Here is a 144,179-nt window from a genome sequence, read left to right as displayed (position 1 = left end):
TTCATGAAGAAAAGTATACAATTAAGATATGTTTGTTAAGTTAAGAAAAGTATCCAAATAAGGTTGAAAAACGATCGCATGAGTTTCATTTTGCAAAAGCTAGATAAATGTGAAAGGATTCCATATCAACCTGGACAGATTCTAATTCAATTTGAAAACAATTCAAAATAAACTGCAACACCTTTTATATCCCTGGATGTTTCAAAAATAATTAACTGTATACATTATGCTGATATTCGTCGCCGATGCCTGCACATTGTGCAATTACAAAGTGGCTCTGTGCGTGAAAAACATACGTCGAGTTAGTTGGAACGACACTATAAAGTGCCTGAAAGAATCCGTGCTGATGTTATCCGTATTTCCCAAGTGACATTTCTAGTGCAATCATTTCCCAATACCACCTGTGCGCCGATTAACACACGGTTCCAGTTTCGCGCCATTACTTGCTTCCGAACACGATCATTATTGCAACCGCACACGGTGCAACACCGAGTGCAACATTGTAAACCGACATCAAACATCATTCGGAAAAGCATAAACCCACGACCCCCCTTCGGGGTTGGACATTTCCAGTTCGGTGGACATCATCATGGAGCGTCATGTGGGAAATAGCTGACGCTTTGACCATCAGCAGCCCGTAACAGAAAGGAGGAGGACAAAAAACCAAAACCACAACCCAGTTCCAGGGAGTGGAGTGACCGACCCGATCAGCTTCCGTTTTCCGCACCAAGCTTGCATTGTGTTCCCGACCAATTGAGTGTTCCCGGCGCATGTGGATCGTTCTTGCGTACGGATTGCGTACGGGAAGATGCGGTGACGATTGCATAGTAAAGTGAAACGCTCAAGTGGACAGCCACAAACAGCATCGATTCGAGCATCTATTTTTTCCCTCATTTTGCGCTTGTGTCATTTCATTCCCTTTCAGTTTGCCCACGGTTGTGGCGGTGTGGCACCGCAGGTTCGATCTGCGGTCACAACATTGTATGTGCAAATCATTAACATTGCACTGCCGTTTACACCTGGTTCGTCTGACTGTTTCCCACCTTCATTGAAATCCATCGATAGCGGGTCGATGGCGGGCTTCGCATGTGCAATCGAATGCGTTGGCTGGTTGGCATTGCAATTCGCGGCCGTACGAAACGGGGAAACGAAATGGGAACGAACACTCACCGTAGGGGCTTGCTACGACGGGGTAGATTGGATAGAAAGAGTTTTTCAGTGCCGGAGTTGAAAGACGTGGCGTAATTGCTAAGCTATGGCCACACTGGGCAGAAATGGTTTCAAAGCTTTTCGAAAACCCGCCCTCGAGAAGAAGCGTCAGACGCGTGGAACTCTTTCTCCCGTTTCTTGCCAATACTTCCGGACGCGGCATTACAAAACCGATCGTTTGCAAACGTACGCGAGATGTACATTCCCTCGAGGCTCTTAGAAACCTTTCCTTCGGATATGTGGTACAACGCGTGCGGTGGATATATGTGTGCCGCGGTTGTCGGGCAAAAAAAAAAATTAAGTTCCCCCTTTCGACATTGGCCTCGACCTCGGCGCGCAAGGGACAAACACACACACATCTACGCAGCATCAGTGCACCTACGCAAAAGCACATTCCATCGCCAATGGTCGTAGCAAAAACAAAGAGCTAAAGCTGAAGAAACGATAAATTTGCCCCCTCCCAGCGTCTGGGAAAAGGGAGACACACTCGCGTCTCCCACCCGAAAAAGGCGAAGTTCAAAGCATTAACGGGCACGCTTCGCTTTTAAAGGGCACTGGCTGACACGGGAAATGTGTCACAGGCTTCTGTCACTCGGCGTGTGTATCGGTCGATAGCGTAACGTCACGATTGTCGCGGGGTTCCTGGGGGCTCCGGTGTGCGTGGGTCTGCCAACTTAATGAGACAAAATATGCGCGGCCACGTTGATTTGGCGAAATTCTCGCGGAACACAAACTGTGCGTTTGTGCAAAAGAGAGCCATCGAGGACAATGATGGCTCGGGTTCGTGAGTATCCTGCGCAAGGTGCTTCTTGAAACTTCCCAGAAGTTGGTGCATGCTTTGCATGATGAAGGTAAGCGTCCTAGGGCCGCTAGGACTCACTTAAAGTTGTTGCCGAAGAGTATTGAATTCACCGTCATTTAAAATCAACGTCAATGAAAACGTCATTTAAAGTTGTCTGTTGTTTATCAAATCAGCCTTCGTTCGCGGAGTTCGCCTCGTCTTATGCTTTCACTCGCAATATAAAACAAAGATGTTTGTTATGTTTCGTGATAGGGTGTGAATTTTAAAATACAACATAGAATTTGCTTCTGTTTCATCCCTTTCATTCAATACAGTACTGAATACATTTCAATTCCCATTGGGAACGTTTGTCCGTCACAGACACTGACAGCACGCACTTGTGCCTGATGCACTTCATTTGTAGAAACAAAAAACAGCAACTACTTCTATCTGTTTCGTTCGTACGTTTTTAACATGCGTTCTTCTATGCGCAATTCGTTCCCACTCTTCGTCCGCATACCGATATTATTTCAATTAGACCGAATGTGCCCTTGAGGTACCTCGAAAGTATGCGGCCTGGAAATGTATTTTTTGTTGTTACCTCCCCATTTTCGTTATCCTCTTCACTTGTAGCGCAATTGCAGCAACAATGTTGCAACGACAGTTTCCGCCAACAGCAACCAAACCCCCCTGGACCGTCCCCGGATTGATCGGTTCAGTTCGCACGGAACGATGCGGCCCCCATATGCTTGGGCTTGGGGCCCTCGAGGGACAGAAAATACTGCCACCACGAGACGTAACACACCGGCTGTCGGCATTTATTTTTTTTTTCGTTCGCTTCTTTTGCTGCTATCTCGTGGCTATGTGGTTGCGCAAAAAAATGCTGAACGAGATCAAGCCGTAGGAAAAGGCACAGCGATATGCAAAGTTGAAGCTGACGGTTTAATGGGTAGCTTATGAAGGTAAAAAAGAAAACCAATCCCCGACAACACCCGTTGATTGGGAGCAATTTTTCAAAAGTCTAACATTCGAAGAGTGTCAATTAAGCGCCGGTAAATGTAACGGCGAACAAGCAAAGATCACATCGTGCGTCATCGATTATCGTACGCATCGATTATCGTACGGCGTTGTCTGCACCAGAAGCAACAGGTTGTCGTACATGAGCTGGATTTTTAATCACATTGTCACCTGTGTCACTGCATTAAAACCATCTCATGAAGCAATCATGCTGCTGCGTGCGCATTTTGTGTAACCCGACGGGTGTGGTGATTATGTGATCGATAAGCCAACGAGTAGCCTAACAACACGTGCGCATAATTGAGGCTGTTATCAGGGTGATGTTGAACACTGGCCACTGAGTGGCCTAGTGGCCATCCGGAAATAACACGTGTTCCAAAATGGCGCCCTCATCGCTGGGTTTTTTCACGTTGCAGTTGCAGGCGAGCTTTTTGGTTGCGATGTGAATTGGCTCTAAACGCCACGCGCTCGCGAAGGTGTGAATAAGGTGCAAATGTGTGAATTTCTGTCAGTAGGTCAACTTTAGCACTGGCTTCGTGCTTGGGTTAAATTTTTGCACCACTAATTACCATGCCAAAGGGAACGAAGAGATAGTAAACGTCTTTGTATTGTTTATTGACTGTTTGTGTGTTAGCTAATGGAACGTTAAAAATAGAGCCGTGGTGCTAATAGTTGTACTAATAAGCTATTAATATTAACCGATGTCTGATACTAACTCGTAGTCTCGATCAGTATAAGTTATGAAAATGATTGTACATTCATTTGCTCACGTTGGAAATTTACTACAGGCTAGTATTGTGTAAAATTAAGTTTTTGACATTTTTCAGTTGAATGATTAATAGAGTGAGACTGATGAGCACCATTACTTTATTTTATATTTCTGTTATTAAGGCTTTCGCTGTATTATCCAATTACTTAAAACCATTAATTATTTAAGACCATTAGTTGATAATAAAAAAAATACACTCTGTTTTTGAAGAACTTTCATCGTCAAAATTAATTGGAAACTAAAAGTTTTATGGAAGAACAAAATATAAGCTAGTATTTAGAAATCTGACAATTAAAAATCATAACCTATGACAAAATGGGGATGGTTTGAAGCTAGAAAGCGCTATTATTAACGGAAAATTGTCAGTATTTTTGTTACAAAAAAAAACGAAATCAATTTAATAGTTAATGCTCTCAGAGAAATTTCAAGTCAATTGAATTGAGATAAACTTTGGGGATTTAGTAGAAATGCGTTAAAATATTACGTTATTTCAAACACATACGATTATTCGTGTCTTTGGACTTTATTATTAATGTTACCATCTCTATCTCACTATATGAATATGCAATTAGACACTAAGTCATGTACACAAACCAGAGCATCGATCCGAAATACAGCGCAAAATCGCTGAAGATCACTGTCTGCAATAGTGAGCTAGCTCATCACGCTACCATAGTACTATTCTTTCTATCCTTCCCTTACCCAAAGACGTTCGAAAAAGGGGAAAGGCAATGCGTGGCAAATGCACTTGAGAAAACGACTTCCCGAACGGGCGATCCTAAACGTGTGTAAGTGTCATGTCGCATGATGATCGCGACCCATTGCCATCGACCGCTTCCGATCAATTCGATCGAACCGGATTGGCACTGGATCAAAACAGTCTTCTTCTCAATTTTCTACCCTCAAGGCGCTCACCCATCCGCGAACGTGACGCGAGCGACGAGCGGATCGACGAGAGCGTGCACTTCCGTTTGCTGCGAGATGCTCTCGTGATGATCGGTCCCACCAAAAAAAAAAAAAAAAGAGTGGAAAAAAACACGCAAACAGAAGTGAAGATGAGCGGCACTAAGACGGCCAATGTAAGGTGCGGGGGCAGGGCGGGGAAGAAAAAAGCTTTCGCCCGTATGCGGAGGAACCGGTCCGCGGGTAACCTAATCTTCTCGAAAGGTGTCTTTTTATTAGGCTTTATTAGTTTGGTTCCCGCGCCCATACCCACCCCGATATGTTCCACCCGGCCTTCCAGCCGTCCCGGAGCTTACGGGGCCGTTATCCGATTTCTTGTATGAGTGTGTTTTATTTCTTTTAAGTATCATGAGATTTCGATTCGATTCATTTTTGCAGCCATCGTATCGTTCGCTTCGTTCTATCTGGGGTACGCTTTCAAACGCTCGTGCGCTCTCCCGTTTCGTCGATACCGTCGCCATCGGCAGCATCCGCGACATCACGGCCCCGGCGAATGGCCGTCCGACATTCTTCCACTTTTAATCGGAACCCATCGATGACTTCAAAATTTCACCATTCCCCCAATACGACGGGGTGAATTTTACGCGGATTCCACCCGTTTTTTGGTGTGCCGTGGCTGGCAGGGTCGGCAACAGGGGTGGGATTGGTATTTATCGTTGGAAAGACGAATAAATTAACTAGTTTCCTGGATGTGCACTGGGATTTGGTTGGTTTTTGTTGGTTTGAATGATTATTTTTTAATGCCAGACTGTGTATTTGGCGTATGGATGTTAAGCCCAGTTGCTAAGCTTATCAGTTGAAAAGATGTAGCTAGAACATATTGCGAATCAGATTATGATCCATTAATGAGTAAAAACCTTGCATATTTATTTGTTATTCATTTAAAGCACTTATTATTATATTTATAAACGGAATGCTGATTATATTACAATATCTTTAAAGCTCTTCCAACGTACTCATTATGGAGCGATTCCATATGGCTGGAATTTCACTACCGTTCGATCGATCGCGAATGATCGAATGAAGTCACCAACTAATCATCGAACTAACCGGACCCACCAGTATGCAGGTTAAACTGATCCGCGCTAGTGGCCATACCCTTCTACCTAGCCACCGGGAACCCCTTTTTTAAGCTACGGTTCAGATTTCTCTCCGAAGGTTCGTACCGGAGTGAATCTTCGATATGAAGTCATATTTTACCATGCACACATTCGCCAAGAGCCAAGACGTCCTTTGGAGGCCTTAATCGACTTATCTATTCGTGTGAGCGCTTTAATGCGAAGGAAAATATTGAAATTCTTCCCATATGTCATATCTGGCCACACGGGGCTAAGCATACGGGAGCCATAACCACCTTCCAGCGTTCACCTTCTTCCCCGCGTTCTGCGGACGGTCCTAATGGTCATCCATCCATGAGAATTTCGATCCATTACACGATTGACTATCGTCGTTATTTGATCAATATTTTCATGCTAGTTGTAGACCAGAACACTTGCCGGAACACACGGACCACGGAACACACGGGAATGAGGTGTCGTTTGCGGTGACTAATGGGCACCAATAACAGTAATAACTGGTCAACAATGAGCTTCGATAGGATTTGGAAAATTGCTCCCTAATCACCGTGCCGTTAATCATTGATCGGCCTCACGGGGCCCTGTTCGATTATTGGGGGTGGGGGTGCTCGGGTCGAGTGTGTGTGTGTGTGGCACGCAGAGTACCGTGTGGCGACCGGTCGGTCGCGGATGTTTGCTTTATTGGAGATACAATTTGTGTTTGTCTCGCATTGGAATGTAATCGGGTGTGTCCGGGGAGGATGGGTTAAGTAAAAACGGTTCTAAAACATTCTCAAACATATCCATTGAAAAAAAAAACCTAGACGACGACGCGTGAGTGTTCATCTGTTTTGTACTGTCATAAATTCTGCTGGTAACATTGGGTAATCAACAAAACAAGCAAAAACAACAAGACTTTATCCCACCCTTAAGCGTTTCAGCCGCCACCCATGTGAATGTGGCTGGCGGGGAACTGGATTCTTCGGGTCAGGTACGCACACGCACAAACACACGCTTGGACACATTGGTGTGGGTGTAATCCCACCCCATTTCTACGTCCCTTCCCCCCTTTCCGCACACGGTTGGATCGATCAACGCAGGAGCACATTTCATTTTTGAATCAAGCTTATTTATTTATTTATACGAGCGTTTCGTTTTTCTTTTTATTTTTTTGAATTCGCTTGTGAAGCTATTGCTCCGATCTTGGAGGTCGAGATCCGACATAAAGGGGTGTGTGCGTGTGTGTGTGTGTGTTTATGTGGATGTCTCTGTGTGTCACGATCGCACCCATCCCATCTGAGATGTGTGTTTGATCTGTGTGGCAAAGTGGCTACAATCGTAGCATCGGCAGGCCCCAAGGTGTGAGGTCTATCGGTTACTACTTAATTCGCGCTACCCAACCGTGGTGGTGGGAGCTTTTGGACCACCGCATGGTTTGACTAATGGCATATCGATGCGATCAATTCCGATAGCATGATAAATCGTTTGTCTGGCAAGAGTGGTGGTTAAAATGTTTTGCTGTTTTGCCTATCGGTGACATTTTTTAGGCCAACTGATACTGGCCGGAGAAGTTGTAGATATTGGTAACGCCTTCATTGTTTGCCATGCGATGTTATGCACTGTTGAAGGTTAAACGTACAATATGATATTTTACAGAATGTTTTATTTTCACCTGTACTTTTTTTATTGGTAGATCGGCCAGGCCGTATATAATCCTCCCGCGTACTTAGTAGACGCTCTTTTATTCAAAAAAATGATGTTGGATTTATGCTATTTTTGAAGCTGTCCGGCTATGACTAAACCATCGAAATTCATCCATTGAAATGGTAAGCAAAGTGAAGAAGAAAAATATCGTCACGATGTTAAAAATAAATTAGTACGCTTTGTTTTCATAAAAATAAAACACAATTTTATCAGGATCTTCGTCACACTCGTTGCAAGCGATAAACAGCGCCAAAGTACATGTTGGGTTTCATTTTATCAAGCCCAAAGTCGCCTTGATGCTTTCGTCATCGGCAACGGGATAAGTTTGTGTGTAGGAGCAAACATTTCAATAACTGACCATCTGTTCAGCCGGTTTTTGCGTCCAACTGTAGCAGCGAGTCGGATACAATGCCAGCAACATGCAGTCCTATGATTTCCTTCCCCGTGGGCAACACAATAAATCTCTTCTGCAATGGCAGCTTCTTATTCTCCCTTTTTTCTTCCCCCGTTCCATTTACATCGATCTCGCTCGTTCGCGCGAGATGCAGCAAAGGGGTGACGGGTATTGGCGACGTCCATTGCGACGTTTGCAACGGGCAGGCCCATCCCGCGTTCCATTGCACAACCGGCACAACACCGGCAGCCGAGTATGCGTGGGATGTAGGATTAGTACCGGGGCACTGTGTAGAAGCGAAGAACTCGATACGGCCCGAGCCCGCTCAACGTCTGGCCCTCTCAAGGATATGCGGTGGACGGATTATGGGCTCATAAAATCGCGCAAACGATGTGCATCCAGCGGGGGAGGGGGAGGGGGGCACGGTCACTAGTGAAGAATGGTGGGTGCGGGGGGCGCCTTGGAGCCGTCTGTGCGAGCGAGCTTTAATATCGGGCAGGCCATGTAGCGTGGCGCTCCGGTCGCGGGATGGGTTTCGATGGGTTTTTATTTTCTCATACCTCGGCTTCAATTTTAACGATTATCACGCTCTAATTTAGACGTTATTTACAACGTTGCAAGCATGCACGGGATACGAGGACATTCCGCAAATAGTTTCCAAGTGCAACGGTGCCGCGCCCGGGCATATGTGGAGTCGCCGCATCCTGTTGATATTGCTTGTAGCGTTGTAATTAAAACGACAGATCTTGCTTGCTATCGTGTAGATAATGATCGAGCAACTAGAAAATGTCACTAGAGGGCAAACTACTCGACATGAATATCAGATAAGGGTTTTAAGTGAAATTTATTATGTCGCGTTGCTATATTGAGGAGCAGATACACAATCATCTTGTTTTATAAAATATGAAAATGAAAAATTCTTACAAACAGCTGAATGAAACTTCAAAATAATATATCGATACATAAATATCTAATCTATGCCTTCAAGTTGTAACCTATACCTATACTGGTCTACCTATACTCTTGCGAAAATGTGTATAATGTGTTTCCTGTCTGTTTTCCAGGTCCTCCAACAAGTGGCAGCAGGATTTCCAAGCGAGGTATGTTGAATCATCAAATTATTCTCAAACTGATTTTTTAATAATAAATTCTCGTGAAAATGTACAGATTATTGAACAAATACTCATAATTTTATGGTTAAGGCAACATTCTTTTGGAAAAAATAGAAAAATTTCCGTTTTTTAACAGCGTAGTGTAATTCTTTCTTGTCGTAATTATAGTTTTAGTTATCATTATTATAAATTTTCACTCTTCAAACATTCCGTGCCAGGTAACCTAATAATCCAAAGCGATCTTTCTGATATCGCTATTACTTTCCTTTTCTTTATGTAATATTCTTACATAAATCCAATCACTGCCCCTGAAGTTGGTATCAATATCCGCTGTTTTTAACTAAGCACGAAATAAAACCTGTGCTTAGCGGGCGACAAAACACCCCTTGTTTTATCTGTTGATTTAAGGTGAGTGGTTTGAAGCGCATGCAGAAAAACTCCCAGCCAGCGGACGATGTTTGGTGTTATTTTACTTTCAAAACCACGCCACTCCCTTCGGATTTTTTTTGGGTGCAAAAATGATCGAATGACTGCTTGCGTTATCGTCACTTCGTCATTTTACTCACGGTTATGATGATGACGATGATGATGATACTGTTGCACTGCTAAGGTATTTCATATTAAACTGTGCGGCAGAGAGATTGTACATTCCTTGCAGTTCATTTATTTGCTTTTGTTGCTAATGGTGACTATGAACGGAACCGTTTCGCCGCTAAGCGTATGAAGTACGCCTAAAAACCCTTAGTTACTGATGGCTTTTTTTTTGTTTTGAGTGAAAAAATGAGGTGAAAGTATTTTCGGTTGTTTATCTCACATCTTGGGCGGTCAGGGCGTACAGGTGGTTGTGTAGTAAGCTTCTAAAAAACAAACTACAACAGACATCACGTACCAACGGGTTGGAAACGGAAAGCAAAAGCAATCTGTTTAGAAGCCGAAAACTTGAAATAAAAACCACAGCAGCCCGTCGTTTGGGGCCCCCAGTAATGGAACGGCACACATTAGCACTTAATGCGGTGCGAACATGATGCATTTGATTTGATTTTGGCTCGGATGACCGGGAAGCAAAGTGCAAAGTGTGGCTGAAAATACGAAAAATGAACAAATAAAACGCCCCTTGACTGCTGCGCCACATATGTCTATTCGGGTTCGCTCGGAAGAAAAACCACTTTAACATAATCGGTCGTATATAAAAGTTAACAACATTCTCTTCCGGCGATTCCGGCCGCCCTCCCAATGACTGGCAATGGTTGGCAAAAGTGAGACGGTTGAACAAATTTTTATGGCTTCCCAGGCAACAACGCGCACTGCACACAGAAACGTCATCCCCCGGCAGGAAGCTCTCCTCTTCGGTGAAAGGGGTTGAAAGGAAAGCATCCCCCGATGGTGTTTGAGATCGTTTTTCGTTTCTGTTATTTTTTTTTTGTTTCGTTATTTTGTTTTCGCAAACCGGAAACCGGAAGGGACCGGTTGATGGTGTGTTTGCGAAGGAAGTGTCTCGTTTATGCTGCCACTCCTCGTGCTCGTGGCTCCGTATACGTTCGTTCCCCCCATTACACCGTCATGGCTGCAGCGTGGGGAAAGCATATACCGACAAAGCTAGCCGTACCTTCCATCACGGGTTACGGTTTATTTGCATAACGCGGCAACATAAATGTCGTTACGATCGTAACGCTCTCGCGCCCAGGGGAAGGGTCCCCGAGATGCATCACCTTCGCGCGGGGTTTTGGCCGGGTGGAAGAGTGACGCTCGGAGTGACATTTCGTGATACCGAAAGGAAGAGCAACGTCAAAGGTGGTCGGAAAGGGAAAGACAAACAAACGCGACCGATGGCGGAAGACGCGCCAAAGAGGCGAAAATTGACCGGATAAGTGAACGTTACAAGTTTATTTTGATGAAGTTATTCCGTGCAGGGTTTTAGTAGGTGGGAATTGCTTTGAAGGATGGAGAGGAGTTAAACGGAAGCAGGGGACAGAGGTTTACTGGAGTTAAAGAGCTAATGTTAATAGGAAAAAGGTCGGGAAAAAGGTTATGCCGGGCGCGCACACACTGACAGTATAATGATTAGGGTGCCCCAGCGGTGACGATGTTACGTCCCAATCCTGCCAACTGAAGATCGTCTGACAACGGATAACTACGATGGGGAAAATGGAAGATGTGACCTTTACGGAAGTTGCTTTTGCAGCAAATGGAAATGAGCCTGTTGCGGGCCAATCGAGCAGTTGGTAATGTAAATACTTTCAACGGATTGTATCTATAAATCTGTTGTTTACTGCAACAGTGGTATCGGATATACTTAAAAGATCAGATTAATAATCTTAACAAAGCACTGCACACTTATAAAAATCACATGTATTAAGATGTACAACAGGACCTTACTGACATTAACAGTAATAGGTAAATAAAGTTTGGATCGATTGCAAGAACAAACATCACGCTCATTGTTGGCGTCTCTTGGTACAGGGATGATATGGCACAATTTAGTAAAGTGAATGGCTAAATGGCTTAAGTTTACTGAGGATTACACAAATGTTCCTGGCGTTGTGAAAATCGGTACTTTGGACCTATCTTTCTTAATATTCATCTGAAGGCGTAGGATGAATAAAGGAGATTTTCGTGGAAGAGGAGGATCAAGTAGAATTGAAATTGCAAAAATAATCAAGGCAGATCCTGAAGCAACATTTGATGATTTCGCTGATCAAGATGCATAGTGGCTTGAAAAGCAGTTCGTATTTTAAAAAACAACAATCGGAACTGTCGAGAATTTCGAAGTGTTCTTCCAATCTTATTTATATTATTAATTATTATTATTATTATTATTAATATTATTATTGTTATCTAATTAAAATATCCTTCATTTTAACCTCAATTTCATCGAGAACTTGTGGATGATTCTAGCTGATATGGTTTACATACAGAATGTGACGAATAAACAAAGTTGAAAAGTTGAAGCACTGGAATACGACTGGAAAGAACTAAACCCGTTACGTTACAAATCCTGGAGGTCTTGTTGGGCAATGCATATTAATATTTAATGCAAGTTGCCGCTTTATTGCTACTATCGCTATAAATTAAGACATTAATCGTAGCATATTCTATTCTAAGGAAAGTTTTTAATTTACTTTTTTTATAACAGTAAAGAAAACGTTCATAATACAAAAAACAACCTAAGCTGGAAAATGCTTGATGAGTATTTTCACAGGTGATTGAGGTGTTGATAGTATTGTTCTGTAATGGTCTTGAAATTTCCCTTTCGACACTTGATCCACGATCGGTTGATGCGGTTCGGCATGTGTTGTAATGAGTGCGAGAAACTGCCGCTGATTAGCTACCCTTGTGGCAGAAACAGCTAATTTCGCGAGTTAATTTAATTGATAGAAAACGTCGGAGCAGTCGGAAAAGCGGTCCCATTTGCAGTCCTAATGTACTGCCCGTTCACACCCCCTTTTGCACGATCCCGCTTTCCATCCCATCGACCGGCCTCGACATAGGTGGGGTTTCGATGTTGCGAATTAAGATAATCATTTCATCCAACAGCCGGTTCCGCCGGAGTTCGGCTCGTGCTTGCGCCCATGTGAACGCGAAAATGCTGTCCAATTAGTTCGCTTGACAAGCAACCGTCAACATGCTGCTGTTTGGCGGTGAAAAGTTTAACAAACGCAGTAGCGTACAGGGCACAGTGCCGAAACGGCGGACCCTTCTCGGTCGGTGGCATGATCCTACTGATGAATAGGCAAAAGGCTAAAATCTGGCAAACTGTTTTTTTGTTGCATAACTGGCGGCAGGGCGGAGATCGTGCAGCTATGGCCTACCCTTAGTACAAGCCACTGATCCAAGCTCAAGTATGAACCTCGAGAAAGCGAAAGTTTCCCAGTTTACTTCGCTGCTGCTGCTGTTTTTGAAAAACATAATGCAACGGCGAGATGGTCGATCGAAGTGCAGAAATAGACATATTAGAGGGTTCACTTAACGATGGTAAGACGTAAGACGTTGTGGGTGGTGGATGGTGTTCGTTTTCATTAAAAGCAAACATCATTATTTGCCGAGAAAAGCAAGAAGGAACCCGGCGATCGCTTTACATCGTTGGGTTGAACCGTCTGCAAACTGGGGGGATAATAAAATAGAGAAGGAGGAAAGAAAACGCCATCAACAAAACAGCCACATTGGGGCATTTCTTGATCTGTCGATCGCCATATACATCCCGAGCTGTTAGCATTTGCTTCATGATATGTTTTTATTTTCATACCAGCCACGATCGCGCCCCATCGGTTAGTGGTGGTGAAATTCCTAAATTCCTGAAGAGCTAAGTTATGTTCCTTTAGAAAAGCAAATAACATAAATATTAAACTAGACAAAATAAACAAACATGCAGACAAGCACACACACATAGCCACACATTTATGAGGCTTATGCTGGAAAGATCATCGTCTTGTGGCGGAGCATGAATGCGCAAAGCCAGCATGGGATCGGCCATTCGAGCAAGGATCGATTTCTCGCAAAAATTGGAAAGGGAATGTACAGTACGCCCGCCCGGCTCTGGTTGCCGCCATCTATCACGATCGCGATCTTTTTGTATGTTGCTTTGTTTTGGATAATAAAGCTTTTATAATACTCTCCTATTCGAGAGGGTTGCGCGATATTACATAAGTTCTGAGGAGTTGGAATAAACTTTAGAATTTGTTTAAATGAAATTATCATTACAGAATGAATAATAATTATAATTTATTGCAACATAGGGATTTCAGTTCAAGTATCAAATTGTATACTAAATTTAGTTAAAGTTGATCTGGAATATGTTTTTATAAGTTTTTTGAATAATAAGTTATAAAGTTTTTTGAAGTTCAGCTTTTGTAAGCTAAGACCAAATTTTTCCAAAGATTTTATATTAAATCTTTGAGTTGAGACATTTTTGCGCAGAATCGATTTTTGTCTAAAAAAGTATTAATTAGAGGAAATATTACATGAATACTATTTTGAAACTTTCTATTTAAATAAAAATATACCCAAAAATCTAAAATACGGCATTGCCGTCATAATGGAATTTAAATAAATACCCAAAAATCGCTCTAACTTTGTCATTGGACTAGAAAATTTAAGATGCAACATGATTTATGCATAATTTTCTTGTGTTTCCAACGTGAAACTTCCACCGAATGGTTGTTGATGTAAATGAAATATAAAAATCCTCACATATGCAAACAGATCGAGAAACACGATAAGCTAGCAAAAATACAAACAAACACACTTCAAAAATGCTTTAGCTTTTGCAATTATCTAATATTTTCAATTTCATCGATCTGGTGAGCATAACACGAGCGTACAAAAGTCATAAGTTTCATAAGCAACGGGTGTTATAGGCGCGCCACCCAGTCGAAAGAGCCTCCAAGATGGCGCAATGCCACCGTTGCCAGTGTTTTTTTTCTGGGTCATAGTTTCACTCACCCCCCATTCGCTTGAAAAGCAGTGCGAAATGAGAAGGTTACAAAAATGAATATTAATTCATGCACACTTTTTTTTGTCTTGGTGTGTTTGTTTTTTATTCATTCCTCACAGTTGTTTAAACAGGATCAATCGCAAAAGCAGTTTTTTTTGCTTCATTTGCTAGAATTATAATCATATTCAATGCGGCAAGCAATTTGTTTGTACCGTCATGAGCGGTATACATGCGGTGTCGTGTTGGTTATGAACTTCTTCGGTCCTTTGCTTCCCTTTCCAGCAAAGGTGGATGTAGACACCGGACAGACTAGAGCGGGTGCCAGCCAGTGGTGTTAAGGTGCATAAAAAAGGACAGTATAAATCGAAGCCGCTCTTAATTAGCATTAGCAGCAACGTACCGAACCATACATGACATGCTGACAAATTCATGACGACAAGCCCCTTTGGTTCGGCTTGAAGCAAATGCACTGGGACAAGATATTCATTTATCTTGGTTTTTCTTTCACTGGGAAAAAAATCATACTTAGTAAATCTAACGCATGTAGTTCGTGATTAACCACCACCATGTGTATGAAACTGAGAGCAAGCGGGAATGGGGGGATACAAATTTTTGAAACTCCCTAAAAAAGGGCACCATAAGGGCAGCGGGGGTGTAGCGCAGCGTTTCCTTGTTGTTGTCGTCTGTTCGGTCGGTTTGATCGTTCCACCGTTTCCATTATTCTTCTCGTGACCCAAAATCGAGCTTAATTGCATATTATTTTACTTTGAGCGGCTATAGAACAGCAGCGGATTCGTTCCTTTCGTTACTAAATGATTGGATTTGAAAATGGGGGATTTGTGTATGTTCCCCTTTTTTTCTATTGTCACGATTGTTGTAACCGATAGTGGTACTTGGTAGGGGATAAGTGCAAGCAATGCATGTTGTTTAATTAAAATCACATTCTAGAAGCAGTTTCAAAATATCAAACGTAAGCATCGAAGCTTTTGCCTATGCATTAAAGCTAGGTTGAGCTAGAAAAGGCTGTAAATGCTTGTGTTTCAATCATTTGACTAAGCTTTATATAAAAAATCATGGTTATTTTTGTTCCATTTTATTGTTCTCCATAACTTTTCCGACCACTTCCATTTATTGCATATCTCAACTATGTTCAGCCTGAGCAATAACATTTTTAATATTTGTCGAAGAGTGATACGATATTCACGATTCGTATCTACTACCATTATTCAATAATACGACAATAGAAAGTGTCGTACGACAGCAAACTTACTAACGGTGATAATAAAATTGATACTTGGGACTGAGCTGCAGTAGCTACATTGCTGATCAGAATATCCTTTACTGTGGTGTGAAAATGAGTTGTAATTTTACTGGCACATGAAAGACACATCACACGCCCGTAAGAGGCGTATATTTATTTTAGCAAATGGTCATGCTTGTTTGGCAAGTTTGTGTATCACGAACTCCATCATGATGGAACTGGGCCACCGAATGGAAGGTTTTTCTCCGAAGGTTGAAAAAAAGCAATAATACAATAATCCATTACCATCTGCTTAAAATTACCACGCCAAAAACTGTTAATTATTGATGATCGGGTTGGTTTAAATGTTTGCTTGGTTTGGTTGTGGTTCGCTTTTCGGTCCGTCTGCGCTAACGGCCCGTGTGGCCCGTGTTCGGGTAAGTGCGAAAGTGCATCCGTTTTATTCACTACCCCCAGAGTTGTTCCGCTAGATATGCCGTTGCATTGCATGAGCGTATGTATGTGCATATATTTACTGTGCCGTGTTATTTCAGACAGTTTTCCCTGTTTCTCCGTCTGTGTGCGTGTGATGGAAACCGTTTTGTGTTGGTCGATTGTGATCAACACTTCCCGTCGGGTTTTTTGGGATGCGCAAAGTTCGCGTGTGCTTATTTACATTGGAATGCGTTCCATGCGAATAAAGCAGAACAATCATCAATCGAAACCGGACACATTGTAGTTTTTAGGGTCAGATGTTTAAATTTCATTTGCGTTTTAATAACATTTTCCAGGTAATTTATAGCTTCATCAAAGGTAGCTTAATCGCATTACACGCCTGCATGGTGTGTTTTATTTAGCGTGAAACGCAGTACGAAATTTGTGTTTGTATTATCCCTACATATTCCCATTTTAGCACCATGTACTGTTTTTCATTTTGCTCATTTAAGACCTTTTTAAAACGATTTTTTTATAATCGCTTCGCACTCGATTAGAATGGGAAAATCTGAAATCTAAATACAATATGTGCAATAATCACTCACTACAATATCTAAAAGCGGTAGATTTTAATATTGCCATACGTACAATAATAAAACACATAAAAAATGGAGCAAAGTCCATTTTTTGCAACTGGCCCAAACCCACGGCATAGCTGCAATCGCATGCAAACGCATAATATAATGGAGCGAAACATGCGTTTTTGGATGTCAAAAGGAAAGAATGCGCTCAAAACAAGTTTTATGTGCGTTCTGCCTCTTTTTGTGTGAAAACAACGGGACAGGAAACCACCATACTGGAAGGAAAGGAAGACAACAACCAAAAAAAAAAGCTGCTTATCGCTATAAGCTGTCATCGGCATGCATTGGTTTGATAACTGTGATGAGTTGCAATTAAGCACGCGCGTTGCAAAGAATGACCTTTCTTTAGATGGTTTTTTTTTCGGTGCATTCTTCTGGGAATAAATGACTCTTGGAATGATGGTACAGTATTTTAGCTAAAAATTCTTGCAAATCTTGTTGATTAAAAATTAAATACATTGATAATGAATAACATATTTAGGAAATTTTCATACTTAAAATTGTACAGTGTGTGCGATAATTACACATTTATGGTACTTTTTGAAAAAAATCTTTTAATAAGAGATAAGCGAATGTAGTTTTTGTGCAAATAGATAATAGATAGTAGAAAATAGTAGATATTTTCTTAGTTAACAAATCGAAAAATATACGAAAATCATCACCCAGCAGCTAATCACTTAATTTACAAAATACGAAAAACATGTTATAAAGCAGCAGTTCACTTCAGCTGCAGTCACGTTGCTGCATCAGAATCTTAGTTGTCCTCCCAGTGCATGAGTAATTCGCATGCTCAATAATGTTATGAGTAATGCTACAATTTTGTTCAATAACCACGAATAAAAACCAATTGCTAACATGGCGATGCTATCACAAAGTAACGATGCTATGCAACGATAGTGACGAAGTATGGTTCAAAAACTATAACCTCAAACCTACCCAACTTACTCAATTGGTTGTCGGTGCTGGTTTTTTTTCTCCAACAAACATACATGTCGACAAGCACGATCAATCGGCACGCAACAAACCGAACCCGGGGGAGGGATGAAGCGAACCGGTCCGCCCCAAACATCCCCAGACACAGCTGAATGCAGCTGCAAATGACTTATGAGTAATGAGTCCGCTTCTCACTCAGTCATGAATGCCATTTGCATTTCCTGTCCACCCCATTTGCTGGCACACAGGCAAAGGAAGGAGAAAAAGAATGCAACCCCGATCGTTTGAACTGTGGTACACGCGCTATCGTTGGATTTGGTGATTGGATGCGATTTTGATGGTTGATGGATTTCGAAGGCTGCATTTCGTGCACCGATCCGGTTCGGTTCTGGTTGCGTGAAAAACCGAACTCCTCCCGCTGATGGGTCATTTATTTCGACGAAAGCAAGCAACATGCGGTCGAGCGGCCGTGTTGAAGTCACAAAAGCCAAAAGAACGCCATGCATGCTGAATGAATTGGCTGATTTTGGGAGGGCTTTAGGAGGAACAAAAATGGCATGGAAGAAAAAAAAAACGCACAGTACCAAAATTCACACTTATGGAATTCTTAACGGATTGCAAGACAAATTAAGCCGATGGAATAAGGAAAAGCACCGCTCATTCCACGCATGGCAGGCAGGGCAGGGTTCCTTTCCTCTCTGGGCTTTAATAGCTGTTTAATCCTCAGCAGGAATCGCAGGATTGTTATTTCTTTCTTCATGTGCGGTTTTGCATACGCACAGCACCGTCCGTATGAATATAATGGCTAACACAGCGCCACAACACCCAGCGCGCGAAAGGTGCGTGAAACAGATTGATGCAAACCGATCCCGATTGATTGATGTCGGTACGCGAAGGCCCCAAAAAGTGTCCGAGGATGAACAAAGGCGTGCGGGAAGTTTTTGGCACAACATTCACAAATTGGTACCGCCGCGTAGGAGGCATGAAGGTGGCGGCGGTGGCTGTAATACACAGTGCGGAGGTGCTCGATGTACCGAAAACAAGCGATTCCTTGTTCAAACCAACTGCGGATGTCGCTATGTGAGCGGATTCAAGTTTTTTTTGGTTAGCTAAAAGGTTTCTTAAAACGCCCTCAAAAAAGCAATGAAAGGATTTCGGCTTAAATGTGGTAATGTTCACGCGTTGAGTGCACTGAATGCAATCTAATGAATCGATTCAGGCGGTTTGTGTGTGTGTGTGTCTGTGGGTTTTTTTTGTGGGACCGTGCCTTATGAAGTCATTCATTCCAAAGCGAAAGGTGACTTTAGCGCAACATTATTACAATGAGCTGCATTGTGGTGAGTGTTGTATGGTTGTGAAGATGCGAAAATGTGTGATTACCCTCCGATATTATTGAGCTTTAATTTAAAAATCTGACGAAGCGCAATTGATCCGTGCAAAATTATACATTAGCATGAGCAGGCGTTCGGGATTATCGTGCAATTAATTCTTTTCTTTTTCTACTGTAGTAAGTGGTTTCATAAAAATTATCAATACCAGTATAATCAATATAATTAGGGGAATGAAAACAGAAGAAACAAACTTACTCAAGATGGATTTACATACACAAACTTTTAGTTGCCATTGTATATTTTTTTAATACTGTGCGTAATACTTCCGTATCACCACTGTTTTGGGAAAACAAAAAAGGAAGAAAAAAAAGACAGGTACGGTTACCTTTTACATTTTAGGTATGTGTTCGATAATGATCGATTTTTCAAAAATGTTTGTTTTGGCAATTTTTACTTAATTGTACACAAACACTAACACTTATCATCGTTAGGCTCACAATGTCCTAAAGTAACTTGTCTCTTAAAATAGCATTTTAAGATTTGCATAATTTTACATTTGTTCAAAAATACATACATCTTACTTGCAACTAGAAAAAAGTAAATGTATTTTTGAGTAATGTTTTCAAATGGCTATTTATTCCTGTCTGGCAATTGTGTAGTTCCAATGTTCGTCCGTTAAGTTTAGGTGAATTTCTTGCAATTGTTGCTAAATTTTGAGTTTTAAGCTTTGTAGAATTTGTGAAGGTGATCTTTTCGGAACATGATCAAAAAATGGTGTTCGAAAATGTATAAACTTGTTTATGTTTATAAAACCCTTTAGTTTTTTATTTCGTTCTCAACAAAATTAGTGACTGTATAGTTAATTTATGGACTTGTATAAGACATTCTTAATTATTTTGTCACAATTATTTTTCCCCGAGCGCACTTATGGTGAAATTCTTTACAGGCGAAATCGGCGTAACGCGATGCGCCGATCGTTTATCGATCCGGTTCATCTTATCTTACCCCGCCAACATTGCCGAGCACCATTTTGGACCTCCATCGCTTTCGTGAGATCATAAATTATAATCCATAAATAGTCAAAAACGAATGTTGTCTTGGATCGTTTGCCCGTTGCCTCAGAATGGAACGGATGCGGACGGGAGGAAAAAATCGGAACAAGTAAATCGGCCCAAACCTCCCACCGGAGAAAAAACGGTCCACCCGGGTGGAGAAGGAGAGCTCCCATTGCACAGTGGGAGGGATAGAATGGTGAGCCAAGGGAGATAACATGCAGAACACGCCATGTTCGTCGTTGACCGTGGCCTGTCGTCCAAACAGCAACATTGTTGCCCAAAAGGCTTCAACCGTACGATGCCGCCGCCGTGATGCATTCGGCTTCCTGCTGCACGTTGTCCACGTTGTACAACATCCACTACACCCTTTTGCGCACATACCCGGGTATGTGCGCTCTGTCACACAGCGCTTTTGCACCGTAATCCGTAGCTGCGATCGAAAGAATGGTTCCCTCATCGCACCTTTCTCCCCTGCCTCGATCTACTGTTCTGTGCAGCAATGCACACATGATCGAACCGCAGCAAAATCCGTGATCGTCTTTTTATTTTAATCTTCATCCCAGCTGAAGGGGTTCGCATGCACAGGGCGACATCAACCCCCAACCGATCATGCAAGAGCGGTATTACTTTTGTTTCGATTTTTCTCCCACCATGACCTCTTCGTTGAGACTTCTTCGCTTCCCCGTTGTCGATAAGACATCTGCACACTGTTAAACCATAGGAGAACTTTCGCAAGTTCGCAGATTTGGACCAAGAATGTGTTGCGGTGAAAGTAAATAGTTTCCCGGTTTGCTGGCAGTTAGGTCAGGAAACAATGGAAGCAATTTTCCAATAAAATATATGCTAGACTTAATAGTTGGCAGTCATTTCAATTGTTTGTTGAGGTTTGCTCGCTACTAGACATGCAAAGATCTCATTTTTTTGTTTTAATTTCTTTATGTTGGAGTTGAATGTTTCCTCACAATGGTTTAAAAATGATGAAGCAAGAGAAGCAAATAATTCAATAAGCTCCTTGGAACGGTCTCCACTTCCAATGCGACGTGCATGAGGCCAGACTAAACAGCACCAATAAAACCTGACACTCTGCACACAGGAAATGCTTATTCCCAGAATGCTTACTCCCCACCATCCAACAGTGGCATCTTGCAGTGTGCCAAAAGTGAGCGGAAGAATTAAGAACCTTCTTCTGCCATTCTTATGCTTTTCGGCCAACACTCGGCCACAGAATTGATTTCCATCGGGCCGCAAACGTTACAGGCTGGACAACCGAATCGAATCGATACATTTCGTGAGTATCTCGAAAAAGTTTGCCGTTGGTTGGTTGTTGACAAGACACCTAACTGAAACGGTCCGCGTGTCTGTTGCGATGTCCTTTAACTTTATCGCAACCCAATTAAGGTTTGGTTTCCCAGTTGAGGGTGGTGAATCCTAATGGTGTGTGCGTCGAACGTGTTGAGGTTTAACGCGCAGTGCCAGTGCGTGTAGGTTGTTGCGAAGAAGTTTCCGGTTCCGCGATGGGACAATTGGAGTTTTTGATAAAGCAACTAAGTTGGTGTATATTGAGGAGGAAGCATACAAGAGACGAAGGTGAAAATAAGTGTTGTAAGTGATGTTTAAGACATCCGAGTTGGTGCGGAATAAAGCAAAGACCAACAGGCAATGCCTTGATAAATGCCACATTTTTATTTTGTTAAATTAAAAAGAAACTTCTTTCATCTCAATCCATTGTAGAAGTTAGCGATGAGGCCGCATAATCATATTATTCTAGTCTATTCTAGACTAGAATGAAATAATCCCCATAAGAAGTACAGAAATGTTAATAACGTTAAAGACATCATTAAATAATGTAATGTTACACTACATGAATAGGCATTTGATTAACATCTTAATTTACAATCCTTCAATTTAAAACAAAACTTCAAAAGTACAGTTTCATAAAATTCTTTTGTTTAAAATGTTCATACGTTAAGGTTTATTTAATGAAAATAAATTATTTCTTTGACACTATATTACGAGCAACACACAAATCAGCTACCTTATAGGGCTACATTCTTGTTATTAAATATCGTCGGGAACATATGCAACGAGCAACTGGTTCCCGGATGGGATGGGATAATCACCATGGCGGTGCCATCAACAACCGCCAATTTATTGTAAATTTGACACTTGGTCACTGCGTGGGCAACAGAAGCTGACACAGACGCACAACTTGTACCGGCCAGTTGCTCCCAGTGGCGGGGTAAGTTGATTTTCCAACTGTGCAATATTTCAGGTGCGCAGTGTTTCTGCTCCCGCTGCGCTCGTTTAAAACAACTGCCCCCGTGTGTGGGGAGTGGAGATGGAATTATTCAAACGCTGGGTGGTGCCATCTTTTTCAGTCGGTTCTGTTCTGTTTTTTTTTTCGGTGTTTACTAAAATGTTCTCGGGCATGCCGTTTTACCTACGCCACCCACGAAGAGATGGATACGCGTGCGCACCGGCACATTTGGCAAGGGGTGTACGCATAGATAACGTACTGTGCGGACGTCGTGTACTAATTTACGCAAGTGCATAATAAATGCATCAGAAACAGTTATCGAGATACATTCAATTGAAGAAAGGGATTTTTATTATCTTGGCAAGTGAACTAACCCCTGTGTCTGACAGATTTTTTAAAACTTTTGAAAAGACAATAGTATCGACTTGAAATTAAAGGGAAGTTGTATTATTAGATTGCTTACCTTTCAAAGATGTTGCCAATAATATTACACTGATGTTTATTCACTGCCTTTACAGATGTTTGATGTTTAAAATGATGTCAAAAAGTGCTCAATTAGCTGCCTCAAAACGCACGTGTTTTTTAACTACTCACACAATTATTTCGCACTACTATTGCCACACGTGAACGACAGTGGGTGATGAACAATCTGATTACTTTTCTGATCTGATCTGATTACATTAACGGACACATTGGTATACGATTAAATTCTCGATTGCTGTAACATCTCCTGAATTGAAATATAATATCAGCACACAAAATTCACTTTGCAATATTTTCTTAAATTTAATTCCAAACGGACGGTTCACTAAAGCTGGTTACAACTGCCAACCTGCACGGTAATGATTGCACGCACCAAATTTTTTATACAAGGCACTCGCTTAGCACTTGCTTTTTTAGCGGTTGGCACTTTTTTCTAAAACTTTTATAGTAACCACGATCACCTAAATAGTAAATAGGAATGGATAAATAGAAAAGGCTATAAATTTCCGTAACTGCATAGTTTTGAGAGAATGTCAATCCTAACGTCTCCTCTCGTTTTGTACCGGTTGCGAAGCAATGGACGAGTGTAAAAAGGTGCTAAGGCGAACATTAATGATTGAAGAACAGCTAATCGATCGCGGACCGCGGTCTGCTCGTGGTGAAAGACGTTGGTACGTAAAATGAAAGCAAGACGCAGGTTATGGAATTCTTTGCGCTTTGCGAGAGAACCACAAAACGGCAAATAAAGAAAAAAAAACAATACAACCGCTCACAACGACTACGGTGTGTAACCTTTTCGCAGCCACAGAGCACCAGCGCACACACAGCAAAGTAGGAAAAATCTTCTGATGATCACGCACACACACACACTCACTGCAGCAATTTTTTTTCTTCTCAAGATTAACACACATACACACACGTAGGAGTTTTACGCACATACAGGAACAAATACACACACACACACATACATATGAACGAGGTTTTATGAAAAGTGCGTACGAACTCCAACATTTATTCCACATGCGATCGCTTGCGAGGAGGTTCTCTCTTTCTCCCATCGCAACGTTGCTTTCACAATTGCTCACTAACTATCGTTCGAGCTCCATTTCATACAAATTTTGTCAGGAGGCTGGTTCAATTCATTCGCTTTCTTTCTTTCATCCCTTAAAATTGAGAGCTTTCGAATCGCGCCGCAAAAGGGCCAAAGGGTAACGTTTAATGGGAAAATGTTATCATAACCGACCAGTGTGTGGAAGGCAGACGGTAAAGAAACAAAATTTTGTTAATAAATTACATTAATTTAGGATTTAAACAAATATTTCGATACGATTGCATAGTGCTTTAGTACAGCATGTTTTACATTGTGGAAGTCTTATCTGATCGATCCACGGCAAGAGATCAAACTAATAGATTCATGCTGAACAATATAACAAGTTTTGCAATATGACAAGTGCAAGAAGAACTTTATTTATGGTACCACATAACCTAGGTAATTTTGGTTCCATTGGCCCACGATTCAGTAGGTAATGTTAAGATTTTTGAGCAATAATCGTACTTAAATCGCCTATATCCGAACCCTGATGGGCTTGGTATTGTGAAAATATAAGCAATGTAACATGAAAGATTGAAACTCGATCGGGGAGTATTGTTTAGTCTTGTATTATCTCATTACAAAAGATTGTTTAGGATATTTGTTGTCCTTGATGGTTAATATTATCTTAAACATTCGATTATATATCAAGACAACCAAAGAATGCTCTTCGCTTGAATTATCTGGCATAAACGAAAATGCTGTTCGGACTTTTTATTTTACGACTTTTGAAGTGGTGTTTAAATTTCCACAACAATCACGAAAGGTCACTGGTAACGGAATGGTAATCACGACGAAAGTTGTTTGCAGTTCAATAAGGGTTGACAAGTCGTTTGGCTAAACGGTATTACAGCCTCACGTACAGCAAGCAACGACCAGCAACTCCTCTCGCCAATTGTTCATGCAGTTTGTGAAAGCGTACCACCGTGTATCTTCCAGCAAAACCCTTGCGAGATCGATGGAACCTGTGCGCTGTGAGTGTTTATGAACCGTTTCGGTTTGTTTTCTCCACTTCGGAAAATGTTTAGTCAGTAGAATATTGCGAAACATTCCCGGGTTGCAATGGCAAACCATTGGTGTATTGGACGTATAAAATTTTTCCACATTTGGTGACAGGTTCATCATGTACAAACGCGAGAGGCGGAGAATTTCGGTCGGAATGCGGTACGATGAGCAGGGACGACGAAAAGCACAGGTGCGACGAGAGAGGTAAAATCATAAAACCCACGCACACACAGAAATCTGCTCGCGTGCGCGCTCGCGCACACACATCTATCCACCGTGTGAAGGCACAGCATAGAACGCACACACGCGCACAGTTTGGTGCGGTCGGTCGGTAGAACGCGTTTCGCGATCGACGATCATCGTGGTCTGAAGATAAACACATACACATACAATGATACACATACATGGGCCCAACACCCTTTTGCAAGCAACTGAAAAGCATCTGCACAACGGAAATCGCTCTATTGGGCATTGTTTCGTAGTTTGTTTGATGATAGCATAATGTTGAAAAGATGCGAGTTTTTTAAATGTCAGTGGCTGTGAAACACCGCACAAATTCGCGCAATCTGTACACGATCGCACACGGTTGCCTACGTAAGCGCCGAGTGATCTCCGTTCTTTTAAGAAACAACCCCTTCACACACTCTCTCACACACACACACACGAAGTACGCACAAATAAACACGCATATGTACGTACAGGACGAAACCGTTCATCACTGCAGATTCAGTGCAGCGCAGCTGGATGCATCAGCACATAACACAACTCGTACAACGGCGTAGGGCGGTTGACATGTACGGTTTACCAAACAAAAAATCGGCCACTCCTTGCAAGACCTGTGGTCAGCAATTCCGTTGCGTAGTGTATACACTATAATGCATTCCGATACGAACCAGACCAGAATCGACACAGGAGTACACGACGAGGTACGCGAAACTCGAGCGCATCCGGGCAAGCTTACGGGTCAGCTTTCTACGATCGACTGAGCCAGCACCCACCCGGAGCCTTTCGGGTAGGAGGCTCTCCCAGCGAGCATAGAAAACAACACTCTCTCACGCAGGCAGCGAACAACGCGGCTGCTGCAGAGCGAAAACTCATTCCCCTTCTACCGCAGCGGGATACCGTTGTGATCACTCTTGATCTCTTTTTTTTTTATTCAACCCCCCTTTGGGGTTCTTTTTTTCCATTCTTCGTGCATCCCATTTTCCCTAGCTGACTTGTTTTCATACCACGGGTTAGGGTTTGAGAGGCGGTGAGAAGTGGGGTTGGGTCCGTGTGGAGATGGAAGCCGTGAAAGAAGTGGACAAACACTTCAATTCCGCACCCGAGAGCGATGCGGTACTGAAATGAATCGAAAGACTTCGCGCGGCGGTAAGCGAGAAACCTGCACAAATAAAATTTATTTGGTTTTTATTCTATTACGATATAATTTTGAGTGTAGATTTGTTTTAGAAGGAAGTTTATATTTTCATGAAACATGTGTTTTTTTTTGCACATAATTTCATCCTTAGTTCAATATTTTTCTCTCAAACAAAATTTACAACAAAATCACCGAATTACACCATATTTTAAAATAATTTAAAAAGTATCATTTCATTAGCAAATAGCAACAAGTTAATCACATAATAAATTATTTTACGTTTTTCGATCAAACCGAACTATTCTACTGCTCGGGTGTAGTAATCCCGCCGCTCGACATGTGTACCATAAACAGGAAATATTCCACTAAAGAAAGAGCATTCTTCTCACCTGACAAACGGTTTCGTGTCCATGGTGGATGGATGCGGCCGGTATGATCGGTGGATGACCGGTAACCGTAACCGCACACCCCTGCTCCCCACCTACGATCCCGCGTCCCATGCCCGCTGACGCATCATGCCACGATAACGCTAAGGGAGTTTGCGAACCAAAACATCAAGAGAGTGACCTCTTCTGTGCACTGCACTGTGCCTTGCTACATACCAGCGTTCTTTGTGTTGTGGTTTGGTCGCATAAATGATGGTTCGCGTTTATGCTGTATCGATTCTCGCAATTTCTCCGCTCAACAACATCGTGCTGCGACTTTTGATCTTCTGTTTCGCTTGCGTTTAGTTTTCGATTCACTCGGCGGCCCAGTAGTCTCTCGTTGTGACCGATGCTCGATCCGCTCGTTATCTCTTTGCGAGGCGCTTTCCACTGGGCGACACTCAGCGCAAGAGAAGGGTTCGAAATCGGGCCGCGGAACTCACCGTGAGTTGAAAGAGATGTTGTGCAGGGCAGCAGGAAGAAGTTTTCCACCTCGAGAACGTAGAGAGCCGGGAAGCGTATATCGAATTGTTCCTCAACATAAAATACTTCCCTTCGTTTCGGCTTCTCGTGGCTGCCGGTGGTTCCATTTGCTGCCAGTGCAGTCCCCAACGATTCTTGGCATTCCATTCAGGTGACCGCTTAGCGGGGGTTTGGATTTTCTTCTTTTGCCAGTTTCGCACGGCAACGACCACTTTTCTTCTGTGGCTCGCGTCCTGTGGTGGGGACATATTTTTTACACTATCTTGCCTTTTCTCGTCTCTTTCTTGTCCCGATCGGTCTCTTTTTTTTCGTTTCCTCCATCATGATCATCTGCTCGGTAGCTATGCTCCCGTTGGATGGGATCGATCGATCGATAGTCGCTCGTTTGCATAACCGCTCATCAGCAGAAGAGTTCTTTAGCCCCTACCTGGCAGGGCAGTGAACAGCAAAGTACAGCCGGGACCCAGGAGATGGCCGGTTGCATTGCGTTAACCGTTGCGCTTGGGGAATTAAAAACTAAACTCCGGCCTGCCATGTGCGTTCTGCGCGTCTGCGTGAATCACGAATGACGAATGACATGTTTATATCGAATCTGTCCCGATAGATAATTGATTGCGTGGACGGGATTTAGTGGTTGCGCATGTGGACACACGGTTGATAGTGCGCAGCAGAGAATAGGCGCTTGATTATCGGTGATGCAATGGCATTTCATGATTTATTGCATCTGTCTGTTTGGTTTTTCATGTGTTCAGGTTTTGTTTTTCTTTTGAATCAATTTCAACCTTAGCGTTTGATGTCAAACAGCCAACCTTCCCGCTTCAATTACTAGAAGTCTGGTTATGCGTCTCGTTGTATGACAAATATAGAACTCTCGAATTCTTTGGTGTTTTAAATGTTTGTGAGTAATATTTGTTTTGTTGTTGAAAGGAAAAACTACTTTCATGTTTTTTTATTTGGTCTATTGGTCAAATCTTCAATAAGGTAATTTCGTCCAAAAAAACATGTATCAAAGTTTGTATTATTTTTTTTTAGCATTTCCATCAAACTTTTAACACAAAAAGCAGTAAAATTATAAACCTAGTGCATTTTTTAAATTATAACCTAGTGCCACGTCGGTCTTCGAGGAAGCAAAGTCCCACAGTAAAACCATTTCGTCTAAGGTGTTAGTAAAAATTAAATAATTTTCAAGAAAATGAACTCGTTTATCAATCTGACATTATCTTGACATATCCAATATAACTTTTCGATCAAATACTGAAATATATTGCAATGCATTAGTTTCAACAAGAAAATTATTTTAACAATACATATAATTGCAGAATATGTTATAAAGCACATTGTAAGCAAAGAATAAAAACAATCTAGCACTGACCCACATACCACGGCAAACCAGCAGGATTTCTGCTGTTCTGCTTCACCGAATGTCAACAATGAAACAAAAGCATTGTTCAAATGTCTCCCGGCAAACGTTCGAATCTTTTCACACTTCCCAGTTAGGAGATTAACGAAAAACAGATATCATGCGCACTTCTAAATTTCCCCCACCTGGGTAAGAATGAAAGATCGCTGGAATAGCGCGACAAATACCGAATACCGCGGTTCGGCAACTGCCCAGTTTGATGCGGAGCCACTGGGTCCCGATGGTTCCAATTTGCAAACTAATAAAATCTAACGGTCCTCTGCCTCGCACCCCGGCCTGATTCCGGTTCTTTGCTGCCTGCTTAATAACAACTCGAATAGTTGAACCCGACCATCGAAGGGGGGGTGGGGACATCGGAATCCATCCGCCATCCTCGGCGTACGCGCGTCTGGTCGTATGGTCAATAAAACTAATAAACATCTTCTTTTCCTGTCGCGCGCCATGCAGGCGGATGAAAATTCGTACCCGGCGCGCTCTCTGTTCTGATGTCTCATACCCGCTGGCGAACGTACTTCGGGATTTGATGTCTCATATCGGGACTGTTTATGCCAATGCCGTTGTTGTGCCTATCGTTACGAGTTGTGTTGGATTTTGGGTTGTTTTGTTTGTGTCCGCCGTTGTTTTGTGCCGCGTTTCTAGCATGCCGCTGTATCGACGGTTGCGTCAAGGGAATTGTTGACCATTATGCACCATGTGTAATGTACAGCATTATTTTGTTGTCCCAACTACCGATCGATAATTGTACTTGTTATTGCGAATGTTGTTCAAAACATCAGTAAACGTATAAGGAGTTATCTCACTTTTTGACATTGGTGTATTAAATTAATTGAACATTTTATATTACAATATGTTACATACTCATAATACTCCGATGCTACGAAGCGAACAAATTGTTGGAATACAACAATATAAGCTCAGCTTTCCCAAGTACCAGCTACTACTATGTGACATTTCCGTCCCGTTCTCAAGCGCTTCCTTTAATTGAGAAGATAATTATATTAACCCTTGCGAGAAAACCGGTCGCGGCTCGAATGCAATCGAAGAATTGCATCTAAACAGCTTCAGCTCCTTCCTTCCAGTGCGGTTGCTACCTATCTTCCGGCAAGGCCACTCACCAAAACCACTTGAAAAGAGAACCATCACCTGGAGGCACACCTCACAAGCAATCGATATTATACCATTACCATTGGACACATTTGCAATTGGTTGCTGTTTTGACACCTGGCACGGATGGTTGCCAGCAAACCGTGTGCAAACCCTACCCCTTCAAACCATGCCATGCCAGATAACCAGTTCAGTATTTTCCTCCTATTCTCTGCGTACCGTGACACAGGGTGACACACAGGACTGCAGCAAAACAAATAAATAAATAGACAAACGACGCGAAACGAGACTCTCTATTTACGGTGGAAACTGTACTGGGGTTGGTTTCGATGTTGTGCATTCCACCTTGTGATCGCGCACACTGCACTCCAGTTGGTGTTCAATAAAGATGTAAAACCTGAAGAACGGGAGGTCTTCATTGCGCTGTGCGACGCTTGCTTTCTCTCGACCTTCGTCTAGATGCTTGATAAGCACTAATTGTACCCATGATGGCCTCTAAAAAGACAGGCAGCTACATTGTACACATGAATTTGGACATGTCAAACAATGACAGATCATGTGTAATAATTGCAGTTAGGTTTTTTTAAATATTATAATTTTTAAAAAAGTTGTGTAACCTTCCAAAAGAATCCACGCACCTGGTTAGTGTTAAGCTACGTTCGATGCAAAGCAAATGCCGGTTCCAGGAGCATCACCCGGGTACCAGATGAATAATTTTCCCACACTTGCTTAACCCTGTATACTAATAATCCATTTGCCAATGGATCAGCTCTTTGACACGATGAAGTTGATGGCAAACATTCCAAATCCCGAGCAGCCAAACAAAACCGGAAGGGATGGCGACATTACGCCAGTCTCGTAATCAACCATCCCTGCTATTGCATTCTCCGCCCGATGGTGTGTGCGTATGCATGTCGGACGTAACGTGTGCAGTGATCGGTGTAAATTGATGACATCTTACACGGCTGGGTCAAACACCTACCGTCGAGCGTCGATCATTTTTCCCCTCCGATCGACCATGGAGAGAAAAGAAGTTTAGCTAGGTACTGTCTTGCACTGGGCAGTGTAGCTCCAGTAGGTGACAATGTCAAGATCGACCGGACTTCGGCTGCAACAACTGGGTAGTGCTGTGGTGATGATCAACTTTGCACACTTTTCTTTTTCTCTTTCTACACCTATGTACAAAACAAAGTTGATACGTGGGTATTGGCTGCGGTCTGAAGCGGGATCACATTCCAATGTGGGTTCCAGTTCGAGAAGGGTAATTGCTGTAGAAGGATTTGTAGTGATAAAACGTTTAGCTGAATTATTTAAGTATTTTATTATCAGCTTAGGGGCAACCCGATTATGTAGGTGATAGCTGCCGGTCTTCCGCACGTCAGCTATTTGCCGATTTCCCAACCAAGATACAGTTCATGTATGAGTTGTTTCTTTTTGTTCCCATCCAAAAGTTCCAAAATCTAGTCATTTATGCAAGGTTCAAGTTACATTTTTCTATTTCAAATGAACTTAATAAATCAGGTAAGAAAAAATCAATGGATCCAACTTATAGTGAGTATTTCAAATTCCGTATTCAATTTGAACACCGATAAGATCCTGGAATATAAAAATTGTTGAAAGTTGATTTTTGGTACATATGTATCCTTAAAACACGAGTTACAGAGAATAATAATGCGTACGAGAAGTACGCATAATAGTATAGTTGACACAGCTTTCTCAAGGTATTTTTTCCGTGTACATCTTGTTGGTACACAAAATTTATCATACTAGCTAAAATGATACTGAATTACTATTACTTAAAGAATTTATGTTTTTTTACGGCATGCGGTATGTTCTATGCGCTGATCAATTCATCAGCATGTCGAGCATGCTGGCTGCGCACCCTACAGAATATCGGCGTGTCGGACCCACATGGCAGGATGTGAGTGCGTGTGTGTGCGCACACACGGGGGGCTCGTTAGGTGGTTAGGCAATGTACAACCAATAATTATTCCAGATGTGTGTGCCTTTGCATCCGCTCATGCTCGTTCGTCCATCGAGATCAAACCAAATCCACACCACCAGCCCGGGCGATGCATAAGAAAGGGGGAAAAAAGATGGCCAAGTTAGCGTATAAGCTCATTGCGCATTACGCTGCACAAAATGACAAACCACAAGTGCACAAACAGCGAACGATGCGTATATGTGTGATGCAATGCTTCTTACCGCGCGATGGGATGCCCTTTGGGGTGTTGGATGTAAGCATAACATAGGGGCAAGGCTCGTAGGGGAGGGGGGGGGGGCAGGCTCCCGATACTCGACGGAATCTTGTTGATTAATTACTACATAATTTAATAATATTTTTCTGTCTCTTTCCTCTTCCTCGTTCCTCGCATCGCCATGCATTCTAGCCCATTTCGCGATGTGTCCGCTTGGGAAGGAGATGAGGGGCGCCTGTAGCAGCGACCCTATGATTGTTTGAATTCTCCGTGCTCTAGGATTCCTGAAGGTGTTTTTGGACGGTACGGGACGATGTGTGTCCCTCGCGGGATTGTTAAGATGCGGATCGAAATAGTGAATTTCATGCACAATTTGCACCGTTGAGGCAAAGACGCACTGCGACGTGTGCACCATTATGCACATTTAATGCATTCCGGTTTTACAGATGCGCTCGCATACGGAGCCGACCGTGCAAATGGGCGAGCAGAACTAAATAAAAGGAATCAAACGCAGAGGGCGGTTAATGAGCACGATCCTTGGTATGCCAACGGTTGAGTGGCGGGAAAGGGATTTGAATGCCAAGAGTGGGCAATGAGACGGTTATGATCGGATGATAGAAACCGGGCCATACATGTTTCGTTTTTTTTTTATATTAAACATTTTTTTCGTTTTACTACAATTATGGGTTGAATCTGTTTTGGTGCAATAATTGTCACCTGGTGCTTGAAAGAAGTGCATCCATTTCCGGAACATTACAGCACGACTTTTCATGCGGGTGCCAGTTACTTGTATTGTTCTAATTGACCATACGTGGTTCTCAGCGTAAAACGTTTTTCATACATTCCTTTCACTCCTACCTTTTGCAAACTGAATTCAAGATCTAGGAGTATTGGCTGAGTTTAGAAGAATTATATATATTACAATTTATTACAATTTAATGGCAATATTATTTTCTGTATTTGAACATCACAGCAAGTATTAATTTAATATTTGAATAGTTTGCGTTGGTTACCTTTACGATAACGTCATCGTTCTATAATTAGAACTGGAATAATTTAAAAAATGAAAGAGAATGTCTAGTATTAACACAAAAGACAATACACTAATGTGAAAAATTTGAAGAAAATTCGAAACATCTGTTAAAATGGAAATGAAATTTCATTTACAGCTCCATTTATGGTTAGTTAAATAAGTTGAATTTTTCAATTCAACAAGTCAATTTATTCAAGATATTTTTATTATTTAAATAAAGTTATGCCTAGATCTTTGCAGTTTGACAGGCTTTTGGCGAGATCATTGCATTCTCTGAGCATATTGCAATCTATGATACCCATCTTATTTCTTACTTGGGCAATTATCGTAACGAAATATGGAATAGTCCGAAGAACTATGTATGTTTTTAGTGAATTCGAAATTTAAATATAAAATATCAGTATTGTGAAACATTTTATTTGAAACACTTATTTGTGTACTGATCATAAAAAAAGTTTTATATACAAAAAACATTACGTTTCCATTCAATCCTATTCAATTTTTCACATAATAGTTGTAACTGCTGGAAAATATCAAACCGAACGCTCAGCTCGACGTCACTTTAAACTTCTCTTGTTGTGTGGTTAAATTTTAATGACTTACTAACTTTTCTTTCTGACAAGGCGATGTGATTTTGGCTATCTTTAATGTCTCCACAAATCAGTTGTATAATTACTTCAACCTTGTGGTGCACAATGTTTTATGCGACTATTTCCAAGAAAGCTCATATGGTTTCCTAGCTAATGTGCACGGGTGTCATTTTACGGACGTATTCTTTAATATCTGTGTCATTTTTTTCGCACCGAAACGTAGCCGTACGATCTAGTATGCAGCATTACAACCGCAGCTCGAAAGTGCAGTGCAAAGTCATTAGTCATGTTTTAGACGCTTAATTATTCATCATCCGGAGTGCGTGGAAGTCCGATCCACCGTCGGGAGGGTAAGGCGCAGGAGCATGAGCAGGATCGCTTAGGCTTGTTAATGTATCATTCTTGGTAATTAAATAAAGCTCACCGGATCTGCGCGCACACACGTCTTGTGTGTATGCTGAAACCATGGGAAAGAATGAAAAATGCATGGTGCTAGCTTAAAACGGAAACACGAAGCGCGGAAAACGCACGGGGAGTCAAATCGGTCAAAATGCAACACAAAACATTCGCTAACTCTGTACCCGCGTTATCGCGTGTGCCCGTCCGATGGATGTGGGGGGCAGTGGCCACTCTTATAGCACCGGCGGTCGAAATCATAATCAGCATATTAATGGCCACTGTGATGATTTCTGTGCGGGCCGAGTGGATTGCGTACTTACGCGAGAGCGAGAGACAGCGAACGAAAGCGAAGAAAGAGAAGTTCAGCCAGACGAGGAATGAAATAGAGAACTCCAAAAGAAAACCATGCCGAAAGGAGGACACATGTAAAAATATTCTTTCCGCGCCACCAACCGGTATGAAGCGCGTCAATCGGCGGTGATTTGTTTTTACTTAATTCGTTAGTGCTAGGGCATGGCGCATGGGATTGGATGGATGCGGCAAAATTGCAGCCTATATTACATTTAATTGCCGGTCTTCACACGATCGCTGGTTGAATTATGTGATGAAAAATCATCATAACATTAGCTGAAACCGACCCTGCAAATTAGGTGGTTGCCGTTAGCTTATGGTTTTAATGAACGAATTGATATTTTTACTTTTTTAATGTAGTATTTCTTGTGTTCATAGCCTTTGAAACATAGCATCTTGAAATGATGATTATTAATAGCTTTTGAAACATAGCATCTTAAAATGATGTTTAATGATGATAATAACCACAAAATTGCCACCCTAAACTTGTTTGTGTTTCGATTTTTTTTTTTTGGTTTTAATCGATTTATTTCTCAATGTTGATTTGTTATAAAAAATATAAAAAAAAAATAAAAAGAAACATTACCAAACACTTATCATTTAATTTATTCACAAAATAATAAGGTAACGCCGCATAAACGTTTCCTGCATGCATTAGCGTTACATGTATTGCTGTTGCATATCTTCAGGCGCTTACGCAGAGCTACATCGATCAGCCTCTGAATGCTGAAAGTCGTTCCGGTTGTTTGCTAGGGTTATGATTTTACTTTTCCATTCCTCAAGGTCATCAACATCATCACAGTCAGCAGTCAAGTATGCTGTACGCCGGTATGCGTGTTTTGACGCATTTTTTGATAAACGCGACATTTTGATATGAACACACCTTATCTTTATTGCACCGTGCGGTATGCACGGACCGTACATCACAATGCATTGCATCGTAAAACATGCAGAGAATCATTTGTTTTATTACACGGTTACCTACGGATAAATGTACGGTAGAAGCTTTGATTAAATGGCAGTTTTTTCCGTCCACCTGGGTGGTGAGGATGGGAATTACCAAAACCAGAATGGTTTGACTCGAAACAAACAATTGGTATGAATATCGATATTCCCGGCCCGATAACGCCAGCATACAAACCAGTATAATCTCGATCGCGCAACGGATGAGGCAATAAATATGAAATATGATTCACGGTCTTAACTTTCGAAAAGCATACAGCGTATTGACAACATTCCACGACCATTGGGTGAATGGTTTGTTTAGTTTTTGCAACTGATTAAATTGGTGCAGTCTCTCTCTATCTGCATATCGTCCGGTTTTCTCTTTCTTCGACCTTATGTCGTATATTTCAACCAACTCCAACAGCAGCGATTGATTTTCATAGCAAACATTCGCGAGCTCATGGTTGACGGTTTGATAACGAGTTTTTTTCTGATATCGATCCAGCAAGAAAAAGAAACTCATCTAAAAATAGGCAACGGTAAGCTGTCTGCAAGTGAACAGACAGCATACAATAAAGGTGTGTGCGACGAAGAGCGTGAAGGGGTTCCGAGTTCGTTTTTGAACAATCAAGATTACCGTTGCTCACTTGAAGGTGATAAACGGTGCACTCCTAAAACGGCACGTCAACTAACAGTCGGGAAGTGTTTCTATCGATGTTGAATTCCTTGCAACTGTGTATGTTTACAAAAAGGTTTCAGTTATAATAAAGGTTTCATCGTTTAGAATTACAACACGTAATAACAAACAAAACAGAATAAAAATAGCTATATTCTTACGTTATTTATGTTATTGATTACCGTAAAGAACCAGCTCACGAAATCCCATAACAATTGGCTGGTTTTTCAGCACCTAAAACAGATTCGTTGTAAAATTAATGTATCCTCCTCCTCGGAAACTGGTAATCGCATCAAGAGCACTTTGAGTGCCTGAATATTTTATCACCATCGCAAACAGTCTAGCCTGTCAGTGATCAATCAATATCCGAAGAGGCTTCAGCAAAATCAAGACGTGCCAAAGGTGATAATTCGTGGAAGATAATTGTAGCCCATAGTTTCCTTCCATAGTGGGCCATTCCATGTTTCCGAGAAGCAGCACACTTCAGTGTACTTGATAGGGAACAGCCACAGGAACTGAGGCTCTTCCTTCTCTTGCTTGCTTGGTGGTGTACATGGACACGGGAAGCGTATCTATCTATCCACAAGTGCTGTACTCTGTTGTTTCTATGTGGTAATTGGAGCCTCATTTCTGGACGCAAAACCCCGAAGAAGGTAACCAACGCCGGCAGAAATGGTTCCAGCCACTCAACGGATGTCCACTCGTGCGATCCGGATGGATGTGTGGCGCTTATACTTCCGAGTGTTTTCGAACGACCACACTGTGTGGGTTATGGGTGGTTTCTTGACACAGTTTCATATCAAGAGCTTATGTACAGTGTCATACAAAAAAAGGGTTTGCGGAGTTTTCTCTTTTTGTATTCCCAAGGGTAAAAATGTCTGTTCATATTATATGCTCAGTGGACAAGGGGTCTTGCTAACCTTCTTTGTATCGTTCCATTTTTAATATATGTCAAAATAAGTCAAATGTAAAATACATCGTCGATACTTAGTAGGAAATTCATTGGCAGATATGATGTACCTCACTGTATCAGCTAACACTCAACTGCCTCAAAGTGGTAGTCATCTATCACTCATAAGAGGTGTCTTTCGCTGTAATGATTTCCTCTTTGTTTTGTGGACCGAATCTTCAAACGCTTCTACTAGAAATATGAACTTTAATATGAACTGTTAGTTTTTCTTTTATTTAGCTCATAAAGGTTTTGAGCTGTTAGAGCGGGTCCGATGTTGCCATGTTAAGGGTACAGTCACACGTACCACAAGCTGTGGGATGATATTATTTTATTTAAAGAAGGATTGACTTTCCACTCGCATGATAAACAAAAGTTTCGAAACCCAGTATCCATGACCTATCTTGTTTTGACGTTTAATAAGATGAAGAAGAAACATGTCAACAACGTAATCACAACTGCTTCAAGTAAGGATGAAACCAATTTGAATTACCACAACTCTCATATGAGGCGAATTCGTTTCAGGATATTAAAACCACCGACAAATACGACTACATTTTCAAAGTCGCTTTGTTCTGTTTATCTTTCAATAACGTGCGGCACATAATGTACCAATACATTGTTGAATCGTCACGCACTCCCTTCGTTGTTGGATCCACAACGTGTGACATTGATTCAGCAACATAACTGAAGCTATATTCATGTCGAGAAAACGTTTAACCGGATCTATCTTACCCGTACAGCAGCTGAACTTGAATCCACGCAAAAATATGCTTGAACAAATTTGGGTTAGCATTTGAAAATCGTGTAATTGCACATTGGTATGCGCGAGGGCGTACAGCAGCATCACGAGTGCCCGTGTCTCATTAGCGTGGCAGGCTGATTCTAATCAAACGGTACCGCTTTGCAGGTTCTGTTGCATTATTAGTCCAAAATTGTCATCAAACATCGAACCAATCTATTCGACACAATTGCAACTGAATGCGACACACCAGAAGGCATTATTTTCACCCTGCAACCAATTTCATGGAGGCGCATGGTAGCTCACAATGGGCACGTGGCTGCGTACGTTTTCGCTGCACGGTTGCTTGATACCGGTGTGCGAATAAGAGTGTTTTTCGTGTAGGATGTGTTTTTGAGGTAGGATTGTTATCGTACAGCAGATCGTAGCTTTTGTTTTCGTTTGTAGTGGGTGACATTGTAACATCTTACAATTAAAATATCAACGCTGGACAACTCGGTCCGGAAAGCATCTCCTCGCTTCAGCAATAGCTTTTTACAACGGTAACAATATCTACGAGCCACGTGCAACAGGTGGTCTACGGGGCTTGATTATTCCTATAAAACGGATACCTTCTCGCAGCGCTTAACATCATTCATTTTTCTCATCTATTCTGGTTGATACGTCTCTTTTGTCCTCCCGTTTACAATGCTGATGTACTGTACACCCGGATTCTATCTACACTGCTTGCGAAAATTCCGTTTTGTGTACGAAGACAACAGCAACAACACACAACCAATGTCTCCACCAACGTGTAAAAGGCGTTACGTCACAAAGGCGACACCGTCGCATCGGAGACGACACCGTCAAGCTGTCAGCTCCAGTTCTCGATGCTTGATACAACCACTTCCGTTCGCTTTCCGGCCAGACACGACGCCCCGCCCCACCGTTCGTCGGCCACCTTAGCTCTGCACAGTAGCCAGTTGTCTGGCTAGAACGATGTTAAAAGCACCACCACCACGCCTGCACTCGCCACCGTGTCAGTGCGGAAACAACGATCAACGATGAACGAAAGCGAATCTTTTGCGTGAAGGCCACCCATCACCGAACTCGACCCGAAACCGAACCGAACTGGTGCCGTGTAGCGATGGTGCGACGTTCGGTACGTCGATGATTTCACTGTGCGCACCGTCAAACGGTGTAGTTTCACTTGAACCGAGCTTCACAACGGACGCGTGCCTAACACTGTGCGGCAGCAGCGCTCGGCTAGAGGTGACGGGTTGGTTTTTCTTCCCTCTCGCGAAGCGTTACGCAGCATATACTTACGGAGCGTTACAAACCGTGATCGTATAGTGATAGTGTGAAAAGGTGATTAATTTTTCGGTTTCGTTTCTTTAACAAGCTCCAAATTTATGATCGTATCGAGGTGCGATTGATGTTAATGTGCGTATGTGTGCATGTGTGATGATTTCACCGGCAGCGAAAAGGTAGCGGTTGTGAGGTGCTGCCTTGCGGTGTAAACAGTGGCGTAAATCGGTAACAAATTTTGTGTCCGCTCTAGAGTTGTATCAAATATGTTAAACCGGCCGAAAAAAAAAACTCTGTGCGATCATTTGGGTCGGAGAATCTGCTGTATGGTATCAAATGTGATAGTATTGGTAGAAGGATGCGGTGTGTCTGCGTGAGTGAATGACATGTGATAATATCAATATCAACGAATGTTTCCATCCGAATCACGATCCAATCCATGTTTGGTCGCCTGTGTTGTTGCCAGCTGTTAGCTGACATTTGTTGTGTTCCCTTTTTTTCCTGAAGAAGGAATGATTTTATTCCCTCATGTCGCATACAAAAGACAAAATATGCTATAAGAAATAGCTCCATCAGTAAAAAAAAAGGGAACGATCTATGCCACTGGGAAGGTGTGTTACGGTTGTGTAACATAATTCCAAACAAAAGACGTCAATTAGAGATGATTAACGGTTCCAGCTGAACATACGAAGCTGGATCGCACTAATGTAATTGCAACCATCATTAAATCGACAGTGTTTAGTAGTTACACCAAACCCAGCACTAGCAGACGCAAAATGACGTATTTGTTTAGTAATGCAACTCGATACCAATGCATTCGAATGCAATCAGCTGATGGACGGTGAAGGCCCTTGAACTGGTAGTACAAACATTTGCTACGCTTAAACATAACAAAGCCGCTACGATAATAGTGGACAGTCATCTGGAAATATAAAGCGATACATCTCGCTACACTCGTCTACGTCTTCGGTAGACTGTTAGAAACAACAACTTGTTCGTACAGTTTAGTTTGGTATGCTGTGGCAAACAATTGCCGGAATTGAGTATGGATAGGATCTGTTTTCGCTTATTACCATTCGCACCTCAAGAACATTACCGGCTTTGTACAAACGATGAGAGCAGCTGTTTTCTTGTGTTTCGGTGTAAGTGTATCGCGTGCACTGTATTTTAATTTTACAGACGAGTCTTTCTGACGTTTACAGTTAGCTGTAGCGTATACCAATCAATTTATACTTCTGTTCCTGATCTATCAACAGTTCTTTAATTTACGTAGTAAAATATAGCATCTTTTTCTTGTTGCATTAAATTATACAATCAAAACAATCGCATCATAATTTCTAACCCTTCAAGTCGCAAACATCAACACCAATCAGCTTTTAGCCCGTTTAGCGTTAGAGTGCATCGCAAACAAAATTCTTCCTGTGTACACTGCTGTGCTATGGTTGATTAATAATTTTCAACAGCACCCGACACGCGGTGTTATGTAGCCTAAAGGGTGTACGAAATCTAAAAATAATCCCACTTTAGATAGCCCCCAAAATAGATTACAATGCAATAAACGGAGCAAACAGGCACCAAGAAGGGAAGGAAGGCAAAAAAAAAACGCAATAAAAAAAGGTTAGCAAACACACTTTACACGCGCGCACGGCGAGCAACCGGTGAGATGAAATGCAATCATAAGCCGCAGTGCTGATATGAAGGAGAAAAAAAAACAGTGTTTATTGCTACCCATTTTTTTTATCACCGATCCGTCCGATACGATATCGATAACGGCCGTTTTAAAATGAAGGTACACAGTAAAAAGAAACAAATATTTGGCTGTTTGAGCGCGTACGATCGGGGTGAAGCGTTTTGAAACGTTGCAACACTGAGCTATCGCTTCCTGAGACGCACCGCACCGGGGCCCCGAATGTTTGGCAAAGTCTAAGTTTGATTGGGAAAGTGTTACAAACACTAACAGTGCGGTATAGCATGTTTTAAAGTGGCTGTTTTCCGTTGCTCCCGTCCAAGGACAATCTGTTGGTTGGGGTTCGTCGAGTTCAAGATTGATGCAATTTATTATGATGAGTTTTATTACTCAAAACAATAGTGTTGATATAGAGAGGTATATAAAAACAATCTGTTCATTCGGCTCTCAGCGCGCAAAAAAAAGGTCGGAAAGAACCGATTCGGGATGGATCAAAATGAAGCTGAATGAGATGAATGTTGCGGTACGGTAACATGTAAACAAAAATAGCGGGAGAAGAAGAAGAACGGGAAAAAATCAACAAAATATCATTCTTGCCTTGGTTGTGTCGGTGGCACTCGCGCGCTACAATCACTACGCTAGTCACGAATTTACCCCCCGGAGAACGCGAATGTAGCGCCTCTCAAAACGGGAGTTTCGGTAATAGCTAAAGCACCGTATATACTGTGTTGGGTCGGTAAATGGTTTAGAGGTAATTCTTACTGGATTTGCTGAGGAAGATACTGAGAAGTTATTTTCTATTGGCGGTTTACTTAGATCGTGCTGTGCCGTGGCCAGTTTCAGGTGCGAAATAATTTACCATTAATTTGTGCGTGTCTGTTCCTTAGTGCCGGTGGTATCGTACCGTGTTATGGACAGGTTTCATTCTGGCAAATAATTACGATGGTGTGTGTTATGTGTATGTGTGTGTGTGTGTGTGTAAAACGTCTTGTGGAAGCGTCGCGGTTGTTGTAGGTGAAAACATAATTTACTAAAGTGTTTTATGGTGGATGCTATCTCTGTGAGTGATGAGGTTTAAAATGATATAAGTAACGTGTAATGTGTTTTAACGGTTCAGCAAGTCAAGCAGCACAGCATACGTCCATTAGTAAATGGGTAAGTAGTCTTCTGTAGAAGAACCACCATTCTACCAAATCTTAAATTAAACCTACAGATTCATTTTAAAATTAGATAAGCAGTATTTCTTTACATCAGAATTTATTACTGAAATTCAATAAACGGATTGCAGATGATAATGTTAACGTCTGTATTTAAACTGACGTAAGCTGATTGAAGAATGAAAAGCTAAAGAGGTATTAAGGTACGAGGAATAGTAACTTGCTTTATTGTTTTTCAATTCAATTTTTGGTGATGTGATTTTGGTTTATTTTGGGGGTTTGAAATTTAAACAGATAAATCTGGTTGACGGATAAAATCTCAGAACTCTCCTTTTGAGTGGTTATGATAACACGTAAGCTAGAATTGATGTAAATGCAGAAATGTAGAAAGATTTTTTTTTCTTTCTTTCATGGTTCTGTTTATTTTTGCTTTTAATGATTAAACTAGCTTAACGTTTCGCTTAAAGCTTAATTAATAATTTTAAATTTTATGAATTCAGATGCTGATTTGTAACCTACCTACGGACATAAATATGTCTTATTGCAATAAGAGGCTGTTAAATGTCTACATTGGTTAAATGGCTTGTTGGTTGTTTTATATAAAAAAGCTTAGCATTTCATTTAGCTTATTTTACTACAAATTGCTATCATATACGCAGAAAGTTCTCCATTGGCTCCAAAGATCTTAAGGCTTAGGATGCCATTTTCGCATTTTCCACGCCATGCAACTTTAGTCTTTCGAATCACAAACAGATATTTATTGTTCACGATGCTTTCAACAAACTCAAGATTAATTGCATAACATCCAGTCGGTGAATCGATAATAGAGCTATCACGCTGCGTTTAAACCGCCGGAAGTTACCACCAAGAAGTTCTTTTCAACCAACAGATGCCTACCAGCAAATGACATCCAAAAACCGCAAGGAATGCATAAGAAATGAGCTTTCGTTCGTTCGCTTGTTCACTTGTGGGCATAGTCTGCAAAACTAATTACCAACTAATCACAGTGCATCTTCCGAATGTAGAAAATATATACTTCCAAACCTGCTGCCCCGTACATGGGGTACCCATTCCAAAGGAATAACGTAGTCTCTATTAGTTGAGAGACCGTTCCTTTTCCTGTTGCTAAACCGTGGTACAGAAACTTTTTTTCCTTCTCCGCCGACACTTTCGACCGATGCCTTAAAACGATTTTCTCAGACGACGAAAACGACGACCAACGACGCTTGGGGACAGTTCCCTCGACACTTTAGACTAATGAAGTTTTAATCACTCTTCGCACTGGTACGAAATTTGTAAAACAAGACGTAAAATTAATTGGTTCCGTTGGATGGTTGGTTGCCGGTGTCGGTGCATAATTGACAGCACTCGGTGAAAAACGGTTAGCGTGGGAGGTGCATCGATTATGTAATGATACATTTGCATTATGTTTACGAAATGAAAAGTGTCATTATGGTATTTGGTGCGGAGTTGTACAATTTGCTTATTGTAAATCAAAATCTCATTGTAATAGGTTTATTGCAGCAGATAATGAGAATCGAACACACTGTGTCGATCACCAGGGGACACATATGTGTCGGGTAACATCTGATTCGAACAACGAACATCTTGTGACAAATGATCACCCAAATGATGAATCACTCTATTTACAAATCTAGTTTTATAGCTTCTTGGTTTTGGTACCGCATCTATAACCAATAAACAATTGTTATAACTGTCATTGCGTGCCGCAGCCAAAAGCCATTTCAACACCTGTCACTTCCGATGCTTGTAATCAACTGCACAATAAATAATAAATTTTCTATAAAAAGTCATGTTGGCTTTGCTATCAAAAGAACCGAGACCAACCAAGCCGTTACTGACTGGCCCATTAGCAAACGTTATGAAAAGGGAGGGATGCAACAGCTAGAAGAATAAGCTTCACCGTACAAACCGTTTGCTGAAAAAGGCACGCTGGTGATTGTGAATCCAAATTGATTTCCATCCAAATACTATCAGCCTTGCCCGTTGCTAAAAATATGCACCAATTGCGGTGTGTGTTCGAGCGTGTGGACTAATCCTTCCTATCGGTGAACAATATTGACGTGAGGTATATGACGTACGTTTACGTACGTTGTGAAATGGGGTTTTTATATTGCAGTTTTGTTTTTTTTTCTCCTAATGCCAGAGATAACGTATTGTAGGATCGCATTTTTGTTTGGAGCGTGACGTGTGACCATAATTTGATGAGATCTATTCTTTGGTAATTGCTTATTGTCTGCTGGTCTAGTAGTGAATGTCCACTAACACAGGACAATCTTTCATCGTGACGGTTGCTAATCTAATATGACGGAAAGTAAATGATCTACCAGTGAATTTATGTCCCCTATTTTCTAGAAGGATGAAAATGCTGTCGGGCGTGGAAACTCAAGCGATCTGATTGCTTGCGACAATACAAAAATTCGTACCTTTGCCAACAACAACAACGGGAGAAGAGATTTGGTGGGTTAGACCTGAACCGTGAAGGTGTCGTATCAATTCCAGTCTCCTGTACTATGCCCATTCGATGTGCCCAAGTGGTTGATAAGATATCAACAGGACTGTATGTGTGTTTTTTTTCTCTCTGTCTTCTACTTGCTTGCTTCTAATCGTAGCCACGAGGGGATGAAATCGAAACGCGCCGACTGACTGCCCATGGCCGTTATTTGATGGACTGTATTGTTATCATTTTATTTTCGTATGTTCCCACTTTTTGTGCTTGTGCCACCCGTGCCAACGGTGCAGTACTCTGCTTGGTAGGCAGTAATGATCGTATAAATCCATCCGATATGACCACGGCTTCACGGTAGGAAAACGTGTAGCTACTGTTAGCAGGAAATTACGGCACGAACGTTCCAGATATTCAGGTGTATTAATGGCATTGAAAATTGGAAAAAGGAAAATTGTTGTGTAGTTTTCCAGCTTGGCACTCAGATCGGATTAGTCGTGCTCTTTTCATACCTCAATCTTTTCTTCTCATGTTCAGTGAGGTGTGCTTGAATGCTGCTTGTCAATAGGTGACGCAAAAAGCTTATCAAAGACATACACACGAACAAAAACAAAACCCCACCTTGCGAGAAGAGACTTCCAAATTGCTCGGAACGGCTATCGTCTGCAATACGTCTGCGTAGTCATCACGCCGTTATCTCGATGGTGTAAAAATTTTTCGGTTACCAAACGTACGGCTAATTTTAAACTGTTGCTCTCAACAAGGTAACATGGTTGCAGCAGATAAGTGAAAGAAAACAACTCGAGGTTGCATGCTATGGATGTTTTTTGTGTGTGCTACAACGATATTTTTATTTCTAATGAGTATAATTTTGTTGTTTTAGTTGATTAAAATAATACCGCAATATTTTTATCATTTTTTATCAAATAAACTGAAATTTTGATAAAAATTAAAGTTACTTTTGTGAAATGAATACTGAGCGGTTGATGCGAACTGGATGAATTTTATGTCGTTTTTTCTTCGGTTTCCTTTTATATCTCCCTTTTGTATCGCCGTCCAGAGGCTGATAATAAAGCTATAAATATTAAGTAAACGCTTGCCATATCATGGCATGCTAGTTTCGACAACTAAGCAAGCAAGTAAGTTAGCAGAAAAACACAGCAACACACCGATTTGGATCCAAACGATCTAAGCACTCGAACGGGCGCGCGATGCATAGCTATAAAACCATCATCGCAACACGGGAAAACGGGAACAACAACAAACAGTAAATAAATTCCATCAATCGCTTCGCACGTACGGTAATAGTTTTTCGCTGCACTTATCGGTTATCTTATCTCGGGCTGGCTGGCTGTCGTCAAACAGCTGCCCCATGACGCCAATGCGCCCGGCACAGCGTATCGATAATTGATGGAAAACAACGACGGCCAGTAGATGATGCTTGCCATTGGTGTTGTAGGTGAATGGTGCTGGGGTGGTGTTACAGATTTCTTTTTGTCTGCTTGGTAATATTTGGGGTAGGCAGCGTAGTGGAGCGGTTTGATTCGAATTGGTGCCATGTTATTAAAAATTTTGGTTTCGCAATCACAACACTTGGTTGGCTTTGATGGAAGAAAACATGTTTTTGATTAGAATTAAGCGCCAATTTTTCGTGTGACAGACGTCTTTCTTTTGTTTGAGAACAGTCACATGATCTCGTTTCATTCGGATTAATGCCAGCAATCGGCTATTCAAAGAACGAGATGACATCGCACAATGGGCTGTTCGGTGCAAATGTCTGGATAAAAATATTCTTAATTTTTTATGTTCATTAGGTTTTGCAAGACCACACAACCGTATGTATCTTTGCAATATTGACTAACATCAATATGGTTAGGAGGCTTAAAGTAGTTAATAAAAAAAATAACTATTTGGATTTGGATACTAAAAGAGCTTTTCGATTTATAGAACACAGTACATTTTACTTTGTGTAATTTGTTCAAATGTCTTTTTCTATTGACTAAATAACCTTGCGAATACAATACCATACATGCAATTTGCCGTCACTGTTTTTGGTTAATAATTCTAATAATAATTTTTTTCCAAAATGAAAATGTTTGAATACAACAATTTCTTATGGTTTGTTACGTTAAATATGTAATAGATACTCTAAATAAGCAGTTACTAGCTATAAACCGAAACAAAGCTACTCATAATTATTATTTTTTTACAAAATTTCCAATACAATCGCGTTTTCTGAAAAGGGTTACAACAATATACAACAAATTAGTATATGCCAATGGGAACACCAAGAATCTTACATTACCTTACGAATACATTAAGTGTAAAATACCTCTTTCATAATGGCATTAAGTTAATGTTTGAAAATTAATTATTGCATTGATTATAAAAACTAAATAGCTATTATTAGCTTATTGTTAAACACTGAATTCATTATGTATTCGGTTGATAAAAGTTAAAATTTTGGTCAATCGTGCCGGGAAATGCCCGATGTGGTATTGGTCTCAATAAATAGATTTCTAATCAAACGGCTCTTCCTTCGCCTAAGCTAACCAGCGCCACCTTCGCTCAATTGTCGTAAGCATGTTCCAAAAAAAAAACCCGACTTTCCTTACATTTCCCCCTCGCTCAATACGCTGTGTGGAGGGAAAATCGCAAAAACAGATCACGAAAAACACCTCCCACCTGGTGGCAGTGGTGGTGTATGTAAATAAATTACCGTCAATTCGGTTGAAGCTATTTCGAGAGGCAATGGGACACGAAACTGGGCGATGCAAGCCATACTACAAATGAAGCTCGCATGAAAAAGGAATAATCCTTCTAAGTAGCGTGTACACACCGGTCCGTCGGGAGAAAGGTGGAAATCCAGATGGAGAAATCCCCGAAGCGGCGGTACCACAACGCTAAATTTCAGTTCGCTTGATGATGGAAACCAGCGCCAAGTTGAAGGGAGGCAATGAAAGCAAAACTTATGCTAAACCGATCAGCTAAGGAAGATGGGGTGATTTTTTTTTGTTTGGTTTTGTTTCTGGTATACCATTTGCCAAGAAGTTTTTGCCAGGCGCCAGTCCCGGATCTTGGAAAACGCGTGACCTTCTGGAATTTGACCGTCTCTGGGAGACCGTTTACGGAGCCGTTACGTTTGTTTAGATAATTTTCTTCAGCATTCTGTTGCGTCAGCCAGGTGGAGCTGATCGGAAAGCAGTTAGTATATTTAACAGATTGTCTGCAGGAGACACAAGCGCGTTAAGTTCGTTTGCTTTCTTTCAGGGAAATTATTGTCTGATATCGGTCCGTACGAGAATCGATAGGAAATTTATGTTATTATTTTATGATAATATATGCAAAAGTAATTAAACATTATATTAACATCTTCCACAAACACTGACACAATGGAGGTATAAATATCTTGTTCAAATTGATGGTTTATACGTGTTTTCGTGATGAATTTGAAATTAAACACCTTGGCCTTTGTTGATATTAATATCAACCACAACCATTTTGAAATGATTGTTTTGCTCATTATCATTATGATGATGAAGACCAAATTACAATAATGCGAATCCTAAAAAAATTCTTTACTAGTTTGCTTTTAGAAAATATATTCATATAATTAGTAATTGATACTGTTACAAACTAAGTTCATTCAAAAATGGTTTGAGGCCATCCTACAATACAATTTATTTATTTAATCGAATTATTTTTCGCCGCTTGAGATTTATCAAAACATAATCATCCTCAATGCAGATGTCTGATGAACCGAAACCGGACCGAAACTGTATTAACCGAAACACATATGTGACACTGGAGATCCGTATTTGCTAAACCACTACTCCCCTATCCCGTACGCACATTTGCTAACTTTCCCGCCCGCGAAAACAAATACCTTCCGTCCGTGTCCTTTATGAAGGTAATTTAATTTCAGCGTGCCTCCGTGAGAAATGTTTACGGTGACCTTTTTCATGTAATTTGAGCCCCTTTTTTGGTCTGGCCCGTGCGGGACTACGTGAGTTGGTGGAAAAATACCCTCCAGCTAAGTTCTCCCCGGTGCCCGAAAACTGTCACTCAATGCGAATGTCTTTCAGTGGAAATGGGTCGGTTTTGGGCTAGCTGGAAGGATGGTTGAAAGATTAGCCAGACAGTGTCGAGCATCGGTACAAGGGTTTGAAGTGCTGTTGGACTTTAAACGCCGGCTCTCAGCCGGTAATTCGGGTTGGTTTGTCTGGTTAATTTTTATCCTCTTTCCGATGGTCAAAAAAAGCAAGAGCAATAATAAATGTTATGATTGATTGTGCGTTTGATAGGATTGTTTATGTTGGAAAAGCGTGTAAAAAGGTCAAGCACAAGTGCCGTAAATATTTTTTGGTTACGTTAGTTATTCAATTGATGTACAAAATGTTATCTAGTGCAATGCTGCTCTATTTTATATTATTTTTATGATAATTGGTACTAATTCTGTGGTTTTTAATCCTAAACGTTACAAAAAATAGATGGAACATGTAACGTTGTAATAATTTAAATACTGGTTTACTTGATTTTGGCTGACTTCCCTCTTAACATATTCACTGAATTCAACTGTCATTTTTCGGAATGTTACCCTATTTTTACAAATGTTTTTTGATTTTGTTTAAATCTTTTGTCGAAGTATTGCCGGTTTACGAAAGGTTTCATAGCATCTTGATGTTGTTATCAAATAAATATAACCTCGTTTTATTTATTCATGGCAACATTTTAATTAATTCTTCTTAGTATTATTCTAACGTGTCATTATTACTTTACAGTGTCCTGCATTATAGTATTTTTTCATAGCTGTTGAACTGGCACAGTTGGTCAGATGGTCAAGAGATACATTATTGTGACGAACCGCGGAGATTTGCGTGTCTCGAATTTTTGCGTATATTGAATCAATATTGTTTTATATTGAAAGTTACAGTATTTGCGTTTGATTGTTGCGGAAATCAAATGTTAAATGAATACAGCAACTACTTATCACATACTGTAGGTCATAAATATCGCTTGCATAGATCATTTGTTTGGATTATTATTTAAAAAATTAGGAGTTATTTTTATTTTTGTAATACAACTATTCGAATACATAAACGAAATCAATAAGGTCATCTTATTGTCCACGAATGGGTGGTATATGTGAGGTTTATTATCTTTTTCATTCAGGCTCTAAAATTGCTAAATCAATTAAACCAAAAACGCTGGGGTTAAAAATTATCCACTACAAGAAAAAACTTAGATTTTTATTAACGAAAGAAGGTAACTGTTTTGATAGCTAAAACATAGCTTACCATTTTTCGTACCAGTTCCAGCTGGTCTAGGGCGTGTTTGGATACACATAGTACCGTTTCCTGTACAAGGCGTCCCTTTTGCCCTGTAAGGGGACTGATTTATTTTTTACCGCTATCGTTGCGCCATGACTACGTGTTTTGTAATTTATCCACCAAGCAAACGTTCCTGATTTTCGCTGTTCGTTCCTCGTAACGAACCCTTAATCGACGAAATCATCCCAGCTGTCGTTTATTAAACCTCGGGCGAGTTTACTTTAGCGAGCTTCTAAAATTTCATTCGTCCCATCTCGGATGGATATCGTTATCTTTCCAACGTCCTTGTTGCAACACTTGGCATAAAATTGACGCCAAGCAACAACAACATAACAACAACAACAAAATCAAAAACAAACAAATTTCTAAATCGATTCCAATCTAAATCTAGTACGATGGCTTTCATCATGCTTTCGATTTGATGGCAATTTTCGTCCTGCCGTGCGCATAATTTAGTGCGTTTCCTTTAAATCCATCGATTACATCGGTGTGTGCTTCGGTAAAGTAATAACGTCGTGCCCATGCGTCATTCGCGTTGTAAAAAGTGACAATAAACGCAAAAAAAAATCCTTGAAATCGCAAGTGAAATTGCTCCTTTCATTGAAAATTGAAAATTGACAGCAAAGGGAATAAAAATTTGGGATTTAACCTCTAATTGTATTTTTATTTCCTCCGCTTCGAATGAAGAATTTACCAATGCGTAGAAAAGCATACCGGTTTTCCGGCCTCGGGGTAGACATGCCAGGTCATGCCCGCCCTTTTAACGACGGCAAGCAGCCGGGCTGTATCGAAGCGAGGCGCGAAAAACGTGCTTCTTTCACGAATGACTGAAAATGAATAGCTGTTTGCTATAATTGAAGTAGTTTTTCGCGTTGGAGCCATTTATCCTTTCCGGGGAGGGTTTCTGTGAACCGTCCCAACGCTAGGTAAATTCAAGCTATTTTTGCTTTAAAGACTTAATTGTTCGTCGAAATCGTTGTTGAGCACTGTTTAGCGAAGGAGTTCTTAAGGTGCTGCTACCAATAAAGTAAGTTACCAATGAGCCAACAGTTCCATGTCACCAGATTTATTGCTGTGATTGTTATAATATTCTTTGAATCTTTAACAGTCACCTATCGCAGTTAAGAGGCCGTTCAGTAAAATAATATTCATTACTCATAAGTAATACGAATGCAAATGTTTCAATAATGAAGTTAATAACAAGTTACTACTGCTGTGTATGACGCACATAATGGAAAGCAATTGAACCAACTCAAGCAGAGTGTCTATGCATTGTGCTTTAAAGCAGGTTCATGGTCACTAAAATCAGTTAAGCAGCATGGAGAGACACTTATTTGTAAGGACACTTCCATCTGTGCCGTCATGTTTACGCGTACACGAGAGTCTTAGATACCACCATCCTATAAACGAACGGCCTTTCTCACTCGTTGCGTGTGTTGGCTTAGCTCATCAATGTTGATTTTCTTTTCAATTTGCGGAACTTTCCAACTGCTCCCTTTTGATTGCTTCCAGCACAAGCCGATTCTGATTCTCGTTTTTTTTCCAGTCCAGACTGTCGGCACGTTTCTGTAACAAATTATGAGGATTATTTTCTAGATACACACGGAACAGTGATTGCACCAGAAAAGTGAAGTTTTCAGTATGACGGTGAAACGAAAAACAACTGCTGCAAAATCAGAATATTTCCTCTGTCGCAGATACTTACTTCCTTAAGTTTGTTTATCGTTTACTGCCACCATTTGGCACCGGCACGGTTCGTTAGTGTAGGTGGTAGAAAGTATCATTTTAATGCTCTTAGCGTCAAACAAACATACCTGCTCTGGGCGCATTTCCCACATCAATACGTTAAATATTAAAACTGCAAGAAAACACGTCGAATCCTCAGTGTACAATTTAGCAAGCAATTGAATTACAGATACAAAGAAAGATTTGAATAATGTTATACATTCTGTAATGAAACAGACCACCAATTTGTTTGACCAGTAACGTTTTTTCGGCTAAGCGAATTTTCTTTTTATCTCATTTTGATTCAATTAAACTACACGCTACTACAGATTGAAATACGACCGCACCGGAAAAAGTTAATGTTTCCTTTGGGGGTTGGGTACTTGGGTAATATAATTCAACTCGCCCACAGAAAAGGCGCAATGAAAGTAAATTATTCTCAGGAGCGAATACTAAAACTGTGAAAGCCTTCGCAGTTTTTCTTTTTGTGAACCAACGCTCGTCTCGTTCTTGTAATCGTCAATCCTGTTGGTGAGCACTGGACGCTGGCGAAATATTTGACACTGACACGGAGAGGATTTACTGTTCTGGTCTGTCTCTGAGGCTGTACGAACGTTTTGCTTCTGGGTATACGACTGTAAGTTCTTGCGAGACAAGCCATCGATTACCAAAGAATGCGAGGCCCGAAATGGATGAGATCGTAAGTGTTTTGGGAATTAATTGACGTCGTGGCAGATTCAGCATCCAGGTTTTTTTGGACTAGAAGAATCTACAGAAAATATAAGCACTATAGGGCACTGGTCCATTGATTGTTATTACTCAAGTGAGAAGAATTAATTACATCAAAAATAAAAACTATAAAATATCAAATTTCTATAATTTAATAAAAGTAGATGATTTAGTCAAAGTAACAATTCAAATTTAAACGTTTAACATATTTAACGTGTTGGAACAAACGAAATACTTGTTAATGCTCAATTCTTACCTACAGTACAACTTTGTATGTGGTTCTTTAATTTACATTCCGAATGTCAAATATCCGCATAAATCCTACCGTGACCTACGTGCCGGAATCCTGCACTGACCACTAAATGCATTCGAATGCATTCTGCCCTTGCAGTGTAAGTTACCAGAGTGCTTCTGGTCAATCTGGTCAAACCGTTGGTTCGGCACGTACCATGAACCATCGGAATCTGTGTCCCGGTTGGCACTACCACCGTTTACCGACTGTCCAATGTCCGTTACAATGGTTGACCTGGAACGGATGTATTACGGAGATACACGATTTGGGCACGTAAACGAGGACAAATTTAAATCGAGTGCCGAACACCTTCAGGATAAAAACCTCAACCATTTGCAGAACTCTGCGCCAATCCCCATATTGGAGCAGTTAGGTTGCTACGGAAGATTTACTTCGGTAGCACCGATCCCACCTGGGTGCTGCACATTTATCCAGTCAGCACATCATCTTGGGAATGTAATTTCAAGCTCAAATGAAGCAAATGATTGTTTCTCCGGCTGGAAGTGTACTTGTTGCTGTGCACGGTGGAAAATATATGTATAAATTTTAAGCCACGACAGATCACGTTCATAGGTGAGCGAAAGTAAAGAGATTAAAAGGGACTGTGGAAAGCAACTTTTTTCCTTTTTTTTCCCGAGTGAGATGCTTTCGAAGAAGGAAAACCCCATCAACAGGTGCATAGGTGGATGGTCATGGCGAGTGAAGATTTAGCCGGAAATTGATTTTCATGTACCCGACGCTTTTTCTCACACTGACGTCAATGGTTTACATTGAGGCGAGTTGCGTTCGTCCAATAGCTAGCATCATATTTTTCTACAAATTAGCCCTATTGTTCATCAACTTCCTACAAATAATAATCCAGAGAAAGAAACATGGTTGGAACATGCCTTTTATTAATTTTCTTTTATTCATTCAGAATTGCCAACCCGCAATTTCCTGCTATACCTAATTGACACAAAACAGAATGCCTAAGTTCAAGGTTCAAATATTCTGCGGAAAAAAATATTTCCCTTACAGCGCGAGTTCTGTTTTACTTATTTTGCCAAATATTCTACCGCAAACTGCCTACGCACCATTAAGTGGGTGTGAAGGAAAACCTAACACAAGTCAACATACTTCCATTCAACCTTATCCAATATCGGTTGAAGTGTTTTCGGATTGTTTGCGGTTGACCTCGCTTATGATATTATTTGTTTCTTTTTATTTTTTGTTTTGAGTCCTGTAGAACCCGTAGAATTCATCGAGCATCTTTGAAGTATTTGTAAATATGCTTGCACCCGCAAAGTGGTACATTTTTTCCGGATAAATTAATGTTCGTTGTCCTAAAAGCCCTGGTTATGAGTCATACATCCTAAATTAGTTCACGTATTTAAAAGCTCTTTTTTATTTCATTTACTGATTATATAACGAGTTTTAAAGCAGATCGGAAGATTCTGCAAACAAATATAACTGTAGCACCATGGTTCCTTTCCTTATTACAATTGTAACAATTGGTAAACTTTATTATATTTATTGATACATATAATTTTTACAAATAATTTTGATCTAAATGAGTTCTATCACTGAAACCAGAAGAACACAAACAATACGTTATTGAACGTAAAAATGTGTTATAATTTGTGGTAATTCATGTGGCTCAACAGCACAGCTGTTTAAAGCTCGGATCAAATATGCCATACATATGTCCACGGTTGGACCAACTGTTCGAGTTTCTTCACTCTTGAAGGGTTGAAATTCCCCGTCGGCCGAAAGTTAAATTCTAAGTACTCTCTTCCACGAACTTATAATCTTCCACTACTTCCTTCCATACGCCTTCCTCACTCAGGAATGTGGAGTGTTACTTACCGATTCAAAACACTTTCTCTCAGACGTCTCACACGGACCCAACAAAGTTTTACGTACGGAGATGTGCGAAAAATAATAACCCAACAAAAAAAGTCTCACATGCTTCATCGCAACAAAATTATCAATGAATGGGATCGTCGTACGGAACATTCTGCAACAACGCTTTGTTCCGCATACGGGATTTTGTTACAGTACATACAAAGTGGTTTATAGAAAAGCAGTGTAAGGATAGCATTTCAATGTTGTTTGAAGTACATTTTGCCTAGCAAACTTCCATCAGTCAGTTGTGTGCACATTTTTAAACTATTTTTGGGAACGGTTTTGCGTCGATACGTTCAAACGTTGGACGCCATTGGTTAAATGTTTATGACAGCAGCATCCTCCAGCATCAAACGATGTAGTAGCTCTTTCTTTTACTTGTGCTCCTTTGTCTTTGACGCTTTCTTTGAAAGTAAGCCTATGTGTTTTGGCGATCAATATGATTGTTGTATGTTTTTCCGTCATGCTAGCGGCAGCAAATATGCCGCGCGGTGGGATATTGCAAAGTACGTAAATTAAATATTCTCAAACAAAATGGTTCGCTGTTCCGGTCACTTTTTTCCAGGAAAGCTCAATCAAAAAGGCTCCAGATGCAGACTGGTGCCGGTTTCAACTTTATGTGATTTTCTTTTTATATTTGCTGGAAAATTTATATTGACATTAGCTTTTCGCGTTTCTATTTTTTTATTTAAATAAAAAGTCACTTATTCCTTAAATATAGAATTTCACTTTTTTTGGGATCTATCGTCCAATAACTCAGAAACTTCTAAGCAACATACACACATGTGCATATTAAAAGTGGACGAACATTCTTCAACGGGCTCCTTCTAGCAAAACCATGCCGCGTGATCGATTTTTGCCGAACCCAGCGACAGTTATTATCGTCACGTTGGTGGCACCATATCCGCAAGGCTGTTAGATAATCTCACTTTCATAACTTATGACAGATAAAGTTTTCGTAATAGAAAACAAAATCTGCCAAAGTTATTCTAACCCGTGACGGATCGATTTTGCACCTTTACTTGCGGTCGTGTAGTTGAAAAGACCGCTATTGGATGGTGTCTTTACTTTGTATATCATGTTATGATTGATTTACGGAAACTGTACTTATGCAATAGAGATTAAACGAATAGTTAAAGGTTTCAAAAACAGACATATTTTGCAAAGTTTAATCAATTGATCTAATACATCTACAATTTGTGCTTGAAAAACATTATCAATTGTATAAAATGGATTTCACAACGTGTGGGAACTGTTTTTATAACTTCAAATTATTTCAATTAATCTATTTGTGAATTCGAAAATCTCTTGTTTTTGTTTTATAAAATAATGAAAACTACAGAACCTCCTAGCAAAAGTTACTTATTATGAGAAATGCAATAACAAAAATAAAACGCATAAAAGTCCTTGTACACCGAAGAACAAACACTGAAAACTGCTTGACAAACAATCAACATCACCTCACCTGCCAAGTTGCTCTGCCATGACACTATTTACACTATTTTCCCAATAGTGACACTATTTGCTACAGAGGAAACTCAACATTGTTGAACATCTGATTTGACAATCAAACAGGTGAAACTTTGAAGCATTCCACTGGGTTCGAAAAGTCCGCAAACTTCAAGCCAAAACTTTGCTAGACGACACTTAGCGAGACTGAATTTCCCAGACGGCACTGCGACCGCGGCGATAGACCGGTGAAGAAATTGATGAGCAGATTAATTAAATTAACTTTCTATTTTCTATGCACCAGAAGGCTATATTTCACAGGCAAGCAAGACGTTTAAAAAATCGCTTCAAACTGATCAGCCATTTAAAGGCGTCTAGACAAGGCGGGGTTGTGGAAACGGTGTGTAATTAATTGTTTCGATTAAAATACTTCACAAAGAAGTTAAGCTAAATCAATCCAATTATCTTGCTCCATAGAAGAGTATTCTTCTTGGTATAACGACCTACTAGGTGACGCTTGCCATTTCTGGCATTACTAGATTCATTTTACCACGTAGCCTGATAGTCAGCCATTCCTACGGAGAGTTGGTTTGGATTAGATTTTAAAGCGGTTCTGTGGTGTGAATCCAATATACTACCGGGCTGCTCGCGTTGAGAGAAGAGTATTATATTTTTGAATAACGTTCCTTCAGGGTTGACAAGGCTTGGAAAATCGATTTATGAAAATTTAATAAATTTCAATAATAGTAACGTTTAAAAGGTTCTACAACACTCAATGGTTAATTATATGGTGGAGATGGTAGCGTAATAGAAAATGGCGCTTATTCCAGAATTTCTAGTAGCAAAGACTGACTATCCAGCAATGTGATAAAAATAAGTCTGCCCGACCTGATCGTTTGCACGAAACCTAAAAGTTTTATGATTTCCAAACAATGTAGGGATCGCCAAGATATGAAATATATAATAAATATATGTGATAGAAGCATATTCTGATTCGTATATCAATAAGTATCACAAATAAAACACTAAACTAGTATTAAAACCATTTAAACAAATATTTGAAAATCAAAATATCATAAATTTCCATTATAAATTTCCTCCGGTGGTGAGTATCTTCACACGGCAGGCTTGGGATACAATCCCAACTTGACCAATCTCCCGTACGGGTAAATTAAATTAAAAAATAAATAACAAACAAATGAGGATATTGAGCCGATAAGGAGGAGGATAAATTTCCATATTTTAGTTTAAAATTATTTAAATAAGATCAAAAGTTTTTAAATTTTTAGGTTTTTTTAAGCTTAACGAAAAAGTGTTAACAAAAGTCCCTGTTTGGCAGAGAGTTGAATAGAAATTGGAGCTGAATTTAGGGAAAGCTGTAAAGTACGCATAATCACACAATAAGGTATGATTCTCATGCTGGTGCCTTTCTATTCCAGTAAGCTAATCTAGGAAGATGAATTATTCACACTAACATTACATCTTCTAATTAAGCAGTCTTTGTTTAGCTTACTGCTTGAAAATATGTCAATCACAAACACATATGTTGTGATTATACACTGGTCAAGTTACGTAGGTGTGATTTCATAATTCTGTCACACCTACCACGTTCTCGAAACGTTTAACTGAACTAGCGACGAAAATTGAACACCCAAGCTTAGCCATTTCTGTTGAAACGGGCATGAATTGAATAAATAACCATTTCAATCACGCGCTTCAAACGCAATGTTGTGTGCATATAATTTCGGATTAGAATTATTTACCAAGCTATCTTCTCTTACACACTAAAACCTCTTCATCACAGGGGTTGTGTACGCGCGCAAATAGCGACTTCACCGACTCCATCAAACATCCTAATTTTAGAAAGCGCTCGATCGTGCTAATCGTCAGTTATTGCGAAAGATGCGTTTTTCAAACCCATCAGTTTTCAATGCTTGTGTGCGGTATTTAATCAATGTTGATACTATCCGCGGAACCTCCAACTGGACAGCTTTTACTGCACGGTACACCCACGAATGGAACTGTTTATAATTGTGGCTACCACACTGCCGCCACTTCGATGTACGATTTTAACCGCAGAATTATCGGTATACCGGCAGATGAACGAACGATTCTCCCTAATTTTCAAGGTGATCAAGCGCAAGAAATTCCTGCAATGAGGAAAGCGGAAAACGTTGGCGTGGTTGCTTTTCCTGTAACAAGCAAGTGGATTGCGTGTACCATAACGATCATTCATGGTAAGAAGTATGGCTTTCCCCCTTGACCATGCCTGTAGCTGCCAGGATGTTTACTTAGCGCAACCCTCGTCAACTATGCTGGTGCGGTTACGGTCAAAGTTCGGTAATTAGATAGCGGCAATGGTGTTGGGTTAAATGAAGGTTAGGTGCTTCACTTCAACCTGGCGCACCTAATGCCAGTGAGTGTTTTGTGAATTTGTGTGCTCATCAGAAGATGCAAACTTTCTTTTTAGAGTGTACTGCATAATCCAATATCCAAGGTAACCATGGAAATAATGTGCCTCGTTCAATTCGATTCTCGTAATAATCTGTTAGTCACGTGCTCGGTCTCATAATCATGGAGAATTATTAGAGAGAAGCTTTTAATACGAATAGTTTCCGCTGGATTGTAGGTTTTTTTTCTATCTTTACTGATGTTCCATGGAATGGCAAATCAGGATGTTTGTGATTGATGCAAAATCGTTGTATATAAATATCAATATTTCAATCAATATTTAAGAAAAATTCCATCCGTGCAATGCGCCTTGGTAAAAATAAGTTGATACGACTTGCCCGTTATATTTGAAATTAGGCTATTAAAAATCATCACAGTTCTTCTCAATTATGATTAATGCTTTTTAGTTCTTAGTTGTCTGCACTTAGTAATTTTTTTGTCAAAACAATAAGCTACTCAAAATTATCAATTTTTTCCCGCATTTGCATGGGCGGAGTACTCTTTTTTATTTTCGAAAAATACAGAATTTTAATTTCATACTTCATTTCTTGGGAAGTGTTGAAAATATTTAAATCAAATTGAAAAAAAAAGCATTAAAAATAAAACATAATACTCCCATTCGTTCTTTCTCCTTTGAACCTCGATTTCACCGTACTTCTAAAGGTACTTCGCTGTGCTTTGGCCAAACATCGTCAACAGCACGCAGCACGATCGAGTAGAGCAATCTGGTGCGAAATGAAATTGTATTTATCATGCGGTTCTAAATTATTGATTGCTGCATTTCTGTTTCTCCTTTCGAATCGTTCCATTTGATCCAACCAACCGAATTCCCTAGTTGGTTACCAAGTTTGGTTTAGGACGTCAGAATGGGAAGCATGCTAGAAAGAATGCTGAAAATTAACTGTCATCCGCACCTGATTCCCACCATATTACCGCGAACGCCAGCAGGTGTCCATTTATTAAGCTCTCCTGCTCGGAATGTGTGAATGTGAAAGCTTCCACATATCTCGAGTTTTTCGAGCTTTCCCCAAATGCGTTTTGTTTTTAATCCTATCAATTTCACACAGGTTTTTACGTTAGTGGGAGTTTCAAAAAATTGTAAGTTACACATAATTGATCGGTTTTTGGGAACAGATGAATTGTTCAATTCAGAAATAAGAATAAGAAAAGTGAGGATATTAATCGGAATTTATCGTTGGCTATGTATCAAACCCTCCAGCAAAGAAACGATAAAACAGATAAATGGTTCATCATAATTCTATATTCATTCGCCAAAACCTCCAAAAACCATCAGCCCCTATCCAAGCGGATCAAGTCCAAACCCAGACTAAATATGTTTCGCTTTACGCTCGTTTTCATTTCAGATACAATCTTCCCTCCATCAACAGGCACACTCATCAAAGTCCATCAAAACGGAAGGATCCCGAAACGGCCGGGTCCGGTCGAGAAGTGAAACGTGATCCTTTTTTTGTGTGTGTGCGTGTGTTTTTATCCATCGTTCTTACATTTTCCGTGCGGATACCACTAGTTTTCGTGCCTTTTTTCGCGGTTTTATCCACCACGGAAGAAAGATTCCGGCATCTAGTTGTCCGTCGGCAGTGTAATCTATCTTCGAGTATTTAATTAGCCGGAAACGATTCGTCACGTCTGCTACGATGGTCGACCGCCCGTGAAGATGGAGGAATATGGCTTCGATGGACGGGACCATCGTTTGGCCATTTCTCTACCCGTTTAACTGCTCACCTGGTTGAGTGATTGGGTGCATGAAAAATGCTGCCCAGATAGAAAGGATTTCCGTCGGAAAGTGAGCCAAGGAAAAAAAAGTGTATTTGTGCAGTCGTGGTGTGTGCAAAATAAAACGAAAAACGCACGTATCTGTGTGTTAGTGTGAATGAGGAATTTTACCGACAGGCTGATTGATACGCGTATCATTCATACGGCGCGTATGGTTTGCGGTAAACTTCCATTCCGTGTTATTCCGTGTTTGGCACACAAAATGTTCCCTTCTCGCTCTTTATTTCCTTTCCATGGTCAACAGCACAAAAATCACTTTTAAAAAGGTAAACAAAAAAAAAAGGGAAATAAATCACTCCACTCAACGGGAACAAGCCTTTGCGTCAGGCCAAGGGCCGTCAAAAAACGCTACCATATCAGCGTGCTTAAGCTTATGCTGATTCTGTTTTCACGAACGGGAAAGCATTAGGATGCAAACCAAAGCAAGTGGAACGGGAAAAGCCAGACGTGCGCAAATAATATCACCATTTCCCAGTGACGTGAGTTCCTGCATACATGTTTAGTGCGGTTTGTTGATTTTATTGTCAAAACACTTTTTTGGATTATACGACCATCGGGTAAAGCTCGCACAAGGAGGCAAAATGGTGACGAAAAATCGTTCTGCGTCGTTAGGAAAACAAAACAGTAAAGGAAAACCAATCCGCTGGTACAAGTGATTGAAGGAAAAAAAATTCCCCAACCGAAAGACGCGAGCACGCCACGGCGCCAATATAAAGTAGTGAGTGTGTGTTACCACAAAACCGCATTAGCGAAAATGTGCACAAGGACCACGCGTTGCTATTGGTTCGGTGGTCCCGGCTGGCAAAAAGTGCTGTGCTATCGATGCGTGTGCTTTCTGTCCGTGCTGTTTGTGCTGGGTGTTGTTGTGCTGTTGCCCGCACCAGTTGAGTGTGGCTGCCGACGGCTGGTGCAGAAACCGTGTGAAGCGATCTGTGTCCGCCCGAACGCGCTGAACCGCCGACTGACGCTTGGGACGCGGCCCGACTACGGGGAGGACGCGGGCAACGTGTCTTTTCCGCTCGTTTCCTCCGATGTGTGGACGTGCGAGCTACGGATCGTGGTGATCATGCCGGCTAATACGAGCGTCGAAGCGTCACTGCCACGCGTGCGACCCGTGCTGGAAAAGGCGGAAGATTTTATCCGTCGCGAAGGCATCTTCCCGGCAGACGTAGCCATCCGGTGGATTCCGTTCGATGATCGGTGCGAACAGGCACGAGCCACGGTGATGGCGATGGATGGTACGGGAAGCGATTACTGCGGGCATCTCATACTTGGACCGAGCTGTGATTTTGCTTTAGGTAAGTATCTTCTGTTTGCTAGTCAATCATACAACGAACCGTCTAGGTTAATAGGTTAATTGTTACTCGAAACATTTAATCTGCTTATAGGTTTTCGATTGTTCAAAGTAAATTATGTTATCTGAATGTTTAAGTAAGTTTAAGTGTTATAAATACAAAACTATTTATTTTACATTACAAAAATAGAACGTTGTTTAAATATAACTTATGCAAATGTTAAGTTAATAAATTATTTTATAACACTTTGCAACACTTAACAAAGTATCCTGAAGTAACAGTAATTGTTAATCAATTAAGCATATTTATTTTATCATCACACTTAATGAAAACTCTCCGCACAATTAGCGAAAACACCTTTTATTCGTTGCACAGTATTAATTAACCATGAGTCAAGTTTCCGACACGAATATGAAGTTCAAGTTTGCTCATTTGTACCACCTGGTACCATCATCAAACAAACATCATCCGGCACCACAATCAGAATGATTAAATGAAATCAAATTAAACAGAATCACAATGATATCCATCACACCTGCTACTATCCATCGTATGGCGAGGGCAAACATCATATCGATCGATGTGCCATCATTAAAGGAATTATCTTTTTGTATTTGTTATCTATCCAATCATTCCATATCGTAACACATGTTTAGATAGTAAATCGTAACGATACACAGATACTACTGTACGTAGATACCACATTGCAATTGCTTTTGTTATCACGTTATAGAAAATGCAGTTAATTTATGTGCCAAATTAAGTCAACTTAGTCACTCAATAAAATCAATCGCGTATAATTACCACTCTCCCCAGTAAGTAAAACAATAGAATTGTTATAGCTTAGTTTCACGTGAAAAACAGAAATTTATAAATGCGATGCCAAACAGTTGGGGGTTCATTCACTAATCGTTATAGCTTCAATTATAGCTTTTTGCGCGTTTTGATTGTTGATCGATGTAATCGTTTCAACATGTGTGTAAAATGATAGTGCAATAAAAATGAACCTTACCCGCTATAAAATCTCCCTCGAAGCAATTTCATGCTATCAAATAAACGATTCGTTTAACCGTACCCACTGCCTTCATGCGCACCATGCGCCTCCATTAGATACAGTGCGTTACATATGAGTCACGCACCGTAACGCTTTAAAGCTTTTATACGGTGTGTTTTTGTACCGGGAAAGCTTACGCTCCCTAGACAACAACCACAATGTTGCTATACGTTATACACGCTACGAAGGGAATGAATCAAATGAACACATACCTGATTTAGAAAAAGTGAAAAAACGAGTATTTTTCTTTTATTTCAGAGTAACTTTGTATATTAATTTTTGTTTTCTCTTTTCTTCTCTCACTCATCTATAAAAGCGCCCGTTGCTAGAATCGCCCGTTACATTTACAACGATGGAATTCCTGTGATAACCGGTGCGGGATATACATTCGATTTCGAGGAACCAAAGACGCACTGTGAAAACGAGTTCCACATGCTGTTCCGCACCGGGTTAGTCAGTTTCAAACGGATGGCATTCTTCATGATTGAACTTATTCGACAGTAAGTACTTGGGGAAAATCTTTAGTTTTACATTATGTTCTTTGTTAGGTTTTAATACGACTAGACCATTACCCAACAAAACCATAAATCATCGATTATCGTGGATAGAACTTTTGATAGGCTGTTTAGTTTCGCTGTTATCCTAAATTTAAATTCATCTATGGAAGAACCCAAAATCATTAGCTTTTGGCAGCTATCAGTCAAATTTGTTGACCGCAGCTGAATTATTGGGACTGGCAACCTTCGTTATCAGATTTTGTCGACTTAAATACCGGCCTAATATCCGGACCGTTCGGGTCGATTAAGCAACGAACACGAGAACAAAAGTGGAAAAGAAAGCTTTATGACAGTGATCCTTAAGAGTGTAGTATAGTTAAACGTAATAATTACGCTAAATTGTAGACAAAAAAAATATCTTTTTTAAATAAATAACTTTTACGAGAATTTTCAAATGTTGCTCAATTAATTTAGAACGTACAAGAACGTAATATGGCAACTGAAATGCATTTTGTTTAATTACGGTTATTAAAACACTTATTTAATGTCCCTTTTTTTAATGTATTGCAGCTTCAACTGGAACCGTGTGGTATATTTTTACGATCGACATAGTTATTACAATGTGGCTGGTCCACAAACGGGTCACCTGCTGATGAATACGATGGCAGAATTCTTCCGCCACGAAAACATTACCTACTCGCCATTCTCAACCGATTCGGCACGTACAAACTTTACCGAAAGCCTAAAGGAAAAGGTCGGCCTCAGCTATGCAAGTAAGTACCACCGCATTTGGCAATCTTTTCCAAACATTGAACATAAAATTTATATTATCTAGATGCCTATAGCATTATTATTAAAATCAAAGCGATGTTTGTTTAACAGATTTATAGATACTCATCGCACATAGCTACCTGTTGCAATCCGCAATATATAGTTTTATTTTTGTGGCTGGTTACAAAATGCGCTGCTCGTTTGTTTTATTGCCCCTTGCAAATATATGCATAATGAGTGTGTATGGATAAGAGTTCTTCTTTTCGTAACCGTGTGTTATCTTAGCCATCTAATCTGGTATATATTTAGACCCAAATCCAACATTCGAACGACACAATACTAAAAAGTTATCGTTTGCGTGAGGCCTGCAACTTGATCGCAGTTGTCTTTCGTCTTCTTGGTAGGTATTTCGCCTCGATCTTTCCATCCGCCTTTCCGCAGTACGATGGGCACCAAAGACTGCGCGGAAGGCAAATGCAAATGAATGATGCATTGCAATGTGAGCCGGTGTTTGCGTCGTGCTCGTGTCGCACCTTCGCGCGCGGCGATGCTTGACAAGTGCCGATTAAAACAGCACTGCACGTAGCTAATTTTCTGACAAATGCATCTACGATAAGCCAACCTTCCTTCCTTCGATTCATTACCCCATCGTACCATGTTGTGTGCAAATTAACATCACCTCGTCGTATCAATCAAATTGCCACGAAGCTTCACTCCAGGCCAGTCTGCTAGCCCATCGGTCCGATCGATGAAATGCCAAAATGGGTAACGTCGGTAGAATACGCAAACAATCTGTATCTTTCTACCATTCAACGCGTTTTTTGTTGCTGTTGCTCGACTGTCCTATAAAACGGCTATGATATTATTATTTCTTCCAAGAGATTTTCACTAAAAGATGGGCTTGGTTGAGATTAATTGAAACATAAAAAATGGACCAAATTAAAAATGTTGGTATTTCTGAGAAATAAAACAATAATATTGTAAATTTTCCACTGAAAATTCGAATATTTCCTTATTTTTTTCAATTGTAAGACCTTATGTATGTTTAGAGGGTATTTGAAGCAGCACCAGTCTTCGCACGACTGTACCGGTCCAAAAAACCAATCCGGACCAATCCCATCAAACCCAAAGATAAAAATGGCAGGTCCAGATCTATTGAGGTTGGTGTGTCGATAAAGAAGAAGAGACATACTATCAGATAAATTGGACGTTGCACTAGTGTATCTCAGAAAGTTGTGTACTATTAATTTATAAAAAGTGCACAGAAATGTATTTTAAAAATGTAAATTTCCTTATGCTATATTGACATGATTTCATAAATTTTCCTTTGGAAAAATAATAAATCCTTGACGTACGTAGTAGCTAAAATCTTGCTAGAGTTAAACATTTTTTTTTAATTAAATATAAGCATCAATCAATGATATGCATGTAGCTTTTAAGAAGTACATAAAATACGTAAGTTTTAAATTAATACAAACCACAAAAAATAACGCCGCCCTACGAAAAACAAAATAAATAAAATAAATGTTCAATCAACAGCTGTTGTTTGTCTATTAGTCACAGTAACTTAAAAAAATTTGATGAGTGCTTCATTATACGAGCAGTGGTTATTTCTAACAAGTTGATCGTTTAAGATAAAATTAATGGTCGGAAATTTTATATGTCTAAAACATAATTCTTTCATGGTTATGTTCAAGTATGTAGATAAAATCATACTTTAATCACCATGTTGCAACTAACAAACAAATGTTATTGAAGCAGTAAAACCAACTTCTTCCTGGACAGAACAGCTTGCTATTGTATTGAGTATGGCCTGTTTCCTTTAATTCCACAACATGCACATACACACATTGTTTCAACATAATTATGAGGTACAGTAGTTTGATGATTATTTTGTCACATCAATGTCATCATAATATTCTACAGCCTCTGCACATCTCTTAACATCAGTATGTTTCAAAAGCGAGAGAGCTTTTGGATGCATGATGTAAGTCTTCGATGAATCGTAACTGACGTTCCTTCGCCATCAGCTGCAAAGTGAATTGTGTTTCATTTCACGAACGACAGTTTATTATGGGAAAAACTAATTAAGCTCCCGTTTAAGCCCTGGTGCTGCCACATGGTTGCGAAAGCATGCTACCCGTTAGGACATTCAGTTTTGTATTGGATGACATTCAGTTCGGATGAAGTTTGTTGTGTATGCGAACGGTTGATTTACCTTCGTTCCTGGAGAATACCAAAATATATTTTAATCATTCTATCGAGCTTTAAGTGCAATAATAATTTATGAGTTATGGTTATTCCACTAGAGGTTAAATAAAATATAGTTACAAGGGAACGCTTCTTGGTGCAGATAGAGCCGTTCAACTCACTTCCAAATTATACATCCAGTCTTGCATTACCCTTAGGACCTTCACACATTTCGTCTCAATGTTGACCACACTAGCAGAAGCTTTCGTTTGTTCGTAAAAAAAACGCTACCCATTTGCGAGGTTCCGTCCGCTGCTATAATGCCACTGTGCCGTACGCGGCATGAAGATTAAGCGTCGTTATAACAAAAACGACCACGAGCCGCCCATTTTAGATGGGATTACAAATTTATTTGCATTTGTCTTTCGATCCGACATAAGTGACTGCCCCGCGTCGCCCGTTGCGGTCCCCGGCGTGCTGCCAACGTTTAAAGACCACCCTGGCCGCGCAGTATTGCAGGTGATTGAAAAAGAGACAAAAAAAAACGCACACACATCACAACCTGAAGCGTATCGTCGTCTATCATGTGTCGTGTGGAATGTTTAGCTCGTTTCAGATTTACCTTTTGCTAGCAGGCGGGTTTGATTATTCGTCTGCGTGCCGCCTCCAGTGCAGTCGCGTTCCATAATGGACGCGCGCGTAAATGCGATGCGCATGGACTACGCAAGCAACCGCTCAGGTGCGGCGCTGAACTTGAACCTGGATTCTAATTTTAGACACCAGCGTTTGCTTAAACCTTCGCGAACACCATCTGCCATCCGTCCCGTGTCCTTTCTCTTCCGCCCCACTGTGCGGGTTGAAAGCTTGCACAGAATTTGATTAGAGACATTTGACACACATGGACGGCTAGCAAAACAACCGCAAATTTTGTAAACAGAACTGCACACAGTTGGTACAAAGAATTGGTTACAGTTCTCTCTTCTCTATTGTTATAATAAACTTTATTCATTTTACTATGGTTTTTTTTGTATTCAATTTTCATATAGAACCAATTTTTTAATAATAGAAATTGTGTGTGACATATCATTTAGTAAGCATGAACGTTTTATGTGCGATTTTCGGAGCTTCTCTAACTGTCTGGCGTAATCGAATTTCAGCTTAAATTACGCATGCAATACATCATTTGTTGAGCTTGCCAACCTTGGAAAGCTAACGCCCGTGGAAAGCAAAACGAATTTGGTCAAAATCATGTGTTTACCATACGTACAATGAGTACCCACTGTTACCCTTTTCGCGCCCTGCCCGATACAACCCACCACGCTAGCACAGTTAATTGTTTATTGATGATGGTTTGGAATCTCAGATTAGCAGTATATCAACAGCAGCTGAACTGAACCGATGGCCATTCGGTACTACGTAATTGAGGCAACTTAATGTATCATACGTACCGTCATTGAAGAAATCACGTACGTTAAAGTTGTGCAAGCCAAATTGTCCCCAAATAGCTTACTGGTAAACGCTCTCTGAGAAGTTATACATTTATTAGCGATTTTTATAATATTAGCATTCACTTCATATGTTACTCTCAGGATATTTCTGTTTTTATCTGTGGAATTAAAAAAAAACAGTATTACATATCTCTTCAATTTTCATCTTATTTATCAAAAATCTAATAAGTGAATAGTTATGCCACAAAGGAAGATAAATAAATAAATTGATTAGTTCTTTACTTACCCAAATACTTCCCCAGTAATCAAATTAAGATAAACCGCTGCATGATTTTAATGCAAAAGAGACATGAATTGACCACTGCTCAAAAGGGCTCGATGAACATGTAGAGAAAAGAGTAAAAAGGATTTCAGAGATAATTCAACATGATAGAATTGTTATGGATTACGCTACAACGCTGTCCACTTTTATTCTCCTTTTCCTTCTTTACTCCGATTCCACAAGACACTCACCAACCAACATTCTGACAGAAAGACAGCATAAGAGGCTTATTTTTGGAACGTACCCATGTTTATTCCTTCGGAAGAATGAACTTTTCACGAATCTCGTACTACCACGTGCCCAATGTCAACATTGTCCATAACCATATCGAGGAAAAGACGTCGGACGATGACAGAAACGACCTAATAAAAAAGAACGGGCTCAACTACATATTTATATTCATAAAACTTCCGACGAGTTGTGGCTCACACTGACTCCCAAGTTACTTCCTATCGGACATAGAATTGACATTTATGAATATTTTTTTCTACTTGTTTTATTTGACCAATGCTGGCCATTTTGTTTTCACATCGCTATTGTCCTTGCAGATGGGCCACCTAGCTTGTTGAATATGATTGGGATTTGCCTACCCGTGGATGGTACAGCGTTTGCAGCAGGATAAAACCATATTGTAAAACTACCTGCCAGCCGGCCGTGTCACCGTAATCTGTCCGGGTTGTTCGTGCTGAAAGCGCTGAATAATTATGGGGACTTTTATGCACTGGATCTGGTTTGCTTGTCCTCGTGACGCAATTGTTTTCCCCATTATGCGATGGTTTGTTGGTCAAAGTTTGCTACACAAATAAAGCTGTGAACGATTGTTTTACCAACTTGTACCGTTCGCAGTTTTTCATCCACTTTCGAAGGGACTGCAACATCTCCAGAACAAGGTGAAACACTAAAAACAAATAATACAGATCCCACGTAATTGCATGAGACGGTTTGCCGTTGATAACCGAGTCGGACCGAAAGAGTTTTACGAGCATTTAATGCACACGTAAACGAAATCACACCACCATTTCCTTTCTGGCCGCATCCAACCAATGCCGGGCATGCGTTTAATGAGTGTGAGCAAAAAGAAAAGAAGGAATAATCATAAATAAATACACATGTAAACATAATCCGCGTGCGAAACGCGTGCGGAAGAAAGTACCACCATGCCGAAATGAATTTCTTTTAACGACTTCACGCAACCGATACGGCCCCGGAATAACTGATGCTCGTTTTTATATTGCACGACGCGTATCGGCGCCTCTGGCGCGTTGCATCAAGTGCAACGGGCGAAATTATTTCATTTTTACGACCAGCATTCAATGCGAATGAGCTACTGTGCACTGCAGGCTCATAAAATTGCCATCAATCGAATTAAGATTGATGAGAAGATTAAGTGAGTTCGACACAGCTAATAAGCGTAACAGGGGCAGATGGAGCACCAAAAAAAAAAAAACAAATCTTGCACCGTCGCTTTTTCAAGTTTAAATTCGTTTATTAAAATTTAACGGCATAAAAAACTCGCAAATTATGTTTTGTACCATTATTTTAACACTCAATAAAAAAACACTCGTTTTCATTAATCAATTTCCATTCTTCTGCTTCATCGTTTCAGGTAAGTTCTTTGTAACATTTTGCACTGCGTTCAAAGAAGGGTCCGTTTCGATCAATGGGTTCGATTGCCATCTGAAACACACATCCTACCGCTTACAAGGGTTACGTTAGGTTCCCTGTTTTTTTGTGTCCGCAAGGGTAAGTTTTTGGACCAGTCATTTTTCATCATCTGCAGGGACAGTTTCCCGCTTTTCATCACTTTAATTATGAACAGTCATTTTGCAACCGACGCAATGTGACAGAGCGAAGGATTCTTCGGATTCTTGGGCAACATGAAAGAAATTTTGCTACTCAGCGGAAGCGAAACAATGTTCATTATGGGAATATTTGAAGTCATTAGGAAAATATTTGCGTTTCATTCTGTTTTGTTGAAACTACTGGCTTTGATGCCGATGTCGTTGTCGTTGTAATACCGTTTTTGTCAACCGACAACCCTCGTATGACGAAAATCTCAAGTGGAGTTATTAAAAATGAAATTTATATTTATAGTAAATTTTAACATTTTTGAACTATTCAAGATATTCGACGTAAAACATTGCTCGAATTACAAATATCGTCACTGGTTAAAATTTTGCAACATTAAGTGTAACCGGTTCTTGCATTATTGGTGAAATTAATTGAATGTTAAGTTATTCCCCAACTGTCCGCGACTCACTGACAAACGCGCGAAACTCTTCGCGCGAAAAAGAATGTTTAAAAAAGATTGATTAAACTTAAATGAAAAGATATCGACTCCTTTCTCCAATTTAAAGTTTTGCTTTGAACCAGAAAAATGAAAGGTGAGTAAAGTAGCGAACGAAATAAAGCGTTCCTCGTACGTCGGACCAAAAACCATCAGTAGCAGTCAATTGCACAATTGAATTTTGTCACATTGGAGTGCATTCTCGTGAGGGTAGTTTCCCAAGGAACCGACTTGCGCCGACGATGTTGTTAAGTGAAAGCTCGAGCGGCTCGAGCCGAGAAGGAAGCTGCGAAAGTTTTCAAACAAATTGGTTAAAAAGGGTAATAATGTTGCTCTTATTCTGGTTTCCATCGTCGTTCTGCTACAGCGCCGGGCGAAGAAAGAAGGATAAGTTAAGGGTTTTTCTTTTAGTGGAAGGTTGCCAACTTTGAAAAAGCTTTCAATCAGCCAATTATTTAATTACTCCACAACAATTATTTTTAGCAATCTTTAAAGGGAAACTGGAAGTTGGAGTAAAAGCTGAAGTTTTTTTTATTAAAAAAAAAAACCTTCAAACTGTTTCTTCGCGTACCGTCGATTGTGTCACAAATTCGATCGTTAAATTATCTGTATAAAAAAAAAATAGTCACTCATGTTCAGTCATCCGACAGGCGTAACGTTTGCCTTGACAGCGTGCTTATTTAGCGTTATCTTTTCTTACTTTAAAGGCTTCCACGAAGCAACACCGCACGAAAGGTAAAAGTAGTCGTACGGATCCTTGAAATCTGATGCACTGTATGCGTTGCGGCTGCATACAATTAACAAGCGACAGAGCGGAAGAATAACGGTGTGTCCCAGCTACCAACGCATTTGATCTGAAAGCGAACAAACCTCCCATGTTTGGTGAAGAAGTAATAAAAGCACAGACTCGAGAACCAGTTACTTCCCGGCCGCGTTCGTGCCTGCTCTCGGCGGTCTCGAAGAAACTTTCGATTTTTATTATATTGCCGAGAGTTGCCTTGCGACAGCGAAGGAGCGGCAGCGGTTTTGCCAAGAATTGCCGGTCTCCCGATGACCCCGAACACGGTATCATAAAAATCATGCAAAAAGGTACCTCTATTTATCTTCGACGAAGATGACAAATCGTACGCTTTGGCGGCGCCAACGGTAGCGGATGCGTTACTGCACCCGCAAACGATACCTCGTTGGTTGAAGATTAATTGAGACAAACAAAAAATAACAGACGCACACCGCAGTGGGGTTGAAGAGATGGAAACCAAACCTACGAAAAAAATACAACTGTCCACCTCCAAAACATAGCAGCACGACCATCACGCACGTGGTTGGCCTTGAAAGCATAAACATAAACCGAACCGCGTACGCGTCGCTCGGAAGGATGAATTGATCGAACTGCGAGCGAAAGAGAATCATGGAGAGAAAACCGCGCTGTTGATTTCGATTCACCCGAATGAACCGCCCGAAGATTGGCGGACGGTGAATGTGTGAACGCGTAGGCAGGGTTGATCAACGGCAACAATTTGATGTTGGCATATGTGTTTACGAACCATCAGTACGTTATCAAGAAAACATAATTAGTTCATCATATCTTAAAATCGTTAATCATATTATATTAGTACTACAAAAAAACACTTATGACAATCCCTATTTCCATTATTTAATGTTGGCGATGATTTATATTTCACCATATCGCTAAACGTGTTATGCCATATGATAGCATAACATAACATAGTTTTTGCTATGAGATTCATGAGTCTTAGATACGATGAAAAATTTGTTCCACGATCCATTAGATCAATGCCATCTAAGTAGATAGTTTTCAAAAGTAAAGTAAAAAGTAAATGCTTTTATTTAACCATCGTTATATAAAGCGATTCGGGCATTGCTCTTTTCTCACATTCATTAGCATTTTATGTAATTATGTTGATAATTATCATCGTTTTCATCTATCACATCAATTGAACTACACTTTTAGGACTCAGAAAGTGATACGAAAAGTCTATTTTTTCGGAACAAACCAAGAAACCAAGGAACCAGGTCCTTTTCCTAAGGGAATGGAACGAACTTTGTAGGTTCGGTACGAAATTCTCATCATGAGCTACGGACAGAAATCACTCATTGACGTACTGTTCGTTCACCAGGCAGGTTGCGCACCACTGCACCGAACGTTGCACTCTTATAGCCGGTGTGTAGTAGACGCGTGATACCGACCCGACGCGTTCAGTATTGTTCGAAAGTCCAAAGGAAACGGTTCGAATTTTACGGAAGCAAAATAGAGCTGCTCCTGTAGCGTGAAATAGGGGTGCGCGCGTGAAATAGTGTGTACATGTTACGCGTGCATATGTATGTGAGCAGCAAGTAACGAGCAGACGAGTGTTCCAAAAGCATATCCACCTTCTTCTTAAACAAACCTCACCATCATCCTGTCCGGTTTGTTGCCCAATACCACTCCAGTGCGTTAACGTTTTACTGTGTGTGATAACAACGGTGGTTGATATTATTGTTTAGTTACACTGCGGCAGTACCGTTGTTGGACAGTGCTGATGTGTCAAGGGGTTGAACACATCCTGGGGGCATTGGTCATCGCGGGCGTATAACACTGCGCTGTGTGGCTGGCACGTGCCGATTGTGCGCTGAGTCAAGCGCAAGTGGGCAAGTGGGAAGTGAAACCGATCAACCGATCATCTCCGGTGAGCTTGAACTGATGTGGTACGGTTATTTTTGTTACCCCACGTGCATTCAAATATTCCACCCAACAAACAAAAAACCCACAATATATGAAATGGGAAAAAATTAAATTCAAATCAAAATTTGGCCACTCGCGCCATCTCCAGTGCAACAGCGCTCTGTTAAAGTACGAAATCGATCATCGTTCGGTGGGAAATGGATCCCGAAAGTGAAACCATACCATCTGACGGCCGACGTGATTATGGCTCTCGCTATAATGATTGGGAAGCCCAATCAAACAGGCATGTCTAGGCTAAGGTGATGATTGAGTGATCTATTTCTGGTGTGCCACTTTCGCACGATCGCATCAGCTGTGGCAGCGTGCATTGCTTCCATTCCCTATCGCGCACTCTTTAAATAGCACGGAGGCGACGGAGACCACACTACCAGCTGCCTACGACTGATTGCAGCAATTTTCGATAGCTGTAGAATAATTGTCGATAAGCGGTCTTTTTTTTTGCTTATATGTTGATGTTTTCTTTGACGCGGTGGATTGTTTTGTTGACGTTTTTGTGGTTGTATGCGTAGCGGCGTTTCATTTCTTCACTTGTGATGCGTTTGTGCTTTCGTTGGACAAAGCAACAATTAACACTACGGCAAGGCGCGTTGTTACACCTTTAACGTTTAGTTCATGGTTTATTAGCTGAACGGTAGCCAATTTAAGCAAGTAGTGTAACAAATGAGTGCAAAAGTAAGAATGAGAAGACCAATTTATTCTAGGGCCTTTGAAGTGAAGTATTTTTAGCACTATGTTTTTATTTTCCATGTTTTATTGAAGTGCTTTATTGACGGTTTCGCTGAGCAACAGTTTGAAGCAAGACCAATTTTTAGCCATCAGAAGCTATTTTTTACAGTGAAAAACGTAAAATAATTCATAGTAAGCAATGCAAAGCTGATAAAATAATTATAAATTGGCTTTCAGTTGAAAATTAAAAAAAGCAATATATCCAACGGGCAGCTTAGTTTTTGAGTTGCATTGGTGAGTTTTGAATAAGACATAAATGATACGGTTGGAACTCCCATGTTTTATCAATCTGTCAAATTGTTTCTTTACATTGAAGTTAAATTCTTCAATGCTGCAATCGTTAAAATCTCAAGAATGTTGCTTTCGCATTTCAGAAATACGTCTGAAGTTGATTGCTTTATAGATGAACTTATCGCGTAGAGAAAATAGAGCGTTGTGTGACATAAAACCAAACCAGTGAAGCCATTTACCATCCCGAGAGTGTCTTCACATAAGCACCACTTCGTTGAATATGAGAACTTTGTCCTTGTTGGTTTGATTTGTGATACAAACATAACTAGTAATCGTATCCTCGTTCTATTGGATGGGCTTCTTAACGGTCTGCTGAAAGATTTTCCGATATGAAAGATAACATAGGTACGAAAAGAAAATGGACTCCTCCGAATTCTATGATACGGCAAGCAATCGCGTAAAGCTGAAATCTATTCAGCCCGACCACTAGCGTAATCTTTACCAGTGCATTCCGCCAGTTTCGTTTCATTCGATTTGCGATTTATCTTACGATCGTTCCGGCTAGACCTCATATTCCCGAACGGCATTTAATTTTACGATTCTCCATTCACGCATCGTAGCACGTTCACTTTTTCGAAGCGGAAGATTTATCGTAGTAAATTTATTGCCCTTGCCTTTTGACCTATATACATTCATAAGAGTTTTACCGGCAGCAAGTACGTTCTGAGCGGTCTGAGGAATGCGAACTGATAAATGTAGTTACGAGGTCGTATTTCAATTGCTTCCTTAGATCGTCGTTATCACTACCGACGGCAAAGGATGAATCTTTGCAAATCCAGCCAGTATCGGATCGAGTTCACATCAAATGCATACTCATCCAACTGGAGATTTGTTTATTCCTCTCATCCAAAAATTGAAACCATGATAAAATACAATACTCAATGGTACCATCACCAATGGAGATGCCGTTGAACTTAGTTTGATGTGTTGCACTCATACTCATATTTCACTTCAAATTCAATCAAGATTTGTAATTTGAAACTGCTGAGGTCAAATGGTCTAGGTAAAAACAAATGTATCACAACAACACAACAGATTCTTTGTAAAACAAAACCTTATCCTTTCCAAATCCTTCCAACACCTACCGCATTGCTTGTCCGAGACGTTGGAACGCATTAAGTCATCCCGAAACATGACACAGATTGATGACTAACGCCATGCGGTTCCGCCCGGCTCACGTGTCTCTACGCCATCACTTTTCCACCCGTTGGTGCACTTCCTCGAAACGCATTTGCATATGCAGTGGAAGCCGAGTAATTATTGCACCCGACGGTAAAGGTTCGCCGTACGTACCCCGGCTTGTTTTACAAAAACGTGGACGATTTGGACCGACTTATCGAGGGACGATGCAATAGAGGAAGGCACTGCACTTGAGGGAACAGAAATGCAGTGGATGCAAATGTGAGATTCTGCTTCACAAGCTACTAGCAATGGTATGTAATATTTTACCCTCCCATTGTCTTCCTTCGTGCCGTGAGGTTGTGTGACACGTTTCTTCGAAGATGTAGTTGTGAGCGGTAGATGACAACGGCCCTTTGCTGCTGTTATCATGGACCAACGAAATGTCATCCAGTTAGACGAGTTGTGTGTGGATAATGGTAGTGAAAGTAACTCACTATCTCAATTAAACGTAACGAGATTTTGAAAAGCCATATCAGATGATGTCATAATTATGCGATGGAGTTATTTTTAGCCTTGTTGGAACATGCAGGATGACTTATGATATTCAAGAAAGAACAGCTGGGTCGTACTAATATCGAGCTTTTTAATATAAATTTTCAAATGACTTTGTTTGGGGGATGTTTGAAGCATTTTCAATTTATGTTCTTTGTAACTGAATGAATTTTTCGGTGCTGATAAATACTTTACCGAAAGCAGTTAATTTTAAATTTGGAGTTGCAGAAAGTTCTTTTTGTCTGAAAATTGGATCGTTGGTCGCCTGTAAGACAGAGAGCAATTAAATTTCAAATTCACTAAAATCACAGAAGTTTAACATTTCGTAAAGAACCATTGGTTTCAATGGTCAATCATCATCAATCGATACATATTTTGTATGCATTTTTGAATTAGTCAGAGTGTACTTATTGGGCATATTGATCAGAGTTATTATCAAATATTCTTGATGTCTGAAGCTTCAAGAAAATTCAGCTACACATATAATAGTTGAATAGGTCTGTACAACTTGTTCTGCGTCTTGCCATACAATTCGGAGCGTTGTCGAAAGAATGACCAGCAAACATAACAAATCAAAAGACGATTTTCTTCTTCCCTTCGGTACAATCGAATTGGTTTTGCTAATTTACAGCCACGGCATCGGATGCCATGTTGGCCATTTTGTATTCTAACGAGTTGACCAAGCGGGTCGGCCACAACGCCACTACTTGTACATACGCATATGGTGGCATTTCACGATGATCACGATCGCAGCTAGCGGTTACCATGACATATCGAGTTTATTGGCAGCCGGATGCTTTCCAATTCAAATTTTGGTCACCAGGGTGAGTTTGCAGAGAACGAGATACAAATCCTCCTCCGTCAACCATCACACCAGCGCGATGCAAGATGAACGAGATTTTTCCAAGTGTACGTGTTACAAACGGTGGCGCTGGCATCGGAGTCGCACAGCAGCATAAGATGGATAGTTTATTGAAAAATATGCTACTTTTCGTGAAATGTTTTATATATCCGACCATTTCACGGTCGTGACAACTCTATTTGTGGAGGTTTGCATTATCGATATCCGGTTGCGTCACCGTATTCAACCGTTAGTAAGAAGCTTTTAGAGCAGCTTTCAGATAAACATTGCAACTCCCAACTAGAAAGCTGTTGAGACGTCGTGACGACGAAGCGTGCTTAATGGTTTGTAAGATGAGCAGCACATTCTGTGAACGATAGAGTTGCGAGGGAGTCGAGAAAATGTTGTTCCCATCCCTTTCGCTTAAGCTGCGTGTTGGTGAAAAGCAAAGAATAGTTTACCCGAAAGCAGCAAAAACCGATGCTTAAATAGCAACCTAGCACAAAAAGTACATCCCAACACTCATACGGTGTAACCATAAACCACTACTCAGTGCTGTTACCTGTTGCCAGCAGGCCAATTATCCCACCATGACAACAACACGTCATGGTACACACAGCACGTGTGTGAAAAAAGCTTCTCCACCGGCAGCACACCTTCCAACGACTCGACATTTAAAAACTTTACCGCGCGTCATCTTGCTCGAACCCCAAACCAAGACATTACACAGTGTCTCTTTAACTGCGGCACATAATGTGCTATAACGAAATGATATCCACAGAACAAAGAAAAAAAAGCAAAAAGATGATCAGGACGAAACACCACCGTAAGCTCTCTTTAGAACAAGTTTTAATGATGCTTTTCATATAATTCGGTCCTTTTACCACCTGTTGCTTCTCATGTACCATGGGAAAAGCGTTACTGCCGGTGGAAAACAGATGTGTTTTTTTCTGTTTCACTCTCAAAAACACGTCCTTCCCGTGCGCGAGGGTGGGAAAATGAGTGCCTCAACAAAACCTCACGGAGTGATAATTTGTTTCATTAGCGCAATGGAAGCACACCGTTTCACCCGAGGGCTGCTTACGCCAGCAGAAATGTGCTCCGAAGAAGATGTCACCGTTCTCCCATATGAAAATGTATGTCTCCCCTTTTCGGCCACTGCAATAATAAGCGTGGGTGAAACGTTTCGACATAAAAAAAAAACGAATTGCTTTTTTGCAACGCATTAAAACGCCCATCATGTTCTAATGGGAAGGTTTGTTTTTCGGAACAGATGTGAGAGAGCCTTGGCGCAAGCAGCTGGTTGCAAATAAATTGATCCTACCGCTTGCATTCGTACTTAGCGGTGTCAGGTTTGAGTGTAGCTATGTTTATTCATAACAGAACAACTTGGTTTTCTTTGTGTATTGTATGCCTTCGTCTATTTGAAATAAAGCGCATGGCATAATCATAATCAACAGTATCATCGCTATTTGCAGCTAGAAATACTAACACAAAATCCTTCTCTTTCGAATTTTATGGAAGGTATTTCAACAAAAGGACGACATTCATTCGGATACTGAAACGGCTGCTCGGTGAACATCTGTAGCTCGCTTTGCTTTGCGATGGAACCGTGTTATGATGCACGTGCTGCAATTCGCAACAGTCACACAGCTAGCGATGTGAATTAGTATCGACAACAGCTGGTCTGGCAGTTGCAGCCAGTTCCGATCTGTTCGAGAAGGTGTGATAGAAACAAGGGCACGTACATTCGATTCATATGTGGAATATCTCATCCCCACAATCTCGGTGTTGGGATGAATGTGATGTTGTTCCACAAGGATCGAAAGTACCAATCAACAGTCCTTTTACCAATCTCGTTGTTTAAACCAAGGCAAATTGGATGATTCCCTTGCTGGTTGTCTGAGGGTATTTGACTTGCTGTATTTATATTTCAAATCGCCCGGGATACCTTACATTGTTGAGATTGCTGGTAAAGTATGAGCAATGCTGTTGCTAACATTAACAAATCATTTCAAGTTGCGAGTTTTACAAATACTTACGTATTATTATTGAAAGAGATCATTTCACTTCGAGGAAACTTGTTTAATGTTTTGGATATGCACAATATTTTTAAACAATTTCAACACCTACTTGAACAACTTTTAAAAGGTAATTCTGAAATTTCAACCGCATACTGCATGTTGTATAATAAGAAATTTGAAATTCGCTATTGCTTTTATGCAACATGCAGCTAGAATTAAATTTTAATTTAACTATTTTTACATACTCGAAGGAATAGTTCTTTTTATAAAACTCTGAAGCTTTATGTATACTTTAAACTCTTAAAAAAATTGTCACAAAATAGCATTCGTCGTATAATATGTAACACAAATTAAATTGGTTTAAAAGAAAAAAAAAAGAATGAAATTAAATCGGTTCTGATATGTGTTTCATGTCATTAAGCAGATCTGTTATCTGTTATGCATTTTGGTTTGTTTCGCCGCTTATCAAACTCTATCTGCCCACATTCGACACAATCACACACACACACACAAAAGAAGGAATCGCGTTTTGCATCCGATTACGCCATCACTAAAAATAATGGAATCATCGCATCGCACCCATTAATTCACCACCTTCTGTACCTTGTGTTTTGACAAGCAGCATTAATGCACAACACTCGGCCGGTTAGCGCTTGCCGCCGTACAAAGTAAGCGCGCTTGACGTGCCAGTTTTGACACTCGAAGCATCAGTAACGATGCAGCTGACACGAGATCAACCAGATGATCATCAACACCGCTTCGGGGCGGCATGGGAAAGTGTGGCAAAATGGAAAACACTGCAATTTGTAGCAGTCGGTTGCTTTGCAATATGTAAGTTTTGCCGTGTTGTGGGTCAGGTTCACTGGTGCAGGTTATGTAAATACTCTCTGCACAGTAGAGGACGGCTTAGCATCCTGCCTTGATTGTTGATTGTTTCTTTGTAAAGGAACATTTTCCAGTATAGTGTGTTTTTGATTGCATTTGCTGACCGAAAATGTTACAGAGCATACCTGTACATGGCTAAGACATATAAATAAATTTCACTACTTCAATTCTTGCAGGTTTCTTGAAATAATTCAATTAATTACCCTACAAAGTTGTTAGGATAGGAATCTGCTGACAACATTCCCCATCAAAGTTTTATTTCTCGAAAAAAAAAGTTAACACCTTATGGATTTTAAAAATAATATTCCTTGTCTGGAAAACCTCTTTTACCATCCAACCAGTTCCAGCTAGTAGCGACCAGAAAATGATAATGCATTAAAAATTTACGACTCCGTTTGATTCATGCTTCATAACATATGGCGAAATTATTAATGCATCTCATGAATAAATAAACCGCAAGCTTATTAGAAAATATTAACAAACAAAATTAAAAAAAAACGCGTCAAGCTAAAAACGAAATTTTAATCCTTTTGGAGCATCATAAAATTCATTAGACTGCTCAACATTACTACATTCATTCATCGGCAATGCCCGCTCGGTTCATTCACTGATGCTGTTTGGCCACGTTTTGTGGGCAAAAATAAACCCATACACACGGACCTCCGATCCGTTCCGTTTTCAACACCTTAATTGTCCGCTGGCTAAAAGCGGGTGTCTCATTTGCATGAGAATAGAAAACTGCAATGCCCGGGTTCCGAATTACTGTTGCCGATTCGAAAAAAAAACAAACAGATTGCTTGTGAAACGGAAACCAGTTTTGGGACGTTTTTTCAATCAAATGTACGTTTTCGTGAAGCTAGCTGCTGCTCCTGCATATAACAATAAAACTTATATGGCATCCTGTGGCGAAATGATAGGTTTTTTCGCAAATATGTTGTGATCCTTCCGTTTTTTGTTACCATTTTTTTTTTGTTATGGATCTTCTGGGTGACGTGAGTGTCGTGGAGGTGTAGTTTTTATAATGTCTTTCAAAACATGTTCATCCATTTTGCCATGTTCACAGTTGGTTGATAATTAATCATATTCTTAAACCGGACCCGACTTGGGCTAGCTGTCAATAGCACGTGATAATTGATATTAAAGTGGACGATCGTTTGTTGCTCTTTCCCACCACCCCCCTTTCATGCGATCTCCACTCTGCCGTGGCCTTGATCTTGAGTATCGTGAGGTGCATCATCTGGGCGACCATTAAACGAACCTGACTCATAGCTTTATTTTCAACCGCGCAGTGAGTGGGATGCAAGTGCAATTTCTAAATGTACTCTTCTCCGCCCCAGCAATGCGGCAGTCGAGTGTAATGTTTGTGATCCAGCGGCAAACAGAAGCATTTGGTTTGTTGGTTTAATTAAAAGCATCCATCGGAAAACCGGCACAAACCGAGTAGAATGCGTTGGAAGGAAAGAAAAGGCAACAGCAACACAAAAAAACTGCGCGCTGCAGCAAAATTCACCTAGAAGCAATGTCCATGACCATCCTGCAACACTGCTGACACTGCTGGTTTCCCCAAGTGGTTCGCAAATCGGTCGCCGGAGGAGCAGAAAATTCTCTGGTAGAGTTTTACACCATTCCAACACAATTCTCATCAGCACTACCATCACTACGGGAAACATTAAAAATAAGTCAGTTTGACCAGGGCGGAGATCTTTCTCAATAATGGTATTCGGTGCTGGTGTTGGGGAGCAGGGAGGATGTGGATAACGACGTAATCCAATACTGTCATCCATCACATCGTACCCAGCTTGAGTTGCCCTTTTCACAGCACCGTCAGGGAAGTTGCCATTTACCGTGCCCGGTCGATCAAGAATGCACCGACTGGGAATTCACCGGGATATTAATGGAAGAATCAATTTTTCTACTTCGACCGGCACATGGCACGTGTGTGATGAACGGGCTGGTGTGAGAAATGTATTCTAAATTCAACGTTTTTATAACTTGCATATAAGAGCACTGTACTACAAGACGATAAATAATAACATTCCAGCATGCAAGTGTTGTTTGTTTTGTACCAGTTAAGACTATTTGCTTCAAATTGTATTTTAAGTAAAACATACCTGGTAGCGCCTCAGACGAAATAGTAATGCTACCACAATCTTCTTAATGATATAATTTTTCCACACTTTACTTTCAGCCATTAATATCGGCACCTTAATCTACCGAGGCAAACAAACATTAATTATCCGTATGTCTAAATTCAGCGCTAAGTAAATAGCGTCTTTCATCATAGAGCCTCGGTTTGCTCAGTAGGTTCTAATTACTCTCTCAGGAATGGATGGATCTTTGCTTTTCTGGGTTTTTTTTTCGTCACGTTTAGCTCCAAGCGCTACGAGGAAGCAAAACCTCAAGCAGCACGGAATGTTGATTATCAACACTAATTCGTAATGAATTTTTCATCATTTCTCTTTTGAAGACTAATGATTTCCGTTTTTCTTTTCTCCCGGCGGTAGTGCTTCTTTCTTACCCATTTGCACTCTAATTTATTACCACGATGTATGCAGAACGCATGTGACAAAAAGCAAACACATGGAAGACAAATTGCCTGTAACTTGTAACCAAGATGAATGATAAGGGTTTGCACAAAACGAAGGTAATGTTTAACCTCAGCTAGAAACGGTTATGGTGCGATGGTATGGTACGATCGTCTAGAGTCAGTTCTAAATGTTTCACAATTAAATAGTGTGTACAAACAATTCTGCTAACGAGCGAATACATGTGGAACGATCAGTTTTCCTTCAACTCGACCGCCACCGGTACGCTGCTTCCAGTGCCATGATTCGAATCTCTTTAATTGAAGTATATCGCCGCAGTAATTTGATCGTACAATTTCGTCCAACCACATTGCACTGAAGCAGCACGCAGTTAGATGTTTCATCGGTAAAATTGCTCGATTATAAATAAACAAACTCGTACCGCGTACCAGAATTGGTACGGGTTTTGATGAGTATCTCTTTTTTCGGCACATAAACACACAGCTGCAGTGCCCGGCATCGGCTCAAATTCATAACGACTCAATCATTTCTTGTTTTCCGGGATGAGGGATGAGATTTGAGATTTTTGGAGCAAGTAAATGGGAAAACTATTAGATTCTCTTTTCTAGTTTTGAATGAGCAGTGAAATATTCGATTTCCGTCTGCTTGTCTACAACGTTCTAGAGCTAGAGGTTGGTCATTCAATCAGTGTTACATTACCTATGGGAATGAAGCAACCGGCCAGATGAATTACTTACATTTCGTATGAAACATAATTTCTAATTTTTTGTCATTAAATTTAAGTTCATCCGGTGGAAAAAAATATTGACTTCATTACACGGATTGCACTTGCTTCAATTATGCCACATTAGCATACCTTTATCGCATTACCGTGACTGTGGCAGCTACACCAAGTGACATCAATATGTTCAATTAAAATCAATTCATCCGTAGCAAAGCTACTATTTGCAAACAAATCCGGCGATTGACATAATCGGGCAGCATAAATCGTGCATAATTAATTGCCGATAATTAACACCATCTTCCACGCTCTCCATCAACAACAATGTTTTCCACAACATGCCCATCACGATTAGCATCGATACGTTGGAACGCATCCGGGACAACTGGGCAATACTTTTAATGGGTGCTACTTTGCAATCGAATGCACATTCGTTTCCCCATTTGCGCCATGTCGTGATGCAAATTGTGCTCCCTTGAGAGCCGGATGCATCCGTGCTGGTTGGGAGGAATACATTTCTCCGTGTGAAGCACGATGGTAAGCGATTGGCTACAATCCTGTTTGAATTACAATCGCCCTTTTCCTATCGTACCTGTGCGACCGAGTTCAATTGCTGGCAGAAAAATCTAAATGCAATCGTATACAATATTGCAACGTTCCGTAACTATGGGAAAGGTACATGGGCAGTTTGATTAACCATAAACCCCACACCGATAACATCGATATGTGACGGAATAAATTGCATTTTACACACCGCAATGCATCACACGTCATCGGAACTCTCGCTTACTGTGTCGGTTGCAACAGCTGGTGATTTATTGACAGACTCATACGGTAAACAAAAGCCCTCTACAACTTCCCGCAGAAGCTGATGAAGCTGTTCGACGTTACATTGTTGTGTGGATAAAATTAACAGCAACACAACAGACACGTTGATGCATCTCTATTAGGTTGATCGAGTGCGTGATTGTTAGGTTATGATTATTGTCCCAATTCATCATCGACCTAAACAAGCGCCCCGTTTAGTAAATCATGTCGCTGACTTTAATTATATGTAACGTGAAAATAGAAGTTTTTTACTACGACGCACCATACCGCCCACGGAACCACAGGCAGTAGTAGATTTATATTCGTACCGTGCAGATAGAACAGGTGTGAATGTTCCGGAACTCAGGATAAATTCTCGTAAATAATTAGCGGTTCTTTAACGGGCTGCTAAATGGAACCCATTGTACCGCGCTTCGATAGCACATAGTGGCTCGGCAAATATTTGATGCTATTTTATGGTGCCTTTTACCGCAGGCGAAAAAGGAAATCGTTCCAAAAAGGATGTGGCTTAACCGCAAGACATGGTTGATGCTTTTTGTCATACGGCACAAGAAAATGATTTCTCCCGTTTTTCACTCAGCTTTGCTTTGATGTTCGAAATGAAATACCTGGAACGTTGGTGTCCAATTAGTGGTCTACGCAAGGAAAACTGGTCGCCATCGGGATTAATTTCTTATTATTTTTTTTGCAGCCAACAACACAAAACCACTCCGTTAGATTGTTCTCGCTTTATTCAAATGATTTTTTCCCCCAACCAAAGGTCGAACTCTAATAGGGGCGGAGGAGTTTTAACCAGGATAGAAAAAAAAATCCGACTCTTCAGGCGAATTTATTTCAGCTATTTAATTTCTATCATAATTAATGGCGATTGCTGCCAGATACGGTACAGTCAACAAACCCAACCATCTTAACACTAAGATGAAAGCAAAATGGCACCAAATCTTTCCGCCCTTTACACTGCCTTTGATATCCTGTGGATTTTCAAAACGCTAAAGCCAATCCTTAAGTGTGTGTGTGTGTGTGTGTGTGTGTGTGTGACGAGAAAATGATTTTCACGCTTCACGTCGAAAGCATATTTATTTCTGTGAAGTAAGAACGCTTTCCCGAGAAGTTGATACGACGGAGACGGGAATTCAAATATGAATTGGCAGAATGTAACATTCTCGCACACGCACTCGAAAGCGTTGTTATGCTACTAATGGAATGAGTGCATTGACATTTGCACATTGATTTTCCATCCAAGTTCCATCCAAGCAAATGCGGGACATGCAAATGCGTGCAAATTCACCCGTAACGATTCAAGGAATGCATCTGAACGATGGCTTATAATGGGTGGGAAATATGGCAGAAAAATCAAACCCATCCACATTCGAGCTCATCTCATCGTGTGCCATTGGAATGCATTGCACAGGCAGTTCTGACAGTTGTCTGAGGATTGTAAATTGCATCGCCTGCACTACCTAATACGTGTATGGAACGGCAAGCAAGGTTTCATGTTAAGGTTGTGACAGTTTATGACAATCTTTCCGGTGGGAAAAACAACCAATATTTCATCTTGTTTGACGATGTATCTTCTTTTGCATGATGGCGATTTTTATTTTCGATCAAATGATTGAATATAGACAATAGATTCTGTCCAACTAACATTTATGGTTTGTAAATAATTTAAAATTTAGTTACATAAATGTACTGAAGTCACTAAATTTGTTTAACAAGGTGTCGCACAATACTTCGTACGGAATCTGTGTGTAACTGGTGAAGTTAGCCTGCCTACGCCATGATGATTATATTTCGCACAAAAACCCTTTTCTTCCTTTCACACGCGTTTTACATTGCGGTCGATCGTTTGCTCTGCGCGCCCTGCACGCTACGGCGCACATAAACTCAGCTGTCTAAACAGTGTGCTCACCGGTTGTATTTAACCGTCGTCCGTCACGTGGTTTGGGAGGCTTAATTTTCTCGCACGATGTGTATGAAAACATACACGTACGCGAACCGCGAGCAGTACCACTGCTGGCGTGCCACAGTTCCGGGAGATAATGAACCGCGGTGGGGCAACCGCCAGAATCGTTGCGTTTTGCGGCGATGTGAATACTAAAAGCACTCTCTTCTTCACAAAATTGGCGCTTCGAGACGCTCGAGATGTGGCCATCGTGAAGTGTGTAACATAACGAACAAAAAAAAAGGTGAATCCTCGTAAACGGTTCTCCAGCAAAACTTTGCCACGCCAATGGCGGTTGCAAAAGTTTTACGACCCGTCTAAAAAGACCGTCATGGCAGCGTAAACCCCCAATCATCAAGCAGGCAGGATTCCACGCACTAACAGTGTTTTGAAGACGATGGGAACGTTATGGAGATTTCTAGAATGGAATTTATTTCCATGCGTAGACGAGAACTAACAGAAAAACAAACAACTGAAGCAACTATCAATCTTCAAAACCCATATGTCACATGGAAGGTTTGAAAAACATAGCAATGTGTAAGACAAATTGACATGGATTAAAATGTTTTCAAGAAAAAGTAAACTATTAAACTAAAGAGGGTGCCTCATTAGACAGGTAAATTACACTGATCCACATGCCTCTATTAAGTACGTGCTATCCGACAAAGTGGAACAAGTAATTAGTCTAAATAAGTCTAATTGATGATCAGGGTAGTTCCATGATCTCGCTCCGAATATTACTGCTGATTTCTATTGCTTCTATTGTTATTCTTGCGTAGTGATCTATTAGGACATGACTGCTATTTCTAGCTTACTAGATTTATTTTACGACCTAGTGGGATAGTGGAATAGATAGTTTCTGCTACGGGGGAATGGTTTGGTAGGGATTTTGTATCGATCCTGTCGTGTGGGATCGACGTCGCCGTCAAATACACCACCGAGTCGAATTGGTCTATACAATCCAAAGCCATAACATTTTTTTTTATAAATTTTGATTGTAGAAGTTATAAACTTAAACGATTATAGACATTGTTTTTGGTTGTAAAGAATGCAAGAACTCATCAATTCATTCAGATTAATAAATTCGATTATAATTTTTCCACAGCTGATTTGAAAACCAGATATTGTATCATGAAACTTTAAAGTTGCTAATTAAAATTGCAATGTTATATAAAGCAGCTAACAGATGAGCAACTGTTGTGGAGATGTGATGTGTCGATTTTCAAACGAACCAAACCCACTCAGCAATATACCGAGCGGCGAAAGGACATTCACAAACATTTTACTTTCCGTAACGCTATTAACGCGTTAAAACGTTACTCTGTCGCACTTCATTCGCGCTCCTTTTGTGGTCGTAGCGGGATCGCGCAGTGTGCTGTGTTCGCACCGTTTGACAAATTGTCGACGTGCAGATTGTATCCCCCCGGATGGGTGCTAACGAGATGCGATGCAAGCGCAATGGTAGAGGCTGGCCGACAAGTACGTATCACAACGCCTTCGACGAGCGGAGAAATAAAAAAAAGAACACGTAACACCCAATCATTAGGGAATCGCCTCGCAGCTACTATTTCGCACGATCTCGTGTCAGTGTTCTGGCGCGACATTTACATAAACGCGTGCCACTCATTGAGGGACCGCGAGCGACAATCCCGGGCAAGGGGGTAATAGCAACGACCGGGGCAGGCGTGTGCTCCCTGTCAGCCGACGTGGGCATGGTTGATTGAAGCAAACATTAACTGTTGATTATTAAATTTACACATTCCTCGCCGGATCGGGGTAGTACATTGCTTACAACTCGACTAATGCTTAATTAGATCGCTTTACATGAAACAAAATGTCCGAGGTAAAGGATTGCATTTTTACATCTGCCTGCAGAAGCTGTGAAAGCGTGCGGGAGATGAATGCGTTCAACGAAAGAGACCATTAAAAATGGCTAAGAGGCTATAAAAAAAACAGCAGTTCCCACACTCCTGGTTGTGTAATTTGTTTTCTATTTTGGCCCACCTGCCCAAAAACTGCCCACCTGGTTGCTGTGAATGTGGAGCGCAAATTAATCAATATCATTCGATCCAACCATCCTCACCTACTGAACTGATCTTGTGTAGTGCGTGGTCGGATCGGTTGGTCGGTTGGAAAGATCGACAGCACGTTCTCTGTCTAGTCACAAACAAAAGGACGGAACTATGAACCTTTATATTTGCTCAAATAGCTCGACTGTTTTGACTAGTCTACCAAAATTATCGTCTCCTTCGCAGATTAGTGTGAATTTTATGCAAATCAGGTACATTCCACAGCATTAGCTAAAAATAAGCTGGTGGCCGTGCTCACTGTTGCTGCCGTTTTGCAAAAATATATTCAAACATTGTCCAACTTCAAACTGATTTTAAATATATTTAACTTTTAGCTCTGCTTATCTTGGGATGCAAATTACGACACAGCTTTATTTCGTGCGCTAAAAAAAGCTAATTCCCAATGCTTCGTCGTGATGGAAAGCGTTCCGAATGTGAATGTAAGAAATTTGTGATTTGTTTTTAATCAATGTCACAAAATGTTAAAACATAAAGTATATTCGGGCATAAAAGGTAAAATGCATGAAGAAGGAAATGCCTGTCAGACATTAAAGACAAGTGGTGCTGACAATAAGCAGACATGCCGTGATATTGATACCAATAAATAATTCCAAAAGAGGAGATTAATATTCAAATAGTATCAAAATGCATTTCTTCCTTTCCAAAATTACAATCAATTGCAACCAAAAACGATTCCCACTTTGTGATTTCTTCATCCCCAAGACCTAATCTTCACAACGCAACGCAAAAAAAAAATGGCAAAGGAATCAATTATCGAAAACATAACTTACTATAATGATCTTTATTATTCCATCGGGTCGGGTCTATTCGCGCATGCGATTTTTTGTTTGTCTTGTGAAGTTTTGTGCAATCCATGTCTCCTGCCTAATCTTCATCGCTAACATGTCTAACCCGAAAATTATGCCACGCGATAGCGTCTGAAAACAAAACACACACCGCAGCAGCGCACCGCGATGAATGTCAACGGTTCACGGATGTCACCCGGCGAACGGCTGAAGGTGGTACAGGATTTGTTTTATTTTCCGTTTTTCATCATCACTCCATCATCAGCCTTTTTTGCAAACCCGTTCTGCCTATTAATAGCATGGCCCGGTGGTATGTTTGATGCCAAGTTATAGGTCCAGTTCCGCGTTGCGATAGTGCTGGGTTTTCTCGCCGCAAGGGGCTGTTGCCTCTGCACTTCTCCATTTCGGCCTTTTGTTTTTCGTGCCAAGAGGAAACGAACCCATTCGGTGCCATTTCGGTGTCCATTTTTATTTTGCAGATAAGATCGCATATTCCCAGGGATGGATTGAGCTAAACCCTTCCCAGCCACGAAAAAGCTGGTGAAGCGTTCCGTCTGCACGCCTCAATGGATCGACGATAGGGGTAGTAAGGTGAGCGTTCGTTGGTACAAAAAAAAAAATCGCCATGACCATTAGTATGCTGATGGACCTTAGGCTCAGATGGTGGCAGTACGACAGCATTCGTATTCACCGCTGTATACGGTACAGCGGTGTGGCATGATTTTTCCTCTTTATGCAAAAGGCACCCGAAGCAAGCAGCCGTCATTTTCGTATCATACCTACCTGAGACGATTTTGTCACGAAACTTTATGCGGTGGGTGATCTCGTTTTGGATCGTGATTAATTTGACAAACAAATATATGACCTGCGCGTTAGAAGGCTACCCGAATAGAGAAAGGATGCCGAGGAATACCGGTTCGATGATATTCTTTTTCCCATTCAACCTTCAAACGAAAGTGAAAAAAGATTGTTCTGGACGATTAAACTGAGGGTCACGCATTAACTATGGGAAACCAGGTAGGACATCGAGTACAAATACAAAAGAATTTATCACTCGGTGTTAACTGCATCACGATAAAAACGATTGCACAACACAACAGGATATTCCTGTTTTAGACGGACTAGTGGATCACCTTAACAGATGCGAATACGATCACCGATGAATGCAAGTTTTATGGAAAGAGATCAGACTGGAATGGCTAATTTTATCGACTACCGTCATGCAGAAAATATATGAGCCGTTTGATGCAATAAGAAAAAATAATGACATATTTTCATCTAAAATATCGATTCGATGTTGTTTGCTGAAACGATAATTAAATAGTGTAAAACGCATAAAACTAAAATTCATAAACCTTTTCATTTAAAACAAATCATTAATTTGGGTGTGTATCGTTTCTATGCACAAATATTTATTTGCATAGAATGGTGTCAGCTTGCCAGATCAGAAGATATGACAAAGCTTATCACCATGTTAGAAAGACATGTGGATGTAATCATTTTTAGTTTTGTTGCCCATTTCTAGGACTGCATTTCTTTCTTATATTTTCTTATATTCATTCTTTTATATTTTTAATTTCTTTTAATTAAACTTTATATTTTTGGTGTGGTGCAAAATTTTACTTTTGTTGTGTTTATTATTTCACTTTTTGGGATATAATTTCAGTAACCGTTTTGTTACAATTTATTTAATTTTTTCAATGATAATGACGATATCCGACCACAACGACATGAAGCGATCTGCTCTGCAACAAACGAGCTTTGGCATGTGAACGAAATGAAGCCATCTCGAACACACTTTGACGCCGCTAACAAACATACATCCTGCGCATGTTTAGAAACAGGAACACATCGCTTTTAGGTGACCGATGCAATACAAGATGTTGAACATTTTTGCATAAATGATTTTGAGACAGATGAGAGAGAAAAAAAACTAAAATAAAAAATACACGTCCTCAAGGAGAAGAAAAAAATCGGTTACCCGAATTCATTTTAACCTTTTTGAGATCGTAAAAAAAAAACCAAGCATCTAAACAACCTGGAACGGTTAAACGCAATAAAATGTGGAATCTGAAATTGGCTCCGTTGAAAATGATCTCACGTTTACGCGTTCAAATAGCAAAAAAGCCAGTTAGTGTTAGCAAGACGTCAACGGTGAGCAACTTGGGGCAAGATTTACCGTTTATTTCACTTTGAATGTTGTCGGTTTTTCTTTTAATGTGTAAAAATTGTTTAAACCTGTTCGGAAATCGAAATAACACCTATAATTAATGTAGAAATATTGCTAAAAAAAGGTTCTGTTTCGTGGTAACTTATGGAAATTAAAACGCACACTGACAAGTACAAATATCACTAAGAGTTTCACAATTCGGCATGCTACAAACGGGAAAATTTCAATTAAAAAAACATAATTCACTTCACGTGCAAATGTGACCGTTTGCAAGATTTTGAGATTATGTATTGTGCATCAGTTTTATCCTCGCCAACGTGTACGAGTGAAAACCAAACACGCGTTTTCGGCATCGATAACTCTATCATCAGGATGTACGTCCAGTCGTTACGAACATAGTACAAGATACGATTGGCAAACATACCCAAGAAAAGAGCGATCGAACGAGTGCTCCTGATTGATGGACACCATTATACGGTGAACCTAGCAAAGTGCCAACAACAAAAAATATAACAGCAAAAAGGGAATAAAACATCACATTGGAGTGAAAAAATTCTTTCGACACGGTCAACTGCTTAAGTTGTCTGCCAGCGCCGTGCTCATCAATTTCAGAAAGCCACTCGTGACAACGACAAAAACTGTTATCGGCAAGATGCTGCAACTGAGAGCGTCGATTGAAAATGTTTCGTACATTCTTTTGACAGTTTCGTTGGTCGATTACATCTTCCTGCGTCTTTTCGCGGTTGCTTTGACGTAACCCACGTCTTAATTCCTGTCGCTAAATTGGACGCACATTAATTAAAACTGCCGCATAATTAAGCATACTTTCCTCGTCAGTCTTCTTGAAGGGCTTTGGCATTGTTTTTGAACTATGCTGGACAATAGATAAATTCTTTACTACTTTATTGACATTTTACTACTTTCCATTGTGGGATTATGTGGTTAGAATTATTCCTGGCACAATCGCACCTAAATCAACTCCCAATAGGTGCATGTCTAACGTGGCGTACAAATCGTCCTGATTTACGTATTAAGTAATCGAAAGCATTTAAATCTTCAACCATGCGCGGTGTGTGATCAAAAGCCAACAAACCGGGGAGGAAAGCAAAATCAAAAATAAAACTAAAAAGCATACATAAGCACCAACATTGGTGGCCACCGTGAAATGTATATGTATATGGCAAAGAGCGATAAGAGGTAGAAGAGGTAGAAGGTGAAACGTGGGCTATCGTTAGCGAACGGTTTCAATTAAGCAACTGTCGTTTGCAAATGAGTGGTTCGCACGCCGGTTTCTTTTTTTTTGTCTTGTTGTTGGATCAAGTTTAACGATAAAGCAGTACATTGCTGACCTCCCATCACTACGACCGGTAAGGCAATCAGTCAAAATGGTTACGCAATAATTTTCATCCCGCGTCAAATGATTGCCCAGGAGTCTGGTACGGAAGAAGCCGAAGCCAAATGGAAAGTGTTAATGCTGCGATAGAGTGGAGCTCATCTCATCCCTGCCAGGCATATCTATTGATGAGAGCTGTCAGAGTTGTTAGTTTATCATCACTCCTGTTGTTGATGTTTGTGCTGAGTTGATTCGAGCTCACTTTTAATGCTGTCCTTTGAATAATTCATCAACCTTCGATTCGATTGAATTAATCTTGATAAATAAAACAGTATTTAAAGTCTTGTATATAGCTAATTCTTCCCACTTTCAAAACATTATTGCATCGTTTATGTGTTTATTATTGTTATTGCATAATTTGATCACAAGCTCGTCCCGCGACACATTTTAATCTGGGAAACATCTTCACTGTGCTGTAGTACTTAGAATTACGGATAGATAGGACAAATCCTGAAAAAATGGTTTGGTAAAGGTAGTTGGGCCGCTTAGGAAAAAAGGAAACTATACTTAAAACGGAACATCGTTTCTTATGCAACCGTTTTAATTTCTCCAGCACTTAATCTATATTTAATTTTTCTCATTCTACGAATTTATGTTTAAACCTATCAAGAGCTAATTAAAACGTTCAAAAGAGTTGGTTTACAGCATCTAGCGTAGTGCTCGCACTGAATTATCGCATAATCTTCTGGCACATGTAATCATACTCGATGGTCTATGAAAAGTCGCCCATAAAAGCAAACAACCACAAGAAGGTACCACATATACTTCCAAATACGCTCTACCACCGTCTCTATCTGTTGCTGTCCACTGAGAGGACCATGAAAAGCTACACCCGTTAGTTGGAGAAGGTTGGCTTCATTATTTCCCAATTCACTCGCCATTAACCGATAGCACCGTACCATTGATACGTGTTTTTGACAGTTGATTTACTGTTCGCATCGGCATAGACAACCATCGTGCGGTGATATTTTCGATAACGAAAAGTGGTCGATTTAAACAAAAACCCCAAACAGCGCCGAAAATCTCATCGAACCGTAACGATCGTAAAATTCGATAGTCCGTTTCGGTGTGCGTCGGCATAGCGAAACACTTTTCCATAATCGTATTATTTCTGCCCCATCCCCGCACAGCAGTGGCAGCAGGAAGCAGAGCAGCTCGGTTGTTGATGACAAGCACCGGTATCGAAGCATCCAGTGACGAATGTTCGAAAGAGCTGTCTCGTGTGTGTATCGTGTGGTGAAGCAGTGAAGCGTACGATATAGACGCACTTAGTATACAAGCGCCCGGAGTGTGCGTGGAGTGTTGCGCTGTCCAACGTATTAATCAGTAGTATGGGATTGCCAAATCGATGTGAATAATAATGCGGTATGATAATTGTGTGCAATGTGTCACTGTGGTGTGTTTGTAAGCGATACTGGATGGATGGTGTAAAACGGAGAAAATTTCCCTATCTATCCCATGGTGATGTGTGAGTGCGCGCCTGTGTGTTTGTGTGTGTCCGGTGGTAAATTGTACAGTGATGTAGTGTTGGGTTGATGTTGCGTGTAACCGTGCGGTGCAAAACATAATCGGCAAATCAATCGTATCATCACCGCACAAGCATGTCTACCAGCGTGAACGATTTAAGACGTGCTGCGGTGCGGTGTTGGGTGACGATATTGCTATTCGTACTCGCTACTTCCATCCCAGGACTCGAAAGGACATCGCTGGCATACGGTTCGGTCGACAGTTCGCCGTCTCCACTGGTGCCAACGAGCAGCAGTCGCCAGCAACGCATCGATAGCCCTAATAATAGTTTGAACGATAGCAAGGGCCCGTTAACGCTTCCACCGCTGACGGCTGTCCAAGCGGCAAACCCATGGTACGCAAACTTTGCCAATCGTCCATCGCAAGTAGGATGCGAGCGTATCAATGCGAATACCAGCGTAACCGTGGGCCATATCGGGTCTGGAAATTTCGTGAAATTCGCTATACTGCTCCCGGAACAACCGAGCAAGCGGCGGGATGTTCGTATCCTGTCCACGGTACTGCCGGTGATCGAGATGGCTACGCGTAAAGTGACAGCACCCGGTGGCTTACTGCAGAACCTTCGCATCGAAATCGACCATCGCGATACGCAGTGTTCCTCCACGTTCGGTGCACTCGGAGCATTCGATATCTTTCTCACGCGTAAACCAGGTGATGAAACCCGTTTTCTTCAAGTGGGGAAATGGGTGTAGAATGGGTGGTTTGTGAAAAAAAACGCTGCGAAAAGAAAATGCTAGCTGGGAATCAAATCGAATCGTTTGTAAAACATTAAAATCGTTCTCGTTGCCAAGGATACTTTCGACGAATGTCTCAAGAGCTACTTGTTTGTGAGGTTTGCCTTGCCTATATTTAACCACATATGACAAAAACTGCCTACAACAGGACACTAATTAGAAGGACTTGCCTGAAGCAATCTTTATGCTCGCTATGATTAGTTTAAGCGGTAAAACTAGTGCCGTAACAGTAACAACACACCATCAATCATTTCTATAGCACTGTCTCCGACTCAATCGATCAGTGGACTTGACGATATCAGTGTCCGCGTACTGACAGTCGACATGAGTTAAGGGGACAAAATATTTGTTAAACAACTTCCTCAGCTCCAGCGGGTCCTTATAAACAAACAAACCGGTTACTGTATCGTTTAGTATCGCTAGCATTACAATAACAAACAGCAACAAGCATAATACAGCGGGCGCCGATCCTAGAAATGCGTTCACTGGGCGGACCATAGTTTGAACGTAGTATTGTTCTAAAATTATCATATCAATGGATATCCATACCAACCTTGATGAATTTATTTCTCATCTCAACTATCTTTTTTTGCGATTGCGAGTGGCTATGTTCAGTTGCACGAAATCCACAGAACCCCAATCAATACCCCATCATCCATCGAAAACATTGAGTATATCGTTTGAAACGAAGCCGAACTAATCCACCTCGGTGTACTATTCACTGAGCAGAGTTTGACAATTGATTTGCAATAAATCAAACGTTCATTCACTTGACAGATCGTTGCGACTTGGCTGGGAGATGTGTTTTCCCTGTATTAATGATACCGAACATTTTGACGGATCAACCCCAATAAGCCTACGAGGTCTGTTTTTGCTGCTGCACAGTGTTTGGGGATGCGTGTTTGACGATGAACGAAACAGATGCTGAAGGGCGACGCGCCAAAAAAAAAATCCCTCCGTGCGACGATTTGTCAGCAGGCAGCGCTCCTAAAATACATTTTGACAAATAGCTGCTGGAGAAGGTGAATCAATCAATCTGGTCTGGTATTTAATATTTCAAGGCAAATTGATTTATTAGGTTCAATGTTTGAGCGTGTGGAAAAATATTGTTCCAACAGCATTGATTGCGAGATATCGCACTTCCTACAATATTGTAGAACCCCGAAAACAATCCATTTGCCGCCGAGAGGAGAAAAAAGTTAAAGTAAAACACACTTTTGTAATTCTAGGACAACCTAACCAACGTATTTTTTTTTGTTTGTAAAGAAAATATTAATTCGACATGATCTCTTTACACTCTCAGACACTCAGATTAGTGTCACACCTTGTCTTGCAAAACCCATGGTTAATTGCACCTTGAAAGACACGACATCTAATCTTACCCAACGGTGCCCTTTGAAGCATACAGACATGTATTTTCATAACGGCATGGTGTTGATTCCCTGCGAAACATTCGGAACACTTTCACGGATTCCCTTCATTGCGTTTGTGTTCCATCGAGGTCCAACATTCGCCGCTAAAATCCATGCCAGAAGATCGTTTATTTTCGTATTCGGAAGCGCAGTCTTGCGACACGTACACACACCTACGATTGGTGTGCCCTTGTCCTCGCGCAACGGACACATAGCACACCGTGCTCAGCTGTTGCGCAGACTGACCCAAAACTACGACGCTGTTGGATGGGCCCCAAACATCCATGCAAAAGGTTGTAGCACGGGTTCGTGTAGACGCGTCATGTAAAAATAAGAAGCTAAACTAAAAGCAAAACCACATTCCCAGCCCGGCGGGTCAAAGGAAAGAAAAACGGTTCTCAAAACGGACGCAACAGGTCGTGCACATGCTGCTGCTGTTTGGTGCGCTGTGCTGCTGCGGACCACCACCATGGTTTGCGTGTCCCGGCTTGATAGTGGCGAAAGTGAAAGGTGACAGCGCGGCCGGAAGGTTAAGTTGCGAAAGGCCACCATGTCGCTCAGGTTGGGTCTAGCAGGATTTTTTATACGCATTTTTCTTGTTCTTTATGGAGGATGTTCTGCAACATTTACATAAAAAATCTGCATTACCCAGCCTCTGCAGTTGCATTCTTTTATGTTTGTAACAAATCTTAATTTAATTTTCGTGGAAGTTTTAGAACTTTTCGTGTATTTTATCGTTTCGGGCGACATTTTGCATGTTGAAAGCAACAAAAATTAGAGCAATTTGATTTATTTATTTCCCTTTATTTCCCTTTACTTATCCTGCTTTCACTGAATTTAATGAACTGTCAATTTTTTTTAAACTTACTGTTGTGAAGTTACAGTACATGAGATTCTCTGTACCAATTGCCGGAACAGCACACACAGACAAGATAAGTGGTATTGCTCTATGTTGCTTTCAGTACCATTTCCGGTTCCAATTATATAACCTGATTACTTTCACTATCTTCCCACACAACATTGTATATATCCTGCTCAAAGTAAAAAGCGGACCAAAAACTCGAAATGTTTCACGTACCTTTTTCCAATCATTACGGTAGTTCTTTTGTGCTGCAACAGGACAGAATAGCGTGAATAGTGGTGCAGGTTGTACGGGTTCAAAGGATGCATGTGACAGTTGCTCTTTTTCAGTACTTTTGTAAGCTTTTAGTCTTTTTGTACATTAATGTCGTTCCTTTTTCTGCCTTTCGCTCACGGTAGAGGAAGAATAGTAACGCAGAAACCAAACCAAAGTACTCGTTGTTTTGTACCGTACGATTTAACGGGTAAATACAGATTGTTTGCTCTGCACTACTCGACTTCCTGTGTTAATCTGCAGTGCAGGCACACTTTGTACTCCTATCTTAAGTTACCCGTATCACTGTATGGAATGGAAGCGGGAAAATAAGGCAGTAAATTAAAGGTAATGAGTGTCCTTTCTCAAAATAAAATACTTTTTTTCCGAGAAGAGCTGGTCTGGAAATCATCTCCTATGCCGTTGTGCCTTCATTTTGCTGCTGTACGGCTAAAGGCTTACTTTCTCCTCACTTTCACGTCTCGTGCACTTCCTTAACCGTTGGTAACATGAAGCATTCTCTTTATTTATCCAACAAGAAGCAGAAGAACAACGATTTGCCGTACGCAGAAAAATGTCATTGAAATAAATTAAACGTTGCCTCAAAAAGCGCAACAGTCATCACATAAATTCCGTACTTTCTTAAGCAATGTCCAACCGTCATCTCGATTTTAAGCGTACGAGATCCCGTGGGATTCTAAGTGTCCTTCGTTGTTGTGCCTTCCATTTTACGTGTCCGATGGGGGTTCTGTTTGTTGTAATCGTAATGCACTGTCACAGTGCTTTACCATCAAGGAAACTATCTTAAAGATCCATTCGACGATCTATTCTGGGCTCAAAGGCTTCGGCGGAATAGATTGTATGTGTTTTTGCTATTTGCGTCTTTTGTAGGACAATTCAACCATGTTTTACGGTTAATTATGGTCAACCGAAAAATCAGTTTTTAAAACCGCAGAATTTACGTTGGTACTTTTATTTGCAATATGGTTGAATGCGTTACGCTAGTAGACAACCTTCATGATCGTGTATATTCGTCGATAGTTTGATTTAAAAATAAAAGCTATGTGTCCGTTCATATATTCTTCTTATGCTGGACATTCTCCTTGATGATTCTCGCTGTAGGGGTTTTTAGCTTAAATTTATGTTCGATTGCCGTGCAGTCGTTATGTTCGATTTGATTCCTATGTCGCGTGTTTCTGGCGGTGTATTAAAATTGAAAATACTCCTCAATATCTCAACAACATCTTCTGAATGCCATCTCTTCCGATCTACGCATCTCGCAGATGTGTTTTTTGGTCCGATTTGTGATTACGTGATAGCACCGATCGCCCGCTACAGCTCCGTGTGGGGAATTCCACTGATAACGTCCGGTGGGCTGACCGAGGCGTTCTCACTCAAAGCTCCTCACTATAAGACGCTAACGCGCATGATGGGCAACTACCATGCGTTCGGGCTGATGATGCGTGAAATCCATCGACACTACAACTGGACGATCCAGGCCTACCTGTACCACGAATGGGACGAAAAGTCTGGCCGCGGGTTTACCGACTGCTCGATGGCGATCACCTCCATCAATCGTGCGATCGGTGGCAACGAAACATCGTCCTGGACCTTCGACGAGGAGACAGCCAAGTATGCCGATTACCTTCGATTGCTGCGGCAGATTGAGAACCGCGCAAGAAGTAAGTATCTCTCCGACGAATCTTGACCACCCGCCGGTCTGGATGTGAACATTTGGTGGGGAAGAGAGAGGGCAGAGCGAGAGAGGGTGAGGGTGAATTACATAGTAAAATGCATGAGAATATTTATCTTTTTTTCTTGTATTAAGCCGTCCACTCCCTTTCGTTGCACGTCCTTTGTTCCTTGCCTGATGGAGCGCTATTTTTGCATTTAGCACCCACCCGTTGACCTTGCAGCACTTTCATCATTTTTTCAACCTTGCCTCCAGCATCTTTCAAGGCACGCCACTCATCGCTAGTAATGATACTCTACGGAAAGGGTTCTTCCAAGGACGATTCGTTTAATTTTATTGCATCATGAAATGCAACCGGTTCGTTCATTGCTTATGTTTGCTACTAAACGGTGCACACATTCCGTTCAGCAGCAAATATGAGCAATCCACGAGCGACTTTTATGTTATCTTGTGTTATGTTCTTGCAAATGTTTTGATGTGATAACACTACTCTGCAATGATATCCTTTTTTTTTATTAAACTCCATTTTACCAATAACCTTCGATGTGGATCCATTCTTCCTTGGAGCTAACGAAAATTTTATTCCAAAAGCATTCTTTATACGTTAAAACAACAATCAAACAGGTATGCAAAACTACGATTTATACGTGCATTTCATCCAAAGCAAAAACAAGAACTGCAATCACTAAAAACAGATCTGCATAAACGACTGACCACACCACTCACGGAGGGGTTCGTTTTTATCCTCTTTTTTATTCGGTCAGTAACGTATTTTTATCTCAATTTCATACACACACACACGCGCGCTGTCGTTGACGGTATTGAGTTATGGATTTCACAGTACTTTGCTGCCAAAAACGTGCCAACCTGCCAAACATTGGTGATCGATATTGAAACTGTAGCCTGCCCACGAGAGGGTGTTTATTCGACAACCGTTGCAACCCTGTACGGTTGTCCCATTCGGTTGAAATTAATGAGATTGCGTATTGGTCTCAAGAAATAAGACCCGGCCAACGTAAAATCATGTAGACGAGAATCGACTGTACAGTACGAGCTGTGCAAAATGTGTCTGAGGTAGCTTAAATTAAAGAACATGAATGATTAAACCAAGTACAGGAAGATCTGAGGATACAGGATAATTAATAGATATGTCGCTAAAAAGGTGTCAACAATTTCAAAATACAACGCAACTAGAGTTTGTACAGGAATTTAAGCTGGAATTTCTCGTAATCGTACATATCTAACCAGAGGATAGGAAAAATCGACACATTAAATTTTTAAGTGGTGTAAAAGTTAAATTAATCCTGATCCTATAGATTTTGCGAATATTAGTTTGCGTAGCTTACCGCCAGCCAACTGCTAACTTACCGACTAACTACAAGTCCTTATTGCTTTAAACAGGCGACTTTGAATGAATAATCGATCGCAATTATCAAGAACTGCTATACTTATAAAATATTTTCGTGAGAATTACAGTTTTTTCATTCATTTTTTTCATTGGCACAACAACTTCAAGAGATCAAGCCCTGCCATTTCTGTCCAACGTACGCGGGATTGGTCCGGATGGGAATTTGGACCGGTCGTGTAGTGTAAAGACAGGCGACGCTACCAATACACCAACGGGCCGCTCCTTACTGTCGATAGTTGTAATCAAATCAAAGATTCTGTCTCAAAGATTTTAAGCATTTTAGAAGCAACCCCTTTGGAATGTCAATGACTGTTCCGTCATAAGTTACAATTGTATTATTTTCTCAAATTTAATACATCCTAAGGTCTATGAAACCTCCTTTGGAGAATGAAAGAGAAAACTTTGTGTGTTAATTTAACAGCGATTTGTTACAGAGGAAATTCCTGCTGCCAAATCCGATTGGGAGTTCGGAGAAATTTGAGAACATTTTGACGGGTATGATGAATTTACACGCTGAAAACAGCCAGAAGCGGAATTTACTAGCCGCGTAAACAGCCAGAAGTTGTTGTTGGTTACCCTGGTAACATGAGAAACTTTGTTAGATGTTGTTCAAATACACATCGAATTACATCCCCATACGGCAAAATCTCATCACTTCACCATTTACGGAGATTCAATACAGAGTTGACAAAGATATTCAAGCGATACTGATAGCAACAGCAGGGTTAGAATGCATGTGCCTGTTAGTGTAAATTACATGAATTTAAAGCAAGATCAAAGAAAGAAACGCACCATTACCGGCGCATTCGAGAAACTTCGTGTGTTTCTATGGTATGTGAAAATAAATCTAAAAATATAAAATGTGCAATCGAATCTCATCTGATATAGACGTGCTAAACAACATTTCAGAAGGGAATTGTTCCCAATATTGCGAAAAAGCTATCGAGATTGATACCAAATTGGTACCAAACATTTCCACTAATAAAATGCGATTCTTAGCATTCTTATTTAAATCTACCAATTTTCCTATTTCAAGTTCTTCTATATGATTCTTAATTGAACCTTGCTTCTTAGTACCTCTTTTCAAAGTTCATGTTTAAGCCTATTTTTGTATATTCATTTTTGCAGTACTCTTTACAGCAAACGAATGCAAAAGTGCGCACCATCCATAATCATCCTTCACAGCAGATCCTTCAGCATTCAAAGAAATATCAGTACACTTAAAGTTCGAGAAATAAAATTCATAAACCTTAAAAGCTATCCGTCCAGTGCACCATCCAGTACCTGCGGTGAAAGTCATGTAATGCGCATGAGTTTTCTTTCAAACTGTGTAAAGTGTGCTCTATCCGTTTCTGATCCGTCCTTTACGCCTTATGACTTTGTCAATAGCTTTGAATTGATCATGAAGGGACAGAATCGATAGGTTTCTGTACGACGAAAAAGCAGACGATAGGCTTGATCGCTTTCCGTGTGGAAACACGGTTCGTTGTACCTTGGTCAACCAACACGAACTTCGCTAGACAAAAAAAAAGGAACTCAAAGGACATTCAAAAGGCAAGAGACTTTCACATTTGCATCACAATCAAAGTGTTCCACTCAATCACAGAGTACTGAAAGGGTGAACATGATTTTATTTGCAAAGTCATCACCGCCAAAGTCGTGCGACCCATTCTGTCAGCATCAGCAGTATAAAAGTGGTTCTTGGCGAAAAGGCCCACCAGTAGTACAAGGAACTGCAGCGAATGGAAAGCGAACTGCTTTCCCTTCGAGCGTGTTGAAATTATGAATTTCCCCCGAAAGGGGACAATCGCTCATGCGCTTGATATCACTTCGAACCGTTCACCATTCCGGGTATTGAATGGTGAAACACGTTCACTGATTTATGGATTAACGATGATTTGTCTGTGGTTTATGGCACTACCAGGATCCATAGCTCATTGTTTCCAGAAGGCGACCCATACAAAACAGTGGATGGGAATTAAATTTCCATACACGAAACAATGGTTTTATTATGGGTGTGACATTCCATCACAGTCAGCTTTGAGCCGAAATGAGCTATGATAGTTCAATGAACCAGAATCGAGAAATGGTGATCAAAGTTTGAAAATAATGGTGATAAACACTCCCCACACTGCTCGATTCCTTATTCCTACCTTATTGTTCTATTAACAATATCGCCCTCATTTAAACACATAAAGGATTCTTTTCTCACATTCTTCCGCTTCGACAATTAATCGTAAAATTTTATTACATTTTAATTGGAGTGTTGTTTTTCTTTCTGCTATGTGTATCCTTTACTAATCCTCTAACTCTCATTAACATGGTTGTTTTTCTACTTTTCTCTCATTTCATCACTCACGCTTCCATGCAGTTCATTTGTACCGTCGGAATTTGGTAGGTGCGTGCCTTATTCTTGTATCTTTTGCTCATACGTTTTTACCACCATTTCATATTAATTTACCAATTCTACGTGCTTCTACATTTGTTTGATCTTGTCGTAAATTATAAATGTAAAATATACGCACTGTTATACTATTCAATTCCATGCGGTATGCAGTAGATTTATAAACTAAATAATTTAAATGTCAAAAAAGCAAACGGTTTCTTAGACACAAACAATTACTACAAGCTGCCCCGAAAACAAACTTCAATTCCTGGCAAATGGAGGTGGGACGTGTTAGGAATAGTAATAAAATAGCAAATCTTGGGTTTTTTTTTCATTTTATCGATCGTAAAACCACCCCACACCCATAGAATGCCGGAAACAGTGCTGAAAGCTCTCCGCAACTTTCATCTTCGTTTATTTCGCATGCTGTGGGCAAACTTCGACACAAACTGCGTCACGTTTTGGTGATGCTAGATAGTGCTTTTAATAGAGTGTAAATTTTAATTACCGAAAAATTGAAATTGATTGCTGTAAAGCACGAATCGGAACGGCGGAGCGTTTAATCCGGGATAAAAGTTTTTGTGAATAAGGCCAACTCAGGCAACTATAACCTTCAATTCAACAATTCAGCAGAGAATTCGAGATGGTATTTTTTTCTTCTCCTTTTGGCATTTTCCAACCATTGTAATCTTGCTGGAAGTTCCTCTACCGTTTTGTTGTGCAGAGAAGTAACCTTTCCTTTTCCTTCCTTTTTGCTCTCGCTTTATGGTGTGGTAGTTGCACGGTGTTAAGTTGTCAACCTATTTTTACAGCTCAGTTTATTCGGCTTATCCTACTAGCCAAACTTAAGCGGAAGAAGTTTTTGGATCTATTTCAACTGGAAAGATTCTTTACCCAAAACTGCGAAAAAGTTTACCAAAGGACAGCTGTTGCTAATAGTGACTTCACGGAACAGGATAAAATTCCCAACAAACTGCACGATTATTCCAGGAGGAAACTAACACCGTCCGGACGACATTGGAAAGAGCTGTAAGGACATTCCTTCGGGGTGGATTGTACACGCTTTTCCGACTTTCATTTGCTCTCTGTTAAAAAGCTATATCTTCTTTCAGCGAAGAAGACAGCGTACTACTACTGCAACATGAATGAAAATCGCAGGATGCTGTATTATTCACCCCATCCCCGGAGGCGACAAAAAAGGGGAAAACTTTAAGACACTGGCGCACATTCTTTACCACTATTCTTCATAATGGAAGGCAACGAACCCTGGCCGAACGAAGATGGTAAATAAATTTGGATGAGAAAAAAGTAGACAGCAACGAACGTTTCTATGTTGCCATCGTTGTGCTTTCATACTGTAGCAGGTTTGGTCAATGCTTTCTCTACACCACCCCGCACCGGATCCATGGTGGTCTATGGGGCCTTTTGTTTTGCGTTTTTGCTGACGATTGTTAGCTTTTCATTACTACTACGCGCTTACGGACACATCCGCGAACACATTTCCGGACATTCACAGTGCGGAAAGACCATAGAATGACCGTAATTTCTTGCTGCTTGTTTCCGTCATCCGGAAAGCGAAAAGGATACGGATATTTCACGTTCTATTTTTGTGCACAGAACATTCCTCTTCCAATTAGCTTCCCGCTATTGACGAAGCTTACAAATAAGGCAAGAAAAAAATGAATCAGCCTAATCGATTAATTTCCCCCATATGATGCATTCTTGCGGGGGTCGATCGGTAGCCGTTGGTTATTAATTTGTGTGTCGCTAGTACTTTTTTTCTCTTTCCAAATTTCTTCTTCCGCTCAAAAAAAAAATCATCTCACGTCTGCAAAGTTGAAGTATCTTTTCTTACCTTACGTGTATTCCTGGCTTTCCATCTCACAGGTAGCCACATAGATGGGCAAAACATTACCGTTCAACTGCCACAACGACAAACACAAGTTACAGAAAGGACAAGAAACTCCCCGACTGACTATGTCATGCATGTTCCGTTGCTTCAAAAGGAAACATATTTTACACTCCAGCACGGTTTTGCTCTCTTCACCCATGGTGGTGCATCGAAGGATGTGCAGGACACTCACCGTACACTGCCGTGCATGCATGTGGTACGGTCATAAATTAAAGCACTTAAAAACTCAAGCAATTTCTTGCTTTTCTTTTCTCGCTGGTTCGTGCCCGGGGTGCTAGATGCTGTGAAATCCACCGGTCATGGGACAAGTTGTCGTAAAGTGAAGGAATGCTTATGAAATGATTAAACTTTTTGCGTAGACGACAAACGGGCTCCATTATGTAAGCAAAAGCTTTAATTAAATTGGCTGCACATACTACGTGCTTTGTAAAGGTTTTTTTTTGGCTGTGCATCTAACGACATTGAATGAATTTTGGATGTCCTTCACACAGAAATTGATACAGTTTTTGTAAAATATTATAGATTTTGGGTGATATATTGTATTTTTTTTTAATTGTTGATGTCATTCTTGAGTTTATGTTACGTTACGCGGTAAAAATAGTCGATGCAGACTCCATGGAAATAAAAAAAAACTGTCTAGACAATGATGGCCATAGAAATCATCTAGACATTCGTTGAAACAAAAAATGAGATTATTGATTGTTAGGAGAAGAGAGTTATGCGATATTTTGTCAATTATCCTCGATCATTACATAAATATGACGACCATTTCATAAAATCAACAAATACTTATTGACGGAAAATCATACATTGAAAGTTCCTCACTTCAGAACAAACTTCTATTGCAACCTATTTTTTCTGAAATACCTACCTTTCTAGTCGAATAATTCTAGCAATGACTAGAATGTAAGTATGCAAATGACTAATAATTTCAAAAATAGTTGACATCTAATAAGTGATTTTAACGGTATTCGATATTTATCGGTTGCGCATGCCTTAGTGGAATGTTACGGAGCATTAAAACATGTTATCGTTATAATCTAGAACAAACGTAAAATTCTTCATTATTTATTAGGTTATTATATTTGCTAGTTGGTATACTATTTGGTTCAGAACTCGATAACTTTGTTAAGACATGCTCAAAAGATAAAAATTATTTATAATGAAAATTAAACGTCAGCAGCCTTATTTCTCTGACAACCACTGTACGTGCATTTTTTTTTATTTTTTTTTACAGTTTTACAGAAAGAAAAACTTTTCTAATACCCGTTTTTGCTTTTAGCATGTCGAACTGCGCGGAAAAACAAAGTTGTTAACAAATTCGCGGAAGATATAACTGCTTGTTTCAATTCACGGAATTCGTTAATCCTGCATGCAATCAGTGTGAACAGAAATTCTAGCACAATTTTTTACTTCCTAACAATGCCCCCAAAATGGATGCTATTAGCTTTTTTAGAGAACTATATAACGACCAAATATTTGTTTGGAGGAATTCTACCCAAAAGTTTCCTTTGATGTTAACGCTTTCAAACGAGCGCAGCCACACTCAATACTTGCGTGTTCTTTGAAATGGTTACCGATGGTTACCTCTCACTACCGTATCGATTCCAACCTTTTCTACCAAAACAATGAGATACAAACCCAGCAATTGCAAACAATGTGTCCTCTGTGCACAAAATAAACTGGATGTTGTACATGATCATTCTGTAGCAAAGCCTTCCAGAATTGCCTCGGAAGCTAACCGCAGTAGAATCGAACAAAGCGCGTAAAATTACATCACAGCAAAGGCATAACGAGATGTGCATGTGGCCACGACAACAGGAAATTGCTTTTCTAGTGTGACGAGCAATAATGTCCAAAAAAGGGGAATTTTATCTCAACTTTGGACAGTGGCCAATGAAACCGGCACATTTTGTAACTGTTGTAATGGATAGTGTTTTGAAAAATAAAAAAAAATAATTTGGCTTAGGTTAAATCGCTTATATTACGACAGATGGTTAGGGTAATTAGTTTTTTTTTTATTTTGCACCGAATTTCTTCAAAATGCAAAGACACAGCTAAAACATAATAATCACATTTTCTTTACACCACAGAAAGTAAAATGTCAGCTTCATCTCCTACCTACAACGTCTTTCTATCCGATCGAATAGTATGAGTTATCCTAGATTTAATCCATTTTATAATCTTTTTTACATACGCTGTGCGAGAATACAGCCTTCTAGTGTCGAAACGAGCAAGTTTCAGGTGGGCAAATTTTGCCAAAAGCTCATCCAACGTCTTTTGATGCTCTTTCAGCATGCACAATTTCCTTATTTGCTTGCCACTGAGCCAGACACGAAGACGACTTGGCGTGTCGCTTTGATTTGTGGAAGCGTTATCAGTTTTCTATTTTCCTTCTTCCGTACCGAGAGACTATATTTTTTGATTGCCCTAGAAGTACTTCTGTTCCGCGCAGAAGTGTTTGAAAGTTCTTTCATGTAATACTCTGTGGAAAGTCAGCAGTTTTGATTGCAACGTTTCACTCTACTAGATACAGCATTATGGGTTATTTTGTCTGAAATATACGTGAAGTTTTATTGCTTTCGAATATTAGGCATTGCACTTATCATTATATTATTATACCGTAAATTTAAACAATGCAAGTTAAATTTATTTCATTTCGATGTGTCGCAACCCCGAACATCCAAACTTACGATATTTTATTTAATATTTGGCCAGTTTTGCGGCTCCCTTTTTTTCAAATATTATCCCGAGGGGATGGTTTTGAAGAGCGATCCTATAAATCATTTCCGTTATGGCGCTTCGGTGGTGTTGTTTTTTCTTGCCCTTCATTCTGTGTGCCTTACTGATAAAACTAAGGTCCTGACATAAACTTAACCTACTCAGTTTTCTGTGCGGGGGAGTGCTGTACGGACCACCCCACCAGGGAACCGAAAACAATGCCACCGTCCGTAAATATACAAACATTAGCTCGCGGTATCCTTTCCGTCTGGGGCTTTGTGTGAGAAGCTTCCTCACTGTCATCATCCCAAAAGCACACACGCAGAGAAGGGAAAAACACGTTTTTCCTTAAAGGATTATCTAACCCTGTTTGGGATAGTGTGGTTCAAATTTCCAGCTATGGAAAGAACTGTGATTTGAGTAGGTAAAACTGTGACTAAAACAGAAGACATCATCTATAACAAGAGGCGCACACAAACCGCCATATGCCGCTTACGAAAGCTAGCAACGAGTTGAGAAAACGAAGGACGAACTGTTAGTCCCTTACCACCCGGATACGTTTGCTCCAACAATAGGATAATAGATAACCAACACATCTAGTGGGAACGCAAACCGAAAAGGTTTAACACCCGGATCCGCATTATCACAACTTATGGTCTCTCCTCAGCAGTGCTCTTTGCGGGGGTTTCCCGCTCGAACGGGTGGCCATCGGTTGAACGTTTATTAATTTAGCGCCCTGAATTAGAAGCCAAAAAACTACCGCTGGAAAATGGAAGCGGCTGCTAGGAAGCTACGGAAAATGGAGGTGGAACGTAACGATGCAGGTCGAAGCTTTTCCAGCTAAAAACAAGCAACCAGAAAATGGGACGTGAAAAGCGGGGATAAATTCGGTAGATGATTATGATACGAAGAGACCGTTTTTAAACACGTTAGGTCGGACGCTCGTAGTTTCACATTTTAAACATTTATTTTTACTTTAGACCATCCCCGACAGAATGTGTTATTTGAGTGGGAAGTGATTGTGCACACTGTGTGTAAAATATAATCGTTGTGAAATATTATCCTGCTAACTTTACACTTTGCAGAATGCTAAACATTGTTATTCATGATTTAAATATTTTCATATGCGTTATGATTTGTAGCGAAACACAAACATAGCTTCCCTTTTCAGAAGCTTTTTTGGTAAAACTGTAAACATATTATAGTGCAAAATTCCACATTGTTCCCAAATTCGCATACCACTTTTCTCAATTCTTACCGATCATCTACATGGGGCGCTTTTAGCTCGCAGCTCGCACCTTAACATTAGTAAACATTGTTTGTCGAAAAGTTGGTATTGTTGGTTGGCATATGAAACGTCGTTTTATCCTTTACTGGAAAACAATTTATGAAAATTGAGATTGTGAGCTGTGAGCTGTTGCAGCGCATCGTGTAGACGATGCATTACGCTACTATGCAACCATGCTTCAGCCAAAGTTTTGTTTGAAAACATGCTGTATCAGAACATTCCCATCAGCACACTGGGAGTATGTTTGCTTTTTCCTTTCGGTAAAATAGTTTACCGTGCGTAGATTTTTTTACCAAAATAGTATAATTCGTTTTATTCGCTGATGATGGTACCAGCAAAAGATGCACTTGTGGTTTAAAAGTATATATCGTATGCAGAACATATGAGTAAAAATAACATTCCAGAAAATATGTTGAAAGTTGACCACAGGGAAACGAAATTTTATGTAAATGTACATGATAAAAATCACTGCACGCGTGTACGATCCGTTACGTACATGTTGCAGCAGAATGTTACCATAGTTGAATTTTTTTAACACGTGTGACCAAGCCGATTTAAAACAAAAGGAGAAAACCATCCCATAGCTACGTTTAAAAATTGCCCATAGAAAAACTTTTGCTCAACCCGGCAGCGGTTGACTAATAGCGTTATAAAGCACTCTCTAGACGACGATGCCACTTGTTTCGTTTTATACAGGTACGACCGTTTAAAGCAGCTCACAAAAGCAGGTCACAAAAGAAAGACTTCAATTTTTGATTTGATGAGCACTAAAAGCTGACAAATACTATTTCGTATACGTTGCGTACTATCCACAAGGCGAAAATTGCAGTGCTAGGCACTCTAAAAAATCAGCTTTTAGCCAAACAATCATGCTACAATAAAATTGTTTTTTAATCTATTTTTCGCTACCAAGTCGAACGTTTTACCTTTAATATGTATTCGAACTCCATTCGAAAATTGTTTTCCCAGTTTCGATCAGGGCTAACACTTTGCAGCAAGGAAAATCGTTTGCTCTTCTTCTGCTGGAAACAGAAACCAATTCTGCTTGTCGTACATTTTTCTAGCTGTACGGTTTCAAGTGTTGCAGCCCACGGTAGGTTTTAACACATTTTGAGGGTAAATTTAATCGACGAAAGCCGACAAAACATAGAACCGGAAGCATAAGCAAACGCAAAACATTGTGCTGCAGGAGATTATCTAATATCACACAGTGCGGGCATAGTACTACGAGTATAGAAAATCATTACCCAAAACAAATATAAATAAATCAGTGCTATTTTATTTGCCTTTTTATGCTATCAGTACTCTCATTTCAATATTTGTTTTCCGCTTCCAAGTTTCCTATCATGGCTGATGATGTTTTGTCCTTACATCTCCTAATTCAGCTGTAAAATTGCGTTCGATATATCTCGTCTCGGTCGACAAGTGGTACGAACATTTCCATTAGAGTGTCCTTATCTATTGCGTTCCCCAAAACCTTCGAATTATTGTTGCGGATCGACGACAACTTCTACCATCTGTGTGGGAAATGGTATCTGTTTACCCAAACCCTGCATCAGTTCGCTGTGGATCTGCCATCCAAGCTCTCCTAGCGTATTGTGTTTCACCTATTTAAAGCTTACTACAAATGTCATGCCTTCTTTCTGACTCGTTGCAGTTGTCATCATGTGCGCCAGTCCGTCGACAATAAGGGAAATTATGCTAGCGGCCGCCGAATTGAACATGGTCAACAGTGGCGAGTACGTGTTCTTCAACATCGAAATATTTGGAAGGTATGTGTTGGAAATTGGGGAAACCAATCACACGATGGCTCTAGGTTTGCTGTTTGTTCACTTGATTGTTTGTCCGTTCGGGGATTATCCGCGGAGTATAAACACGGTTGTGTGATGAATGAGATTTCAAATCGAAAAAAGAGACAAAGGAAATCTGAGGATTGTGTGCACACAAGGTTTACAGCGCAATGGAAGAAGATTCCTACTTGATTTGAAGATAAGTCAAACATCGAACAATGTTTCGAAACAAAAGTTCGAGCAATGAAATTAATTTAATCTTATCGTACATTCATTATACGTCAGTTAAATTTTTAAATTATCAATTTATAGCAATCATTTGATTAAACATCATCGCACGGGTACACACTTTGCATGTAAAATATGGTATAAAGCAACAGTTTCGGCTAAATTGAACTTACTTCCCGTTAGCTCTTTCTATCTTTTCACCATAATTTCTCATCTATTAATGTATTTTATATCGCCATCTCAATTTTTCTCACAGCAGAATTGGGATTTAGTGCAATATATTCGCATAGCTTCCGACACAACTAGTCGCACTCAAGCTACCAACTCTCCGGCTTGAAGGACTTATCTTAAACCCTCCGGTATCCTACCGACGCTATCCGCCGACTTCTGTATGTCTAAAGTCTAAAGTTCCTCTTGATACTTTCGCGAACGGAGATCCTCCTTTACTATACTTCAACGGTACGGACAGCTGATACCCGAGTACATTTCAATGGAGCAACTAAGAAATTTCCATTTCATTTTCGTAATAACCCAACGACGTGGTTGTTCTTTTCTTGTGCGTCTTACCAATGTCTCATCTCCATTGCGACACATTTCCTTGGCCACCGAACGATGGCGCTTGTTTTGCATTCAAATTCATTCATCTTGGTTGGTTATGTTTTGTGCTTGTCGTTCCATTCTTGGTTCCAACCCGTGCCGGGGATTGAAACTCATCCGTTGAGCAGCATGACGGCAACGAAACAACCGCCCTGGTACGCCAAAAACGACACCGACGAGCGCAACCAGAAGGCAAAGGAAGCGTTCACCGCCTTGCTACAGGTGGTTGCCCGCGAACCCGAGGACGACGAATATCGCCGGTTTTCCGAGGAGGTAAGTTCCATATTTTTTTCCCCCGTGAAATCCACCTAGCTGCTGAGTCACTGGGGTCCGCTTACAAGAACGACGGTCAAGGTCTGAAAGCTTTCGGAAAGCTCACACCGTTCTCGCTGTGGATGTGCAAAGTCTGTTTCAATTACTGCTTATCGCACCGGGCATTAAACCTGACATGAGAAAGGAGTTGACGAATAGAACAGAAAAAGGTAGCAAAGTGACCACTTTGGATCATCCGGTACGTCAGTGGGGAAAACCGGGCAGAAAAGCACTGCTTCATTTGTGCGGTGGAAGCTGTAGCTGTGTGGAAAAAGTTTCCATCCACCACAGGAAAACCGAGAACAATTGGAACGCTGTTGAAAGCCCGCATGCTATCTGTCTGTGTCGTCCTGTTTTATCTTCCGACTCGCTGGATCTATCGAAAGTCTCGACGGAGAATGCATGACAAACGTCATGCCAACTTGAACCAATCGTGGTTTAGGCGAGAGAAATTTCTGGACGTACATGATTTAATTTTTCTGTCCCATATACCACTGAAGAGTACAGGACACTACCTTTAGGTTCTCCACCACCCAGAGTCTGTCTGGTTTATGTTACACTTCCAGTGATAACATTCTTCTGATCCAACTATTTCAACAGATTATTGGCAAAAAGTTCTAAAAGTGATGGTATTCTGCATGGCCGAACAATCCCGACATAGGACACTTTTCCACTTGTGCTTGCTGACCCGTAGGAATACGTTTAAGAATGCGTTCCCGTTGGAAAGTTTTTCATCAGTTTTAGTAACGAATTTGTCAGCAACTATTCTGGACGTCTGTAACGGCGTAGAACGATTTTACGATGGGATTTTCACGCAAAAAGTTTTTGCATCTCAGGCTACGGTGGTACGAACAGTGAAATTTGTTCCTTCAATAGTTACACGAGAAGAATTGAGCCACTTCAACCACTATTCCCTTGTTTCTAAACTGACCGTTTGCGTTCCTTTTCTTTTGCGTACTTGCATTGTAGATTTTAAATTTCAACCAGTACTCGAAACATTATTCTGCGGTCAGTATCGCTGATAAGAAAAAAAAACCCCTTTTGTAGCTCAACTTCGAAAGCAATTAAGTTTCTTAATCCACGACGCAACAAACAAAACCCCATCGTGCTCAGGCAATAAATACATACTACTCTAAAGTGAATCGTTTGCAGCACGTTGCCCTTTCTGCCTCCGGTGATGAAGCACTAAAGTTCTCAGAATCCGCAGCACGCACACACACTCAACGTTTGACCACTTTTCCGGTTTGCTCATTTGAAAAAAAAAAAAACGAAACGTTTTCCTTCTCGTATCCTGGATGTGAAGAAATCTCCCCGCAATGAAGCAGTTTAAAATCCTATTTTCTTCGATTTTGCCATCGGTTCGTGAACGGTGCCGCATTCGGAAGTCTTCAATCCAATCCCAATCCCACCGGGTACGTGACGGGAATCGTAAAGCTTTGGAGAAGTTCGTCTTGTTAGGGCATATGCTTTCAGCCATGTTTGCCACGCGCGTTTCGTGGGTTTGTCTAACTTAAACAAGATTAAGTGTCCCTTCCTGCGTATTTGACGTTGGGTCTAGGTTATTTGGTCTCACTTTTTTGTTATTCTTCATCTCTCGCTGAACGGTAGGTGAAGGAACTCACTAAGACCAAGTATAACTACACGTATGCTGAGGATGAACCCGTTTCAACGTTCGTGACGGCATTCTACGATGCGGTGTTGCTGTACGCATATGCCCTCAACGAAAGCATTGCGCTATTAGGAGAGCAGCGGGCACTTCGCCAACCGATCAACGGCACACACCTAGCCAAGCTGATGTGGGGTCGAAGCTTTAAGGGCATTACCGGCAACGTGACGATAGACTCGAACGGTGACCGTATATCGAACTATTCGCTACTGGATCTCAACCCGGATACGGGACTGTTTGAGGTTAGTAGACGACGAAACATACGTGCAATAGCTGCAATACATGAGTTTCGCATACGTTCGCAGGTTGTTGCAAACTATTACTATGGAGGAGGTCTTCAGTTTGTTGAGGGTAAAGCTATTCACTGGGCAGGCGATCGTACAAAGGCACCTCCAGATCGGCCAACCTGCGGTTTCGATGGATCGCTGTGTCCAGATAATTGTAAGTATGACCTGTAAAGATCACCCAAAAGATTATGTGTACATAATCCATCCCTTTTATGTTACCTTCACTCCCAACGTTCCACAGCACTCCCGGGTTACGCAATTCTGTCCCTTGTACTTGGTGTGTGTGTGGTGTGCATGGGCATCGCGTCCATCGTTGGCTATCGGCACTACAAACTTGAAGCCGAGATAAATTCCATGACCTGGAAGGTAAACCCGAACGATGTACTGTCCTGCAATCCCAGCCGGGGACATCGGGGCAGCTTCCATTCGATGGTCAAACGGGGCAGCCAAGCTGTAAGCATATTTCGGGACAATCCGTCCGGCAATCATGAAAACCAATCGATAGTCCCGTTTTTCTCATTGCAGACGATCTATTCCGAGGACCTTAACTCGCTGCCGGGCGATCGACAGATCTACATCCATTTCGGGTTCTATAAGGGCTGTAAGGTGGCAATCAAGAAGATCAACGTACAAAACCTAAGTCTGACCCGCTCGCTAATGCTTGAGTTTAAGCGCATGAAGGACATTCAGCACGATCATCTCGTGCGGTTCTACGGTGCATGTCTCGATCTGCACCCTGACCCGTTCATTTTAACCGAGTACTGCCCGAAAGGATCACTGCAGGACATTCTGGAGAATGAGACGATCAAGCTTGACTGGATGTTCAAGATCTCGCTCATGCACGACATCGTAAAGGGTATGGCTTTCCTGCACTCGACCGATCTACACTCGCACGGTTCGCTTAAGTCATCCAACTGTGTCGTCGATTCGAGGTTCGTACTGAAAGTGACGGACTTTGGGCTGCATCAGCTGCGTCGTAGCATGGAAGACGGCGACATCGAAAGTTACGCTTACTGGCAGAGTAAGGTTTATGGCTATATTGTTCCAATGGTAACCACCTTCCTAACGTGCTGTTCATGGTTAATTATATTCGTAGAACTTCTCTGGACCGCTCCAGAGCTGCTGAGAGATCCCCAGTGTCCCCCGGCGGGCAGTCAGAAAGGTGATGTCTACTCGTTTGGCATCATCATCCAGGAGATCGTATCGCGCCAAGGTCCATTCTACCTCGGCACAGAGGAAAAATCTCCCAAAGGTAAATGTAAACAGCATGTTTCATCCATTTGACACACGATGTCGGCGACGACACCACATAAGAAAACAGCATATAGCCGGATCAACACCTTCCTCTCTACTGACGGTTCTGTTCGATGCCGGTAGTTTTCTGTTCGCTTCTTCCAAATCTTCCAACCACTTTAGCCGCGATTGTTTCCACATTTCACCCCGGGTTGATCTTCCCGCGGCCATCTTTCTCAGCGACTCTTCGATCGTTTGCTCCCAGCTTTGTATGATGGGCAGTTTGTATGGTCGGTATGATTCCTTCTGATGTGAGGGTCGTCTTAGGTAGTTGCTGACTAGCTCCTTGAACGGATGGCGCTCCTTCGGTCGATACTCGACCACACTTCCCTGTCGCATGACGGTGATGGGTTTATCGAATGCGAGAAGGTTCTGTTCGTATTGTTGACTAGGACCCGCTTCTTCATCACGTGCATGTATCGCTCGGTTGTCTGCATCCCTGTCCTGTCGTACTTCTTGTTCACGCCGTATCCGTTCGAGATATTCAGAAAATTCGGATTTTCGCGGTATTTCATAAATTTTATAGCGCGATTTAGTTCCCACCGGTTTGACAGGCGGCCCACTGGACGGACCTGCTGTTTGCTGCTGTTCGGTGGAAGTTCTTCCACGATGCACTGGTCGCAACTGTATCGTTACTGTTTTGGCACTTTTTTTCGAAGACATTTCAGAGAATGCAACCGATGGAACACAGTTTGTTTGTATATTTCACTAATAATTTATCTGCTTCACATCATAAATCAAACAAGTAATAATACGATTAAACTGTATACTTGATTACGTTGACGTATTGGACGACTACGCCTGCTAGATCGTTTATCTTATGTGTGATGTGGTAATTTGTTTACAGAAATCATCAAACTAGTCAGAGACGGACCGGGACTGATGGACGTTCCTTTCCGGCCAAAGGTGGACGAATCGTCGTACGAGGATGTTAACAACATAATGGTCAAATGCTGGGCCGAAGATCCAGCAGATCGGCCCGATTTCGGTGGGCTAAAAACGATCATCAGAAAAATTAACAAGTGAGTAGAATTGTTCCATTTACTAAAGAAACTATTCATTTCAATTTTAGCTCAAAATTTCATTTAATTCTAAGTTACCTATCACCTATCCAAAATTTCATCTAACTATAAGTTACCTATTTCTGCCTCGCTGAGTCTACTACAACACCATGGTCATGTTACATGAGTGCTTACATGTGCTCCAGGAGCACACACAACTTCAGTACAACGTAAAAACGCTGCGTGAATGAAACTCATACAACACGCAACATTCAAAATGTGCTCCGTATTATGCTTTATTTTTCTGTCTCCTTCTCCGGATTTCTATTGCTTTACAACTTTACCAAACCGGTAATTGAATGTTCAATGGGACGCCTAATGAAAGCGAACAGCGAAAACACATATTCACACGTACCGGCCACTGAATCAGCAAGAACGGCGAACCATAATCAATCTGGTAAATCGAATCCTGATTTGGCCCGAGTCAAATTTTCGGACCAAATCTAGCGAACCAATCAGTAAAAGCGACAGAAAGGATGTTTTATCATTTCAACGCGTCGGTTCCGGTTAGGTGTGGAAAGCTCTCTAACTTTTTGGAGATCCTTAACTCCCTATGAAGGGCCAATATCATATCGACGGAAGAGAAAAAGAAACCCATAACCATCCACTTCTTTATATCGTCTACACCTTAGATATAAACTTCCATTGCTCATTTTTTTGCTCGTCAATAAATCAATCCTCAGAAAGTTTGACTTCCATCTAACCCGAACCAAGTTTCGCAGTTCATTAACTTTTGCTAGTTTGCACTGAATTAAATCAACCCACGGTGTTGTTTTGGACGTTCTTTCGCAAACCTCCACTCGGAGCCAATGGTTTAAACGGAAGCGACGAAAGTATGATGATAAAATCCGTTCCTTCCATTCATTGCTCGCCCCCATGGTAAGCTTTTCCTGTGGGTTGGGACAGTTAGGAAACATTAAACGGAAATGCCGACGGCAGGAAATCGCATCAAATCGTTGGCAATTTGTCAGCTTTCTTGGCCGGGAGTGTGTTCATTTCGATCCTTTCGTACATAAAACGACCGTCTGTTTCAATTTGCACCTTCATTCGCTTGCTTCCATTCCTGCTCTCTGCACAATGAAGTGATTGGGGAATTATGTTTTGCTGGAAGCCTGTGTGTAAATAACATAACGTTCCTCACAAGACAATAATTATAATCGAGCAACGCAGTGAAAGCGACAAGCTCAAGCAGGAATGTTTAATCCTTTATTTACATGAGAGCTGGCCTGTTTGAAGACATTCTTTTTTACGTCAATAACAGATAGCTTTTCTATCCAGCTTTTCAGTGCATTTAATGTTTCAATGTTTCTGACTGAAACTAATACCGGTAATAATACTATCGTGAATATGAACGGTTTTTTATGTTAATAATTCCAAATATTTCAAATAATAAGTAGTATAATAAATTAAAAATTAACTTTAGTTAAACATCTTTAGTTGTTTGACGATTATTTCCTAGTTATTAACCAGAACTACTCCTAATAGCACATATTTACCAAATATTTTTCATCAAACACAGCAATCTTTAACATTTCTCCTTCACAACTTCATTAATTTATTTTATGAGATTCTTTTGTGTGGTTTTCTTTTCCACTCTTTTGGAATAAATCTTCTCCCCAAATGCGCCACCATACATACCAACCCTTTTTGTGCTGTTGACAGGATCGATCATTCAATCAGAGCTTAATCCTAACCATCGACAACTGCAATCTCTTATCGTTCCATCAATCCTTCTCATCTTTCACCTTCATTCATCGGAGCGAACTGTGATTTAATGTTGCACTCATTTAACCTCTTATCGATCAACTCTATCGGGGAATCAACGGCAGCGCACCATCTGTGCTTGTGTGCCAGGTGTACACGTGCACCGTATTCTGATCGATGCGTTTTCTGCTTCCCTATTTCATCACTCTCAAACGACGCCCCATAAAAAAGCGCTAAGCTTTCGCCCCACCCAGTCGACTAGCGTCGTGTGCATAATACAGGCAGATAAAGAAAAAAGTAACAAGAGTTGGCGAAGGGTTCTTTTTTTCTCTAGCATAAACCGTCCCTTGCCGGCTCAGCTCACGATACGTCACAAAAAAGAAAAACAATTTCCCGTCAAGTTTCGTTCTGACTTTTTTGTTTATTTTCACACAACAATTCTCATTCAACCAAACCGGCGAATAAACATCAATTTTACGTAAAATAACAAAGCGAACAACCGTTCCATTCTACCACGTGTGCACGGTGGAATACAAGGGACTTGATTTGCCTTTTAAAGTGTGCATGGTAAAAGGGAAAGTATTACACTTTTCAACGGGTGTGTGGTCGGTTCTGGAGCGTGAGCTGGAACGAACATTGATGGTGTCAATAATGAGAACCGCTTTTGAATGATTGCTTGCTATGGCAAGGGTGAAAGCTGTTGGAAAAGGATTGCATTCCGCAGGCGACAAAATATAACCCATGAAAGCTTTCCCTTGTAAAGCGTATAATGTAGACCGCAGGTACAACAGTACAACTGACGATTGTGTGTTTTAAACACAGTACAACTGATGAATAGGTGCGTTCTATTGGTGGTCTATTGGTAGCGGTTTTAGATGGCAGGACCTGTCCAAAATGATATATTTCAAACAATATTGTCTGATTAACTTAAAAAATGCCTTATGAAGATAAAGTTGCAAAGAAATAGCGAGAATTTACTTAACTTAGCTCATCCTTACCTAGTTGTCCCACCATACGATCGCATTTTATTGTTATTGAGATGCATATTTTTGGTTAAACAATGTATTTATAAGTATGGAGTTTTTGTTAGTGAGAGAGTTATAGAGCTTTCGACTGAAACTCGTCAATTTAGTCGCCATTTCTGAATTATCTTCAAGTTGAGCTCACATCTGCTAAAGTAGATCTTGAACACTTAATATTAAAAGGCATTTTGACCTCAACTAACTAAGTTGGAGCCATTTGGCAGATGACAGATGAGAAAACTCCGCACAGTTTTACATTAATTTTGAACAAGATCCTGAAAGTGGAAATTATTCTCCATCCACTTCAGTGCAATCTAGACAACTTGAATATAATAAAATATTCAAAACCTCTTAGGATATGAGGGGAAACGATCAAAAAGCTCACATTAAACACTGCAAAAACCCTTGCAGCTCCATTTGTTGTTGTTTTTTTTATTTAGTCTTATTAACAACAACAATGCATTTTAATTCAAAATTAAAAAAATGATTAAGTGGTAGTTACTGCAACAGGTTATAAACTCCATTCTCTGCAGATTAAGCTACTTTTATTTCCAACCAATTCAACAAATTACTTTCCTGTCACAAAGTTTAGCTCAAAGTTGATTAGAATTCACTTCGCCGCTCACCATATTGAGTGGTAATTGCTGAAACGATACCAATTAGAAACGGAAGAAGCCCAGCATCGGAAAATCCGAACATCACAAACCAACACCACCAGAGCCCGAGCGACTATGAATGAGCTCTTGGTTTCTGTTCTTGGAATGGACTTAATGCAACGGCAACCGAACAGGCACGACAGTTGGTTGTTATTTTAATTAATACCCACTGCTACCCTTACCACATCTTACGCATCGGCTACAGGATGCGTCAGAATCCGATCACAGTTCACTATTACTGGGAACCGGTGGTTTTGCTTGGTGTGACGATACTTCGTAATGTTGCTCGGTATGAACAGTAGAATCAACAGCCAGCGTGTGCCCACGTAAACAGAAAACCCAACAGCCACAGAGCCTAGACCATATTTAATTGCCTGCCAACATCGAACCACAGAGAAGGAAAAATTATTTCTCAAAAAGGCATCTCTACTGTGACGCTGGCACAATGCCAACCAATGTACGGGTGAATAGAAGGGAATTATTTCAAAATACTCCATGGATAATACTATTACCAGCCAAAAAAGAAACTTTCACATTGTTCGATTGTTTTCCCTTCGGCAACGATATTTTTGCGTTTTGTTGAAAACTAAAGCACCGAAAAACAAACATCTCCTAGCGTCGCAAGCGGACGGGAGTTTTCGCTCGAAGGAAAACTTTTGGCCATCATCGGCGAATCAAACCGTTTAATTAGCAGCAGCCAACATTGAATCAACAATCCAGCTTACCGTTTCTACCACTTGTCTGCTGCCCATCGTGTTGAAAGCAAACTACTGCTGGCCATCTTGGTGCTGCACGCAGATTAAACCATCGTTCGCATGGAAGCGAACGACTGCTAACGTTCGGGTTTTCAATATTCTTTCAACGTTACGTTGTTACACAGAACGTTTTTCCATCTGTTTGAGCGTCATTGTCTTTGGGTTTGAAAGCATGAAAGTTGGGTTTTCCCGTTTTTTCCGCGTTGGGTGCAAACAGTAGATGGGTTGTTTTTCTTTCGCAAACGTCTCATTTTCTTTGCAAAAACATAATAAGAATGGTTAGGATTGTACGTGAAGAAGGGCAATTTTTCCCACTTCGACGTTGTTTTTTTCTCAATTATTCAGTATTTTCTTTTGCGAACGAAATTTTTCTTTGTGTCCAATAATATTTTTCCTTCACATTCTTTCCCTTTCCACAGAGAAAATGAATCTGGTAACATATTAGATAATTTATTGCAACGCATGGAGCAGTATGCGAACAATCTGGAGGCCCTGGTGGATGAGCGAACGCAGGATTACTTCGAGGAGAAGCGCAAGTGCGAGGAACTGTTGTACCAACTGTTGCCCAAGTAAGTAAGCAGCAGTTGAGCGCTGATAGAAGGGTGTTTGTAGTTTGTCTCGTTGCTCAAATATACAATTTTTTGCAATTCCATACAGATCCGTAGCGGCACAGCTGATCATGGGCAAATCTGTGATAGCGGAAACGTATGATCAAGTAACTATTTATTTTAGCGATATTGTAGGCTTCACCTCGATTTCGGCGCAAAGCACCCCGATGCAGGTCGTCGATCTGCTGAACGATCTCTACACCTGTTTCGACTCGATCGTCGAAAACTTTGACGTGTACAAGGTAAGCTGTGAGTATGTTATCAAACAAAAGCCATTTTGAAAAAAAAAACGATCAAAGAAAATCTGAACTAACGGACAAAAAATAATGCTATCATGGGTAAATGAAGTCGCTGGGAAGTGAAATGCATTGCTCTTTCAAATCCACATTACATTACATGATGTGAACGAATAGGTAGAGCGAAAAGCTGTCCAATAGCTTATTTATTTATGAAATCATAAAAGAACTGTAATGCCAAAGAATAACACATCATCATCTTTCTTAGAATAAGTTTATAAACAATCCAGTGTATCCCACTACCTTCTCAATGACTTCGGTTTTGAAATGTGATTTTGGGGGGGAGTCTTTAGCTTTGATGTACATTAGCTACAACTAGACTAGACGTATGAGACCTTCCCTATGTCTAATATCTCGGCGGTTGGTCTATTGCACTTTGGTGCATGTGAATAGATTGTCTGTTACATGAACTTATATTACACTATTATTATTATTACTTTACATTAGAACCTGTAGACCCTCTGGACACTATCAAATCAAGAGGAATGGGGGGGGGGAATCTCAACCCGACTACTTCTTGCGTACATTTCCTGAGGCTATAGATACTAAGAAAAATAAATTTTAAATCATCGAAGAAGCTACTCGATTAAAAACATGCCCGTTGGTTATTAAAATATTGTAGATTTGATATTGCTGACGGTCCACTGTGTTAAGAAACAAGCACATACTTGAAGTATTTTATAACGCTTTAAATGTTCTTATCAATCGTCCTTTCACCCATCACCAAACATCATAAAATCGTGTCCTAACTGACTAACGGGCATATGTTGCTTTCCCTCTACTATCCGTAAGATCCCATACGTCTCCCCATAAAGTCGCTACAAATGTTTCCACAAAAAAAAGATCTTTTTATCGAAAAAGACGTAAACCTACCTACCTTCCGGGCGTCAACACATAACCTTCCTACCATGACTCCCATCTGCCCATAACCCCTGTATTTTGAATCGAACGAATGTCATCGAACGGCAATTAATTTCCATTTCTTTCGATACCTTCGATCCAAAAAGCTGAATGGTTTGGGTACCCTAGGGACAGGGTGTGGGATGTGCGTCACCATACTTCCATCTTAGATTCATGCGCCAAACGCCAAAGCAACAGCTGTGCTCGTCCAGATTTGAAAGCATGAAAGGTGTTGGAAAATTTGGTTTGTTTTTGTTGCTTTTGGGCAAAGTGACACCCAAGAAAGTAATGATACACTCTCACACACGTCCACATCTGGGGTAGAATTTTAATGCGAATTTTAACACATAAACTGATCTGCGATGGAGCGACATATGTTCCCATGCGTATCTATCATACGCGACTCGTATCGCCGTCAGCCTATTACACGGTATGTGTAATTGCCGACGAGGTGTAAGGATGTCGTAATAATAAAAAACATTAAAGTTTTTTCAATGGGTTTCGAGAATAACTTGGAAAAGTTGCAACCTAAATGAGAATACCGAACAATTTTAATACAATTTACTTGTGTCTGAAGACATGTTTGTGAGAAATGGAGAAATTCTTCATGCGTTGGAATATTTAAATATTACATTACGTTGTTTCTAATTTATGCCACAACGCTTTTATTGTTTTCATGGAATGCAATGAATATCATGAACATTAAGAATATATTTCAGTGTTACATTATTGGTTGTTTTGTTGAAACCATTGCTAGAATCACTTTTGGTTGAAAACATTGTTACAAGAACAGTTTACACAAGTTTACACAAGGACTTTTGTAATTAAATTGCTGTTTGATTAATTTTGTAAACAATATACTTCCATCATAAAATACCATCAAAAACGTGTTTGCCATCTTGCTGGGGAATATTTTTTTGGTAAATTCAGTTGTGAAATAAATGTGAATTATAATCTAAATCCAGCACGAAAAGCATTGGTCACAAATGTATTAGGTTGATAATAGTGTAAATTTTTCGTTTTTGGTTGATTTTTTTTTGGAAAATCACAATAATGAGGTACGATCGAGCTTTATCTCGCCTTACCCATACCTTATCCCTCCGATATATATGAATATATTCATCTCGTCTTTCGTGCTCTATTTTCTTGCACGTTTCCAGATGTATGTTGGCGTTTTCAGACTTTACAATATAATTTTTCCGTTAAGAATTTTTCAAATTTCTCGCCTAGTTCCACCAACCGGAACGTTTTAACAAATAAATGCCTGATGTGTATCCATTTTAAATAGGATGAAACTACTATTTTATAATTATCATCATCACTAATGTTTCTTCCCTTTCCGTACGCTTCTTTACTGAAGGTTGAAACAATCGGCGACGCATACATGGTAGTGTCCGGGCTTCCGGTGCGGAACGGGAATCTGCACGCGCGGGAAATCTCTCGCATGGCACTCCGGTTGCTGGCGGCCGTTTACAAGTTCACCATTCGTCATCGGCCCAACGAGCAGCTACGGTTACGGATAGGACTGCACAGTGGTAAGTCACCAAAGGATGATAATTGCGGATGAGACCGGATGCTGTGAGAGCGATTTAAAATATGGCTTTTTTTGTTTTGCAAGTATCTTTCTTCCCAAAACTTGCGTGACAGACGCGTTGTGACATGTAGATAAAAAGTTTCCAACGCTAGCAGAAGATGAACCACTTGCTCTCTATCATACAGCCGAAGTGGTGGAACTGTGTGTTTTTTTTTTTTTGGTGCCGTAGCTACTTCAGCCCTTGTCACCAGCAGTCCATTAAGTGAGCTACCCGGGATCGTCTTTCAAAGCTGCTGTGGCAATCACAACGGCCGCTTATTAGGTGTAAAGTTTGTCACTGACTGGTGACATACTAAAGAAACGGTCGTCACGGTCGAATGTTAACTTCCTGTGCAACAGATGGCTTATCAGCATGCCTGGCACGCGGTACCCAAAGCGAATGTTAAGCGTCGCGCAGCTGAGGAAGAAAACATTTGGAATTAAAGCCCCATTTAGCCTAATGTGTGACGGGAGCTACACTTTGAGTTGAATGTTAAATGTTAGCATGAAGTGTCTGTAGTTGGTGGTAAGCTGTAAAATAAACAATCGAAGCGGAGGTTGTTAGCGGAGGTTAAGGGCTATCACTGAGAGAAAGGAATATCATGTTGAAAAATATGTTTAGAAAACCTCGCTAATGTGAGTTTTAGAACGGTGTGCTCTAGTACTATTGCTAATTTATACCAATCCAGAGTTTGCGGTACTATAGAATTAGGGTATTCTCAACCCCGACGAATACTCGTACTTTCACTACTATCTCAAGATCACCAACAAGGATTCATGTTTTGAAGTGTTTTGTGTGTCATACTATGGAAAATAACGGAAACCATATTTGGAATTATGGTATTTTAGCTTTGCGGTGCGATGTCTCATATATATGGGTCTCCATCAAACTTAGTTGGCGTTCTACTGCACGAAGAAAACGAATGTTCCCCTAAAGTACTAGTGAGTACAGTACTATTGTTCGGTACAGTTCACTGTTGGGAAGCTGAGATTGGGTTCCATGTGAAGAAGGTTCTGTTACGTTGAATAAAACTTACTGAAACTAATAGTAGCTAATGATTCTAATCTTCTCTGCGATTGGACCTAGTTAGAGTATCACTTTGTAACTGTATCGGTGTCCAAATCTAACCCTTAACCTTTTTTCTACTGAAAAATACCTTCACTGCTCCCTTCGTCTGATTTGTTGCTATCGTGTGGTGTTATTCGTGAGTCTGTTGATATTATTATGGTAGGAGCGTTCCTCACAACATAACCTCTACCAGCTAACAAAGGGGTCTTACTGTACACAGTGACCGATGTTTTTGTCCAAATTCCACCACAAACGTATCATTCCGATGGATCAAGCAAATAGTATCCAGCCTGAACTGATCAGTTCATTTAAAATGAACGGCAGAATTGAACCTGTGGCAAAAAGTGAACATGTTCGGACATCTCCCTGATAGCAGAACATTCAGGATAAAACGTTTAGGATAAACGGGAAGTTTTACAAAACAATCCATTTGTTAGCCTTTCAGTGCTGTGCTGATCTTATCTACAGTGGGCATATGTTGCATTTAGTTCTATTAAATCACATAATATAAGAACGTACAGTTCTAGCACAAGGTTTTAGTAAAGTAATGTCTTCTAAACAACAATAACAATCCTAAACAATATAGCGATAAATAATGTGCCTTCATTATTTGAGGTAGTTATCACTTAGTATTGAATTTCTCTTTTCTCTCCCTCTCTATATCTATCTCTATATTCTCATCCCCTTAACAGGACCATGCGTTGCGGGCGTTGTTGGTTTAAAGATGCCACGGTACTGCCTGTTCGGGGACACGGTCAACACGGCCAGCCGGATGGAATCAACCGGTGAAGCGCTCAAGATACACGTCAGTCACACCTTAAAAACGCTTCTCGACACATTCGGCACGTTCGATCTATCCGAGCGGGGTCTGGTACCGATGAAGGGCAAGGGCGAGATGCTCACGTACTGGCTGCACGGTGAACGGTCCGAACCTTCGACACCGCTACCAAACGGACTGAAAGGGCCATCGGTGACCAACCGGCAGCATCTGCTCACCACCGACAGTGCCCCTTCCGTTCTCGATTCTCACGCACCTGCACATCAACTGCTGCCATTGGCGACCAGCCAGGCGAACGTAAACAATGGGTCCGTCACCGTTGTTAGCTCACCACCGACCGGTATCCTGATTAACCATCATCACAACAACAACAACAATTCACCCTGCAGCCTCAACCACAACAACAACTCACCCAACAGTTGCCATAATCCGACACCGCCCAAAAAGCACAACAGTGTGTCGTACAGCTTCATGAAGGCGTCCGGTTCGGCCGGTAACAACAGCAACGGAGCGAACGTACCGAAAGCTTCCGCCCTGTCCAAACCAAAGCTCCCGGAGGTGGAGGCGTTACGTGGGGCAAGCGTTACGAAACCGTTACTTACCTGAAAGCGATCCGAACCGGGTGTCGCGTTCGTGGAGGGATTTTTTTGTTTTTTGTGATGTAATTTTACGGATCGTTGATGAGGCAATAGCCCAAGCACCGCATTGGGCCGTGGTACTTGTTTTAACTGTACTCTCCAATGCAGGTGCGTGTAGAGACTGGCGGAAACTGGCAAATTGGATACTTTCCGTTCAGAAGATTGACGAAATAATGACATTTCGCTGTCACCAAATTCGTTCAGGCAAGCCAGCTGGTGGAACATGGATATCTATTGGATATCCGATGAAACATGGATTAGCAATTTCCGATCGATTTTATGCGCTAGTTCAACACGGCGAACAGCAGGGCGAGATGTCTGACAAAAAATGTGTTAACGTACTTAAATCATGGATGGGAATTTTTGAACAAATTTCAGTCCTTTTATAGTCGTCATGTTTGTTATTGCTTGTTCCATGTTCCATTAAAAGAAAATAGGATAAAGCTAACGAACTCTGAAAGCTCACCGTGTGCTGTAACTGAACGTTGGAACGCTATGGCACTTAATGTCCTATCCGCGTTTGGACAAAGAAATGACTGTGAAGATGAGGTAGAAGAAGAAACAAGGCATCATCCGAAATGCCATGAATTTGGAGAGAGTGAATGATAAAAGTCAGCTAGATTATTTGATGTTGTATAAAAAGTGTAAGGAGATAGAACAGTTACTAGCAAGTGATTTGCATAAATCGCTCTTATTTGTATGTGTGTATGCGTGCGTGTGCGTATACATATCTGTATTTATGTGTGGGTGTGTATAGCGTGTAAGAGACGAACACAAGAATTTCAGATTTCAATCCAACATCTTTCTTCAACATTGATTAAAACAAAGGGTATACAGGCCAGTCCCCGACATACGCTATTATTGAAGACCACTGTAATCTGGCAAAGATCCTCTTAACTCTAATTTCGGCGTATGCCGAATACTGATGCAAAATCGTTTATGTTTCAAAGTGACATTTTTGAATTATTACTCTGTAATTTATTTATTTTACAATTCAGGTGACTTTTCGTAAAAAAACGATAACACAAATTAAAAACAAATGTTTTATGTGACAAAGGAAGGAATTTTCGTCCAAATTTTCACCTCTTTGCTTACATTTTGTACTATAAATTAACTCAGCTGTCAAACTTCCAAAAATTGTGTGTTAGAGGATCCGCGTATCTCGGGAACTGCCTGTACATCCAGCCGCACACAAACAATAAAACTAGCGTCATGCGGCTTACATACCTTTCGGGCGTTAGAATATTTCCACTAGCGTCTCGTCTCTGATTAGCAGGACTATCATTAACCACTAGCCCTAAAGTAAGAAACAAAACAAAACCAAGCAAAGGAAACTGGAATCGACAGTTGCAAAAACAGGCATGATTAAGGCGACAGCCGCGATGTGGAGCGTATTTTTGTAAGTGTATTAATGTAGTGTAGCAGTAGTGTTGTAAGTTTTATCCGTAGTAAGATGTAACCGAAACGTAATATGTGATCAAAACCGATATGAAATCAACACAAAACACACACATAGCAGGTGCAGCAAACAAATAATTTAATCGATGCCATTTGTAGTTACTATGTTGTGTCGCAAACGTAAATACAGGCAGATGAGCGATGAAATCATAGAAATGAACGTTTAAAAACCAAGACGTGCCAAGACGGGTAGGGAAGTGAGTGGAAGAAAATGAGAAAGAAGGCTAGGAGGAAGTAAAAACGCTTCTTTATCGAAGTGGTAAGGCCAGTAGTCAAAACAACAAGGTGGAAACAATTCGTGTGGTTGTGTCGAATGCGAAATAAAGTTGTATTTATGCATCAAAGAACCATAAACAAAACATAGACAGAAGCATATGTATATCCTACATTGTTGTTTGTGTATCGTTCAATTATTTTGTAACAATCCGAAATGCATATTGCAAATAAACACTATTTTCTAACACGTGTACGAAATGCACGACTGTCTGGTGGGTGTGTTGAATTTCCATAGAGATATCCGTTGTTATAACACCAACACTCTTCCAAGACAGTGTGCAGGAGCAGTTGGAGAGATTGAGTCAGAGCAATCAGCAAACAAGGTGCAGTGGAAATTAAGATTAAATTTAGTAAATGTGCTATTACATTAAATAAAGGCTTTATGACTTAAAGCTTTTACACCCGTGACGCATGGAATTTTCATATAATTTATTTAAACATGTAGTAATCTTTTATGCTAGAATTTATTTATAATTAATTTCATCAAAAAATAATGAAAAATATGTTATAAAAACGTTTTTCCAAGTAAGATTTTAATATAAATACTTGCAACATTTTTTATGTTGTTATTTATACAATAACCATTAAGAAAACATCAATATTTTAAAAGATCATCGCTTGAAATTTTTTTTTTTAAACTATTTCCTTAATTTATCATAATTTTCATTAACAGCAATGGGTTTTACTATTAAAACAACGGAAACAAAAATTTAAATAAACCCCTTGAAATTTAAAATTTTCCCAATCCATGGTCAATTTCAGCCCATAGTGCAACAAATATGTCCAAGGTAGCTCAAACCCTATGCGGGGGACTACAAGATCTTTTACCCTATTTAGATTTTCGGGATAAAATTTCAATCCGATCGAAGTGTCCCATCACGGGTGATAAACTTGCTGAATTTGTTTTGAATTTTAATAAAATGATTTCTCCACGCGTGTTCTTTGCTCCTGTTACTTTTTCGATTTCCGGAATAAAATTTCCGTTCGATCGAAGTATCCGATCACGGGTGATAAACATGCTGAAATTAATGTAAAAATTAGTATAATGTTGTCCCTACGCGTTTAGAGCTTTTCATTCTTACACATAGATGACACTGTATCTAAAAGAGTTTTTCGTTCTTACACATAGATGACACTATATCTAAAAGAGCTTTTTATTCTTACACATAGATGACACTGTATCTAAAAAAGCTTCTCATTCTTGCACATAGATAACACTGTATCTAAACGAGCTTTTCACTTTTACACAGAGATGGCAATGTAGCTAAAAAAAGCTTTTCATTCTTATACATAGATGACACTGTATCTAAACGAGCTTTTCACTCTTACAAACAGATGACACTGTACTGAAAAGAGCTTTTCATTCTTACACATAGATGGCGTCTAAAACTTTACACGCTTGATACCCTTACCCAAGGTGAATTAGTGTTCCGGGTTGGTGAACTGGTGATCACGGGTGATAAACATGCTGAAGTTGTTGTGAAAATTAATAAAATGTTACCTCCACGCGTGTTCTTCGCTCCTGCAAATTTTTTCGATTTTCAGGATAAAATTTCCTTCCGATCGAAGCAGTGGAGGCAGCGGCGGATCAAACGGTAGGCCTGTGGCCTCGCCGTGTTGGGGGCCCAAAAAAATTTGTGCCGATTGTGCAATTAGTTTTTAATTTAACAGCAAAGTTAATTTATAGCAATACATCTAATTAAAATGGTAAACAATTTATCGAAAATATCCTTGGTATATCGAAAATGTATTTGGATTGTATATGTCCTTGGATTGTATAAAACATTTGTTTCTATTTGACTAGCTATTTCGGTCCGGTTACACGGCTACGCAAGAGAAGTATGCGGTGTACTCAAGCCTACCATTTCTGGTTTTTTGACTTTATTTACCCGTAGGACAGTCAGTGCTGCGTACGGAGGTTTGGTGGTCAAGATGAAAATTTTCCGTGGTCCTGTCTTGTGCAGTCCGGCTGCGCTATCAATACACCATCTGGAGGCCTCGTGAACCCTTATATTCCCTTTTACTTCAACCTATTCATGTATTCTATTTCTTGAACGGGATTTTCAACCTCAAGATTTCCATATTTTTTCATCTTTTCGAAAAATGATCCTGCCATTAGCTGCCGATGCTAGAATAGAAACCATGCTTGTTTTCACTTCCACAATATTCGCCAGCTATTGCCATTGCGGTACTCGTGGTGTGGTATTGATTCCTTTCATCGATTGAACCGTGAAAATGTCCTGCCTACGTGTTTCGGAACAATATTGTGGTGGAGTATTGTGTTTAGTATTTCGATTGTCACAATTTCTGCAAGTTTGCAAGCCGGTAATGATGTTATAATCGACAATAGTACACAACTAGTACACAATCTGTCAGTGTACTACGACATAGCTAGCATTGTCATAGAATATGAATAAAATCATGTTGCAATCATTAGAACTCTCTTTTCCGTTTGATATTTGATACCTCACGGTTCTTGGAATATAATTTCTGTCTTTCTTGATTATTACTTATTCGAAGTTGGATTGTAGGTAGGCTTATGTCCACCCATCCCAAACTGTCAAAATACTTCATCATATCCTCGTGTAGAATACTGTTCAAATTACATTTGCATCGTTGTTAGACTGAAATTGTTCTAAAATTTTCAATTCTAAATCCATTCGATTGAAGATCATCGCCGCGAAATCGTTGATCTAAATTAAAAAAATAACATGAAAAAAGATACTTGAAGAAATCAAGCATTATGCATTGATATAAAACGATATATTCAGTGAAGAACCTATCATAGTAATCTTGCTAAAACATTGTGGTCGATATCGTGCATGCTCAAAGTGGTCTCGTTTTTTTTTTTGCATTGAAAACTCAGTTTGTTTGAGAAAAATAGTGAGTGCTTTGTGGTGTTGTATCCTTATAATTTGCTAGTGACTATCAAATTGTGCCTGAGGAGCACATAGTGTGTATATTGTATATTGATGTAAATGCGCAAGTGGAAATGTGACGAAATGGTCGCAAGTGTCTTCACAATGACCGAAGAGATCGGCCCAGAAATTCTTGGATTTCTTGACGCACGGACAACCGACCTAAAATTGGAGCATCTAACTTAATACGCGAAAATCAAGCGAACGATCGAAATTCACATTAATATGTGCAGGGACACGAGAGTTGACAAAATGCTGACAAATTTGTCCAATGACCAAATCAGCTGGTCAACTGTGAAAACTGTGTGTTTTCAGATTTTCGATAGCAGGATAGCATGTTTTTCACGAGGTGGAATAAATTTGCGCTGCAGGTGAAATAACCTGCAGCGTGGAATAAATTTGCCCATCACTATTGCATTGCATCCTATCAAACCCGTGAGAGCGATCGCTAATGAAAGGAAGATCAATAAAACGGAAAGCATCCTTCATTTCGCTCAAACTTTCCATCGGCTGGTACGAAATTCCATACAAAACCAGCTGTTTTCAGATTCCCGATACCAGGAAAGCATCCACGGAAAAGGTAGCAGCTTGTACAGCAATTTTGCTCGAAAACCGCCGAAAGGTATGCAATGTTAAAACACTAACTTTCCCGTTGGTCGTGAAAAATTTCTTCGAAAACTACCAGATTTCGAAAGTATAGTACCAGGAGGGCATCCACGGAAGAGGTAGCACCTGGTAATTTTGCCCGCCTGAAGGTATGAAATGTTTGTATGGAAAGTTAGTCAGCGCGCTGTCAATCCTCGAACAAGACAAAACAGACCACACGACTAGAACAAACCCGTGTAATCATATGGAAGTGCGCTGTCAACTTGTATCGAACATCCCTCACAAACAAGACACAAAACAAACCCGCTTGGTTTTGTCTGGGATGTTTTTGTCATACCCTGAGACTATCTATGCCTTGGCAATCCGCATGGAACAGGCACAGTGGGCGAAGCCTTAACAAATATTAATAAAACAGGTAAAAATTAGAAGTCCTTAAACTCTAATGGGAACGTTCGCAAAATGGTTTCAAATCATATAAAAATTAATTTAAACGTTAATATCAACGTTTCAATATTATTTTTCATGTCGATTGAGACAGAAAACTCGCCAGAAATGACCAGTTTTTCAAGCTCCTGATACCAGGAGAGCATGCAACGCAGGAGGATGCATTTTCCGAGTCAATCGAGACAGAAAATTCGCCAAAATGACCAGTTTTTCAAGCCATGATACCAGGAGAGCATGCAACGCAGGAGGATGCTTTTCCGTGTCAATCGAGACAGAAAACTCGCCAAAAACTACCAGTTTGACAAAGCTCTTGATACCAGGAGAGCATGCAACGCAGGAGGATGCTTTTTCCGTGTCAATCGAGACAGAAAACTCGCCAAAAATCACCAGTATTTCAAGCTCCTGATACCAGGAGAGCATGCAACGCAGGAGGATGCTTTTCCGTGTCAATCGAGACAGAAAACTCGCCAAAAATCACCAGTTTTTCAAACTCCCGATACCAGGAGAGCATGCAACGCAGGAGGATGCTTTTCCGTGTCAATCGAGACAGAAAACTCGCCAAAATCACCAGTGTTTCAAGCTCCTGATATCAGGAGAGCGTGCATCGCAGTAGGATGCTTTGCCGTGTCAATCGAGACAGAAAACTCGCCAAAAATGACCAGTTTTTCATGCTCCTGATACCAGGAGAGCATGCAACGCAGGAGGATGCTTTTCCGTGTCAATCGAGACAGAAAACTCGCCAAAAATGACCATTTTTATAAGCTCCTGATACCAGGAGAGCATGCAACGCAGAATGATGCTTTTCCGTGTCAATCGAGACGGAAAACTCGCCAAAATCACCAGTATTTCAAGCTCCTGATACCAGGAGAGCATGCAACGCAGGAGGATGCTTTTCCGTGTCAATCGAGACAGAAAACTCGCCAAAATCACCAGTGTTTCAAGCTCCTGATATCAGGAGAGCGTGCATCGCAGTAGGATGCTTTGCCGTGTCAATCGAGACAGAAAACTCGCCAAAAATGACCAGTTTTTCATGCTCCTGATACCAGGAGAGCATGCAACGCAGGAGGATGCTTTTCCGTGTCAATCGAGACAGAAAACTCGCCAAAAATGACCATTTTTATAAGCTCCTGATACCAGGAGAGCATGCAACGCAGAATGATGCTTTTCCGTGTCAATCGAGAGAGAAAACTCGCCAAAACTCACCAGTTCTTCAAGCTCCTGATACCAGGAGAGCATGAAACGCAGAATGATGCTTTTCCGTGTCAATCGAGACAGAAAACTCGCCAAAAATGACCAGTTTTTCATGCTCCTGATACCAGGAGAGCATGCAACGCAGGAGGATGCTTTTCCGTGTCAATCGAGACAGAAAACTCGCCAAAAATGACCATTTTTATAAGCTCCTGATACCAGGAGAGCATGCAACGCAGAATAATGCTTTTCAGTGACAATCGAGAGAGAAAACTCGCCAAAAATCACCAGTTCTTCAAGCTCCTGATACCAGGAGAGCATGCAACGCAGGAGGATGCTTTTTCCGTGTCAATCGAAACAGAAAACACGCCAAAAATCACCAGTTTTTCAAGCCATGATACCAGGAGAGCATGCAACGCAGGAGGATGCATTTTCCGTGTCAATCGAGACAGGAAACTCGCCAAAAATTGACCCGTGTTTCAAGCTCCTGATACCAGGAGAGCATGCAACGCAGGAGGATGCATTTTCCGTGTCAATCGAGACAGAAAACTCGCCAAAAACTACCAGTTCTTCAAGCTCCTGATACCAGGAGAGCATGTAACACAGAATGATGCTTTTCCGTGTAAATCGAGACAGAAAACTCGCCACAAATGACCAGTTTTTCTAGCTCCTGATGCCAGGAGAGCGTGCAACGCAGAAGGATGCTTTTCCGTGTCAATCGAGACAGAAAACTCGCCAAAAATCACCAGTTTTTCAAGCTCCTGATACCAGGAGAGCATGCAACGCAGAATGATGCTTTTCCGTGTCAATCGAGACAGAAAACTCGCCAAAAACTACCAATTTGACAAAGCTCTTGATACCAGGAGAGCATGCAACGCAGGAGGATGCTTTTCCGTGTCAATCGAGACAGAAAACTCGCCAAAAATCAACAGTTTTTCAAGCTCCTGATACCAGGAGAGCATGCAACGCAGGAGGATGCTTTTCCGTGTCAATCGAGACAGAAAACTCGCCAAAAATTGACCCGTGTTTCAAACTCCTGATACCAGGAAAGCATGCAACGCAGGAGGATGCTTTTCCGTGTCAATCGAGACAGAAAACTCGCCAAAAACTACCAGTTTGACAAAGCTCCTGATACCAGGAGAGCATGCAACGCAGAATGATGCTTTTCCGTGTCAATCGAGACAGAAAACTCGCCAAAAATCACCAGTTCTTCAAGCTCCTGATACCAGGAGAGCATGCAACGCAGGAGGATGCTTTTTCCGTGTCAATCGAGACAGAAAACTCGCCAAAAATCACCAGTTTTTCAAGCTCCTGATACCAGGAGAGTATGTAACGCAGGAGGATGCTTTTCCGTGTCAATCGAGGCAGAAATCTCAACAAAATCACCAATGTTTCAAGCTCCTGATACCAGGAGAGCATGCAACGCAGGAGGATGCTTTTCCGAGTCAATCGAGACAGAAAACTTGCAACAAATTGACCAGTTTTATAAGCTCCTGATACCAGGAGAGCATGCAACGCAGGAGGATGCTTTTCCGTGTCAATCGAGACAGAAAACTCGCCAAAAATTGACCCGTGTTTCAAACTCCTGATACCAGGAAAGCATGCAACGCAGGAGGATGCTTTTCCGTGTCAATCGAGACAGAAAACTCGCCAAAACTGACCAGTTTTTCAAGCTCCTGATACCAGGAGAGCATGCAACGCAGAAGGATGCTTTTCCGTGTCAATCGAGGCAGAAAACTCTCCAAAAATGACCAGTACTTCAAGCTCCTGATACCAGGAGAGCATGCAACGCAGGAGGATGCTTTTCCGTGTCAATCGAGACAGAAATCTCAACAAAATCACCAATGTGCAAGCTCCTGATACCAGGAGAGCATGCAACGCAGGAGGATGCTTTTCCGTGTCAATCGAGACAGAAAACTCGCCAAAATTTAACCCGCGTTTAAAACTCCTGATACCAGGAGAGCATGCAACGCAGTAGGGTGCTTTTCCGTGTCAATCGAGACAGAAATCTCACCAAAAATTGACCCGTGTTTCAAGCTCCTGATACCAGGAGAGCATGCAACGCAGGAGGATGCTTTTCCGAGTCAATCGAGACAAAAAACTTGCCACAAATTTACCAGTTTTAAAAGCTCCTGATACCAGGAGAGCATGCAACGCAGGAGGATGCTTTTCCGAGTCAATCGAGACAGAAAACTTGCAACAAATTGACCAGTTTTATAGGCTCCTGATACCAGGAGAGCATGCAACGCAGGAGGATGCTTTTCCGTGTCAATCGAGACAGAAAACTCGCCAAAACTGACCATTTTTATAAGCTCCTAATACCAGGAGAGCATGCAACGCAGAATGATGCATTTTCCGTGTCAATCGAGACAGAAAACTCGCCACAAATGACTAGTTTTTAAGCTCCTGATACCAGGAGAGCATGCAACGCAGGAGGATGCTTTTCCGTGTCAATCAAGACAGAAAACTCGCCAAAAATGACCCGTGTTTCAAGCTCCTGATACCAGGAGAGCATGCAACGCAGGAGGATGCTTTTCCGTGTCAATCGAGACATGAATCTCACCAAAAATTGACCCGTGTTTCAAGCTCCTGATACCAGGAGAGCATGCAACGCAGGAGGATGCCTTTCCGAGTCAATCGAGACAGAAAACTCGCCAAAATTTAACCCGTGTTTCAAACTCCTGATACCAGTAAAGCATGCAACGCAGGAGGATGCTTTTCCGTTTCAATCGAGACAGAAAACTCGCCAAAACTGACCAGTTTTTCAAGCTCCTGATACCAGGAGAGCATGTAACACAGGAGGATGCTTTTCCGTGTCAATCGAGACAGAAAACTCGCCAAAAATGACCAGTGTTTCAAGCTCCTGATACCAGGAGAGCATGCAACGCAGGAGGATGCTTTTCCGTGTCAATCGAGACAGAAATCTCACCAAAAATTGACCCGTGTTTCAAGCTCCTGATACCAGGAGAGCATGCAACGCAGGAGGATGCTTTTCCGTGTCAATTGAGACATAAAACTCGCCAAAACTGACCAGTTTTTCAAGCTCCTGATACCAGGAGAGCATGCAACGCAGGAGGATGCATTTTCCGTGTCAATCGAGACAGAAAACTCGCCAAAAATCACCAGTTTTACAAGCTCCTGATACCAGGAGAGCATGCAACGCAGGAGGATGCTTTTCCGTGTCAATCGAGACATAAAACTCACCAAAATGACCAGTTTTTCAAGCTCCTGATACCAGGAGAGCATGCAACGCAGGAGGATGCTTTTCCGTGTCAATCGAGACAGAAAACTCGCCAAAATCACCAGTGTTTCAAGCTCCTGATATCAGGAGAGCGTGCATCGCAGTAGGATGCTTTGCCGTGTCAATCGAGACAGAAAACTCGCCAAAAATGACCAGTTTTTCATGCTCCTGATACCAGGAGAGCATGCAACGCAGGAGGATGCTTTTCCGTGTCAATCGAGACAGAAAACTCGCCAAAAATGACCAGTTTTATAAGCTCCTGATACCAGGAGAGCATGCAACGCAGAATGATGCTTTTCCGTGTCAATCGAGAGAGAAAACTCGCCAAAAATCACCAGTTTTTCAAGCTCCTGATACCAGGAGAGCAAGCAACGCAGGAGGATGCTTTTTCCGTGTCAATGGAGACAGAAAACTCGCCAAAAATCACCAGTTTTTCAAGCTCCTGATACCAGGAGAGCATGCAACGCAGGAGGATGCTTTTCCGTGTCAATCGAGACAGAAAACTCGCCAAAAATTGACCCGTGTTTCAAGCTCCTGATACCAGGAAAGCATGCAACGCAGAATGATGCTTTTCCGTGTCAATCGAGACAGAAAACTCGCCAAAAATCACCAGTTTTTCTAGCTCCTGATACCAGGAGAGCATGCAACGCAGAATGATGCTTTTCCGAGTCAATCGAGACAGAAAACTCGCCAAAAATTACCAGTTCTTCAAGCTCCTGATACCAGGAGAGCATGCAACGCAGAATGATGTTTTTCCGTGTCAATCGAGACAGAAAACTCGCCAAAAATGACCAGTTTTTCATGCTCCTGATACCAGGAGAGCATGCAACGCAGGAGGATGCTTTTCCGTGTCAATCGAGACAGAAAACTCGCCAAAAATGACCAGTTTTATAAGCTCCTGATACCAGGAGAGCATGCAACGCAGAATAATGCTTTTCAGTGACAATCGAGAGAGAAAACTCGCCAAAAATCACCAGTTCTTCAAGCTCCTGATACCAGGAGAGCATGCAACGCAGGAGGATGCTTTTTCCGTGTCAATCGAGACAGAAAACACGCCAAAAATCACCAGTTTTTCAAGCCATGATACCAGGAGAGCATGCAACGCAGGAGGATGCATTTTCCGTGTCAATCGAGACAGAAAACTCGCCAAAAATGACCCGTGTTTCAAGCTCCTGATACCAGGAGAGCATGCAACGCAGGAGGATGCTTTTCCGTGTCAATCGAGACAGAAAACTCGCCAAAAACTACCAGTTCTTCAAGCTCCTGATACCAGGAGAGCATGTAACACAGAATGATGCTTTTCCGTGTAAATCGAGACAGAAAACTCGCCACAAATGACCAGTTTTTCTAGCTCCTGATGCCAGGAGAGCGTGCAACGCAGAAGGATGCTTTTCCGTGTCAATCGAGACAGAAAACTCGCCAAAAATCACCAGTTTTTCAAGCTCCTGATACCAGGAGAGCATGCAACGCAGGAGGATGCTTTTCCGTGTCAATCGAGACAGAAAACTCGCCAAAAACTACCAGTTTGACAAAGCTCTTGATACCAGGAGAGCATGCAACGCAGGAGGATGCTTTTCCGTGTCAATCGAGACAGAAAACTCGCCAAAAATCATCAGTTTTTCAAGCTCCTGATACCAGGAGAGCATGCAACGCAGGAGGATGCTTTTCCGTGTCAATCGAGACAGAAAACTCGCCAAAAATTGACCCGTGTTTCAAACTCCTGATACCAGGAAAGCATGCAACGCAGGAGGATGCTTTTCCGTGTCAATCGAGACAGAAAACTCGCCAAAAACTACCAGTTTGACAAAGCTCCTGATACCAGGAGAGCATGCAACGCAGGAGGATGCTTTTCCGTGTCAATCGAGACAGAAAACTCGCCAAAAATCACCAGTTCTTCAAGCTCCTGATACCAGGAGAGCATGCAACGCAGGAGGATGCTTTTTCCGTGTCAATCGAGACAGAAAACTCGCCAAAAATCACCAGTTTTTCAAGCTCCTGATACCAGGAGAGTATGCAACGCAGGAGGATGCTTTTCCGTGTCAATCGAGGCAGAAATCTCAACAAAATCACCAATGTTTCAAGCTCCTGATACCAGGAGAGCATGCAACGCAGGAGGATGCTTTTCCGAGTCAATCGAGACAGAAAACTTGCAACAAATTGACCAGTTTTATAAGCTCCTGATACCAGGAGAGCATGCAACGCAGGAGGATGCTTTTCCGTGTCAATCGAGACAGAAAACTCGCCAAAAATTGACCCGTGTTTCAAACTCCTGATACCAGGAGAGCATGCAACGCAGGAGGATGCTTTTCCGTGTCAATCGAGACAGAAAACTCGCCAAAACTGACCAGTTTTTCAAGCTCCTGATACCAGGAGAGCATGCAACGCAGAAGGATGCTTTTCCGTGTCAATCGAGGCAGAAAACTCGCCAAAAATGACCAGTACTTCAAGCTCCTGATACCAGGAGAGCATGCAACGCAGGAGGATGCTTTTCCGTGTCAATCGAGACAGAAATCTCAACAAAATCACCAATGTGCAAGCTCCTGATACCAGGAGAGCATGCAACGCAGGAGGATGCTTTTCCGTGTCAATCGAGACAGAAAACTCGCCAAAATTTAACCCGTGTTTAAAACTCCTGATACCAGGAGAGCATGCAACGCAGTAGGGTGCTTTTCCGTGTCAATCGAGACAGAAATCTCACCAAAAATTGACCCGTGTTTCAAGCTCCTGATACCAGGAGAGCATGCAACGCAGGAGGATGCCTTTCCGAGTCAATCGAGACAGAAAACTTGCCACAAATTTACCAGTTTTATAAGCTCCTGATACCAGGAGAGCATGCAACGCAGGAGGATGCTTTTCCGAGTCAATCGAGACAGAAAACTTGCAACAAATTGACCAGTTTTATAGGCTCCTGATACCAGGAGAGCATGCAACGCAGGAGGATGCTTTTCCGTGTCAATCGAGACAGAAAACTCGCCAAAACTGACCATTTTTATAAGCTCCTAATACCAGGAGAGCATGCAACGCAGAATGATGCATTTTCCGTGTCAATCGAGACAGAAAACTCGCCACAAATGACTAGTTTTTCAAGCTCCTGATACCAGGAGAGCATGCAACGCAGGAGGATGCTTTTCCGTGTCAATCAAGACAGAAAACTCGCCAAAAATGACCCGTGTTTCAAGCTCCTGATACCAGGAGAGCATGCAACGCAGGAGGATGCTTTTCCGTGTCAATCGAGACATAAATCTCACCAAAAATTGACCCGTGTTTCAAGCTCCTGATACCAGGAGAGCATGCAACGCAGGAGGATGCCTTTCCGAGTCAATCGAGACAGAAAACTCGCCAAAATTTAACCCGTGTTTCAAACTCCTGATACCAGTAAAGCATGCAACGCAGGAGGATGCTTTTCCGTTTCAATCGAGACAGAAAACTCGCCAAAACTGACCAGTTTTTCAAGCTCCTGATACCAGGAGAGCATGTAACACAGGAGGATGCTTTTCCGTGTCAATCGAGACAGAAAACTCGCCAAAAATGACCAGTGTTTCAAGCTCCTGATACCAGGAGAGCATGCAACGCAGGAGGATGCTTTTCCGTGTCAATCGAGACAGAAATCTCACCAAAAATTGACCCGTGTTTCAAGCTCCTGATACCAGGAGAGCATGCAACGCAGGAGGATGCTTTTCCGTGTCAATTGAGACATAAAACTCGCCAAAACTGACCAGTTTTTCAAGCTCCTGATACCAGGAGAGCATGTAACACAGGAGGATGCTTTTTCGTGTCAATCGAGACAGAAAACTTGCCAAAAATGACCAGTGTTTCAAACTCCTGATGCCAGGAGAGCGTGCAACGCAGAAGGATGCTTTTTCGTGTCAATCGAGACAGAAAACTCGCCAAAAATCACCAGTTTTTCAAGCTCCTGATACCAGGAGAGCATGCAACGCAGGAGGATGCTTTTCCGTGTCAATCGAGACAGAAATCTCACCAAAAATTGACCCGTGTTTCAAGCTCCTGATACCAGGAGAGCATGCAACGCAGGAGGATGCTTTTCCGTGTCAATTGAGACATAAAACTCGCCAAAACTGACCAGTTCTTCACGCTCCTGATACCAGGAGAGCATGTAACACAGAATGATGCTTTTCCGTGTAAATCGAGACAGAAAACTCGCCACAAATGACCAGTTTTTCTAGCTCCTGATGCCAGGAGAGCGTGCAACGCAGAAGGATGCTTTTCCGTGTCAATCGAGACAGACAACTCGCCAAAAATCACCAGTTTTTCTAGCTCCTGATACCAGGAGAGCATGCAACGCAGAATGATGCTTTTCCGTGTCAATCGAGACAGAAAACTCGCCAAAAATCACCAGTTCTTCAAGCTCCTGATACCAGGAGAGCATGAAACGCAGAATGATGCTTTTCCGTGTCAATCGAGACAGAAAACTCGCCAAAAATGACCAGTTTTTCATGCTCCTGATACCAGGAGAGCATGCAACGCAGGAGGATGCTTTTCCGTGTCAATCGAGACAGAAAACTCGCCAAAAATGACCATTTTTATAAGCTCCTGATACCAGGAGAGCATGCAACGCAGAATAATGCTTTTCAGTGACAATCGAGAGAGAAAACTCGCCAAAAATCACCAGTTCTTCAAGCTCCTGATACCAGGAGAGCATGCAACGCAGTAGGATGCATTTCCGTGTCAATCAAGACAGAAATCTCACCAAAAATTGACCCGTGTTTCAAGCTCCTGATACCAGGAGAGCATGTAACACAGAAGGATGCTTTTCCGAGTTAATCGAGACAGAAAACTTGCAACAAATTGACCAGTTTTATAGGCTCCTGATACCAGGAGAGCATGCAACGCAGGAGGATGCTTTTCCGTGTCAATCGAGACAGAAAACTCGCCAAAACTGACCATTTTTATAAGCTCCTAATACCAGAAGAGCATGCAACGCAGAATGATGCATTTTCCGTGTCAATCGAGACAGAAAACTCGCCACAAATGACTAGTTTTTCAAGCTCCTGATACCAGGAGAGCATGCAACGCAGGAGGATGCTTTTCCGTGTCAATCAAGACAGAAAACTCGCCAAAAATGACCCGTGTTTCAAGCTCCTGATACCAGGAGAGCATGCAACGCAGGAGGATGCTTTTCCGTGTCAATCGAGACATGAATCTCACCAAAAATTGACCAGTGTTTCAAGCTCCTGATACCAGGAGAGCATGCAACGCAGGAGGATGCCTTTCCGAGTCAATCGAGACAGAAAACTCGCCAAAATTTAACCCGTGTTTCAAACTCCTGATACCAGTAAAGCATGCAACGCAGGAGGATGCTTTTCCGTTTCAATCGAGACAGAAAACTCGCCAAAACTGACCAGTTTTTCAAGCTCCTGATACCAGGAGAGCATGTAACACAGGAGGATGCTTTTCCGTGTCAATCGAGACAGAAAACTCGCCAAAAATGACCAGTGTTTCAAGCTCCTGATACCAGGAGAGCATGCAACGCAGGAGGATGCTTTTCCGTGTCAATCGAGACAGAAATCTCACCAAAAATTGACCCGTGTTTCAAGCTCCTGATACCAGGAGAGCATGCAACGCAGGAGGATGCTTTTCCGTGTCAATCGAGACAGAAAACTCGCCAAAACTGACCAGTTTTTCAAGCTCCTGATACCAGGAGAGCATGTAACACAGGAGGATGCTTTTCCGTGTCAATCGAGACAGAAAACTTGCCAAAACTGACCAGTGTTTCTAGCTCCTGATACCAGGAGAGCATGCAACGCAGGAGGATGCTTTTCCGTGTCAATCGAGACAGAAAACTCGCCAAAACTGACCAGTTTTTCATGCTCCTGATACCAGGAGAGCATGCAACGCAGTAGGATGCATTTTCCGTGTCAATCGAGACAGAAAACTCGCCACAAATGACTAGTTTTTCAAGCTCCTGATACCAGGAGAGCATGCAACGCAGGAGGATGCTTTTCCGTGTCAATCAAGACAGAAAACTCGCCAAAATTTAACCCGTGTTTCAAGCTCCTGATACCAGGAGAGCATGCAACGCAGGAGGATGCTTTTCCGTGTCAATCGAGACAGAAATCTCACCAAAAATTGACCCGTGTTTCAAGCTCCTGATACCAGGAGAGCATGCAACGCAGGAGGATGCTTTTCCGAGTCAATCGAGACAGAAAACTCGCCAAAATTTAACCCGTGTTTCAAACTCCTGATACCAGTAAAGCATGCAACGCAGGAGGATGCTTTTCCGTTTCAATCGAGACAGAAAACTCGCCAAAACTGACCAGTTTTTCAAGCTCCTGATACCAGGAGAGCATGCAACACAGAAGGATGCTTTTCCGTGTCAATCGAGACAGAAAACTCGCCAAAAATGACCAGTTCTTCAAGCTCCTGATACCAGGAGAGCATGCAACGCAGGAGGATGCTTTTCCGTGTCAATCGAACCAGAAAACTCGCCACAAATGACCAGTTTTTCAAGCTCATGATACCAGGAGAGCATGCAACGCAGGAGGATGCTTTTCCGTGTCAATCGAGACAGAAAACTCGCCACAAATGACCAGTTTTTCAAGCTCCTGATACCAGGAGAGCATGCAACGCAGGAGGATGCTTTTCCGTGTCAATCAAGACAGAAATCTCACCAAAAATTGACCCGTGTTTCAAGCTCCTAATACCAGGAGAGCATGCAACGCAGGAGGATGCTTTTCCGTGTCAATCGAGACATAAAACTCGCCAAATATCACCAGTTTTTCAAGCTCCTGATACCAGGAGAGCATGCAACGCAGACTGATGCTTTTCCGTGTAAATCGAGACAGAAAACTCGCCACAAATGACCAGTTTTTCAAGCTCCTGATACCAGGAGAGCATGCAACGCAGGAGGATGCTTTTCCGTGTCAATCGAGACAGAAAACTCGCCACAAATGACCAGTTTTTCAAGCTCCTGATACCAGGAGAGCATGCAACGCAGTAGGATGCATTTCCGTGTCAATCAAGACAGAAATCTCACCAAAAATTGACCCGTGTTTCAAGCTCCTAATACCAGGAGAGCATGCAACGCAGGAGGATGCTTTTCCGTGTCAATTGAGACATAAAACTCGCCAAAAATGACCAGTTTTTCAAGCTCCTGATACCAGGAGAGCATGCAACGCAGACTGATGCTTTTCCGTGTCAATCGAACCAGAAAACTCGCCACAAATGACCAGTTTTTCAAGCTCATGATACCAGGAGAGCATGCAACGCAGGAGGATGCTTTTCCGTGTCAATCGAGACAGAAAACTCGCCACAAATGACCAGTTTTTCAAGCTCCTGATACCAGGAGAGCATGCAACGCAGGAGGATGCTTTTCCGTGTCAATCAAGACAGAAATCTCACCAAAAATTGACCCGTGTTTCAAGCTCCTAATACCAGGAGAGCATGCAACGCAGGAGGATGCTTTTCCGTGTCAATTGAGACAGAAAACTCGCCAAAACTGACCAGTTTTTCAAGCTCCTGATACCAGGAGAGCATGCAACACAGAAGGATGCTTTTCCGTGTCAATCGAGACAGAAAACTCGCCAAAAATGACCAGTTCTTCAAGCTCCTGATACCAGGAGAGCATGCAACGCAGGAGGATGCTTTTCCGTGTAAATCGAACCAGAAAACTCGCCACAAATGACCAGTTTTTCAAGCTCATGATACCAGGAGAGCATGCAACGCAGGAGGATGCTTTTCCGTGTCAATCGAGACAGAAAACTCGCCACAAATGACCAGTTTTTCAAGCTCCTGATACCAGGAGAGCATGCAACGCAGGAGGATGCTTTCCGTGTCAATGAAGACAGAAATCTCACCAAAAATTGACCCGTGTTTCAAGCTCCTAATACCAGGAGAGCATGCAACGCAGGAGGATGCTTTTCCGTGTCAATCGAGACATAAAACTCGCCAAAAATCACCAGTTTTTCAAGCTCCTGATACCAGGAGAGCATGTAACACAGAAGGATGCTTTTCCGTGTCAATCGAGACCGAAAACTCGCCAAAAATGACCAGTTTTTCAAGCTCCTGATACCAGGAGAGCATGCAACGCAGGAGGATGCTTTTTCCGTGTCAATCGAGACAGAAAACTCGCCACCAATGACCAGTTTTTCAAGCTCCTGATACCAGGAGAGCATGCAACGCAGGAGGATGCTTTTTCCGTGTCAATCAAGACAGAAATCTCACCAAAAATTGACCCGTGTTTCAAGCTCCTAATACCAGGAGAGCATGCAACGCAGGAGGATGCTTTTCCGTGTCAATTGAGACATAAAACTCGCCAAAAATGACCAGTTTTTCAAGCTCCTGATACCAGGAGAGCATGCAACGCAGACTGATGCTTTTCCGTGTAAATCGAGACAGAAAACTCGCCACAAATGACCAGTTTTTTACGCTCCTGATACCAGGAGAGCATGCAACGCAGGAGGATGCTTTTCCGTGTCAATCGAGACAGAAAATTCGCCACAAATGACCAGTTTTTCAAGCTCCTGATACCAGGAGAGCATGCAACGCAGAATGATGCTTTTTCGTGTAAATCGAGACAGAAAACTCGCCACAAATGACCATTTTTTCTAGCTCCTGATACCGGGAGAGCATGCAACGCAGGAGGATGCTTTTCCGTGTAAATCAAGACAGAAAACTCGCCAAAAATGACCAGTTCTTCAAGCTCCTGATACCAGGAGAGCATGCAACGCAGAATGATGCTTTTCCGTGTAAATTGAGACAGAAAACTCGCCACAAATGACCAGTTTTTCTAGCTCCTGATACCAGGAGAGCATGCAACGCAGGAGGATGCTTTTCCGTGTCAATCAAGACAGAAATCTCGCCAAAAATGACCAGTTTTACAAGCTCCTGATACCAGGAGAGCATGTAACACAGAAGGATGCTTTTCCGTGTCAATCGAGACCGAAAACTCGCCAAAAATGACCAGTTTTTCAAGCTCCTGATACCAGGAGAGCATGCAACGCAGGAGGATGCTTTTCCGTGTCAATCGAGACAGAAAACTCGCCACAAATGACCAGTTTTTCAAGCTCCTGATACCAGGAGAGCATGCAACGCAGAATGATGCTTTTTCGTGTAAATCGAGACAGAAAACTCGCCACAAATGACCATTTTTTCTAGCTCCTGATACCGGGAGAGCATGCAACGCAGGAGGATGCTTTTCCGTGTCAATCAAGACAGAAATCTCGCCAAAAATGACCAGTTTTACAAGCTCCTGATACCAGGAGAGCATGCAAAGCAGGAGGATGCATTTTCCGTGTCAATCGAGACA

General features: G+C 41.1%; 3 protein-coding genes across 4 annotated transcripts; 2 read left to right on the top strand and 1 right to left on the bottom strand.

Moving 5' to 3' along the window:
- Positions 1 to 41,611: 41,611 nt before the first annotated feature.
- On the top strand, positions 41,612 to 92,602 carry LOC128299615 (atrial natriuretic peptide receptor 3). Of its 2 annotated transcripts, none has more exons than XM_053035620.1 (5): positions 41,612 to 41,709; positions 59,403 to 61,130; positions 62,498 to 62,681; positions 63,249 to 63,451; positions 92,486 to 92,602. In XM_053035620.1, exons 2-5 carry the CDS (start codon positions 60,587 to 60,589, stop codon positions 92,593 to 92,595), a joined length of 1,041 nt encoding a protein of 346 aa, XP_052891580.1. In that variant the 5' UTR covers positions 41,612 to 41,709; positions 59,403 to 60,586; the 3' UTR covers positions 92,596 to 92,602. The 2 variants fall into 2 exon arrangements, with proteins under 2 accessions (XP_052891580.1, XP_052891581.1); XM_053035621.1 differs by lacking the exon at positions 92,486 to 92,602 and adding an exon at positions 63,561 to 63,665.
- A 354-nt stretch (positions 92,603 to 92,956) lies between these two features.
- Positions 92,957 to 126,376, top strand: LOC128299614 (atrial natriuretic peptide receptor 2). The gene is made up of 13 exons (XM_053035619.1): positions 92,957 to 93,533; positions 97,426 to 97,824; positions 109,208 to 109,322; positions 110,294 to 110,438; positions 112,086 to 112,385; positions 112,449 to 112,584; positions 112,672 to 113,451; positions 113,527 to 113,682; positions 114,571 to 114,745; positions 119,341 to 119,490; positions 119,579 to 119,771; positions 122,086 to 122,260; positions 124,060 to 126,376. Exons 1-13 carry the CDS (start codon positions 92,957 to 92,959, stop codon positions 124,749 to 124,751), a joined length of 3,993 nt encoding a protein of 1,330 aa, XP_052891579.1. The 3' UTR covers positions 124,752 to 126,376.
- LOC128299616 (uncharacterized) lies at positions 113,703 to 114,386 on the bottom strand. The gene has a single exon (XM_053035623.1). The coding sequence runs from the start codon at positions 114,384 to 114,386 to the stop codon at positions 113,703 to 113,705; it is 684 nt and encodes a 227-aa protein (XP_052891583.1).
- Positions 126,377 to 144,179: the final 17,803 nt, after the last annotated feature.

The sequence above is a fragment of the Anopheles moucheti genome, chromosome 2 (genome assembly GCF_943734755.1).
Source record: "Anopheles moucheti chromosome 2, idAnoMoucSN_F20_07, whole genome shotgun sequence".
Classification (NCBI taxonomy): Eukaryota; Metazoa; Arthropoda; class Insecta; order Diptera; family Culicidae; genus Anopheles; species Anopheles moucheti.
This window is presented reverse-complemented; position numbering and strand designations above follow the sequence as displayed.

Excerpts from the sequence above, each read along its gene's own strand:
- LOC128299615 (XM_053035620.1), top strand. The coding sequence starts at position 60,587 with ATGTGCACAAGGACCACGCGTTGCTATTGGTTCGGTGGTCCCGGCTGG. Across the intron at positions 61,131-62,497 it reads GAGCTGTGATTTTGCTTTAG|CGCCCGTTGCTAGAATCGCC; the intron begins GTAAGTATCTTC and ends CATCTATAAAAG. Across the intron at positions 62,682-63,248 it reads ATGATTGAACTTATTCGACA|CTTCAACTGGAACCGTGTGG; the intron begins GTAAGTACTTGG and ends AATGTATTGCAG.
- LOC128299614 (XM_053035619.1), top strand. The coding sequence starts at position 92,957 with ATGTCTACCAGCGTGAACGATTTAAGACGTGCTGCGGTGCGGTGTTGG. Across the intron at positions 114,746-119,340 it reads ATCATCAGAAAAATTAACAA|AGAAAATGAATCTGGTAACA; the intron begins GTGAGTAGAATT and ends CCCTTTCCACAG. Across the intron at positions 122,261-124,059 it reads ACGGATAGGACTGCACAGTG|GACCATGCGTTGCGGGCGTT; the intron begins GTAAGTCACCAA and ends TCCCCTTAACAG.
- LOC128299616 (XM_053035623.1), bottom strand. The coding sequence starts at position 114,386 with ATGTCTTCGAAAAAAAGTGCCAAAACAGTAACGATACAGTTGCGACCA.